Source organism: Clytia hemisphaerica, unplaced genomic scaffold, assembly GCF_902728285.1.
Source record: "Clytia hemisphaerica strain Z4C2 unplaced genomic scaffold, Clytia hemisphaerica genome assembly, whole genome shotgun sequence".
Lineage (NCBI taxonomy): Eukaryota > Metazoa > Cnidaria > Hydrozoa > Leptothecata > Clytiidae > Clytia > Clytia hemisphaerica.
This window is the reverse complement of record NW_027103927.1, coordinates 233,725-377,903: the sequence shown is the minus strand read 5'-3', so window position 1 is coordinate 377,903 and position 144,179 is coordinate 233,725. Positions and strand designations below refer to the sequence as shown.

At 35.2% G+C, this 144,179-nt stretch overlaps 5 protein-coding genes, 1 long non-coding RNA gene and 1 pseudogene across 6 annotated transcripts in view; 2 read left to right on the top strand and 5 right to left on the bottom strand.

The window, feature by feature from the left end:
- The window catches only part of LOC136809733 (GRIP1-associated protein 1-like), a 56,593-nt gene extending 6,033 nt beyond the window's left edge, over positions 1-50,560 (top strand). Inside the window, exons 10-28 of the mRNA XM_067066280.1 lie at positions 20,878-20,948; positions 21,636-21,683; positions 21,957-21,988; positions 23,283-23,376; positions 23,571-23,617; positions 24,247-24,292; positions 24,646-24,741; positions 25,740-25,835; positions 26,193-26,372; positions 26,911-27,045; positions 31,732-31,842; positions 32,526-32,657; positions 36,232-36,331; positions 37,358-37,433; positions 39,076-39,193; positions 40,035-40,148; positions 40,531-40,624; positions 41,102-41,259; positions 50,414-50,560. Of these exons, the coding sequence (XP_066922381.1) occupies positions 20,878-20,948; positions 21,636-21,683; positions 21,957-21,988; positions 23,283-23,376; positions 23,571-23,617; positions 24,247-24,292; positions 24,646-24,741; positions 25,740-25,835; positions 26,193-26,372; positions 26,911-27,045; positions 31,732-31,842; positions 32,526-32,657; positions 36,232-36,331; positions 37,358-37,433; positions 39,076-39,193; positions 40,035-40,148; positions 40,531-40,624; positions 41,102-41,259; positions 50,414-50,476 (1,811 nt within the window). The 3' untranslated portion in view covers positions 50,477-50,560. The remainder of the gene's footprint in view (positions 1-20,877; positions 20,949-21,635; positions 21,684-21,956; positions 21,989-23,282; positions 23,377-23,570; positions 23,618-24,246; positions 24,293-24,645; positions 24,742-25,739; positions 25,836-26,192; positions 26,373-26,910; positions 27,046-31,731; positions 31,843-32,525; positions 32,658-36,231; positions 36,332-37,357; positions 37,434-39,075; positions 39,194-40,034; positions 40,149-40,530; positions 40,625-41,101; positions 41,260-50,413) is intronic.
- Positions 1,965-3,226, bottom strand: LOC136809740 (uncharacterized). The gene is made up of 3 exons (XR_010847016.1): positions 2,846-3,226; positions 2,430-2,486; positions 1,965-2,032 (listed from the first exon to the last, which is right to left on the bottom strand). It is a non-coding gene; the product is annotated as an uncharacterized lncRNA (long non-coding RNA).
- Positions 42,811-45,383, bottom strand: LOC136809739 (lengsin-like; annotated as a pseudogene).
- A 9,313-nt stretch (positions 50,561-59,873) lies between the features above and the next one.
- LOC136809720 (uncharacterized) lies at positions 59,874-64,616 on the bottom strand. Its single transcript, XM_067066258.1, has 5 exons — positions 64,536-64,616; positions 64,197-64,292; positions 62,887-63,099; positions 62,343-62,787; positions 59,874-59,904 (listed from the first exon to the last, which is right to left on the bottom strand). Exons 1-5 carry the CDS (start codon positions 64,612-64,614, stop codon positions 59,874-59,876), a joined length of 864 nt encoding a protein of 287 aa, XP_066922359.1. The 5' UTR covers positions 64,615-64,616.
- Positions 64,617-70,809: 6,193 nt separating this feature from the next.
- LOC136809732 (large ribosomal subunit protein eL20-like) lies at positions 70,810-80,773 on the bottom strand. Its single transcript, XM_067066279.1, has 5 exons — positions 80,656-80,773; positions 80,222-80,401; positions 74,244-74,373; positions 73,963-74,072; positions 70,810-70,940 (listed from the first exon to the last, which is right to left on the bottom strand). The coding sequence occupies exons 1-5, from the start codon at positions 80,671-80,673 to the stop codon at positions 70,848-70,850; spliced, it is 531 nt and encodes a 176-aa protein (XP_066922380.1). The 5' UTR covers positions 80,674-80,773; the 3' UTR covers positions 70,810-70,847.
- A 6,767-nt stretch (positions 80,774-87,540) lies between these two features.
- On the bottom strand, positions 87,541-128,775 carry LOC136809734 (FYVE, RhoGEF and PH domain-containing protein 6-like). The gene is made up of 27 exons (XM_067066281.1): positions 128,544-128,775; positions 116,175-116,226; positions 113,702-115,854; positions 112,956-113,090; positions 111,864-112,069; positions 110,200-110,398; positions 109,551-109,672; positions 104,898-104,964; positions 104,457-104,524; positions 103,702-103,794; positions 102,298-102,446; positions 101,429-101,483; positions 100,922-101,023; positions 100,239-100,377; positions 99,716-99,774; positions 98,930-99,001; positions 98,468-98,536; positions 97,401-97,484; positions 94,048-94,127; positions 93,530-93,560; positions 93,140-93,232; positions 92,640-92,765; positions 91,958-92,057; positions 91,060-91,175; positions 90,042-90,227; positions 88,148-88,239; positions 87,541-87,767 (listed from the first exon to the last, which is right to left on the bottom strand). Exons 1-27 carry the CDS (start codon positions 128,575-128,577, stop codon positions 87,722-87,724), a joined length of 4,728 nt encoding a protein of 1,575 aa, XP_066922382.1. The 5' UTR covers positions 128,578-128,775; the 3' UTR covers positions 87,541-87,721.
- A 576-nt stretch (positions 128,776-129,351) lies between these two features.
- Positions 129,352-143,368, top strand: LOC136809735 (transketolase-like). The gene is made up of 14 exons (XM_067066283.1): positions 129,352-129,453; positions 134,817-134,931; positions 135,470-135,540; positions 136,033-136,079; positions 136,412-136,525; positions 138,614-138,711; positions 139,193-139,384; positions 139,584-139,702; positions 139,893-140,003; positions 140,155-140,382; positions 140,549-140,743; positions 141,703-141,917; positions 142,161-142,377; positions 142,700-143,368. The coding sequence occupies exons 2-14, from the start codon at positions 134,822-134,824 to the stop codon at positions 142,861-142,863; spliced, it is 1,881 nt and encodes a 626-aa protein (XP_066922384.1). The 5' UTR covers positions 129,352-129,453; positions 134,817-134,821; the 3' UTR covers positions 142,864-143,368.
- Positions 143,369-144,179: the final 811 nt, after the last annotated feature.

Genomic DNA, 144,179 nt, shown 5'->3' with positions numbered 1-144,179 from the left:
TTTTTCCTGGAGGGGGGGGGGTAACAATTTACTTGCAAAAATTGACTCCCCAGTACTTTTGTTCTAGGAAATATGTACTGGGGGAGTACTTTTTTTTTTAGGGGAGTACCTTTTTCCTGTGACACCGGGCATTTATTGTTGTTTAAAGATTTTATGAGGGGCGTTTATTCGAGGGGGTGTTTAAAACAAGGGGGCGTTTATTAAATATTCTTTAACCAAAGTCACTTTGATAAATTTAATGGGAACCTTCACTTGTTTAGCTTTTTCGATATCTTTCAGCTCAAATTATTCATTTTACTGATGTGTAAAAATGGGTCAAAATTACTTTGAATACTTAGAGAATTCAATTATTAATACATGATTTAAGTTTTCTTCGATATGATTCTTCCTTGGAGGGGAGGCGTTTATTCGAGGGTCGTTTAAAAGAAAGGGGCGTTTCTTTAAAGTAATAGAACTCTCAGTTAAATCTTTACAGATTCATCAGCTAAAACATAAGAGAGTGGTCAGAAAGTATCTACTAGGGGATGTATGACTCTAGGGATGGTATCATACTTTTCCCACCCTTGGGGAGGGGTCTCAAAAATTTTCATGTCTTTAGGGTATGTTCTATATTAGGAGGGGGGTTACCAAAAGTTTAGTTACTTGTTAGCAGGGGGGTCTGGAAATATCTTTGAGGATATCAAGATGCGAATCTGTTTTTGCAATTTTTGAAAATATCCGCCACCCCAGTGGGCACAGGACGTCCTATGGACGTCCTTAGAAAGTCCATTTTGGACGGGAGGACGTCCGGCGGAGACGTCTATTAGACGTTCTATGGACGTGCAAAATGAAGTCATATCCGTCCGTCCGATTTCGGTCCGAATAAGACGTCATTATTTGACGCGAAATGGACGCTATTTGGACGTCTCTTTTAAAATTTGACGTCTGAAGGACGTTTTACCGACGTTATATGGACGCCGGAGTGAGCCACTTCATTAATTGGACGTCTGAAGGACGTTTTACAGACTTCATTTAGACGCAAGTACGAGTGAGTGAATTCATTACTTTGACCTTTTTACAGAGTTCATTTAGATGTCAGAACTTTTTCATTGGAAGGTTTTATAGTCAGCTTTCCTCTTTGAAGCATTAAAAAATTCTCTTACGGCCTTTATAATTTTGTTGAGTATTTATGTTTCTTTTCAAAAGAATTTCAATTTCAATTTCTGTAATTGAATTATTCCAAGTTGACAATATCACTTAATATCACTAAATTCAGTTAGTTTTTCTCGTCAACAAAACACAAAGGACAAATTAGAAAAGTACCAAATTAGGTTTTATACTTGTCGAATATATTATCTTCTGAAGCAAACAACTGAAACAAGTATCTAACAGGGTGAAAAAAACTACGTACAAATTTTACGCCTTGAAATATATATAATACTTTTGATTCGTGTTGTACAAGATAATGAAATGTTTTGAAAGCTAAGTGCCCATTCTTAATTAGTTAAAAAAAAGTCTAATAACAGTCTTTAACTTCTACTCTGGTTATCACTTTTTCCTTCAAGTCGACGAGGGATGAAATCGACGTTGGAAAGTTCTTTCTTCTTCATGCACAACCTTGAAAGGAGAATAACAATTTATGAAAACGATTACAAATAGTTTGATAAAATCAAACAAGGAATGTCTTTTATTTGAGGATAATTATTGACTGTAATCCTCCTCAAAGAAGTGTGCCAAAATAACTTATAAATCTATGGGATACAGGGGAGTTAGTTTGTCACAGTTGTTAGGAGAGACTAATCTACAAAGCAAGTTTTTTGAGATCATAATGTGAGCTCCATTTCACCTTTCTTGATATAAATTGAGGGAACCAGAGGGAACAGGTGCCTCCCTTGAAAGGTTTTGCCCAAAATCTTGGTACTTAATAAAGGGGGTATTTATAAACTATGATCCCAATTCGAAGGATGAATCTAAGGTTTACCTGTAACATATTGATGATATTTTGGTTCAGCTGGACTGACGAGTTAGATTTATCCAATAGTGTTGATCGAATCTGGAAAACAAAATGAGGAAAGAAAAGTTTTGATTTTGGGAAAAAGTAGAAAAACCCTTAAAAACGTCTATAAATGTTTTTAGCTCTTTTTTATAATAGATAGTAATGAAACTACAAAAATTTAAGAACAATGCTATGCTGAAATTGAATTGCAAGGAATGCAAGAGTAAAATTGGGTAAAGAGCCTAAAATATTTTAATCTTGTCCGAAAATAAAAACAGGATGCAGGGTTGAGGGTCAAGAAACCAAAAAACTCTAATCTAATGTTAACTCGATTACCTCCTTCATTTCATTCCTAAGTGGTTAAGAATTTCTCACCGGATCACTGAAACAGGGGTGTATTCGTCAATAATAAAGGTGACTTGTGGTACCTAAAACACACCAAAGAATGGCATACCTTGCTTTGAACAATCAGTTATTTTTGCATTTTCCAGAGGACCAGTAGGGTGGGTACCTGAATGGTAAAATAACAGTCAATCAGGGTATTCTGATATGAATGAAGCTTTTAAGTTTCCCAAAGAAAACCCATACACAACACCACACGACGCTTTTTTTGATGAAATAATAACGCCTTTTGATCGAAAATCTTTCTCTGGTTTTGTCTTCCTCAACAATGGTGGGTTGTTGTCAACTAATCAAAAGTCACAGTTATTGCAAGTCTCCGGTCCCTTTTTGAACAAAATACTTTTGTGTCTCCTCTGTTCCTTCAAAAAAAAAGAAATTTGTATTTCCCAAAGAACTTATCGAAACGTTAATTTTCAGAATTTTCTAGCCAATTATTAAAGAAAAGATCGTCTTGGAAATTTCACTCACCTGAAAATGATCAATCTATAGTCTTTGCTCCATCTTTTCAGCATAAGCTCCTTAAAAATGAAAGTGGCAAAAATAATAATCTTATCCCAACATTTTATAAACTGAAGAGCACCACATCATGCTTCGCTCACAATAAAGTTTCAATAAAAAGAATCAAAACAAAACATTCGAAATTTGGCGATTCGAATGTTCAAAGCGAATTTCGTATTTGAATGTTTTAAAAAAAAGAACGTCTCTAAATCAAAACATTCGAAATGCACTTTAGAGAAAATATTTTTCTAAAAATTGAAAAGGCCAAACGCTAGCTAATTAAACCAAATTAAAAATGCCTAAAAAACACAAACTACAGAGACAAACGTTTTGAGAAAAGAAGGCCTTGTTTTATTGCTTTGATGTGCATCTTAAGAAGTCTTGCGACCGTAGTACAGTGGTAGAGCATCCGGCTACGGTTCGCAAGGTTGTGGGTTCAACCCCCAGCCGGGTCATACCAAAGATTCCCAAAATGGTACTTGATGCCTCTCTGCTTGATGCTCAGCAACTAAGAGAAGGATTAAGGGTAAGTGGAGAAATCCAGGGAGAAAGAGTGGCGCCCTCCCCTACCTTCGGGTAGATAGCTATCGAAAGAGGAGCCTTCGGGTCGCCTCCGACTGCGGTCGCAGACTTACTTACTAAGAAGTCTTGAATTCATGTGGCCCCTTGTGTTTTATTGTTTACAAAATAGAATGGAAAAGCTTAAACCAAAAGTCGAACGAGAACACTCAAAACTTGATCAGTGGTGGAAGAAAAAACCAGGATGTTCAGAAACCAAAATGCAACAAGAAACAAATTTTCTTTATGAAAACAAACAGAAATAAGAAATTTTTTGCCACTTACTCTTCTTTAATCTTTTTACTTGCATCCTCCACTTTTAGCAATCTTTTGAACCATAAAAAGAAGATGTCAAATTGCCAGAAATATTGAAAAAGGATTGTCCATGACCATCTTTTCTTCGCCTGCTCACGAAGTTTGCTTTGAAAAATACTCTGTCGCCTCAAAAAAATATATGGAGAACTTTTATAACGGGCCAATCAGATTGCTGTATTTCATTTTTATTTTCAAAAAGTAGTCGGGGGGTTATTAGAACTAACTGTTTATTAATTGACAGTTAGTAAAAATAATATGAAAATTTTTTTTATGTCTGAATCAAAAAGATATGAAAATGAAATTGTTATATTTGTGAAATTCTTGCTGAACGCTCCATTATTTGCATTTACAAAATCAATGTCATGAAATATTGCACCCCCGGCTACAGTCATGTTTGTATTCACTCGTCACCAGACCTCCAATCGCTGGTCTCAATAACATAATTTTAGACGTTCTAAGGACGCCTTTTAGACGTCCTGTAAAAAACAAGTCCGTTAAAGACGTCTTAAGGACGTCGCAATTGGACGGGGACGGGCTTTGGACGGGCGGACGTGATATGGACGTCATATAGTCGTCCTCCGGACTTTCTGTGCCCACTGGGACCCCACCATAGTAGATACTTTCTGACCACTCCCTAACACTATAGAAATTAACAAAGCTTATTACTTTTTTATTTCTCTGGAAAATTTATTAAAAGATTATAATCTCTGCGTGTGCTAAAATTAACGTATAAATAAAATTAACGTGTGTTAAAATTTAATTAGAAGAATTAAAAAAATTGCGAACGAGGAAGAAAGAAAAACCTTAAAATCATTACAATGTATAATATCAGGTATCTAGATGATTAACAAAAACAGTTTTCCGAATCGATCTATGTCTACAAACTGCAACAACAAGTTTAATTATTAATTGATTATAAATTAAGATATTTTACTTAAAATATTAGTAACAAATCTTTGTTCGGTGGATCAAGTCAGATGACGTCATCAAACATAGCAATTAAACTCAAAAACTCATTTTCTTAGGCTACGTCATATCTTCCTTCGTTTCGAGCGTAAAAGGCTCGTCATCTATAATGGTTTCATCCTCTTCGGCATTTCTCGTTGACAGTAACCTTTGTGTTTCCTCAAAAACAAATTTCTTGTGAACAAGGCACGATATGCTTTTGTCGGTTCTCATTGGTGGCAACTGGCTTTTCACTTCGTCGAGATCATCTTCGTCTGGAATCATATTGTAACAACAACAAGAGCATGTTCCTGTAGGGTGGTCATTTTGTTGACGCAGTAAAGTGTCCTGTTCACAATAACAAAAGCAACGCAGATTTCGAAGAAAGTTCCAGATCAATCTGGTGACTCTAGTGCCAATATGAACGGCGAGATACAGTGAAAATTGTATGAAAAGAATGATAAGTATAATGTAGTCAACCCCATTCAAACAATTAAACGGCGTTTGAACCAATCTTCCATCAATCACTGATAAACATTTTGGATCTAAATCATCTTTCAGATAATAGTAAACTGCACTTGTGCAACGCATCAACTGTACGATACCAACTGACAAAATTAATAAGAATACAATAATCTGATGGACAATGGTGATCGGCTTTATTTCTCTAAAAACACGTCTCACAGTCTGTCCAATAGACAACTCTAACTTCAGTGAACCAAGGAAAGAAAACCAGTGATAAATCGAGTACAAGTAGATGGATCCGAGGATAAAATTGTGCGGAATGAAGTACCAAGTTTTTCGATCATATATGTACTTCTCGATGAAAAAGTACTCCAGAAAAAGTTCTGGTCCATCCTCAACAATGTAACCTAATAAGGTAGTGTTAAACTTGAATGTTTCAAATCGTGTCAAATCTTCTTTATGCTCTTTACATTCACACTCTATGTTCTTTCTATTTATCCACCTTCCCATATATAGCCAATATGCCGTACGAATAATCCCTAGGATCGCAAAAGCATAAATTGAGCTATTAACGTGGGGGTTTCTATAGATTTTTTGGCCCAATTCATTTCCATTTTCCAAAGTGTAAAACATGTAAACATCAAAAAGAATATCTAAACAATCAATAGAGTATTTGATCAGTGTCATGAAAACTATTGTACAGTATAATTTCATTGCGTGAGAATTTTCCCTTGAATAGCAACATTTCAGTATCTTGACAATACACCCATCAGAGCTAGCTTTTAATGCTTCCTCCAGCTCCTTTTCGTGCTGTTTGCGGGCGCTTTTCCATATCTTCTTGACGGTGAATATGTAGAACAGGAGAACAACCAATACAGGAATAATACACATTGCTATAATGGTAGGTTTTGAGAATCTTGGCTTCCATTCTTCTTTGATTCCACAGTAAGTAGTTCTGTTGCCAGTAACTGTTGATGGTAGATAAAAACAATTGGTCGTAGAGTTTTCTTGGATCCAGGTTCTGTTCATCTTTCTTCTCAGACTAAGACTTTCTCCTTTCTCTGTTCTCTATAATTAAATGATTTGAGATTTTGTTCATTAACGCATTTCCTGTTTAAGATACCTAGATTTCCATGACAACGGCATTATATCGTATTAAATCTACTTTTTTAACGCACAGTTTGGTGTCTTAGATTCTTTTTGACTGAATTTTTCTTTCCATTGATTTTTGAGGACGCTTAGTCCATTGAAGTATACTAGAGAAGATACTGGCATCATTTTCGTTCTGAAAATCCTATTAATAAACCTATAAGAAAGCAAAAAAATTATTGAGGAAAGCCTCATCAAAATCAAACAAACTGTAATAAAAACACAAAAATATTTCCCTTTTCCAAACAAACTGATGACTTGGTTATGCTTTTCTCTTTGTCTTTTTTTCAAAAAGGGACTGTATTTAAAGTCCTGAGATTATGTATGTTTTTATAAAGGATTGAGTAGATTCAGTTTCCTAGTCTACTGTGTACACTATACTCTACAGTCATTTTAACGTTTTTCAGAATTTAAAGTTCGGACGAGAACTGCTATTTTAGCACTTCCACTTTCTTTCATTGAATATTTCGATTTTGAAGGGGTTCGATGGCTTCTAGGCTATATTCCAAGCCTTATTCGAGCAAATTTGAGCTTTTAAATATTCAGATTCCTATGTTGAAACTCAGAGTTGAAACTTTTCAACTGTAGTTTAAGGCGCTTAAAAATCATTTGTGGTGTTTAGAATTTCTCTGGGAAGTCCACTTTGTCTCAAATATTTTGTCCATGATTGTAACTTCCTTTAGGTTTTTATGTGTTAAAAAGTTACAGATTGGTGTTTTTGTTGTGTTAAAAATGTGTGGTCCATCGTTGAGTTTTCATGGACGTTTTCGTTTGTAGTGATTCAAGAAAAAGATTTCGAGGTTTCTGTCAAAAGCCTGTGGTAAAGGTACATTTCAGTTCTTCATCATTCTTTATTAGGTGCCAGTGTCTGTCTATGTTGTATTTGTTTATTATTGGTTTTGTTTGGTATTTTCCTTTTATAAAGACAATCATTTTGACTAATGTTGCTAAGATTTTTGAATTGTTCATTTATCAATCTTAGGGTTAACCCGGTGTATTATTGTTGAGCCGAGTTCACTTAATGGGCTTCCAGAAAAAAAATTACCCACATCGTTGAGATTATTGATTTTTCGAAGTATCGAACCCCTTATCCACTCTTAAAAATATGCCAAACCCCCATCGTATTTTTTACTTGAAAAGACACATTACCCCCTGAATATCGGCTCCCTTGTAGATATTTAACCCCCTGGATATCCACTTTTGAATAAAAATAGTTAACCCCCTAGACATCCGATATCCTCAACAGGGGGACTATTTCTGGAAAAGCCCAATTTTCTTTTTAAGATTATGTCATCTGTTGTTTTTAAAAGTCGGACGTTTTCTTTGGTGTGGTTTGGGTGGTACGGCAAGTAGTGTCAGGGTGATTTTGTCGGTTTTTTATAAACTTTACTTTTAAATTCTTTTGTTTATTTGTCAATGTTTATCATTGTGTCTAGAAAGTTGATTTGATCGGGGGAATATTCTCTATAGTAAACTTGATTGTTGGGTGGTTATACCTTATCGGGGAAAACTTCGTCGGAGAAAATTTTCGTTTCGGAAAATTTTCGTCGGGGAAAAATATTCGTCACTTGCTGGTAGTTGGTAAACGCATTCGGGGAAAAATATTCGTCACTTGGCCAAAATTTCGTCACTTTTCCCAGACGAAGTTCTCCCCGATAAGGTAATTTATGTAGATTTCCAAATCTTAAGTTTTAGCGTTGGTGGTAGAGTGTTTCTTTGAAAGTATAATAATTTTTTTCTAGAACAAATTTAAAAATTGTTTCTAAAATTTTGTTGTTTATTAGGATTTGACATCAACAGCAAGGAGGTATTTTGTTTGTTTAGCCAGAAGGTATCTACTAGGGGGTTTAGGACTCTAGGGGGGGGGGTCATACTTTTCCCACCCTTGGGGAGGGGTCTCAAAAAATTTCATGTCTTTAGAGCAGGTTCTATGTAATATGAGGGGGTTGGCAAAAATATATTTACTTGTTGGGGGGGGGGGTATGGAAGTTTTTTTGAGGATATCAAGGTGCGAATTATTTTTAGAATTTTTGAAAATATCCTCCACCCCACCTTAGTAGATACTTTCTGACCACTCAGCTTATTACATATTTTTTTTTAATTTCTTTAGAAAATTTATTAAAACATAATCTTTGCGTGTGCTAAAATATATAAAATCACAAAGTTATATGATTTGGATTCACTATCATAAATTTTGAAAAATAATCTTGAGTAAAGAAATAATTAACTGAAATATTATATATAATTGCAAATTATTCTGTACAGCGACGAATGCGAACGAGATTTCGTTTAACAAAGAAACTGGGAAAGGAAATCTTTTCTAGAATCAGGGTCAACAGTAACAGTACCACAGAATCAATATTTAAAAGAGAACTCAAAAGCTGCTTATGGAAGAATTAAAAGCACTAAACAAATTACGAACAAGGAAGAAAACCTTACAATCATTACAATTACAATGTATAATATCAGGTATCTAGATGATTGACAAAAACAGTTTTCAAATTGATTTATGTCTACAAACTACATAAATAAGGTTAATCATTAATTGGTGATTATAAATTTATATATTTTACTTAAAATAACAAATCTTTGTTCCGTGGATCAAGTCAGATGACGTCATCAAAGGGTTTGCTCTTAAAATGTCATTCAAATTTCTCGCATAGCTGTTTCAAACATAGCAATTAAACTCAAAAACTCATTTTCTATGATGTTCTGGTATTTCTTGAGTTACGCCATATCTTGGTATTAAATAAGTTCATTATACAGAAAATGGTTTGTTTTTTTAATTGTGCTTTACCATTTTACAAAGCTGTTTCATACATTATGTATGTTAATACCCAAAGGCTCGTCATCTATAATGGTTTCGTCTTCTTCGGCATTTCTCATTGACAGTAATCTTTGAGTTTCTTCAAAAACAAGTTTCTTGTGACGAAGACATGGTATCCTTTTGTCGGTTCTCATTGGTGGCAACTGGCTTTTCACTTTGTCGAGATCATCTTTTTTTGGAATCATATTGTAAGAACAACAAGACCATGTTCCTGTTGGGTAGTCATTTTGTTGACGCAGTAAAGTGTCCTGTTCACAGTAACAAAAGCAACGCAGATTTTTAATGCAAATCCATGACGAATTGACTATAAAAAGTCCTCTTATGATTATAAGCAAGGGAATTTGTAAGACTACATTGATAAGTATGATATAATCAATGTGATTCAAGCAATTAAAAGGCGTTTGTACCAATCTTCCATCAATCTCTGATAAACATTTTGGATCCAAATCATCTTTCAGATAATAGAAAACTGCACCGAAGCTCCGCATGAGTTGTACAATACCAATCGAAGGAATTAATACATAGTAAAAGCCCTGTAAAACAAGGTTAATTGGATTGAATTTTCTACAAATGTTTCGAACAGTTTGCCCAGTGGATTCCAACAAGTTCCTTGATTCCAACGAGCAAAGTACTGCAAATGCAATCTTAAAACAATCGTAGATCAAATAAAGATAGATGGATCCGAGGATAAAATTGTGCGGAATGAAGTACCAAGTTTTTCGACCATATATGTACTTTTCGATGAAAAAGTATTCCAGAAAAAGTTCTGGTCCATCTTCAATTGCATAGCCAATGATGATGGCGTTGAATTTGAATCTTTCAAACCGTGACAAATTACTATTTACTGGTTTATGTTCTATGCATTTGCAGTGAAAACGTGGTTTCAACCACTGTTCTATTCTTTGCCAAAACCAAAGACGATAAAATGCTAGAATACCAAAAGCATAAATTGAGCTATTAACGTGGGGGTTTCTATAGATTTTTTGGTCTAATTCATTTCCATTTTCCAAAGTGTAAAACATGTAAACATCAAAAAGAATATCTAAACAATCAATAGAGTATTTGATCAGCGTCATGAAAACTATTGTACAGTATAATTTCATTGCGTGAGACTTTTCCCTTGAAAAGCACCATTCCAGTATCTTCACGATACACCCATCAGAGCTAGCTTTTAATGCTTCCTCCAGCTCCTTTTCGTACTGTTCGCGGGCGCTTTTCCATATCTTCTTGACGGTGAAAATGTAGAACAAGAAAACAACCAATACAGGAATAATACACATTGCTATAATGGTAGGTTTTGAGAATCTTGGCTTCCATTCTTCTTTGATTCCACAGTAAGCAGTTCTGTTGCCAGGAACTTTTGATGGTAGATAAAAACAATTGGTCGTATTGTTTTCTTGGATCCAAGTTCTGTTCATCTTTCTTCTCAGACTAAGACCTTCTCCTTTCTCTGTTCTCTAGAATTAAATGATTTGAGATTTTGTTGACTAACGCATTTCCTTTTTAAGATACCTAGATTTCCATGACAACGGCATTATATCGTATCAAATCTACTTTTTTAACGCACAGTTGGTGTTTAATCACACAAAGAGATGTAAAGAAATCGATAAATGAATAAAATAAAACATAAAGAGTGCTTTGGAGCGAAAATTTATTTCTGATAAGCTCATAAAAGAAGTTACATCTTTTTGATAAATTGATACCCTCATATTTTGCCTTTTTTGACATTTTTTTGAAATTGATGTTTTCGCTTTTTGTCCATAACTTCTGAACTAATAAAGCAAAAAAAAATAATACACCAAATTTTAAGTTAGGCTTTCCTTTAAACAATTCAAAAAATATTTTTTTGGACCTACCTAAGGTAGTCCTTTAAATTAACCCTTGTCCGTTCGTTCGTTCGTTCGTCCGTTCGTTCGTTCGTCTGTTGCCAGCTTTTCTCGGGATCGGCTCATTAGTTTTTTCTAATTTTTTGCACAATGATGCAAAATAGCAATGCCCAAAATGTGACGGAGCCCGATTTTCGGAAAAAAAATTTTTCCGGCCGAAAATGGCGGAAATATGCCGGAAAAACTGGTTTTTCGGCATTTTCTCGAGATTTCATCATTAGTTTTTTCTGATTTTTTGCTCAAAGATGCGTATTAACAATGCCCAAAACATGGTCTAGTCCGATTTTTGAGAAAAAATTTTTTCCGGCCGAAAATGCCGGAAATATGCCGGAAATCGCCGTTTTTCTGGATTTTCATTGGACTTTTCCATATAATTGGTTGTTTTTTCATTCAAAAAGATTATCAATAGCAATGCCCACCATCAAGCATGTTTCAATTTTCAATAAAATTGATTTTTGAAGCCGGAACTTTCTAAAAATCGCCGGAACAGCCGATTTTCGCCGGAAAAACGGTATTTCTTGAATTTCTTGAGCTGTACTTTATACTTTTTCATGAAATTTTGCACACTGATGCAAAATGTTAATACCTAAATTGTGACGGAGCCCGATTTTTGAAAAAATTCATTTCGGGCCGAAAATGCCGGAAATATGCCGGAAAAACTGTTTTTTTGGCATTTTCTCGAGATTTCATCATTAGTTTTTTCTGATTTTTTGCACAAAGATGCGTATTAACAATGCCCAAAACATGGCCGAGTCCGATTTTTAAGAAAAATTTTTTCCGGCGGAAAATGCCTGAAATATGCCGGAAATCGCCGTTTTTCTAGATTTTCTTTAGACTTTTCCATATAATTGGTTGTTTTTTCATTCAAAAACATTATCAATAGCAATGCCCACCATCAAGCATGTTTCAATTTTCAATAAAATTGATTTTTGAAGCTGGAACTATTTTAAAAGTCGCCGGAACAACCTTTTTTCGCCGGAAAGACAGTATTTCTTGAATTTCTCGAGCTGTACTTTATATATTTTTATGAAATTTTCACACTGATGCAATATGACAATATCTAAAATGTGACGGAGCCCGATTTTCGAAAAACATTTTTTTCCGGCCGAAAATGCCGGAAATATGCCGGAAAACCGGTTTTTTGACTTTTTCTCGAATTTTCATTTTTAGTTTTTTCTGATTTTTTTGCAGAAAGATGCGTATTAGCAATGCTCAAAAATGGCCGAGTTCGATTTTTGAGAAAAAAAATTTTCCGGTTGCTGGAAATCGCCGTTTTTGCAGATTTTCATTGGATTTTTTCCTTGTATTTCTATGTTTTTCACACAAAAACATTATTGATAACAATGCTCACCATCAAGCATGATTCAATTGTCAATAAAACTGATTTTTGCGACCAGAACTTCCTATTTATTTTTCCCTACAACCCTTCTCTCTCCCCCCATCAACAATCAATGATTTATTGTGTTGTGTATATTCGCTAAATGCTATATTTTCTGACTGATTTTTTTCATTTTTCTTTTCGCATTGCTAACTAACTTTCATCATCAGGTAGGTCCATTCAGCATGTTGCTTGTTTAATTTTCTTTTCCTGCGCCTGCAATATTAAATCAAAAAGGGTAACTTATTTGTGGCACACCTAGTATTTTTCAACAATAAATGCTCCAAGAGAGCTATTTAGAAATTATTATGACAATAGTGACGTCATTTTTATCAAAAATACAAAGCAGGGAACAGAAATATTGAGCTATTTATAAAATATAATTATATGACTGATTTTATTTAGGTTGCGTGCTATTATCATTCCGAGGAGTATTACTTTGTAATACTCCGCTTGATTTGTAACACTCCCCCCACCCACCTGCCAAAAATTTCTGATACATACGCCCACTTTTCTGCCTTCCCGCCACAAACAAGACGCTGTGATTACAATGCGTAAACAACAAAACTGTTGAACCATTCAGGAGAAATTAAGTTTATACGCTTCATTCTTAGAAGCAATATTTTTTATCATAACCATTTTCGCCTAAAGATAACTCGAAAGTTATGTATTAAAGATATAAATCTTTGCGGGGAGAGACGACGTGCTCGAACAAGAATGCTTGCGAACTCTACAAATGATGAATAACGATCAGATTACAATATTTTCTTAATAAAGCAGTAAAAAAATGCGGTGAAACAAGCGATAATAAAAGCACTAGAAAAGAAGATAAAACTCATCGATAATAACTTTCGAGAAAACATGACTCATGAACTATTCAAAAATATCAAAGAGCTTGAAGCGAAACCAAAAAAACCTGTGATGGCCCTGAAAGATGCAACAGGCAACAAAACTACCAACATCCCTTACGGAACTTCCACGCGTTTTAAATGCATCGAATTTTTCATTGAAATTTGAGTTTAATTGCAATTTAAATGTAGTGAAACCTGGACCTGGACAAAAATGTTAAACGAATTTAAATCGCATTGCTAGAGTAAAAACTTTGTAAATAAAATGCATCATGGAATATGTAGCATACAGTATGCACTTTAATTGCATTGAAATAACATTTGAAAAAATAGGATATATAATTCATTAGGATTTCGTTTAAAATGCATTTACTTTATACATTATACACGCAATTACAAATACATTTTTAACATGAAAAGAGAATTGAGGAAAATTATAAATACATTTTTAATGAACGGCGTTAAAATTAAAATGCATTTTAAATAGCGGACAAGATTTCAGATGAATTGAAAATCCAAATTTACAATGCCTTTACAATATCCGAAATATTTCTTATAGGAAAGATTTTTCATAAGAATTGAGAATTTGTAATGCATTATTTTCCTTTTCTTTGTAAGAATACCACTACCAGTATTCGGGTCCTTATAGGGATTTTATCGGGGCATTTTCTGATTATTTTCCGAGGTTTATCGATGCTTGTAAGGGGTATACATTGTTGAGCTTTATTCGATGGGTTATTGGCTAATATTCACTCAGATTAACTGCATTTTGAGATACAGGATACAAGTCTAATCGTTTGAGTTGCAAATGGAATTTTTTATTTAGTAGAATAAACAGAAGTTAAAATTTACAACGAAAATTCTAATAAAAGATTAAAAATTGAAAATAAGATGGCGTCTTCATCTTTTGTTTGGTATCGTGATTTTTTAATCATCCTTCAATTGTGTGTCAGTATTCTGTCGGTATATTATGGTTTTACCTGAAAGAAATTAAATATTAATAGATAAATTTTGGAAATAACATTGGAGTTGTTAAATTTAAGCCAAAAAGAGACTCTTCCTTAACATCATTTCTAAACATAGCTCATGCCCTGACGGACATGTGACTGACACAACTGACAACTTGGCTTGTTAAAATAAAACTTTTAAACATCAATTTTCTCAAATGTTTTGTGTTCTAATTGCTCGTAATTAAATCAAACTAAACCGCCAATACACAAAACAATTTAGCTAACTAATTTGCTACAATTATCAATGGAGCAGAGCAATTTACCCAAATTATTCGAAAAAAATAAATGTATTTTAAACGTATCTAAGAATTTTGAACGCAAAAAAATTGTCACAAATTTTTACAATTTTGGTTAAGTTTCTTCTGCATTGAAGAATAAATCAAACATCAAAAACGATATTTTCTTTGTGATAAAAACAAAATTTCTGTCCTTATTATTGTGAACTAACTCAACTTACAAATCCATGGAAATATTGTGCTAGTCTCGTTTTTACAAGTAAGACAGAAAATTAGACACCAGATTTTCATTTTTTTTTGTCAGACAAAAAACTTGTGATCAGAATCAGAAAAAAAGCTGCGCCATTATTGTGAAATACTTTGATATGTGATAATAATAACATCAAAAACTTTTGTTCATAATTTGCGGAAGAATTCATCCTACTTCAGGATCATGCGCTACTTGCAACTAAAAACTAACATATTCTGTTATCTTGCGCGTAGAGCTTCTAAAATGACTGCTAGGCGCTCGCTTTTCCAAGTTTTTTTCGAATATTTAAAGTATTTGTTGTTAGACAAATATTCACTTTTTATCCGATAAAAAACTTATCGAAAGTTTATCTGGTTCAGAGAAAAAAAGTTTCGTTATTAATCGTGAGGGCGGCTGGGTCACTAAAATTTCAAAATTTTAAATGATTTCTCGACCCGCCCTGCATTGTGCACAAAAAGCTGTATTTGATTTTTTTTAAACTCATGCACTATGGTCGTGCTCTCAAAAAGACAGAACTCCTGAAAAGTACTTATCTATTTTCTGACATCATTTAATTTTAAAACCTACCACAATGAACTACCACAATGTAATTTTTAACTCGTGAAATAAGCATATTCAATGACATATAACATTATATATTATTTTCAGATCCATTTCCTGACACCCCTGTATCAGTAACCCTGTTAAAGTTATTTAGCCAGTGAAGATAAAATGAGCTATGCCAATGGGAGTGGAAAACCGCTTGTTTTTAAATGAGTGGGGATTTCAAATTCTAATGTTTTCAGCTCAAAAATCCAGTGAGGATGGCCTCAGTGTCTCAGTGTTTTTTTTTTCCCAACGGCAATGAGAGCTCTTGTAGCTTTTCAATGGGGATGAAATTTCAGGGTATTTTTATCACCGGGACCATTTTTTGGCGGCTTTTTCCAGTGAGGAGGGGTCCCACCGAGTCTGTTTCTAGGGGCTGTTTCCTCTAGCTTGTGAACAGCTGCGAGAGAGTTAATCAAGGAGGAGACTTAACAAAACATGATAAACATGAATTAAAGATTTAAAATTGATGGCGAAATACTGTACTGGTCATCAGCGTGCCTTATTATTTTTGACGATTATGATCTTCATTGTAAGGGTGCGATTTCGCGATAGCCGCATTCTTTTGTGGTAAATATGGTTTTAAGATTACAAAAACGCTGGGTCTTTCACTTCACCACGGAAAAGGTTAGCTTGAAATAGAATGTTACACTGAAAGAAAGAACATGGGATTTCAATTAAGTTTCAAGAATTTTGGTAACATTTTATTTGAAAGCTTGCGAAAAATCTCCATTCTGTAATGAATTCAAATAGGTGAAAATGGAAATTTTTGGTAATCCCTGTACCATTAATCATTCTATCTCTTTTCTGAATATCGAATAGACTGGCTATAGTTTTACTTAAAATATATTAAGTTGCATTTAGTCTCGTGACTATTTACTCTGGTATTGATCTTTACTAATTTATCTTTTTACTTTTTTTGGTTTTAAAAAATTAGAAAAAAATGAATTTCAGGAAAAAAAATTAAAACAGCATGGAATGGAAAGTGCATTTTATTTGTAAAACTATTTGAACTGCATTAGTTCCGAAATCCTGACCATCTGGAAAAAATATTACGAAAAACACTTGAACAAAGTTTTCCTAAAAGAGAGGACATTTCACATAAGATAGACATCCCAGCCCTGAATAATGAGCAATTCGAGATAGAGAAGGGAGATGTTGTAAAAGCAATCAAGCATATGAAATTAAAAAAAGCCTTCGGACACGATGGTGTATCACCAGAAGCGTTAAAGGCGGGTGGTGAGCCGACAGTCAATGTCCTCCACCACCTTTCCTATCTTCTAACGAAGTCCCTTCAGAATGGTCCAAATGATGGTGACCCCAATCTACAAGAAAGGCGATACAAGTAACCCTGAAAACTGCTGTGCGATTTCATTACTGTCAATACCAGGAAAAGTGTTTAACCGTATCCTCCTCGAAAAAATAAGAGAAAGAACCGAAACTTTCACCAGTAAGACCCAATTTGGTCTTCGTCCAAATAAAGGTTACTGTAGAGGCGATTTTTATCGTTAGGCAAATTACGGAGAAAGCAAAAGAGCGTGGTGTCAATCTACACTTCAATTCCATTGATTTTAAAAGTGCGTTCGACACTGTCTGGAAAGAGGCACCATGGAAGATGTTGCTTACCATTGGTGTCTCGACCAATATTGTCAACATCGTCAAAACCATGTACGACAATACAACTTGCTCAGTTATTGTTAACGGTCGGCTTACTGAGTGGTTTAAAGTTACAATTGGTGTACGACAGGGATGTTTATTGTCCCCTACCCTATTCAACCTCTTTCTCGATTTCTTAATGAAAGAACTAAAATGTCTTGAAGAAACAATTACGTTTGATGATGAATTATGCTGCGATGTTAGATATGCTGACGATACAACCCTCATAACCGTTACTTTTCTTCTTCTTGAACTTGCTACCAACCAACTGGAATCAGCATGTGCAAGATATGGACTCAAAATCAATGGTGGCAAATGTAAAATCCTCTCCCCAGAAAATTAAAAACAAATCTGCATTGATGGTCGAAAAAGTTGAGCAATTTACTTTCCTGGGATCAGTTATTCCGGGAACCTCCAAAGATATGGACAGACGACTTGCACTAGCATACACAGCCTTCGAAATTTAAACAAGAACGTTTGGTCAAACAGAAACTTACCTATGAAACTTAAAACGAGACTTCTTCATGCCCTTATTTACCCCATAGCTACATACGCTTGTTCCACATGGACACTCACTAAGAAAGACTTCAACAGACTTCGAGTGTTTGAAAACAACTGTCTCCGAAAATTGCTTGGGGTTAGACTCCTGGACAGAGTTTCAATCAAAAAGCTGCACGAAAGAGCAGACACAAAGCCGTACATACAAAACTTCGTGAAAAAACAAAGAACTTCGTGGTATGGTCATGCACTCCGAATGGATGACAACAGTCTTGTTAAAAGAGCTCTCCAACATGATTTCACAAAGAAGAGGAAGCGAGGGAGGCCACCAAAGCGATGGAAAGACCACATTAAGGAGGACACTGGATTAGACTTCATCACCTTAAACGTGATCGCGAATGACAGTGTAGAATGGAGAAGACAATATCTTAATCAAATATGGGCAAATATCAAGTCTCAGCATTGAGATGTGCTTCAAAGTAAAAAAGAAAAGAAAAGTAGTTACGGAACTTGAAAAATAAAATATAAAATTTATTTACGAGTTACGTAACTCGAAAAAATGAACCTGAAAAGAAATACGAGTTAGGTAGATAAACAAAATTAAATTGTTTTAAAGTTACAAAATGATAAATGATTTCATAATTTGAGACTAACGACGTCACATTCGGGTTTTTGTAACTCGGGTTTTGTAACTCGAGTTTTTGCAACTCCGGTTTTCCGGGCCTCGTTAGTTTATAGAGACGGAAAGATATTTCCAAGGGGAGTAATCTAAAGGATAAAGGATTTTCGAAAAGTTGAAAATGAAGAAGAAAAATAAAGGTGAAAAAATGAAGATTTTTTGTACTGGTTCAAAAAAAATAATAATAAAGACTTGAATGTTTAAACCATACTGATTTCAATTATGTGTTCATATCTTTCTTAGGTATGAAGTTTACAGCAAAGTGAAGTTGGTCATTTATTATGTTTTTGGTCATTTTTGGCTCTTAGAGTTGTAACTTTTTATCCAATAAAAATACGAAAACTCTGAATACAGATTTTAAATCAACAAGGTTCTAAAAAATATCCGAGTAAAGTTCCCGCAAAAATCGCCCTCCACCAAATTTTATATTTCTGCCAAATTTAATTTGTTATTCATGTATTTCTCGGTTAGTGTAAAACGCAGGTCACAGGTCGCAGGTCACAGGTCACAGGTTACAGGTCACAGGTCACAGGTCAACAAAGTGCAGACCGGAAAAAAGATAATAAGATCATAACATATACATAACAAAACATCAATACATAACGCATTAAATTACAAAAAAGTAATACATGTTATTTAGATATTATAAAATGACAATTGAATAGAATCACAACCTAGTGACACTTACTTACAAAAATAATGACAAAATCATAAAAGATGATGCCTAACAAGACAAAAGCACGAAAAATATTTATTATACAAAATGTGATGTGGATGGTGTGAATGGATAAAAAGTGGCAACAAACAGAAGCTTGCAAGGTCCCTAAGAGAGTGGTTTTAGAAGGATGGAACTAATTAATTATTCAGTTATTATTTTAATGTCTTAATGACAATTTTTGACAAAAATATTAACAGAATCATAAAATCTGATGTAAGAAAAGACAAAAACACGAAAAATATTTATAATACAGAATGTGATGTTGATAGTGTGAATGGATATAAAACGGCACCAATCAGAAGCTTGTGAGGTCCCTAAGAGAGTGGTTTTAGAAGGATGAAACTAATTAATCATTCAATTGTTATTTTAGTGACTTAATGACAATTTTTGACAAAATATTGACAGAATCACAAAATATCATGTCTTACGAGAGAAAAACACCAAAAATATTTAGCATACCGAATGTGATGATAACAATATGGCTGGATATAAAATTACACCAATCAGAAGCTCGTGAGTTCTCTGAGAAGTTAGTTTTAGAGCGATGTGTTTTATTATATGTAACCATCATATAACATTACAAACATTACAATATGTAATATACCTGTTATACGTATAATATGGTTTCAAATATTTTCTGGTCTGCGTTATACACGGCACAAACTGCGAAAGATCGATAAAAGCACATGGTTAAATTTTGATGTTTGAAATGGTTTTATATGGATGAAATTGATTGAGAATTATGTTTTTGATAATTCTTTGTGTTTTCCAAACATTTTCCTCTGCAATGACATTGATTAGAGTCAACCTGTCATCACTGACCTGTGACCTGTGACCTGCGACCTGTGACCTGTGACCTGCGTTTTACACTAACCGTGTATTTCTCAAACATGTCCTTTTTCAGGCCTAAGGCGTACAAACTTTCGCAAGCAGAAACTTTCTCGTTTTTCGCAAATTTTGGCCTTTTTCGCAAAAGTAAATGTCTTTGAAAATTCTTAACAGGGCAATTCGCAAAAGTTTATGCTCGCGAAAAATTCTCAAAAAAAATGGAAATCGATAAAACTTCGAAATCGTAATAAATATCAAATTTTCGGCATATTATTAATACAATAATGACCGGTTTGTGAGGGCTGTACTGAGAAATATTGCCCGAGGGCAATATTTTCAGTACAGCCCGAAAAAAACCGGTCATTATTTTATTTGTTAACCATTTCCTTCAGCTTCGATTGACTTTTAGCGCTTTATCCAGGAAAAATAGCGAAATAAAGCGAAAAAAACAAGCGGAAAGAGATAAAAAATTGTTATAATTTCTGACGTCATAAATAAAAAATGAGAGAAATGATGTCAACGCATTGTTAATTTTTCTTTGAAAAAGTGACGTCACAATGAATTTTCCTAACGACGGGCAACTCTGGACAGTGTTGGCCCGTCGTCATGCGAAAAGAACCAATTGCATTGCGCAAAAAGTCGTGTAGCCCGCTTCGAAAAAGTAACCGGTTAACAATATTCTTTAATGCCTTTTTAGCGGATTTAAGGAATATTTTTCACTTTTAAGGCAATTTTTATTCGAAAATTCTCATTTTTACCCAACGATTCGCGAAAGTTTATGCTCGCGAAAATAATTTTTTCCTCAAATTCGCGAATGTAAATGTCGCAAATCTCGTTCAAAATCGGTTTAGTCAATCAAAAGTCAAATCCAAAATGTTAGAAAAAATGATAATTTTGACCTACCCTAAATGTCAAAATTCCCTAAAAGCAGTGAACAAGACTTACCATACCTTATAATAGCAAAAATATGTTCAAAATGTTGCACACGTGCTTTCCTTAGAGAAAAAAAACACTTAACTATACAACGACCTCTGAACGAGCTCTCATTTCCAGATAACGCTTTTTAAAGTTTGTAGTAGTCAATTTTTTAAAGAAATGATGCGAAAAAGGCTGTAATAATTCTCTGCTTTGATCCTAAATCCGTATTATATCGATGATTTCTCACTTCTAGAAGTTCACTTTCGTTTGGAGACATCGTTACAAGAAAATCGCATGTTACAAGAGCAGCTCAATACTTATACGGTATGATAAGATAAATTTTGTTTTGTAAGACAGCTTCTGCATTTTTTCAAAATATAACCCCAGACTATATAAACGTAACGAAAAGAATTCACCCCATCCACACGAAACTCTCACAAGCTTAAGGGTTGTTTGCACTCCATACCTACCTAATATAGAGTAAAAATCTCTTAAATTGTATCAGGGAAAGTGAAGAAATTAGCTGGAACTGTTTAGATTTAGATTAAAGTGGATTTAAGATGAAAACGCTTGCCCCATTTTGAAATCATTCTAAAGTGATCCTTTTTTACTACCACGAAAGCGATGCAAATGTTTTGTGTGGTAATGAGAAAGAAGTTAGTACCAGTGGCGTGGTGGCAGGGGGGTATGCCCCCATCGAGGCTTTCTCAAGGGGGTGCAAAAAAGGAAAATCGTTAATAATTTTGTACAAAGGTGCTAGTTTATTACGAAAAGGACGCTCTTTCACAAGTATCTTGCATTGTATTAGATAAAATATTGATTTTGTTTCTGGACTTGGGTCTAATCCTTTGCATTTGAGTGTCCCTAAATTGGGGGTGGATCATTTAAAGAGTGTCAAATTTTTGTATGGCCACTCAAGAAAATCTTTCCAACCAAATCAGCGTAGTACAATTTTCTAATCTGTGGGAAAGAAATTTCTGCTAGTACTGAGCTATTTTTTATTCTTTTTAGGAATCCACAAAATTAGAATTGAAACAACTACGAGAGGAAGTAGCAAAGGTTATTTTTCCAGCTTTTCCAATCATGCTCTTCTTAGTTTCTAAAATGTCAGTAACTTCTCCTTAAATAATTCCATATCGGGATTTGTATGATAATTATAATGAAAAAAACTTTCTTTGGTAACGGTATAGTTCGAGATTTTCTCTTTCGTTATTTTGAAAGAAATTCCCGGTTTTTCGGTATCGAAGACCCTTTATAACTTTATAATCCTTGCCCTAGTTTTCCAAAACGGATAAAGATTATTGATAATTGATTTTCATTTGTTTTTTTTAGTGGGAAGATAAGACCAAAAAGAAGCAAGAAAGGTCTGTCTATTGAAAATATACTGATTTTATCATGTACCTGGCTATGATGCGCCTGTAGTTTTTTTCGTAATTTTTATTCGTAATTTTTTTTCGCTTAGTTTTGCAAATTAATTAATCTAAATTCAAACTTTGGTTTTACACCGGTCTTGCACAAGCCACTAGCACTACGTTCACTCAGTCTACTTTTGCCAAGCTCATATTACTCTACAACGGTATTTGATCGAACGTACTTGGCTTTACCAACTTTTAGCCTTATAGTCTCTAGTTACAACCGGTCTCAGTATTTTTAATGAACATCATATTTTTTATACGCTACATATATGTTTATCATACTCAATTTCCAGGTGAAGAGCCAATTGTAAAACTTTGGAGATACTGTGAAATATATCGTTATTATTATTAAGTATTGGTAGTGAAACCAAGATGAAGAACTGGTTACTCTATACTCGAATAATGTTCCTTTTTTTTCGTACAAATGTGGCATTTTATCAAAAGAACAAATTTTCAAATGTTATGATGAGTGTACCCATCAATCGAAGTAGAAACCTCATCTCATAGGATTTTATGGCTACATTACTTATGCTAATATTTATTAGGATCAGCAGTAGTGTGGATGTCATCGCTCTTGACTCCTGTCTGAGACTCCCGAGTTAAATGTTAACCATGTTTGGTTGCCCAGTGATTGGGCTTTTCCAGAAAAGAAATTTTACCCCCACTGTTGAGGGGGATAATGATTTTTCGAAGTATCGAACCCTCTGGATATCCTACTTTATTAGTAAAGATCCCCAGGATATCCACTCTTAAAAATATGCTCAACCCCCTGGATATCCTCTCTTATAAAGATGCTTATCCCTGGATATCGTATTTTTTTTTACTTGAAAAGACACTTTACCCCCTGGATATCTGCTCCCTTGTAGATATTTAACCCCCTGGATATCCACTTTTGAACAAAAATTTTTAACCCGCTGGATATCCGATATCCTCAACAGGGGGGGGCACGTACTATTTCTGGAAAAGCCCATTGAAAAGTCCCTGTGGAAAGGAATCATTAGCGAGTTTATGTATGTGTGTTTTTCAGCGACGGAGACGGTAAGGTTCTAATTTGAGTAGATCCTGACCAGCTGAGGAGGACGGTAAATCAGCACTTTTACCGTCCTCGATTTTGCGGGGCGGAATTGCGGGTTTTTCCAAATCGCTTCAGTCACTCTACCGTCCTCAAAAGTGCAAATACATAAACTCGGTATTTAGAAAGATTAGAGGGAATATATTTACCTTTCTGCTTTTTTAATCATAGCTACGTCAAGCTACAAGATGAGAAAGAAAAAATGTTTGAAGAACATCGTAAAGAAATCGAAAGGCTCAAAGAAGAAAACAAGCTCTGTGAGAAGGTAAGATAAGTTTAATACAAATATCCTCCGGGAGCTTTAATATAAACACTTTTTTGAGAATACTTTAAGTTTTACACCAGAACTAAGTTTGTATGAGTTGAGTTGAGTTTTTATGAGTCAAATTATACTTTATTTCTTGAGTTACTTTCAAAATGCTCGACTTTTAGTGAATGTCAATGTTATTTCCTTTCTAGAAAAGCAGTCAAGTAGACGAATTGAATGGAAAACTGGATATTATAAGGTTTTTATGCAATATGATATATATGCTGTATTCATGGGCCCCGTCTACGGGTTAGAGCCACGGGGGCCCTCAGTTTTTGTATATTAATTTTTTCTCACAAAAAGCTTTGTTTTATCCAATTAAATAGCGTTTTAGGGTGTTTAGTAGGTGCAAATAGTGAAAATAATTTCTTCCTCGCTCCACTAAAGTTTCGCCGGGGACCACGAGGAAAGTTTCAGGTCGAGTTGAACAGAGGCTTTGTTCCTGTGAAATTGACCTGCCTTAATTCATAAGTAAATTAATCGTGTGGGGTTGGAGTGTCAACAGCATGTTGTGTCTTTAGGAAAGATTGCATATGGCTTTCATTCATACTCTACTTCGCGTGGTCGTATATCACAAATCTTCACAAGTCAAGATGACGTCATTTCTAACGGAAACACCCGAAAAAAGCAGAATTTAGACAACTGTCTTTCTATTTTTTAGTAACAGACAGTTGGTATATTCCGGCTTTTCTCGGTTGCTTCCGTTAGAAAAATGGCTTACACATATCAAGAATAATCTAAACATTCCACTGTAGTATTTCCTCCATCCTGGACCATTTTATGCCAGTTAACCCACTTTAAAAAAAAATTTGTCTTCTTCTTGTTCAGGACAGAAAATCAAGCTTTACAAAGTGAAGTGATAGGTTTACGTGAGGTATGTAGTTTACCGTGAATTCTTTAAGTATCTTAGACACCGCATGTAGCTGATGTATTCAAATGCAAACTCCTTTCGGAACAACGAGCTCTTTATACACTCGATACTTCAATCAAGTTGAACTTAACTTAAACATATTCCGATGTATAAAAACTTTGTTGGAAAGAAAGATTTAAAGTTAAGCTAAATCTTCTCTCCTCCAGGCTCCAATCCTTCATATATAACAATTTTGAGGTGAGCGTCAGACAACCTCGAAAGACCTTGAGACATATTCTGTCGAGTCCGTGTCTAAATCTGGAAACTCAATTATATGTAATTTATACTCTTCATTGTGTACCATGTCAATTCTGTAGAAAACGAAAGTGGATCAAACATTGAAAATCACCGAACTTGAAGAATCCATCAATAAAATAACCAAAGAAAAAGAACAGTTATCTAACGATTTATATGTAAGTTCAACTGCTGGCATCTTCTAATGGGTTTTTGTAGAGGTCTGTGATTTAAACTACACGTTAGTGGTGTGAAATAGGGAATAATAGGGTTTTGTAGAGGTCTGTTATTTAAACTATACGTTAGTGGTGTGAAATAGGGAATAATGGGGTTTTGTAGAGGTCTGTGATTTAAAGTATACGTTAGTGGTGTGAAATAGGGAATGATGGGGTTTTGTAGAGGTCTGTGATTTAAACTATACGTTATTAGTGGTGTGAAATAGGGAATAATGGGGTTTTGTAGAGGTCTGTGATTTAACTATACGTTAGTGGTGTGAAATAGGGAATAATGGGTTTTGTAGAGGTCTGTGATTTAAACTATACGTTAGTGGTGTGAAATGGGGAATAATGGGGTTTTGTAGAGGTCTGTGTTTAAACTATACGTTAGTGGTGTGAAATAGGGAATAATGGGGTTTTGTAGAGGTCTGTGATTTAAACTATACGTTAGTGGTGTGAAATAGGGAATAATGGGGTTTTGTAGAGGTCTGTGATTTAAACTATACGTTAGTGGTGTGAAATAGGGAATAGGGAATCCATCTTTTCATCGAAAGGAATGTATTGCGATGATCCAGACCCAAAATTGTTGTATCTGGCCTTATTATTGACCTAAAATACGGTATGTAGTAGAAAGAACGCCAACAACCATCAAAGAAGTGACAAACTTTTTTTGACAAATTATTTTTGCTGACGTATTTTTTGTCCGATAACTAAGTTGAACTTGGTAACAGGTTTCTTACCAGCTAAAGTCGAAGTTATCTAGCATATGACAAAAACGTAGTAGAAAAAGGTACTGAGTGTTCGTTGGTGTGTCACGTGTCCATATATACTAATTCGTTAAAAAAAGCTATATATTTTCACATTTTAGTAAAAAAAAAAAAAAAATTCTCGTTGGCGTTTTTTGTCATTCTACTCAGGCATCAACTCTCTCTCTAGCGAGTTTAATTGCATTTATTTTTCAGGACTTATCAACTAAAAACGAACACAATCGTAAAGAAAAAGAAGAACTAATATTGAAAAATGAAATACTCGATCGCAACCATAAACAAGCTGTTGAAGTAAGTATGAAATTCATGACTTGAAAGTTCATATCGGATGATCTATCGTTTTCAATTTGCGCTAGACCTGGCAGTTGAAATAAATCGGCTTTTTTGTATTTGGACTTAAAACTTTTTTTTTACTTTTCTCAACATAGCTTTCAGAGAGCTACAACTAACTACCCAGCTGGCACACAACGTTGTTTCAACGTTTATCTAACGTTATATAGACGTTGTGAACGTTAGATAAACGTTGAAACAACGTTTTGTGTCAGCCGGGTAACTCAACAGTCACCTCCCAGTTATACTTACACAACACACGCATTATCTTTCCTACCTTGACTTAAACTTCATATTCCTATCCCCTCAACTTCTTAGCTTGCGGAGAATCGCAAAATGTTACTCGATCAAACGTCTGTTGAACGTCAGCAGGACGTCGAGAATCACCAGAGGAAAATTGAAGAATTGAAATCGAAATATGAAAATGACATCCAAGACCTGACCAATAAGAATACAGAAGAAATAGAAGATCTAAAGAAACAACTGGTCAATCTTAAGGTTCGTCTAATTAAAGTTCTCTTGGTCCAATCACCAACTTTTTAAACGCTACGTCGCCCTTAAAGTTCTCGAGATTTGGTGCTTTTAGATGGTAGCGGCGCTATAAAGACAAAATACTACTATAGATAAATCAATTTCAACGACTTGGTTTTAGATTTTAACTCCACTTCTCAATCTAAAGATTCTTAGTCTATATATATTTAAGATGTACGGGGATATGCCAATCAAAGGTAGTATTAACAACAAAAAATTAGCCCCTCTTAGGGTGTTCAGGTAATGGTTTTGTGGTAAAAATTGTAAGAAATAAGGGTTCACTTTTTCTGCAAACTTTGGCCACAAAAAGTTGAGGAAACTGAAAGATTGCCACTTCAACGGTACACCCCGTTTATTGACAAGGGTAGTACTCTTATGGGTTGGAAAATTTTCGAAAAATTAACAAGCGGGGGGGGGGCGTTTATTTGGCACCACCTAAGAGTACATACCGGGGGATTAGGTCCAGCATCTATTGAAAATCACGAAATCTTTTTCTTCATTTTAGAAATTGAAAAAAGAACTGGAAGACTCCCGCAAAGAAACGGAACAGAAGACGATGGAAAATGAAGAATTAGCCAATCAAATTGTTTCGTTAGAAGAGAAAAGTGGATGGCTTGAAAGAACACTCAAAGAAGCAGAGGTATTTTTACATATTCGTATATCATTATTAAGTTTGTCTTTCTATATTTCAGCACTACGCAACTAGTGTTATTACTTTTATCTTGCGTGTGTGCCTGGGCGAATTCTGTATTTGATTTGTTCTCTACGGGATGTTCAACCTCAATGTGTAAAGAAATTAGAAAACTTCGCAAAGCAAGGTGAATAAACGATTTCTAATAATTACTAACGATCAATCGTAAGCTCCAAATACCCGCCCTAGACAGAAGGGTTGTTTCCCTGAAGCCGATATTATATTGATGGGAAAACCGGCAGTTTCATAGGTTAAGAAAAGGAGTATATATTCTCCTCTCAGTTCAAGAGAACTTGTTTTGCGCCGGAGTTACTATCATTACTATGATAACATTCTTGTGACCTTCAAGATAACACAACATAAGATATCAGGCGCTGACTAAATCATATCTAGGAAGTACTGGAGAAGTCGTATACTCGTACAAGGAGAGGTTGCCGTGTTGTCTTTGTCATTTTGACTGTCCAGCTTATCGAATTTTGACAACTATAGTAGTGAATACAACAAGATTCTTGAGCTGTTGTTGGATCATTAGAATTTACCAGGAACAAGATACTAACTTTGGAGAAAAATTTTGAATATCAAACAAGACACGAGACTTGTAGGAATTCTTGGTTTAGCTACACTACATACTTGAGTAAAAAAAAAAGACGTACAAAATTATAAAGATCACCACCAGATTGCACCACGAATATGGAGCGTTTCCGATCGGCTATTTTGCTCATCTTCTGCATAACCGCTTGATTGCAACCACAAATGTCCAAGCGTCCGACGCATCAATTAAAGAAGACAACTGCAAGATAGAGGCTTACCAGATCTGTGATGGCGAATTTCATAACACTCCTGCAGCTTACGGATCTTGCTGGAAAGCGCGTTTTGAAAGATGTTATTTTTCTAATATTAGGTCATATTTAAGGAGCACAAATGTTAGAAATAGTATGGTTTGTCTCAATAAAGATGAATACATATGTATTATAGTTTCGGAGAGTGAGGTGTGCTTCAACGTGACCTATGTTGTTTGTTCTTGTTGAAAAACATTCGAGTAGTAAAATGGAAGCCGCGTGTTAAAAAACAATTAAAATCGCATTCGCAGAACGAATTCCTATAAACAATAGAAACAATCAAAATAATAGCCAATATATTTGTTATTTTTGTTGTTTTAAAATGTTGTTTTGATTTTGTATCCTGCTGTATACAGTGTATATTTACAAATTTCAAATAGACTTTGTTGATCCTTTATAACCCTGTTTGGAATGGCGACCGACCACTCTAAAGCTCTAAAAGAGCAGGCCAATTTCCCATCCGAGAGAAACGATGATCGACCTTTGAACTGCCGCGTCCTTAGTCGAAAAGAGCACTTTGTAAAGAGGCCCGGAATTCCCGAGTTATTTTTTCTGAGTTAAAAAACCGAGTTACGAAAAAACCGAGTTATCCCGAGTTATGACGTCATTTTTGGAATTTAGTGGCGTCATTTTACATTCCATAACTCGGGAATTTTTGCTTCCTGTAACTACCCGAGTTATTTTCCATTTTTTAACTCGGGAATTTTTGCTTCCTTTAGCTTTCCGAGTTATTTTTGAATTTTTAACTCTGGAATTTTTGCTTCCTTTAGCTTTCCGAGTTATTTTTGAATTTTTAACTCGGGAATTTTTGCTTCCTTTAGCTTTCCGAGTTATTTTCCATTTTTTTAACTCGGGAATTTTTGCTTCCTTTAACTTTCCCGGGAATTTTTGCTTCCTTTAGCTTTCCGAGTTATTTTTGAATTTTTAACTCGGGAATTTTTGCTTCCTTTAGCTTTCCGAGTTTTCTTCATAAAAAAAACACCAGCTTTAATATATTGATCGAAACCACAAGCACACCACAAATTTACTATTTGCTTGAATAGAAGAAGAATTTTGTGAATGAGTTCTATGCCCGGGGGGGGGGCTACTAAGGCAAGTACAGGTATATGCACGTAAAATTTTACTTAAGAAAGACCTTACAAAAATTTGGTGTTCATTCATTCGCTTACGTTACGTTTCTTCTTCGTACATGTGACAACGAGAAAAAAATCGACTTCAGCATTCACGTAAGGCTACGCAAGCGAGGAAAAACGCTCGAATGATACATTTCGAACGTAAAAAGTAAAAAGATTTGATAACCGTTTTAATGGCGTCATTTTTAGAGGGCTTTACGAACGAAATCATGCTTTTACAAGTAACTTCAGTTCAAGTAACATGTGAACGCAATAGGGACCATTTTTTTGTGCTTGTGGTTTCGATCAATAGTTTAAAGCTGGTTGATTAAAAATAACTCGAAGAGCTAAAGGAAGCAAAAATTCCCGAGTTAAAAAAATGGAAAATAACTCGGAAAGCTAAAGGAAGCAAAGATTCCCGAGTTAAAAAATGAAAAATAACTCGAAAAGTTAAAGGAAGCAAAAATTCCCGAGTTAAAAAATGGAAAATAACTCGGAAAGTTAAAGGAAGCAAAAATTCCCGAGTTAAAAAATGGAAAATAACTCGGAAAGTTAAAGGAAGCAAAATAAACTGAGTTATAAAATGTAAAATGATGTCACTAAATTCCAAAAATGACGTCATAACTCGGGATAACTCGTTTTTTTCGTAACTCGGTTTTTTTGACTTGGAAGAAATAACTCGGGAATTCCGGGCCTCCTTTGTAAACGTTACTTAATGATTTACTTGTCTTTTATTTCACGCACGTGCACAAAACATGCCCGGGAAATGGCAATTTTACACCCCGGAAAATTCCAAGCCGATGAAATTGCCATTTTTGAGTGAGGTTTCAAATCTCTCTTTTCAGACAAATAAATCCAACCCCTAAAATCACTATTTCACATCTCAAGAAAACATAGGCCAGGGAAATGGCCATCATCTTGGGGTCGGGAGCTTTTGCATAAACATTTTCACAGGGTTGGAAAATGGCTAAATTCGCCCCCGAAATTTAGTCAAATTATAATCGATAAAAAATCTCAGGGCTCGAAAAAAATTCAACCCCAAAAATGGCATTTTCCCAGGCCTGGGATTTGAAGATTATACACCTTTTAAACACGAGGGAGTCTTTTTACAAAGGGTTTGTTAGTTTTCAATGGCTTCTTTGTAAATCCTATTGAGAATTCTCCTTTCTCTTTATCTGATATTCCGATGGCGTTTTTTTGTGCCCGCCCACCTTGAAGTTCTAAAGGGGCGACTCAATTTAACATCGGGCGGGATTGGAGGCGCTATTTGTTTTTTCGACAGTAGACGGGCCCTTTTTCCGCTAGCTTAGATTTCGATTAAGCTCGACTGGTTCAGAAAATCTCTGCTTCAACTATATGTGAAATGCTAGTTTTAAATTATCCGCGTCCAAAAAAAAAGAAGTAAACCCCTGAATCGCGGATTTTCCTTACTCTCAGTACAGATCAGTAAGCCATTAATACACAGGGAACGAGGTCGTCTTGATTACTGATAAAGGTCTCAATCATTTGCTAGGTTTCTGACGTTGTTGAGAATTTTTGTCATTTTATTCACTCTTTGAGGTTTAAAAATATTTTTGGATTATCTCCCCTAAAAAGTTTAGAATATCCATATTAAAAAACACCGATCTTATAAAAAGGCGTGTATGTGAAAGGGTTTCACGGTCAGCTGGCCCTCCAATCTTGGAGCTGAATAAAATAAGAAAAGAATGAGTTTTCGGACGTACTACCGGGTGACCCACGAAAAAGTTCGGACCTTTCTCGGCGTCTTGAGACCGAACAAATGTCACAAAGTGCTCGGAGTTTTGGTATTTAAAAAGTAGATATCCTAACTTAAAATTTGAGCTATCACTTTTTAAATTTGACCAGCTAGTTCTCTACTTATGACCTTTTAAACTCAAAATTCACTTTTCGGAAAGTGTAAAAAATACGTAAAAAAGAGGTATTAAATTAATGCAATAAATTAGAAAATCTCTTATAAATTGACTTATTTAACGAGTTTTATGACATTAATAATTATTAAAAACACCTTTGAAAGTAGTTTTTGTTTAAAACAAGACTAGTTTTTATCAAAATTGGCACTTTCAAGGAATTTTCTCAAAAACTGTATATCAAAAACGTCTAAAAATACCTAATTTGATACCCCTTTTTTACCTGTTTTTTACACTTTCCGAAAAGTGAATTTTGAGTTTAAAAGCTCGTAACTAGGGAACTTGTGCGTCAAATTTAAAAAGTAACGGCTAGGATTTTAAGTTAGGATATCTACTTTCTAAATAATAAAACTCCAAGCACTTTGGGACATTTGTTCGGCCTCAAGACGCCGAGAAACGTCCGAACTTTTTCGTGGGTCACCCGGTATATAAACCACATAACACTCTAAACCACAATATTCTCATTGCTTTCATGAATTTTTACAACCATGTTATTTTCACTGTTTTGAAGGTAAAAATTAAACGATTATCCAGATGATTGTACGTGAACTATACAATACAATAAAAATTGTTTACTGAAAATGAAAATGTTCAGAGCTATGTGAAAGATTGTTTGTACCAAATTTCAAGGGCAATAGGACCAATAGAACTTGCTACGTCAAAATTTGAATCTTATCGACACTTTTTTTGGAACACCCGGTACAACCACCAATCTCTCTACTGTTTATGAAATGACACGTTTTTTCATGCTTACAGGAAAATCACGCGTCGACGATATCAAATTACGAAGAAGAGACGAAAAACACAATTGAGCAACATCAAAAGGAAATGGAAGAACTTCAACACCAAAATGAAAAAACTGCTCAGGTAAGATGTTCCACAGTTGTAACTTTTATGTTGACATATGAAATCTCTAAAAATTGATTCTTATAGACGATGTTTACAAAAGTTCACTAGGGGAAAATTAAATTCAATCTCATCTTCCTCTTAATTCCAAGCGATTCACATCCGATGATCGTCGTCTGTAAGGCGTTAAACAGACTGTAATGTTATTGTTTTTTTCAAGAAATAAAATTTTAAATTGATTCAATCTCATCTTCATGGGCAGAGTTGAAGTTTTTTAGTTCTAGAGATTTCGACCAAAACGGTATAGTGAGTATAGCATTAAGCTTAAAGCCGACGTACGCAGTAAGCGAAAGCGTAAGTCTATTATTTGAATGACGTCATTTCTATTGTTCTCCGCGTAAAAGGGAGGAGTTGTCGACTACAGTATTTGGAAAATTTGGATCACCCAAAAGGGCCAGATTCAAACTTTCTACCTTTCCCAAGCAAGAAAAAGTGAAACCTTAAGATTTGAGCCACTCCGGCGTTTGTGTAAAAACTACGCGGGTCACGCGTTTAAGATGGTAAATAAATGGCAACATTCCCATCCAAGAGTTTCATCCCTAGCCCCCTCAGGGTTGTAAATTCAACGGTACATAGTATAAGCCCGTTCTTTTCACATTCCAAATGCTTAGGTCCAAAGGTAAAATATCGTTTTGTTATTTTAGGGATTGGAAGAAAAAATCAACGAGATTGCAAACGAGAAAACTGAACAAGAGAGCTTGGTAACTAAGCTAACACAAGCAGCTAAAGATAAGGAAGTCGAATATCGGATCGCCAACAAAAAGACGGACAATTTGGTAAGACTTGTTTCCAAGCTATGAAAAATTCAACTATAAACCAAAAAGTTTCAAAGCTATATAAGGGTTGATCTTTAAACGTCTTAAAAGGAGTAAGATAAGTGTTCGCTTTTAAAGTCATCCGGGCAGACTCGGAGATTGATAAGAAAATTTGTCGGACTTTTTTAAAACCATGATTCTATAACTGGAGACATGACTGAAGCTCAAATCGAGACTCTATCAGAAAAAGGCACAGGTTTTGCACTTTTATCCGCAGGAGCCTGCGGAGTACCTCGTTTCTCTTTATAGATAATAATGATTTCCTCGTTTAAGAAATGTAATGATAACAGCCTCTGAAATCGTGTTCCGCCGCCGCCTGCGGAATCGCGGATATTCGTGGATATCCTGCGGATTTCCTCGTTTTAGAAATGTAATGATAACAGCCTCTGAAATCGTGTTCCGCCGCCGCCTGCGGAATCGCGGATATTCGCGGATATCCTGCGGATTTCCTCGTTTCAGAAATGTAATGATAACAGCCTCTGAAATCTTGTTCCGCCGCCGCCTGCGGAATCGCGGATATTCGCGGATTTCCTGCGGATTTCCTCATGTCAAAAATGTAATGATAACAGCCTCTGAAATCTTGATATTATTTCAAATTTGAATTTGTACAAAAATTATTTGAATGAGAAGGTAAGCCTTTGTTGATTTTATCAACTCTTGATACGAAATTTTTTCGAATTAAAAATTGCATAAATTTATCATACTTCATTACCCTTACTCCAGATATGAATTATAGATAAAGATTTAATACAAGTAATCCAAGTAATCTTTTAATGTTTTTTCATAACAAGATATATTGATCAAAGCTATTTTTATAAATAATAAATCACAAACATTCAATAAATAAAGAAACCCTACAAAACCAACGTACAACCGGAAGTTTAAAGTTTCAGAATGCATACAACTAAACTGGAAAAGAATAGAAAAAATGAAATCTAAAAAACAAAAAGATTCTTAAAAAGTTTAATTAGAAGGTCTCATTTCATAATAAACCATTGTTCAAATGACATCTAATTTATCATAAACATATTTATAAATCAATATTTAACAGTCTATATTTCTTTCTGAGGTTCTCCTTATCGGGACATGTTTCATCGTCCAACGAATAACGTTTGAACGATATCGATTGAGGGGACACTCTTCCAAATCCCAGATACTTTAGTCAGGCAACAAAATTCATGAATTATAAAGTTTGTTAACCCTACCTCGAGCCGGGCTTTTTTGGAGCATAATACGCCGGTGGCGAAAAAGCATCATGTAATCTGTCAAGGATATCAGGCGGATGATGAATTTAAGAGACGTTAGAATTTAAGGATATCCGCCGGACTTCCGCGATTCCGCAGGCGGCGGCGGAAGATGATTTTAATAGACATTAGAATTTAAGGATATCCGCCGGACTTCCGATTCCGCAGGTGTTGGCGGAAAGATAGATGTTTTAAGAATATGCAGGCGGCGGCGGACGAGATTTTATAGACGTTAGAATTTAAGGATATCCGCCGGACTTCCGCGATTCCGCAGGTGTTGGCGGAAGATGATTTTAATAGATGTTAGAATTTAAGAATATCCGCTGGACTACCGCGATTCCGCAGGTGGCGGCGGAAGATGATTTTAATAGACATTAGAATTTAAGGATATCCGCCGGACTACCGCGATTCCGCAGGTGTTGGCGGAAGATGATTTTAATAGATGTTAGAATTTAAGAATATCCGCCGGACTACCGCGATTCCGCAGGCCGCGGCGGAAGATGATTTTAATAGACGTTAGAATTTAAGGATATCCGCCGGACTTCCGCGATTCCGCAGGTGTTGGCGGAAGATGATTTTAATAGATGTTAGAATTTAAGAATATCCGCCGGACTACCGCGATTCCGCAGGTGTTGGCGGAAGATGATTTTAATAGACATTAGAATTTAAGAATATCCGCCGGACTACCGCGATTCCGCAGGCGGCGGCGGAAGATGATTTTAATAGACGTTAGAATTTAAGGATATCCGCCGAACATCCGCGATTCCGCAGGCGGCGGATGATTTAAGTTCTCAACTTCAGTTGAGCTAGAATTTCAGAATGTTTGTGAGTTTGTCCACAAACTTTGGGGCAGCGTAGAGAGCGGAATAATTGGTTTACGGAGCTGAAATTTGACACACGCCCTCGTTATGTTAAAACTTAGGGGTAGTTTTTTCATTTTTTTAAATTTCGCTTTTTTTCGCGAGTTATTCCCATTTTACCGGGATTTTGCGCTTATTTAACGTCATAAAAGTCAAAATAATTGACGTCAAAAAATATTTTTCAGTTTTTTTTTAGATTTTGACGTAAATGAATTTCTTGACGTCCAATATCTTTTTTAACTTTTCCAACTGTCAATGCCTTAAATTTTCTCTTGAATTTTGCTTTAGATTTCTATTCCGATTTTGGTTTTTTCCTGAAATTGTACGATGAGCCTTCTCTAATCCCGCTGTATCCTCTGGGTTTACAATTCAGCCCTGCTTTATTCCGAGTAACCATCACTTTTGGATTACAATTTTAAGCCTTCCCTAGCCCTGATTACTCATCACCCTATGGGTTTACGACTTAGCCTTCTCTCATTCCAATCACCATTCACCACGGGTTTACAATCGGCCTTCTCTTATCCCTAGTACCCATTGCCCTTTTAAAAAAAGTGTTTACAATTGGGCCTTTCACACGTATACTGAAGTTGAGCCCAGTGCTTTAGCACGTTACAGTACCTATGTATCTATTCCGTAATAATGGAATGATGGTATCATTCGAGGTTCGAGGATATGTTAATTTCCGCCGGATCCTCCGGAGAGGAATGAAAAATCCGTGCCCTAATGCTCTATCATTCATAAGTTTTCTTACATGGGTACAGTTAAAATTGAATAATAAGCGATTTAAGTCGAAGGAATAGTCAGATGGTTTGACATATGCGGCACGCAGATTCCTTCATAGTCCTAAAGCAAAACTTCCAAGTCTTTTTGCCTAACTATTTTCCAAAGTTGAGATATTAAAGTTAGAAGTTTTTTTGACTTTAAGCAAGAAAACAAAAGAATCTTAACGTAAGAACAGTGTAAGAACCCATTTTTAGAGATTTCAAATTGTCATATCTAAACTTTAGAGAAAAGTTAGACAAAAATATTTGGATGCTTCACTCAGAACCATTGAAGGTTTTGGTTAGGCCATCTGATTATCCCTTTAAAGAGTAATTCATCTGCGCAGGGTATTTTTCAAGCACTTTTTTACCACCGTTGTTAATTCGGTCGCGGCAGAAACTCAATTCCAAATTGAGTTCTCAAACTTAAAATCGCACTTGGAGGAAGAACTTGAAGAAAAATCAACTTGATGTTTTTTTTAATCCGAGTTAGAATTTCTAGGCTATTTAGATGCATAAGAACACCTATTTAGGACGTTCACAGGGCAAAAATTTTCTTCCTTGCCAAACCATGGTTAAACCACAAGTAATATTATTGCATTGAAGCTTAATTTTTCAGACGGTGGTAAGGAAAAATGCTTGGAAAATACCCTTTTTTTCGCTTACACAGGTGAAAGACTTGAAACGGCAACTGAAAGGTGAACAGAAAAGAGCAGATCAACTACAAACCAAATTACAAGACTTTATCCAAGAAATTAAAGTCAAACAAAGTAAGTATCCCACAATGAAACATCTAAAGCACAGAGTGGAATAGTTCTTCCGTCTCAAAAAAATTTTCGTTTCAGTAAAGTCATATACTGTAAAAATTCTGCATAATTCACCAAAAATTTCAATAGTGTGAGACTTTGTTGTGTGCAATCCATTAATTCCGTCTCACGCGAACATCCCACAGATATCTCATATAAAACACTAGATGGAGCAACTCCGTCCCTATTTGAATCAAAATAATCCGCCATCTTTGATAAGTAGACCATAGTTCGGTGTCGGCAATTTGATCGATCAAGCCTATCTTTCACACGAACTATGACCTGCTGTGACCTGATTTCAGCAAAGATGGCGCATTATTTTGCTTCGCCTGTCATTGCTTGGGAAATACAGTGTAGCTCTATCTAGTGTTTTACATAAGATATCTATGGAAGATCCTTGCTTTGACCACTGAAGACAGTACCGAATAAAGTAAACCAACAATTTATGACGGACAGTTACATAAAAAATTCCAAGTGGTTCGACAGACTAAATTTTGAATTGTAAATTTAGAAAGGCTTTTTCCAACCAAGTCAAATTTTTCCGCAGCACAATCTTATCTTATCAATCATCATCTGTCATCTACAATCAGTGCCATAACATATTGGCAATTTTGGCTATTTTAACACTTTTCGAAAATTGAAGTTCGAGCGAGAATTACAATTTCGTGCCTTCAACTTGATTTCATCGATTATTTCGATCGTGGAAGGATTTATTGGTTTCTAGGCTATATTTCAAGCCCTACTGGACCATTTTTGAACTTTTGGATCCTAAGGTCCTAAGTCTAAGTCTAGCGTTAAAATTCTACCCTTCCAACCTAACTTAGAGCGCTTCCAAATTGTTTGTGGTCGCAAAATTTCGTAGGGAATTTCCCTTTTGTGCCAATTATTTTTTCACTGATCGTAGCATCTCATTGGTACTCCATCTATCTAATCTCCGATGTTTCTGAAAATTAAAATCTGTACAGTTTGCAATGTTTTCTATATTTCCAGCATACGACGAGATCTTTAATCCCGAATCGTTACAACTCAAAACAGCAGCCATGACTCACAAGAGGACAGATTCAGGGTAAGGTTTTTCTATTGCTGGGGAGCTCGGTCGGTAAAGCATTCGCCTTACATTCCAAGGGTTGTGGCAGGGGGCGTGCAGTTACTACAAGACATGATGTGTAGTAAGCGTCTTTTCAGCACTTTTTTAGGACCACCGCCCATTGCAGTTACTACACCAGGGTAGTAACTGTTTTCTAGGAAAAAATTCAGGTACCACCCCATTTTCGGGTGGAAATATGAAAGACACCACTCCTATGCAACCTTGTGACATTGTGAAGAAATATTTATGTTTACTTTCACTTTTATTTAACAAAATGAAACAACAAAATTCTCGAATTTCTGCTGTGAAAAGTAACCCATACATAAGGAAAACTCCCAAGTTGACTGTACTTATTTTTAGCAGTTTTAAGAGGCCTTGTCAAAATATTTTGCGAAAATCAATTAAATAATACTTTTCATCTCTTCATCAAAATATGAATTAATCTGAATCAATCATAAACTACACAAAGAAACCTAATGAAACATCTATTTAAACTTCATAAAAAAACAAATATAAATGTTGAACCAAACTTAACTTGCAGCTATTAGTTCTGAATTGCCAACTGAAATGTGCCAATATATAGATTATCAAAATTAATTAAAATTCCCCAAATGAACGAATGAAAGTGGTTATTTGGCAGATGACATATACAGGCTTGCTAGCAGTCCTTGTGGCTTTAGTCCTTGTGATTTTTAGACTTCCAAAAACTTCAAATGACTGAAAATGGGTGAACCTTCAGACACACAGGTGGTGGGTGCACCAGAGAGCTCTGAAAAGTTGAAAAGTTGTTCATAATTGATTAAACAATCCCAAATATGATTTAATTACATGTCTTCTCGAAAAAGTTGGAGAGCAAAACTCATTGAACCTTCAATCTTCAATCTCAGACAAAAAAATAGCCTGAAGACTTTGCAAAAATTCATTTCCTTCAATGTCGAGTGGATTTGGCTTCTGTAATTAACCCCCGAACTCTCCAAATCCAATAAAAACAACATTGGCCCTGGTAAAAAAAAAAGGGTTTTCAGAGCTTATTTTGAAAAAACAGCAGTTACTGTGTAGTAACTGCTTTCAAATTTTTTGAAAACAGTACCACGATAGTAAGTGTCATACTGTCTTGTAGTAACTGCGTGCCCCCCCCTGGTTGTGGGTTCGATCGTCGGTCACGAGCAACTCAGCGAATGAGTAGCTTAGCTAGCTTGGGTGATCTGATCTAAGCGGTTTGTTACTGTGAGTTGAGAGCAGGTGGGGCGCTCCACTTTTGTATTCGACCTCCCAGGTCTGATGCAAATACAAGGGGACCCTCTCACTCCTGGCTACGCCGACAGCCACCAAGTGAATATGCTTGCTTACTTTTTTCATTGAATTGAAAGTTCTGAAAGTGCTAAAAGCGAATCTTCAATCTTCCCAGGTAAGAATACGACTGCAACTAAGACGATGGATTGAGACTAGTTGCTTCTTTGTTTTGAATTGTACACATGAAATCTGATGACTTGAATGGGAGGAGAATTATATAGAGTATGCCCAAAAATTATAACTGTTTGTAATGTATCATCTATGCTCGTTTGATTCTTGAAAATATATTACCAATAACAAAGGTCAACAATATTTTCTTTTGTTTTAGAAGTCACATGTCGGTTATCTCCTCAACCAGTGGAATTGGTTTTGAAGTGGATGCACCAGCCGAAACTTCTTCCGCGACCGCAAACTCTTCCAGCACACCGAAAGTCTCCGCTCTAAGGGTAGGCTTTGAGTTTTTGAGGAAACCTCTCCGACTACATGTTTTTTATAAGCAAATGTCTACCCTTATTACAGGCTCGTATTATGCTTAGCATTCTATTATTCTCAAACAATAGAGCCATTGTTCAGGTACCAAAAACTGAGCCAGTATATGCTTATAAACGTTATATGCTTATTAAAGAAAAAACATGTATTGGGGGTAGTTTTATTTCCTCGTCTACTTGAAACTCTTCGAGCATTCCGAAAGTCTCTTCTCTAAGAGTAAATATTGTTAAGTTGAACAATATGAACTATACATTTTCCATAACTCAAATACTTGTTTTCTTAAACATCAGATGAAACCCTTATAAGCAAGACTGTTTGTCTCGAATTATCCATAACTCGTCCTCGTGCGTGGTCGAGTTATTCAACTCCACTGTAGCTTCTCTTTATTCTCAAATATTTCACGGCATTCGCGCGCGGGCGACTTCCTTAACTACTGACAATTTATCGAGTACAGTAGACTTCCTTTAACTCGAACCTTTATATAACTCGAATGTTTCCTTAACTCGAACGAGTTTTCTCGTCTCTTTAATTAGCAATACCTTATTAACTAATCTCTATAACTCGAAATTTCTTTAACTCGAACAAATTCGTGTTCCCTGTGTGGGTTCGAGTTATGTAGACTGTACTGCATGTCCAGTTTGATCAAATCTTTTGTTTTTGAAACTTTGTGGTTGGCTTGCATGCCGATGATTTTATCCATGGACGAAATGCAGATAATGAATCTCGCTAACCAAAACCAATCGACACAAGACAAGATTGCAGACTATTGTTTCCTTTAAACTCTCTTTCTAATTTTAGGCGAGTAGCCCAGCGGAAAGTGCGTCAAGTTTAACAGGTCTAACTGACGAAACTATGGACCTAATAAGTCGAATCGCTGATCTCCAACAAGAAAAATGGAAACTAGAGGAAAAGGTATTGTTATTTCTATGTAGCGGCCGTAGCTCAAGGGAAGGGGTTTCAAACCTCCACCCAGGTTGTCATTCCTATCCCGAAATTATACTTGAGGCCTCTCTGCTAACAACTAATGAGAAGGGTCAAGGGTAAGTGCAGGGAGAAAGAGTTGCCTCAAAAATCACCTTCAGGAGCACAGTTAAGAAAAAGGGAGACTTCGAGTTGCTTTCGACTGCGGTCTTCTTACTGACTTTATATGTATTGATTCTTTGCACCTTAAATGAAGAAGATGACTTCTGTCATTTGACGCCCGTTTTTCCTTTTAAACTGGAACCCAATTTCTTCATCTTTTAAGGCCCCCTTTAAGGGTCGATAGATGTTTAATGATATAATTTTCACATAGGTTCGACATTTAGAAGAAAATGGAGCTGTCATGGCGGATGATTTGATGCAAAAAGCATTGATCATACAGACTTACGTCATGGAAAATAAGTCAGGTTTGATATGATTTTTTTTTATCTTTGTTTTTCCTTGTTTAGACCGATGCTTCACTACAGTTTTATCTCTCTCTAGTTCGATCTTCATGGGACCAAAACTTTTCTTCAAATTAGAGAAAGATTCCGAATTACAGAGATGAGAGGATCAATACTCTAGTTCGAATTACAGAAAAATTCGAATGATAGAGGTTCGAATTAGAGAGAGTTGACTGTATCCTTTTTAACCGACAGCTCCTGGATATCCGGTCTTAGAGTAGAAGTTTTACGCTCGAAACGAAGGAATATATGACGTAGCCTGCTCCAGTTTTTTTCTATCACTATCTTCGAACTTTGGTTTAATGCTTTGAGAAATGACGTTGTTCTTGGGGCAGGGGTTGATCTAGAAAGAGAGGTAGATTTGAAATTCTTTTATAGACTTTTCTTGAAATACTTAAAATTTTTGCAGACCACGTTTTCTAGTTGTTTTTCATTTTTCAGTTGATCCATCAATGAACCGACAACGCACTCAGACGCTTAAGGAGAAGATGATCGACAAATTGAAACTTGGAAATAGCGAAGAATTGAACAGAGAAATAAACAATAAAATGCAAAGGATGTTGGAAGAATCGCTAGCCAGGAATGCACAACTACAAAAAGTAAGTTTAGATGCATTTTTTTCTAAAGAATTATCTTACTCCATTTTCCGGGGTAAATTTAGCTTTAAACTCAAAGCTTTTTTTATAGACTGGGTGGCGCGATTATAGTGGCCCGGGTAGTAAATGGTAATGCTTTTGCTTAGGCAGACTGTAAAATAGTGCGCCAGATTTTCGTTGTTTTTGCCAGGTAAAAAACTTTATATAGAAAATATAAAATCTGTTATTGCTGTTTGTATCTCATTCTTAATTATATTTTTCAACTTTTTTTTTGTCATTTGGGTTTTAAACATTTTTTTCAAAATGGCAACCTCGTCAAATTCTCCTCGTAGATTTACTTCACTGGACTCAGTGCCATCAAAACTTACTAGAAGGCAGAGTTCAGCCAGAAGTAGACTCTAGTCTAGGGTAAATTTAAGGGAGTAGTACATGGATGGTAAAAATACAAACTCACATTATCCCGTAACATTATTATATTACACCTACATTAAACTGTATAACGAGTATTACAAACGACTCCAGTCTAGGGGCTACAGATCCCTTCTAGGATGAATATAGTGAGATTTGGTTGAACATTTTTATTAGCCACACTATAGACAGCCAGTGCAAAAGTTATCAAAGTTAATGCTAAGGGTGGGCAAAGTTTAAAATCAATGGAAAAATTTTATAGATTTAAAGTTAAGTTGTACTAGGTTTAAAGAATGGTTTTTAGAAATTTTCATTTTGTCCTCTAATACGAAAAGACCCTCGATATAATATTTTTCATAATTTTTCAAAAATTAAGTTAAATACTTTGTCTGTAATTGTGCCAAAATTTTCAATTTTTCATTCGATTCGTAATAGTAATGATATGACATTGAGGGAAATTAGGGATTAATACCCCGAGTTTCATTTTGAAATAGTTTGAAATAGCTCCAACGAACTGAAAAATAATCCATTATACAACAATATTATTGGAACGAGGATTCTTCATAAAAATTGTATTTTCGGCTCCTTTGCAAAGACGCCTGTATTATTATCAGCAAGTATCCAAGTTCATAATCAGTGCCATTATTCTTTCTTTCGTATCTCCACACAAAATGGTCACAAATGAAGTGTTCAAATTAGCTATATGGTTCGTATTCGGATATGCTCTCCCATTCTATCTCCTCAAGTCCACGAAACTCATTTCTGAAAAGCATTTGTCTAAATGTTCGCGTTTTTGTTTTTAGAATTTTGCCATAATAAAAGAACAACATCATCCAACAGCTTGACAAATTCAACAAATTCTTCTTTGTACTTTGTTCTTGTACTTTTCCTCCTTTGACCAGACAGCTATACTCAAAATATTTTTGTATCAAATACTGTTTACTTTTTGTGATCGAATAATGCCAAAAATATTCGAATGTTTTGGAAATTCGAACGTTCATTTCGCGTGAAATTATGTCAGGAGAAAATGGTTTTGATCAAAAATATTCAGGCGGGAGCGGGGTATTACAAATCAAGCGGGGTATTACGAAATAATACCCCGCCGAAGGATAAGGGCACGCAACCTAAACAAAATCAGTCATATAATTATATTAGGAATAGGAAATTCTTCGTTTTCACATACAAAAATATAAATACCAAACAGTTTAAAGAAAATTTCCCGACTTTTTTTCGATAATAATCCCATCGTGCGTCGTCATTCTCTTTCCATCGCTTGATTTCATCTTTCTTCATTACAGTGTAAGCCTTCATATAATGTTCACCAAGCTCTCTTGCAAAAACTTCATCCGCTTTTAAACACTCCAGAGCTTCTTCTAAACTGGATGGTAGGTTTTCAACTCCTTCTGGTAGCTCTTTTTCTTCGTAAAGGTTCCCCTTAAATGGTTTGGATTTGGGTGGAAGATTTCATTTTATGCCGTCCATACCAGCTATCAGACAACCGGTGGTAACCAAATATGGATTACTGCCAGCTCCTGGCATTTGATTCTCAACATATGTCGATGACGGGCTACCATTTTTACCACGAAAACCCACGGTTCGGTTATCGAAACCCCAGGAATTATTAGTAGGTGCAAAAGTCATTGGTTTGCACCGTTCGAAACAGTTCATGGTGATACATTGCAAAGCTGTCAATGCTTTTGAATGCTCTTGTAAGCCTCCTAGCCAGTTCTTGCACACTTCCGATAGTTTATCATCTTCCAATGTATTTGAGAACGGGTTGGTTTTCTTGTCCAAGTCCCACAGTGAGTGATTGAAATGGCTTGAGCAGCCAGATTCTCCTGGGTACGGGTTTGACAACGTGCTTATATCTACAAGATGCAAAAAAATGAAATTTATCCATCAATCAATCCCACATGTTGAAGAGGATTTTTTCAAAAACAGTTGAAAATGTTGAGGATATCGGATATCCAGGGGGTTTACGATTTTTTACAAGGGAGCAGATATGCAGGGGATAAAGTGTCTTTTCAAGTAAAAAATACCAGGGGGTAAGCATCTTTAAAGAGAGGATATCCAGGGGTCTTTACTAATAAAGTAGGATATCCAGGGGGTTCGATACTTCGAAAAATCAATATCCTCAACAGTGGGGGTAAAAAAATTAAAAGAAAGTTAAAGAATTAGAGAGCGTCAACTGTATCTAAATTATCTAATATAAGCTTTATAGATATTTTCTAAGCTAAATTAAATATTCCATGCTGTTCATGAAATTACATTATTCTTTTTACGCCGGCCTTGATTCCGCAACAGGCCGGAAAAAAAAACGGCAATAAGAGCTGACGTAAAAGAGGCGATAAGGTAAAGAGAAGGAGTGGAAAAAGAGAATTATGATGCCAACCTGAAAGCATTATCAATAGCGGTCATTCCAAACTCGGGAACAAGAGTGAGTTCATGTTGACAAGGGTCAAATTCCGCTTCAAATATTTCCGGCATGATTCCAATCTTGCGTAAATTTCTCATCGTATCATAGACGATTGTTCTCGTTTCATTTTCAACAGATTAGAAGTTATTATCATCGAAAAGAGGCTTCAATGTTTTTGCGTCCACCAAGTAGAACTCGTTTTCAAAAGTGCTATACAGTTGGTAACCCATCGCCTCCAGTTTCTGGAGTTGGTTTTTGCATTGCCATCGTGAAGATGCTTGTTGAATACCAGGAAGGGCGACATCGCATAATACACTTGCTGTACTGTCTAGCCACGGCAAAACCTAGAAAAAATAAAAATGCTACAACTATCCACATTTTTATAAGAACCAACAAACTCTGGCTGAGACTCAGCTTTTGTTCTTATTAAACTCGGTTTTAAAACGGTTAAGGAGTTTCTTAAAATCAGTGTTTCAGTTCATTTGTAATTGTGCGTAAATCCGATTAATCGCGATAGTCGGGTTTGATTTCCCGATCTTCCCGGTTTGTTTTCCCGATTTGGTTTGCGTTTGCGCTTGCACTTACTAGGATATACTCTTTTAAATTTTATGTTAGATATATTAAGAAAGGCTGACCACGATAAAGATGTTTGCGTAATGGTTTGCTATTTAAAAATGAGAATTACCGGAGTTTGCAGCCAGTTATTACGGCTGTTTTATTTTGTTAGGTGAGCCTAATTTTAATTGCCCTTGAAAAGTGTATTTACTTAATTTTGTGTCTTACCCGAAAAGTGTCCAAATCAGGCACTTGATCGATACACGTTTTCTTTTTTTAAGAAACTAGTTTTACCAAGCAGCCTTAATGTTTCTTAAGAAATCGGCCTTTTGAATCTTAAATGTTTTTTACATGTTTCTAAACTTTTTGACATAATCAGCCTATTTTTGATGCAAAGATTGGAAGGTTCTAAAAAAACCGTTTTAAAAATGTTATTTTCTCATTCTCAGCCTCAGCATGTTTCTTAGATGTTTCTTAGTTTTTAGGCATTCTGAGCCTCATGTTTCTTAAAACTGTGTTTCTTAAAAAAAAAAAAGACGTGTATTTATAATCCAGTATTGAGTACAAGCGCACCATTGATCTGAAAACTTAACGCAGCTGAACATGTCTGGATACCACTTTTATAATCAAGCATGAAGTGTTGGGAATCAGCGATGATGCATCTACTGATACCACTCATATCCACAAATTCCATTTGAATGAATTCAATGTTGTCTTTGTTGATTTCTCGGACTACTTGTGATTCCATGATGACAATGTTTTTTTGCTGTTTCTAAATATCTGATCTTGAAGAGATGAAAAGGTTAGTCATTTCTATAGCCTGGATATCCAAGCTCAAAAATTTAGGTAAACAAAAATTATCTCAACATTCAAAGCTCTAAAATTATAGACCTTGGTCTCCCTAGAGAATGAAAGTGCAAACCCATGCTTCCAAAACTCTCCTAGCCAACCCAGGGCAGCCAAACAAAAGTTAATAAAAAATAAAGGTCTAAAGATCTAAAGACATTTAAAACATCCAAAGTTTTTCACCAAAGTCCATAAACAAGTTTGCATCACCGCATGACCAACCATGTTTTCTTGGAAAATGAACTCGCCTCTGTTTCTTCTTATTCATGTTTTCATGTAACAGAGAGCTGTATGTTCACTAGAAAATGGTGGGTTACCCTATTTTTGTTGGAGGATTTCTCCACGCCATGTAGATCGGCCCTTTCGGCTTTAGCAAAGTGAGCGCAAGCAAGCGGACTGCATTCTGATCTAAGAATGCAAATTGCTCTAGGGAGACCAGGCTGTAAACCAGAACGTAAAATATCTAAAACTAGACTGTGAAATAGTTTACAGCCTGGATATCCAGGCTATCTAATTATCTGATCCCCTTGAAAAGATAAAAAGGTTAGTCATTTCATGCCTATTGTGAATGCAGGACGGATATGTTTTGAATAATTTGACTGGTCGAAATATCTCAGTTTTAGCCGAAAAAAAGGAATCTACGAAACCAAACAGAAATCGTCAAAAGCAAATGCACCAATTCTTGAACTTATTTAAACAAACCTACAAATTCAAAAAGAACTGAAAATACAGCGACGATAATAAATTAAGCTTTAATAAAACACACCTCTTACACACAGGATACTCACTCACGTCTCTCAGTGTTGAACTGATTTCTATGTACAAATTACAGTTTATAAATATACCCTAATCTCCCTAGAGAATTGGTAAATGACGTATTAAAAGAACATGATTTGGGAATACAAAACTGACTACTGGGTGGTTGTTTGCATGTACCTGCCTCTTTATTGTTATTTTAGGCAGTTTTGTTTAATGTATAATGTTAAGTTGATTATGTGCATATTTTGCTTGTCTGCCTGGGTTTCCAAGAAAGTTTTAAGCTTCTGTCAACAAGGGTTCACTCACAGACAGTATCAAACAAACTGTATCAGGCTGTGCACTAAAGTATCACAGGAAAAAATTTTCGATTTCCAAGGTTGGAAATTCAATATTTTTGGGTTGGAAATTTTGGTTTTATAATTGAAGGTTGGAAATTTGAGCGATTACCTTAAGCTGATTTGGAAAACGTAAATTACCCATAGGTTTTGTAGAATAAACCAATGCCCTTGAAAAATCAAGTGAAAAAAACCCATGTAGAAATGACAATTTTCCAAGGCTGGTTGGAAAACATGACTTTTTGGGTGGGAAATTTTTATTTTCCAAACAGTTTGGGAATTGAAAAAAAAGGTCAAAAATGGATGTGAAAATACATATTTTTGTAAATTTGATACCTCAATTTGAAAAACTAGACTTTTTGGGTCGGAAATTTGTGTTTGTCCCAAACAGTTTGGAAAACGTTAAAAATCCATGTGGAAATTACATTTTTCTAAGATTGAGATCCTTTCTTGGAAAACTAGACTTTTTGGGTTGGAAATTTGTGTTTCTCCAAACAGTTTGGAAAACGTTAAAAATCCATGTGGAAATTACATTTTTCTAAGATTGAGATCCTTTCTTGGAAAACTAGACTTTTTGGGTTGGAAATTTGTGTTTCTCCAAACAGTTTGGAAAACGTTAAAAATCCATGTGAAAATTACATTTTTGTGAAATTGAAACTCTTTCGATTGGAAAACTAGACTTTTTGGGTTGGAAATTTGTGTTTCTCCAAACAGTTTGGAAAACGTTAAAAATCCATGTGGAAATTACGTTTTTCTAACCATTTTCTGCGCATGTCCTTGGGAAAACCACAAGCGATTTTTCGCTCAAAACTGTTTTGATGTATAGCTAACCAAGATATTAACGTCTATTCACGATAAGTGTGCACTCTTTTTTCATTTACCTATAACTTTCGAAGGAATTCTTCAATCTTTATAAATTTGGTATCATTGGAAAGATATTAGTTAGTGGAACAATTTGAAATAAAAAAATCTTTAAAATAATTCTAAAAATGAAGATGAAAATGAAGAAGAAAAAAATGAAGATCTTATAGAAAAGTGCTATAACTATCATTTTCACTGAAGTGAAACCTTGATTATCGAACGTCATCACTGTGAAAAAATTTCTCAAAAATAATCATTCAGTCAAAAGATATCAAACAAAGTTATAAGCTAATTGACGTCTAAAAACGCTGTTTTCTGCTGTTTTCTGCTATTTTTTGGGGTCAATCACTTATCAACTTTGTATCATAACTTTGTATTGAATAAATATTTTAGTGAAATTTCTTCACAGTGATGACCTCCAAAGATCAAAAAATCTCTCCAGTGAAAATAAAGGTTATAGCACTTTTCTACAAGATCTTCATTTTTTTCTTCTTCATTTCATCTTCATTTTAAGAATTCTTTTGAAGATTTTTTTATTTCAAATTGTTCCACTCACAAATATCTCTCCAACGATACCAAATTTATGAAGATTGAAGAATTCCTTCAAAAGTTATAGGTAAAAGAAAAAAGAGTGCACACTTATCGTGAATAGACTTTAGGCTATAGTGTGAGCAGTCAAGCTGTAAGTTTCCGTCAGGTGAGGCGTCTCTTCGGAGCGGCCTCGGTCAATCGCAGTGAGTTCGCACAGTGAAGCACATAGGGTACTTGTGTCATAGTTTCAAATAGTGCCCTGCTGAGCTGTGTGAGTGATCTAAGATCTACCACGTATCTGTGCGAACAATAACGAGAGATTGACCGGGAGCCATCGAGCCTAGGCTAGCGAGTGACTGTTCATAAAAACAAAAACCTTGTTTAAGATCTCTTTTCCACATCTCTGCCATCACTTTTTGGATTTTGGCTTTTTCAACCTGAATTTTCGAAATTTCCAACCTTGCTTAGCTTGGATTTTGGCTTTTTTCCAACTGAATTTACAAAAATTCCAACCTTGTATTTCGGCTATTTTCCACCTGGATTTTTGAAAATTCAAACCTTATTAAATTTGGATTTTGGCTTTTTTCCAACTGAATTTTAAAAAATTCCAACCTGGTTAAATTTGGATTTTGGCTTTTTTCAACCTGGATTTTTGAAAATTACAAGCCATGGAAAATGCAAAATTTCCAACCTTGGAGAATGTCCCACATTTTCAGGTTGGATTTTCCATTGGATTTTATCTTTTTTCCAACTAAGAAAACTTGAAGTTTCCAACCTTGGAAATCGAAAATTTTTTCCTGTGTATGTCTCAATATAATTTGCAGCGGAGACAAAAAAGACTAACTTTTGATAGGATTTGAATTAGATAGCAGTTTTTCGCTTGTTGAAAAGACAAACAGGAGTGGAATATTATCATAAAGAAAAAACTTAAAAAATATCGGAAAATGAAGATTGAAAATGAAGAATAAGAAAATCAACTCCTTTAATAATCGTTCTATAATTATCATTTTTACATGAGTGATTCTTGGATCTTAGAACGTCATTAATGTGAAAAAATCATTCAAAGAAATTTGTTACATCGAAAGATACAGTCCAAAATTTATCACTGATTGACTTCAAAAACAATCAAAAAACAACAAAAAAGAGCCCTTTTTCAAGTTAACCAGAGCAAAGTTTTAAGCTGTAATTTTTGACTGAATGAAAATTTCATAATTTTTTTTCGCATTTATAACGTTCTAAGATTAAAGAATTTCTGATATAAAAATGAAAACCATAGCATTGTTCTACGAGAAGTTGAGTTTCTTTCTTCTTCATTTTTCATCTACGTTTTTCGATTCTTTAATTTATTTTCTTTTTTGACAACATTCCACTCCGGATTACCTTTTGAACAAGCACAAAACCGCCATCTAATTCTATCAAAAGTTATAGCCTTTTTGTCTCCACTGCAAATTATATTGAGACATACTTTAGTGCACAGCCTGATACAGTTTGTTTGATACTGTCTGTGAGTGAACCCTTGTTGACAGAAGCTTAAAACTTTCTTGGAAACCCAGGCAGACAAGCAGAATATGCACATAATCAACTTAACATTATACATTAGACTATAATTTTAGAACTTTGTATATTGAGGACAACCAGGCTAGTCTTTTCCATCTTAAAACACAGGGAACACAATACGACACAACGCGTAACTTCCCATCCACTTCTACACTGATAACTCTTCCAAAAATGCAAATTACAAACAAACTCATATTTAATTTTAATTCATTTAATAATGAGATAATGAGTTTTATAAACGAGCCTGTTATGCATTTTCCCAAAGGGAGAGACTTCACAAATACGAATAAAATTTGGATAATGCATTTCCATTGGTCCAAATCACAATTAATTGTTACAATAATTACTTTTTTCCGCTGTGAAAGTGGATTGTACTGATCACCTCCTGATCTACCGCACGCACTGTTTAAGTTTAAATGACAATGCATCCTGGGAAAGTTGTTAAAGATAACAGTTTAAGAGTGGTGCATGCTTTTTCTTTTTATAAAAATGGTGTTTTTCCATTTCATCATGAATATTCTTCACTTTTTGGGAAAAGTCATCCTGAAATATTCTTACGGGATTCTTAGATTTGGATGCAAACCCAACCTAAACCTAGCATGCGATACATACGTCAAGCAAGGAATTTACATTACTTGCATTACATTAGAACGCGCTTTTGAAAATAGAGTTCATATTTTACGTAAAAAACCCCAGTTATGTAGACTGTTAGAAAGTCCACGAGCTCAGAGGGAAGGTCCGGGTATTCGAGCCAAGGTCCGGGTATTCGAGCCAAGGTCCACTGGTTTCTGACACCTTGAACCACTCGGTAATCGCGTTATCGCTCTATCGAAGATTCACTAGAAAGTTTTTTTGTTTCACATCTTTTTTCAAACTTTTTCTTTTGTAGGATGTGGACTTTTTATCGACGGAATTGGATCGAAATTCGAAAGCAAATACACCATCTTCCTAAACAAGCTGAAAAGTGATTTGTCCAAGAGAGGTATGACGGTTATTTTGATTCCAGACCTGTGACACCAGGTGGGTTCACTCTCCAGGGTTTGTTTTGAATGGAAAGCCTTTTCGATGCTGTGAACACTGACCTTTATATACACTGGACCAAGTTTCTCAATCCCGGCTAAGAAAAATCTTTGATTTTAGTTTTTTGAAAAGTGGTACCGCAGCATCGAGAGCGCTAAATCTATATTTTCCCTCCAAAACTTTTGATGATGGCTGTGAACAAGAATTTGACATTACCAGGATACTCCTGATTGAATATTCCAGAAAGAAAATGTACACCCATACACGTTGAGATGGGCATTTGTCCGTAAACGATAACCTAAAAATGGCGGTCTTTTCACACTGAGTACGTGGGAGATAATTTGCTTGATAGCTGGCTGATATGCTTTTTCAATCCTCCAATGTGGGGCATTTTTTAATGTTTGACAGTTTTTATGGCCAAGTTAATTCAAACCTTTGATTTATCAAGATGTAACCAAATAAATAAGTAGTTTAATTTATAAAAAGAATTAGTCGTTATATTTTTTCAATTCAAAATCCGACGACGCTCTCAATTAGCTTTTTAGAAAATCAAAAAAAAATCTGTAAATTTATACATTTATGAATTAACTCTAACTTCTTTTTTTTTTCAAAATTTTTGTACATGGTTTGTGGCAGCAAGGACACTTGTATAGCGTAGCTGGACTGAGTACAACGGCTATTTCTCTTTCTCTTTTTAACACATGTCTGTCGTAGCGAATCCGCGAACCCCGGTCAGCGGTTGAGAATATTTTTTTCAAATTAATTGAAATAATTAGTTGTTGCAAAGTTTATTAGTTTTCATAAAGGACTTTTTTGCAAGATTTTATATTTGACTTTATCCTGAATGGAGATTTTTAGAATAAAATATAAGTTTGATCAATTTATAAGCCAAAAACCTTGAAAAAAGGGTCCTTCGAAAAAGTTAAATTGTAAATTACGTAAGTTATTTCAAGGTGTAACAAATATTTTAAACAACTCTTAGAAGGTTGAAGTTGAAAATGACGAAGAAAAAATGAGTAAAAAATAGCCTAAACTCGCCTAAACTTTCACCAAAGTACCCAAATCTTATAATGGCTATAGCAAGATGTCGAACAAGGAACGGAATACAACATCATACTACAGCTGCTAAAAGAAAAATCTAAACATCATTCATGAGAAAGAAAATTTTCTCTTTTTTAATGATTTGATTGTATAAAGGCGTGATAAAACTCATTATAAAGTAATTGTTCGATTGTTGTTTTCTTGTTATTGCAATCATGTCAAAGGAATTTCATAAAATATCTTTCCGTGCAAAATACATCTTTCTGACGATGGTTTTTCATTGTGAAGTACTTTTATTAAAAAGTATTTCTGATTGGTTGAAAAAACATGAGGAACGACCTCTTATTGGTCAAAGAAAGACAATATCTATTATTACGACGACACACATGGTTCAAAGAAAATAAATTTGTGCTCAGTCCAGCTACGCTATACAAGTCCTTGGTGGCAGTATTATGAAATATTTTACACATACATACATATTATGAGATGTTTGCTGCCTGTCCTATAAATACGGCTCAAATCTCTACAGTAGCTCCTTAGTATAAGAAAGCCGCATTGTCTTTTTAGTTAATAGATGATATCGGCTTTCCAAATTCTCCCCGAATGATTACCCATAATGTATTGCGCAAAAAATTCACGGAAAGTCAATATCGTCCGTGAATTTTTTTGCGCAATGCACCATGGGTAATCATTCGGGGAGAATTCGGAAAGCGGATATCGTCTATTGCTGCTCTATCTCTGTCTCCGAGCTTTATAAGAAGGTATTTTATTGCTCGATATCTTTGAATCTGTATCCAATAGAATACTTGAACTAATTTTGGACATATTTTAGGGGTCTTTTGAGGAAACAATTGTTTTTGCCAAAATTGTAAGAACTATATTCAAGATGACAGCTTTCCTGTCAGTTTGATAAAAGATTTGAAGGTGATGGCTTGAAATTTTCACAGTATTATCTTGATGTACTTTTTCATTGATTTTACTGAAATATTGTGAAGGCATTTGAGGCACTTTATTAATTTTTGAGTTCTTTCAGCCCAGCTATTTCGTGTTTTTTTTTAATTTCTTATTGTTGATCTTTCCTTTACAATGATTTTATAACGCAAATGTATTATCAAGGGCATATTATTAATGTCTAAAACGCACTGAGAAGCAAGTATCAACGATAACCAATAAAATTTACCATTAAAGATGCTACCTTAACCCTTTGACTCCGCTGTCGATCGCTGTGTTTGACCCTACAGCACGCAGTGGTTTTTCATAAAAAGTCACCTTTTACGTAAACCGGTATAACTTTTAAACAAAACAACTTCAACTTCAAAAGTTATATATCTTTGAAAAGGAAAATTTATCTGCTTTCTTCTGAGCCATAACATAACTCCTATACTGCATTTTATCTCAGTCAAAGTTTCAAAAGGTTCAACACTACATTTTACGACACCGAAAAAAAGTGCAAAATATGGGCCAATGAAAATCTATTTTTTCAAAAGCTATTTTAGTGAAAAACAAATAAAAAACTTACAGAACAGCAGTAGAAGACATTGATGTGTTGAAGGATAAAAAAATTCTGCACTAAAACTGCCAAAATACTTGAAGAAATCTCAAATCCTTACCTCTAACTTTCATAACAGTCATTTCACCGCCTCCATCTTGAATTTGAACGTTTTTCAAATGTTTGTTTTGATTGCGCACTTCATCCTAACCCTTTGAAACCTATACTTTCCGGAATGGAAATTTATCGCTCTTTTCAAATATCATAACCATTTGATTCTCACAACAACAGAAAACTAAATATCATTGCTTAAATGACCATACATATAAAAGACGCGTATACGCGTCTCTCGTATATAGGCACGGACGCGTATACGCGTCTCTCGTGGGCTAAGGGTTAAAAGGGAACTTATTTTGGCGGGAACTAATTTTGACGAGTGGCAAAAATCCTGAAAATTTTTAATTTTGGCGAGAACTTATTTTGGCGATTGATGAATTTTTTTAATCGAATCTGTTCTATTTTGCCGTATTTGAAGCTTTTTGTGAACTCAAGAAGTTAAGCAGGCAAAATACCAAAAAGATTTAATTGTGGCGGGAACTACAATCATGGTCGTAATATTTGAGAAAAAAGGGAAATTCCTACGAAATCTTATAACCACAAACGATTTGGAAGCGCTCTAAATTAGATTGGAAGGGTAGAGTCTTGATTTATGATCTAAGGATCCAAAAGTTCAAAAATAGTCCAATATGGCTCAGAATATAGCAATATAGCCTGAAAGTCTATAAACCCCTCCCGAATTGAAATACTCAATAAATTTATCAATTAGCCTAAAAGCGACTCTCTCGCCCAAACTCCAAATTTCGAAAAACGAGAAAATATAAGCTAAATTCTCAATAGATTTTGACCATGATTGTAGTTCCCGCCAAAATAAGTTCCTTTAAGGTACATTACTTATTATTCCATGATCAACAAATAGTCATCAAATACGACAGAGATAGAACAACAGAAATTCAGATGTTATCATTCCAGCTGCGGCTTTCTTATACTATTGTAGCTCTAACCTCGATAAGATTAATATTTCAATTTTTCACTTATTAGCATAGTATCTTGTTTCTCTTTCTTATCTGAATCACAAACATTGACAAAGTGAACATGTCAAAATCAAAGTCAAAATTCCAAATATTTATCAAAGGACACTTCAATAGACGGACATCTCTGATTAGCGTAGGGTAGAAATTTCATTACAAAATTAATTTAAACATTTAAATGAATATACAAAAATTATCATTACGGTTTTATAATATTTTTTGAACCGTTAGAATTTAGTTATTTTTATTCATTTTTTATTACATCAACTCTGTTTCGCGTTTTGTTTAATATACGTACTCGGTTCGAAATTTCGATCAGCGTTTTTTGCCCAAAACGGTTCATAATTTTCATGTGGCTTAAATATCTGGTAAATATACAGACTTTTTGGACCTACCCCGGTGGAGGTCCTATAAATTAACCTTTGTCCGTCTGTCCGTCCGTTAGTTACCAGCTTTTCTCGAGATTGGCTCATTAGTTTTTTCTGATTTTTTGCACAATGATGCAAAATGGCAATGCCCAAAATGTGACGGAGCCCGATTTTCGAAAAAAAATTTTGGGGGGCAAATTTGGGCCAAAAAACGGCTAAAAAACGGGTTTATTGGACTTTGTGAAAAATTGGATCATTAATTTTTTCTGATTTTTTGCACAAAAGTAGGGTACCATCATAGGTATAAGATGGTTCAAGCAGATTTTTGCAAAAAAATTTTGTTGGCCCAAAAAACGCATGTTTATCTATAAGAATCGCTATTAATAAGCATACATCGATGTTCTTAGTCAAATTACTCAATTTTTTTATGAGATAGATGTTTTTTCTGCTTAAGAGGGCTTACTTTTGAAGAATATGTGTGTTTAGTCAGGAAATTTGGGTTGCTTGGCGTGTTTTTATAGAAAAACTGGCCAAATTCGATATTTTTTTATAAGCACATTATCAATTACTTAGGTATTGGCTTTTCTCGAGATTGGCTCTTTCATTCTTTATGATTTTTTACACAAAGATGCATAACTATAAACCCTTGAATGTGACAGAACCCGATTTTCGAAAAAAAATGTTTTTGGGCAAATTTGGGCCAAAAAACGGTTAAAAAACAGGTTTTTTGGACTTTGTGAAAAATTGGATCATTAATTTTTTCAAATTTTTTGCATAAAAGTAGGGTGTTGTGCGCAGATATGTAATTTTTGCGCAGGTATGTAATTTCTGCGCAGATATGTAATTATTTTGCGCAGATATGTAATTTCTGCGCAAATATGTAATTATTTTGCGCAACTATGTAATTTCGAGCTGCGCAGATATGTAATTAAATTTTTGCGCAGATATGTAAAACACGATCTTTAAAATCAATGGTACCCCCTTGATAGCTTTACCATTACTTTTACTTTTTTTTCGACTTAAGGTATTTTAGCTAATTTCTATCAAATACAAGAAGTAATATCTTATAACAACAATTTTTAGCTTTCGGTGATTGGTTCTTTCAAAGCAAAAATGGAATAGCGCCTTAAATGAAAGTAATTATTTTTCTTATAAGAATCATCATCGTTATAAGAAAATTCTCTATAACTTTTTCAACCACTAAGTTTTAGCTTTCGGTGATTGGTTCTTTCAAAGCAAAAATGGAATAGCGCCTTAAATGAAAGTAATTATTTTTCTTATAAGAATCATCGTTATAAGAAAATTCTCTATAACTTTTCAACCACTAAGTTTTAGCTTTCGGTGATTGGTTCTTTCAAAGGAAACATGGAATAGCGCCTAAAATTAAACTAACAATTTTTCTTATAAGCATCATCTTTATAAGAAAATTCTCTATAACTTTTCAACCACTAAGTTTTAGCTTTTGGTGATTGGTTCTTTCAAAGGAAACATGGAATAGCGCCTAAAATTAAAGTAGTTATTTTTCTTATAAGCATCATCTTTATAAGAAAATTCTCTATAACTTTTCAACCACTAAGTTTTAGCTTTTGGTGATTGGTTCTTTCAAAGGAAACATGGAATAGCGCCTAAAATTAAAGTAATTATTTTTCTTATAAGCATCATCTTTATAAGAAAATTCTCTATAACTTTTCAACCACTAAGTTTTAGCTTTCGGTAATTGGTTCTTTCGAAGCAAACATGTAATAGCGCCTAAAATGAAAATAATTATTTTTCTTATAAGCATCATCTTTATAAGAAAAATTATTTATAACTTTTCAACGACTAAGTTTTAGCTTTCGTTGAATGGTTCTTTCAAAGCAAAAATGGAATAGCGCCTTAAATGGATGTGACTATTTTTGTTATAAGCATCAGCTTTATAAGAATTAAGTCAATAACTCTAGATAGACGGTCGTATACCTTTCGGTAATTAGTTCTTACAAAGTAAATAAGGGACGGCGCATAAGATGATCATATTTATTTGTCTTATAAGGAACTACTTTATAAGAATCAAATCAATAACTCTTAATAGACGGTGATATACCCTTCGTTTATTAGTTCTTACAAAGTAAACAAGGGAGAGCGCACTATATGAGCATATTAATTTTTCCTATAAGCAACTACTTTATGAGAATCAAATAACTCTTGATAGAATAGTATTTACCTTTCGGTAATTACCGTATTCCTACCAATACACGCTCCTTCTCTGAGAAAAAAGACTCCCCTCAATGGGAGGTTTTAAAATTTTTAATTAACACCCTTTTCTTTAACACCCTTCCTGAAAGTCTTAAAATTAAAAAGACGCCCAATACGGTAGTTTTTACAACCTAATAGAAAAGTACAAATGAGATTTTTGATAGAACCTCGACTCGAGATAGTCACACCTATGTAAACTTTATTGATTTTGTAGATATGAATTGCATTTCTTTACATTACAGTGAGATAAAGTAAAATTCTATTGGTTGTCTTTACCAATACATGGACTAATTTATGATAAAAAACTCCCTTTTCCTTTTCATGGCTCGATCTACGAGCAAAGTCATTAAATTTGATTGAATTATCCAATGAAATAGAGTGGGATTATCGAAGTTGTGATTCTCGCTCGAACTTTAAATTCTGAAGAATGTTACACAATTCAGGAATATTTTGACACTGATTGTTAAAGATATTTAAAAAAATTACATGTCTTTCTTATTTTCCCCTTACAAATTAAACTAAGGCAAAATAGGGAATTTTGCTAAATCTAACATTAGTTTATTAGAATTTTATAAGAACAAGGTTTTTTTCTAAGTGGAATAGGCTTTCAGAGATTTGATTTATCAAACAAAAGCCAAAAAATATTGTTTAGGAGTTATGAATTGTGTTCTTATAAAGTTGATGCTCATGAGAAAAACAAAATTTTCTAGCTTAAGCACTATCCTATGTTTGCTTTAAAAGAACCGATCACCGAAAGCCAATATCTATTGGTTTGAGAGTTTTGAATTGTGTTCTTATAAAGTTGGTGCTTATAAGAAAAATTTTTTTTCTAGCTTCAGCATTATCCTATGTTTGCTTTGAAAGAGCCGATCACCGAAAGCCAATATCTATTGGTTTAAGAGTTATGAATTGTGTTCTTATAAAGTTGATGCTTATAAGAAAAACAAAATTTTCTAGCTCAAGCATTATCCTATGTTTGCTTTGAAAATACCGATCACCGAAAGCTAATATCTATTGGTTTGGGAGTTATGAATTGTGTTCTTATAAAGTTAATGCTTATAAGAAAAATAAATTTTTCTAGCTTAAGTACAATCCTCTATTTGCTTTGAAAAAACCTAACACCGAAAGCTAATAATCATTGGTTTGAGAGTTATGAATTGTGTTCTTATAAAGTTGATGCTTACAAGAAAAACAAAATTTTCCTCATTAGCGCAGTCCCCTAGTTGCTTTGATAGAACCAAACGCCGAAAGCCAATATCACTTTGATAAAAAGATATTGACTTGTTTCTTATAAAGATGATGCTTATAATAAAAACAACAATCGCCAAATGTTTGCCTTAGTCCAAGAACAATGTTCAAGATATTACTTAATTAATGTTAAAATTTAGTTAGTTTTTCAAAAAATAACCAAGTCAAAAAGGTCGTGTTTTACATATCTGCGCAGAAATTTAATTACATATCTGCGCAGCTCAAAATTACATAGTTGCGCAAAATAATTACATATTTGCGCAGAAATTACATATCTGCGCAAAATAATTACATATCTGCGCAGAAATTACATATATGCGCAAAAATTACATATCTGCGCATAACATAGGGTACCATCATAGGTAAAAGATGGCTTGAGCAGATTTTTGCAAAAAAATTTTGATGGCTCAAAAAACGCATGTTTATCTATAAGAATCACTATTAATAAGCATACATCAATGTTCTTAGTCAAATTACTCAATTTTTTTATGAGATAGATGTTTTTCTTTTCTCACGAGTGTTTAGACAGGAAATTTTGGTTGTTTGGCATGTTTTTATTGAAAAACTGGCCAAATTTGATATTTTTTTATAAGCACATTATCAATTACTTAGGTATTAGATTGATTGGCTCTTTCATTTTCTACGATTTTTTGCATAAAGATGCATAATTATAAACCCTCAATGTGACGGAGCCCGATTTTTGGAGAAAAAAATTTTGGGGTATAGTTCAGCTAAAAAACGGCCATAAAAGGGTTTTTTGGACTTAGTGAAATATTGGACCATTGTTTTTTTTCTGATTTTTTGTATGAAAGTAGATAAAAGATGGCTCAAGCAGACTTTTGATAAAAACGAATTTTTCAGCTCAAAGAAGCATCTTTATCAATAAGAATCACTATTAATAAACATATATCAATGTTCTTAGCCAAATTACTCAATTTTTTGGAGATGTTTTTTTGCTCACGAAGTCTTGAATATGAAAGAACATTTCAAGAGCATGAAATTTTGGTTTCCAAACGTTTTTTTATAAGAAACAAACGACTAATTTTAATAGATCGTCACTATGTGTGTTCTGAATGATTGTTTAATGGTCACGTCACGTAGATATCAATTATAAACGTGTTAAATGCATAATCCAGGTAGGTCTATCAAAGTATCACTTGTTTTTATGAGAACCAGTAATTTTTTGATGGGCCTTGGCTGTCCTTATTTTTTGGTACTTTGAGTCTCAAATTATGATTCTTCTGTTCTTTTAATTTACAGGGTGTAATTGGGCTAATTGGGGTATTTTAGGCTTTTTACCCAATTTTTATTACTTTGAACCCTAAATTGCTTGAAATTGAGTCATTTTAGCATTGTTCTTAAATTGTTCTTATTTTTGGCGATTTGAGCGCATTGCTCTTATGAAATTGTTCTTATGAAAACTCGCCGATTAAATGATGTGAAATCACTGAACTCTAACGAAAAAGACTGGATCTAACATCTCCAGAAACTGATCTCCAAATGATTTTCAAGATCTCAAGACATTGTTTTTGTCAGAGGACTTTACCTCATCTTGGAAAACGAAAAACAGTGCTATTGGATTTGTTGTTGAATTTTGCAATCATTTTATACACGTTTTTAATGTTGAGCAGATCTTCTTTTTAGTTTCTTCTTTAGAGTTCGGTGAAAAAAAACTAACGAATATCAAATATACTAGGGAATATCAAACGTTTTTTTATTCGTGTTTAGCCTTTTGTTTATATAAATATTAGTCATAACTTTTTTAGTAGACCAAAAATATATATTTTACATACTTAAAAAATGTTTTTTTAGTTCTTCATCAACAGTTTTTGAATGAAATTTATCGTACGGAAATAATATGAATTATACGAAATCGGAAACGTCAAAGCAAAACCTATAAAACAAACAAACATGAACGCTATAAAATCTGGAGATAAATAATATAGATAAAAACAGGAGATAGAAGCCGATCATGGGTAAGAGTGAACGAAAAAATAAAAGATAAGGATTTTTCCTAGTACCCTAGGTACCACTAAAGAAAAGTGCACTGCATCATTATAATTATGCGTATTTCACTGACTGTAAGAATAAAACCAGGACAGAAATTAAGCCCCTTAAAGTTTGTTTTAGGTTTAAGGCTGCACAGATTGCCCTCTAGAGGACCTTGAACAAGTAAGTAAACATCGCCATTAACTCCATAGGCCGATAGGGTCTTTACTTCTTCCGATGGTCGAGGATCTATTTATTCATGATATGCATCACTGCAACGTCTTTGATGTTGGGTCAGTGGTGTAACATTAGGAGAAATTCCGATGGTGCATATCATGAATTCCATGTTCAAATTGAGTTTTATCAAACTTCTTTAAAAAGAAAAGAGGTTGATTCCCATTTATAAAAAGCGTATAGCGCAATACCGACGTTCGTTAAAACAGCTACATGTTGTTTTTTTTATAAGCAAGTGTCTGCCCCTACATCAGGCTCGCATTATGCTTAGCATTCTATTGTTCTCAAACAATAGAGCCATTGTTCAGGTACAAAAAACTGAGCCTGCATATGCTTATAAACGTTATGCTTATAAAAGAAAAAACATGTATTGTAAATCCAAACAAACCTAATAAGTTCAGGATCATTTTATTGACAGTCATGTTAAAGAAATAGCCCCATAACAGGTCTGTATTTTTAAGCCTGGTTGTCATGGAAGCACTTCCGTAAAGTAAACAAACCACATCAAAAATGGTAGCTATGTAATATAGAGTCCCACCAATGAGCAATAGTAGGGGCCCCCCAGCGGTTTGCGTGAATGCGTGAATGGGCTTTTTTGGTTGCGTGAATGCGTGAAAATCGAAAAAAAATTGCGTGAATGCGTGAATTGAAAAAAACTTGCGTGAACGTGAAAATCCATATTTCTATTGCGTGAATGCGTGAATCTGCCCTGTTTTTTGCGTGAACGCGTGAATTTTTCCTTTTCACAAAGGTGCGCACCTATTCCAAATTCAAGGGATGCCAGGTGAAGGTGTACAAAAAAATCAGCAACTTTCAAATTCTCTATTTTATAAGACGATTCATGATTTAGATGCGCTTTCTAGCAATCTAGACACCTTAAATTTCCAGATTCTTTTCGCTCGGGCCAAACATGTATTGGCCCTCGAATCTTAAATAACTCTAATTTGCCCCCTTGAAAGTGTTTGTTTAAGATAAAACCATGGTTATGCATGATGAGTGATCCAGGGCCAGGGCCAGGGCCAGTCAGGGCCAGAGTCACTGGGGGCAGGAGGCGGCCATGACTTCACCACGTTTTTGCAAATAAAAAGAAACTTATTTCAAAGAAATTTTTACCCATGATGTAGACTTTCGATAACCTGATTTTTTGGCAAAATTAGTCTGAAATGGAGTCGTATCAAACCCTAGTCGTATTTAAGCACATCAGAGGGTTAAAATAGAAATTTTCTCCTGTCGGCGCAAAACATGGTTGCGCCTCCTTAGTCACTATGTTTTCGGCCCCTCCACGTTAGGAAATTAATTCGCGAGCCCTGATTAAAACCTTTCTTTTTAATTTTTTTGATCGCTTCGCTCGCAACAAATGTTCATTCTTTTACCTCATTTTACAAGCTATCAAGCGATCGTACCTTGCCTCTAACGAATTTAGACTACATTCTTTTTCAATGGTGTTAAAGAGAGCATTTTTAGCCAAACGCGAGTGACAGAAATGTAAAAATTTCCTCTCTGCGCAAACCATGGTTGCGCCTCCTTACCCCTGAGCTAAGCATCATGGTGTCATACTCGAGTTTGTTTGACCTAATTTTGATAATGTTTAAGCTATTTTTTGTACAAAAATTCGCCTGCGGTGCATATCTTTTCACTTACTATCGCGATACGTTAACTGCAGAAGCTTCACCTTTTCTAAACGATCGTGACAAGTTAGAAGAATCAAATATTTTGCGTGATGGCATGTGATTAAAGTTGAAAAATTACGTAACGCTTTCTATTTGGGGGCTTCTTATGACGCTACCAAACACGGTGTTTTATAGTCAGGTCTACAGGAAAAAATCACTACTGAGTTAAGTTTTTCTCAAGTGCATGACCAGATCCGGTCGAATAATATCTCGAGTACAGCCTTGTCATACTTCTTTATGCAAATCGAACGTTTTACTCCATAATGGCGGAAAGTACGTAAATTACTATTTTTTACATTTGCCCCGATTTTTTCCGAAAATCTCCCCGATTTCCCAAAAAATTGGGTTTGCGTGAATTTCGAGAAAAACTTGCGTGAATGCGTGAATTGCGAAAAATTTTTGCGTGAATGCGTGAAATTTGGGTCCGCTGGGGGGGGGCCTCAATAGTACAAGATATTCGTCAGCGATTAAGCAGATTTTGAATGGCTGTTGTGTAATGAGACGAATAAGAATATACCAGAGCAGATAGCCTACGCTTGAGTAAAATATAGGTAGTCTGTAGTCTACGTCTGACTCGTGAGATTTTTCATGGTCTGCTGAAGTATCCTTATATTTCTCGCTTTCTTCCCTTAATTTGCTAGTATTTTCTTCTGTTTCAAGAAAAAGTTTATGATCAGTTGTAAGCGATTCTTGTGTAAAGGGTTTCCCACGCTCATTGTTGTTTTTATCATCTGAATGCAGTGTTTGTGGTAAATCGTTTACATCTTGAGATCTTTCTTGTTTTAACGTGTTGTAACGAACGTAAACATAAAATGCGCTGTTCCCGACAACGGTAAAAAATACAAGGATTACTCCGAGTATGTATGTTCCAAGTTTGTGTGATCCTGAATAATAAAAAAAATATTTGTAAAATTTACTTTACAGTTTAAAGTTACAAGTATAATAAGAATAGCGTTCTTTTGGATTGAAAACACTGGAATTACCTTTTGGTTGCGTAAAATAGACGGTACACATTATCCCACCAAAACACAATGTACTCAAAATGATCTCAAAAACTGTGATCTTTTCTTTGAGGACCAATCTGGCAATAAGAATGGTGACGAACGGTAGAAGGGCGTAGATTGTACTGATGGTACTCAAATCTGCCATACCTAGGGCGTAGTGAAATGCTACAGCCGCCCCACTCTTCATCATACCTGTAATGATTAAGCGAATTGAGTTTTACCATGCAATCGCTTTCGATGATCGTCGATTAACTTTAGGATACCCGGATAAAAGGATGTTACATAGATAAGAAAATCGAAATTCACAAGCTTTTTGACCTGGATTGACACAGATATGGAGCAAGATTGATCAGAAAGAGGAAAAGAAAAACATTTTTTTTGCTTATATCAGCATAATATAACAATAGACAGACACTGTTCTGATATGAAACGGGAACACTTATGTAAAAATATAACCTTTAAAAAAAAGAGCCTCAAAATAGGAGAAATTGTTGATATAACTGCAAACCCCTTAACACGGTGATCTGGTGTTGAAAGTATGAAAAATCCGGGAAACTTTGACTCGTTTTTTTTTAATAACTCGAGTTTTAATGAAGATGGAAATTTGTGTATTTAGTGGAATTGATGTGAGAAATAGACTAAAATCTAAAATTTTCGAAAACTATAATAAGGTTTCTTGAAACAGAGCACTTTAGTTTTCTCAGACCCCTCAAAATCCCTAAAAATCCCCTCTCAGATCCCGCAAATCAGAATTCACATAAATCCGACTGTAGTGGAGCTACAGACCTAAAATTTTGACTGAAGGACCAGATCATAAATACAATAAGGATAAAACAAAAAAATTTTGTTGATTGATAAATTTTTCTACAAAAGTTAAAATTCATCGATATTTTGAATCCGATAGCAGATCGCTGTGTAGAATCATAAATGCTGTTTTAAACATTCAGAACACATATACAGGTCTGAATCAAAAAAATACTAGATACATAGGCGTAGCGAGATACCCTGCAAAATTTATGTATGAGAGCAGTTTTTACGACACTGTAATCATTAATGTCTTTGTTTTATCAAAAGATAATGAATACGTCATAAACGACGTCTGCACTCCCTCGTAAATTTAAATCTCGCTACGCCTATACTGTAAGGGGTAAAGAATAATGAGCACAACTAAACGATTCTCACTTTTTGATAATACTCAACAATCCTCTATAATAATCAAATCGTCAAAGGGACAAGGTTACACAATTTCGTTAAATGATTTTATAAACCTTGAATTTTGCCGGTTGTACCTGTAGAGACGAGAGTACAAATGGTTGATAACTTCAAAATCGGGTTGATTCGGTTTATCAGTAACGTTGTTGAACTCGATACGGTCTGAACCAAGCCTGAAAAAGAGAGAAATAGAAATATTCACAGCAAACAAATTATCTAACGATTTGGTACCCAGAGTCACTTGCATTAATCTTTCGTTTTACTGATAGAAGGGATACAATCGACAATGCCAAGTACCTTTCATCCTTTCATGAGCCTCGTCAAAATCAAATCAAAACGAACTAAGAGACTGGCTTCGTGATTAGTTATCTTAGATAACGAAAATACAGACTCCTGGTAAAATTTATAACACCGACAATTTATAGACCCTCGTATTTCCAATTTTCTGTCTTCAGAACCGTGGACCATTGAAGAATTTCGTAAATAAATATCCATAAATCCTCCACAGAACGCCTCAAAACATTGTCAATTTAACGTCTCGACAGCCCCCATATAAAACGTTATATGAACGTTGAAACAACCATAAAACGTTAGATGAACGTTGAAACAACCTTACCTCTAATGAGAATGGAATCGAGAGCCAATTCCAATGTCGGATATTTCAGAAACGTGTGGTTCATACAAATATTTGCTGCTTGAAAAATGAAAGCAGTTAACAATGCTGAGGAGATACCGTAAACTCGGTTCCAATCTTTCGAAAGCATGTCTTGTTGTCCAGCAATTCTAGGATAACCGATGCTCAATTTTTGAGGTGTCTTCCGAAATTCCGTGGACAAAAACAGCCCGTGTTATATTTAGCTAAAGCTGCCTCTAATATCATAATACTTATGCTTATGTGACTGATAAACATTTTTAAAGAAAATTTTGTAGAATCACTTGATCACTGATTGATTGATTTCATAATTACTTGAAATATATCCAATAAATAGACTAACCACCTTCAAATGAGGCTTGGCAACTATCTGATGAAAAATAACCGCATCATAATTTTTTATGATCAAGCTGTGATAATAGAGAGAATTTTCGAGGAAAGAATCATTGTAAAACACCCTAACAAAAATACTTTGGTGTGCAAGTTTGAAAAAGAAAACACTACACGCCTGTGCACGTGTGGGACTCAATCCTTTTACCTTTTTTTTGCAAAATTTGCCTGGGGCTGAGATTCCCAAAAATTGGTCATTACCAATTTCTTAAATAATGAGTTCGATTCCCACAACGGCTCACCAAAAAAGTCAACATTCATCTATCCTAACACAAAGACTGTTCCAAAAAAAAAATTGGTAGTCTGCACAATTCAATACATTGCTCCTGAAAAAAAAAGACTTAATTAAAACTTGTACTGATACCCCTTAGTTTTCAAACTTGTGAAAAAATTCAAGAATAATTTTTTTGTGCGTTACAAGTAATGTTCAAGCTCTGTCAATCATTTTACCTAAATAATTCAAAGAAATAAAATTATGACGCATTTTACCTAAATAATTCAAAGAAATAAAATTATGACGGAATATTGTCGGATTTTTCATACAAATTTTGAAATACAAGCGGCAACGAAGCTCGCTTCAAAGAGACAATAAAAGATAGATGTCCAGTCGTTTATATGTTCATGGTCTAATCTACCCACAGTCTTGTATCACAGTAATGGTATCCAATTCCCCTCACATGGCATGGACCCGGGCGAAGGTATATTCACTTACCAAGTGAATCGTAAAGACACGGTTGGTATCGATCTCGGGCCTCTCAGGCGGCCGGGAGTCAAGGATGATAACTATGTATACTACCTTATCGGGGAAAAAAATGTCTGAGTTTTATTTAGTCGGTTTTTTTTTCGTCAGGGAAAAATTTCGTCCCTAGAAGTATTTTCGGCACTCTTCCCCAACCAAATTTTCAAATTCGTCGCTTTTCCCCGACCAAAACTTCACCTGACTAAATTGTCCAAAAGAAATGGTTTCCTTCACTAGCTCGAAAATGGATCTTGTAATTCGACGATTAAAGCACTAATTTCGGTAAATAAAGGTGTAAAAAATTTAGATTTGAATTTTGGTTGTGGTATAAAAGTTCGGTTAAATGTTTTGGTAGGGGATAAAAAAATCGGGTACAAGTTTTGGTCGGGTGATAAAATGTCGGGGAAAAATTTCGTCACCCCCATCAAAATTTTCGTCACTTTCCCCCGACAAGGTATACCACTACGCCCGCGGCTTAATTTTGTTTCCGCAATTACTTTTAACAACGGCAACGTCTATCATTTTTACAAAGGAAAGAAAAATGGTAAAGTTTGAAGAAAATCTCGAAGCTATTCTCTTCCAATGTAAACTAAAAATACTGTAATAGAAAGAATTATTTTGAAATGTAATTATCAACAAATTGCAAAAAGTTAAAATTTGGATTTCAACAAATGAATACATGAAACTTACACATCTTGCACAAGAAAAAAGCTAAATTGTTGCAAGAAATAACAAGACGATTTGAAGTCGAAAATTTCGACTAGAATTTGAACTACATAGGAAAAACTAGAAGTAGAGATTGAATCTAATCTGAAATGTACTTTACATCGAGCCTTGATGAAACACTTTTACAAGAAAAATGAGGCTTATAATCACTAAAAAAATAAGACCAATCTAAGAACAATTGTTGTTTAATTTTTAAGAACTCTTATAAAGTATATGCTTTAAAAAAAAAAAAATATGCTCATATTGCACGCCATCCCTTGTTTACTTTGTAAGAACTAATTACCGAAAGGTATATCACCGTCTATCAAGAGTTATTGATTTGATTCTTATAAAGTACATACTTATAAGAAAAATGAATAAGCTCATATTGCGCGTCGTCCCTTGTATACTTTGTAAGAACTAATTACCGAAAGGTATGTCACCGTCTATCAAGAGTTATTGATTTGATTCTTATAAAGTATATGCTTATAAGAAAAATAAATATGCTCATATATTGTGCACCGTCCCTGGTTTACTTTGTAAGAACTAATTACCAAAAGATATATGGCTGTTTATCAAGAGTTATTGATTTGATTCTTATAAAGTAAATGCTTATAAGAAAAATAAATATGCTCATATTGTACGCCAACCCTTGTTTACTTTGAAAAAACTAATTACCGAAAGGTATATTACCGTCTATCAAGAGTTATTGATTTGATTCTTATAAAGTAAATGCTTATGAGAAAAATAAATATGCTCATATTGTACGCCAACCCTTGTTTACTTTGAAAGAACTAATTACCGAAAGGTATATTACCGTCTATCAAGAGTTATTGATTTGATTCTTATAAAGTAAATGCTTATGAGAAAAATAAATGTGCTCATATTGTACGCCAACCCTTGTTCACTTTGAAAGAACTAATTACCGAAAAGTATATCACCACCTATCAAGAGTTATTGATTTGATTCTTATAAAGTATATGCTTATAAGAAAATAAAGAAAAAATCAAAACTGTGAAGCTGTAATTCAAAGAAAACCTGCGAAGATCGTCCGTGGTCATACGAGCGTGTAATTTGTGAGTGTGATTATTTACGTGGGTCCCGTGCCCTCGTGGGTCCCGTGGGTCCCGTGCCCTCGTGGGTTCGTGCACCCCGTGGGTCCAAAAAAAAAACCCGTGGGTCTAAAAAAAAACCCGTGGGTCTAGAAAAAAAAACCCGTGGGTCCGAAAAAAAAACCCGTGGGTCCAAAAAAAAAACCCGTGGGTCCGAAAGAAAAACCCGTGGGTCCAAAAAAAAACCGCGAAAAAAAAATCCAACTTCGTGCGTGGATTTCATTGGTTGGTTTGGTTCCGGAAAAATAAATGTCTCAAAACATTTTATTGTTTGCTTGTGTGTTTTAAACTGCGGGTCGGTTTTAGATATTGCCTGCAGGAGACTGAGTGTTCGAAAGTCTTTTTCTCGAGCTCAAGGTAGGACAAAACAGTCGAATATCAACTCTTTCAATACCACCAGAAAGAGAAAGTTTCCGGATTCTAGCAATTGACAAATGAGAAAGTTTGTTGCAGGGCGATTTCTCACTGTTGAAAAGACTTGCTTCATTTTTGCTTTAATCGAAAGTAAACTTCATTAACTTTGAAGAGACCCCTAATCAGACCCAAATCAGGCGATCATGCTAAATTTCAAGTTCAATCACTCATCACGAAAAATGACCACATCGAAGTTCATCACGCAATTATCGGCAATACATACAGAGCAAAATTTCGTTTAATCACGCATCACGCTCCAAAATTTTGTCAAATCGTGATCACGTTCTAACTTCCAATCACGCAATCAAGCCAAAAAAATTCGGAATCGCGCCATCACGCTTGAAAAAAACCCCCGGTCACGCCATCACGCAAATCGCTGGGGAGGCCTCTCTTTGAAGAAAATTCAGTTTCAAAGTGAGTGGATGTTTCTATCAGAGGCTATAAGGTGAAGAAGAAGACGTCGTTCCAAAAGGAACGATTTTTGTGCTGGGCGATATCGAAAGAGTTTTAAGTCTGGATGATGATAAAGAAAATATTTCTTTTAGCTTTTCGTTCAAATACAAAATAAACGAACTTAAAAAAAGAAATATACAACTACAAGAACATTGAGGTATAAGTAATATTAGTTGGTAAAATATCAAAAACAAAATAAAGTACCTTAAAGGAAGAAATTTTGGCGGAAAGAAAATTTGGTGGATTTGGCGCATTTGACTGAAATCCGCCTAATAAAGTAATACTAGGTCACAGTGTGGATGTAAACCACACTGAAGCGACCGCCTTCCATCACACATCACGTTCGCGAGAGAGCGCGTGCACATTATTAACGCCTACATGTCATCTCTAGTACTAGATTGATTTTTTTTGGACCCACGGGTTTTTTTTTTGGACCCACGGGTTTTTTTTTTTGGACCCACGGGTTTTTTTTTTTTGGACCCACGGGTTTTTCTTTCGGACCCACGGGTTTTTTTTTTTGGACCCACGGGATTTTTTTTCGGACCCACGGGTTTTTTTTTGGACCCACGGGTTTTTTTTTTTGGACCCACGGGTTTTTTTTCGGACCCACGGGGGCACGAACCCACGAGGGCACGGGACCCACGTAAATAATCACACTCGTAATTTGTAAATTAAATTCTGACAACGCCAAAATGAGTGATTTGTCGTCGGGCACGAGAAGAGAAAAAGTCTAATTGGGGTTTACTCAAGAGTTTTGACAGCTCAAAGGTGTGAATTTGATTTTTTCACGTTGCCGCTGTGACTGCGGAAATTCTCTATTACTCAGCAAGTCTGTTTGAAAATTTAGATTGAAAAAGGTCCACTTTCCTACTCTAGTGACATCCAAAGCAAATGCCATTCTAAAGTCTGTCCAAATATAATTGGCAGTGGAAACAAGAATGCATGTAACTTTTGATAGTCAAATATAATTATGGAAATTTTTTTTGCTTGTTTCAGAGAATCAAAAGCGCTATATTTGAATGTATTTTTGGTTGAAAAATTCGCGATTTTTATCGGTTAAATTTGCGATTGTCAAAATTAAGCTTTTTTTCTACTTATGCTATAACTTTAATTTTTACACCAGTGGTAGTTCAACCTTAGGTTAAGAAGTTTGTTAAATTTCAAGGCAAACAGAAAAGTCCTTCGGAAGATATGGGACCCGAAATACCCCTTGGTAGCACTTTTCTGTGAAATATCAAATCTCCAACTTATTACTAAAATTTGAACAGACTTTAATATCAACCCAGAAGTCTTGTTACCCAAGAGTAGTTCCATTAAAAGCACTTTCTCACCATAAAATAGGCAAATTAGAACGGTTTAAATCTGAAGCCTCCAGGTAGTGAGAGCCACTATGTTCTGAAAGCATCCTTCGTGAGCACAGAGTTGTCAAAAGTAAACTAACTTTTTTAATTGATCAATGAGCTCCATAAGATCACAAAAACGAGTACATGTTTTTTTTTTTATAAGCAAGTGTATGCCCCTTGGTCAGGCTCGTGTATGCTTAAGTTTTCAAAGCATCCAGGCATAGTTTATGCTTATTATATGCTTAAGAATCATGCTTATGATTCACCCCGAGCCAAGTTTTTAATGAAAATTTTGTAAAAAATTTATTCAGATTTTGGGAGCAGTGGAGTGTGAGCTAGCCTTGGAATGTCTTATTTTTTATATGACCTCTACCAAACCTTTTTAAACATATAAAAATGACCACTTGAAAAATATTTTAGGCTGACATATATGCTCATGTTATGCTTAGGAATTCTGCAAATCTGAGCCTTCATATGCTTATAAAGCGTTATGCTTATAAAAAAAAAACATGTAGCGAGAAATGTTTTGACCATTTTGCTGGTCCTCACTTGGCGTCATCACTTTTCCTGGGGCTTGTAAATGAAAGTGAAAATTAGAAGCTCATATATGGCTCAAATGAAAGATATTTATCCAAGGATTCCAAAAAGTTAATATTTGAGAGGCTATAAAGGAAAATAGCTTAAAATGACCCACCACCATTTTGCACCTTTGTACCAAAAATCAAAAGATTCCTATGATTCAATCCTGAGAAAAGTTGGTAACGAACCGACACAAGTTACTTTATAGGACCTCCACCCCACCGGGGTAGGTCCAAAAACTCATTATTGGAATCGAGGATCTTTCATTTTTAGCAAGGCAGTAATAAACACACGCTTGATAAATTTCCCATTTATAATTCATCTTTTATTGGAAAAGGAAATTACAAATGAGTGTGTGGTCGGTGAGCTTGGAAGATCGATCGGAATTGAGAGCGCATAACTCTGTGTGGAAGTGGAAATCGCAATTTTGAGTTCTGAAAAGAAACAATAGAACAATATAATTTAGTCCATTCGATTAAAGATGGCAACAGGTCACCTTATACTGGCAAGGGGAGACCAATGAAGGCTAGAAGTGAAATCGGCGCCACTAATTTCTTACGTTACGCGATCCGCTTAATTTTAAATGGACATAAAAGTAGTAAAATGTAAACATTGCGCGAACCACGTGTCATTAAAGAGAAAAATTAAAATCATGTGTCCAAAACAAACTTGTAAAACAATTGAACAATCAAAATTGGCCATATTTGGTTTGATTTTTTATTTTGACATGTGACATTTGTTTTGATTTTGTATCCGCTGCATACAGTTTGTTTACAAATTTCGCGAGTACTGTTATGTCCCTTTAAGTGAGTGAACATTGAAAGTAGTATGTTGTCAAAGTCAGGAAAATGTGCCAAATTTGAGAACGAGGAGTAGTCACATTATAACAGCAAACGATTGTCTGAGTGCAATTATCAACCTTGGCGTGGAAAGAAGCCAATGCAGATCGTAAATCCCAAATTACTTTACCGGTCTGTAATTTGAAAACACAACAACGATTTGTGTACTCGACTCAACAGACCGAGTATTCAAACACCCGAAGTGCAAAAATGTGATACGACATAGCCAACTTTTGTGCATTTCAAAGAGGGAAAATAATTATTTGAAAGTTCAATTACACAAGGTGCCCAATATCCCCTCATTTGTTAGTTTTTAATTTCCTGAAAAAAATTCTAAGCTAAAAAAGGGAGAAGGGGGTATTTGGAAATCCAATCCCTCACAGGAAATTCGGAAACTACTGAAAATCAAATTTTTAACCCTCTCTTTATCGCCACTGCCAGTTTAGACAGTCTCCAGGCTACCCCCTTCGAAGGTTTTAGCCGACACACACAACACGCATTCTCAGGTTCTAGCTCAACTGAAGATGAGAAAATATAATCGAAGAAAGTTTTGTTTTGAAATGTTTCCATCAGGCTCATTAAATCATAACCATCATTTAAAATCTGGCACAAAATGATCATCATTTGGAAACAGGCACCGTTTGCAAGAATTGAGGGACCACACAAAATGATTAAAAACCTTAGAATTGAACAACTACCACAGCACAAGTTGTACCGAGGTTATGTATGTGCTTTTCAGCAACGAAGACAGCAAATAAGCACTTTCACTGTCCTCGATTTTGTGGGTTAGAATTGCTGGTTATTCCAAATAAGTTCAATAATAATAATAAAATAACTCTACCGTCCTCAAAAGTGCAAATACATCATAATTCAGACCCCCCCTTTCTTAAGGGGGGGGGTGACACCTTCCAAAAAAGTGAAGAAGGGGGGGGGGTCAGAAATTTTCATTAAAAAGGGGGGAGGTCGTTTAAGAAGGGGGGCTTACATATACAACTAAAAAGTGGTATTATAATTGCCAGACATAATTTTTCTAATTAATGTTTCCCTTTCCTTTTACCAGAAACAAATAGAGAGAGAGAAAACAAAGGGATTGATTTTAAGAAGGGGGCAGCAGCGAGAAGGGGATTATCGGATCGCACTATACACTATATATTTCGAAAATCTAGCCCAAAACCCTTTATAGGCATTTTTAAAGGTTGGGGGGACCCCTCTCCGCACTATGTACATAAACTCGCTAAAGTCTGTCTCAATATAATTTGCAGCTGGGACAAAAGGATGTAAATTTTGATAGAATTAGAAAGCGGTTTTGTGCTTGTTGAAAAGATAAACATGAGTGGAATATTATCAAAAAGAAAAAACTAAAAAGTTATCGGAATATAAAGAAGAAGAAAATCAACATCTCCAATTATTGTGTTATAATTATCATTTTCACACAAGTAATTCTTGGATCTTAGAACATCATTAAATATGAAAAAAATTTTCAAAGAAATTTATTCCATCGAAAGATATATACTGTAGTCCAAATTTTACCACTGATTGACTTCAAAATAATAAAAAACATATGAAGTTCTAAAATTAAAGAATTTCTGATATAAAAATGAAGATCATAGCATTACTTTAATGGGATAAATTTTCGCGGGGATTAATTTTCGCGGATTTCGCGGATTTGGGTGTCATCCGTGAAAATAAGTCCCATTGGAAATTTGAAAAAGGCCCATCCGCGAAAATTAGTTTCCGCGAAAAATTTGAATTTTTTTTGCAATCCGCGAAATTTCTATTTTTATCGTTTTTTATTTTTTTTCTACACGAGGGCACGCAACCCTCGAAAAAGGTCAAATCCTCGATATGCTTGTTAGCAAAAAATCGTTTTCCTCAAAATTTAGAAACTTGGAAGAGGTATTGGAAAAATTTAAAGTGATCGCTTATTGTTAAAAGCTTTTCAATGCAAGAGGGTAATCCAACTGGCTTGAAACTAAACATTTAAAAGGATATGTAAGAAAAGGAGGGAAAACGGAAAACAAAAGAATTTATTTTCAATTTAATTTTCTTATGCCGAATTTCTCTTCCGCTTTTTTCCCAAATAGGCTGTGAAAATTTAGCTCCGCACCATGGAAGCTCAAATTCAACTTTTGATAGTTGTAATACATATCTCCTCGCCCTATTCCAAAACACCCTCTTATTACTTGAAAAAATTTTTTTTTAATTTTCCTGGAAAAATTTTATTTCAATGTTTTGACCCTTTTCAAAAATTTTAATTTGTACCCCAATCTGCGAAATTAAATCCCCGCGAAAAATCAGGAAATCCCTCATCCGCGAAAATTTAATCCCCGCGAAAATTTATCCCAGTAAAGTATTCTACAAGAAGATGATTTTCTTCTTATTCATTTTTCATCTTTGTTTTTTCATTTTTTGAATTTTTTTCTTTTCTGATAATATTCCACTCCAAATTATCTTTTTAACAAGCACAGAACCGCTATCTACTTTGAATTCTATCAAAAGTTACAGCTTTTTGTCTCTGCTTATATTATATTATATTATATACTTTGATAACTAAGTACAGAGAGATCAACTTTGGAAAGAAATTTAGACAAGCCTGCTTAAGTCAATGTAAACTTACAATCATTTGTTTGACTTGTGGACGTCGAACTTTGCTGGATTCAACAGTTTCAATTTTCAAAATTTGAATGGAAGAAGCACGTGCACGATGCCGAGCAGCCATATCACGGTCTAAAAATTCAAGAAAGCTTAAGATTAGACTTGTTTACACTTAAATTTTTGCTTCAGAAGATAAGCTTATATTGGCAGATTAAAAATTGACAAATTTTTTTTAGTGGGCTGACAGACAAATTTTCGATATACCCAAAGTAAATAACTGATGAAAATGTTGAGGATACTTACAACATTGAGTAACAGCACCGCAGACAGTAATATCTCTGTATTCTCTGTACATGTTGTGGGTTCCACTTCGAGAGTTGTATCTCAACCAAATTCCAAAGTTCTTGACTGAGCTTGGGTTCTTCTCGGAGATCTGGAAGGAAAAAAACCGTTTTTATAAATCTTCGTTGAAAAAAATTCAATTGGGCTATAAAACACTTTTGATTTAGTAGCAAGAATTCAAAGCTAATGAAGCTGCTGGCTGATCTTGGAAAAAATTAAATTGGGCCATTAAAATTTTAATCCATTCGTTTAAATTTTTATTCAACATTTTCAATGTTGATCATTTCAATGTTGAAGTGGTCTTAATAGATGGTCTACATTATGTAATTTTAGAACGTCATTCCATTGTTGAATAGAATAATCAATAGCGCTCCACAAAGCAAACGTCATAATTGGCGTTTTTAGCCGGTCAAACTTTCTGTGAGGCATCTCTACCGACCGGAGAACAAGCCTGCAAAGTTTCAAAGATGTAGCATTAAAACTCCACACACAGCGCATTACTTTTGTACGGGTTTCAATCACACAATCCAAATCGCCTTAGTTTAAAATCAGTGCAGGCTGTTACATGTGGTGTTCTGTTTTAATGATTTGTTTCAATAACAGCAGTGTTTTTGCAAGCGTTGCCACCATATTTTTCATAGTATTACGAATTCCTCTTAAATAAGACTAACTTAGCTTTAACAGCAAACAATTGTCTGAGTGCAATTATCAACCTTGGCGTGAAAAGAAGCCAATGCAGATCGTAAATCCCAAATTACTTTACCGGTCTGTAATTTGAAAACACAACAGTTTTGTGCACTCGACTCAACAGACGGAGATTAAAAAACACCAGATGTTTATATTTTGTACGACATAGTGTTCTCAGAAATCTGCATAAAAACAAAAGAACTTTTTTAAATTGTATATATTGCTAAGCTAATAATAATATAAACAAGTGATACTTTTATGGACCTACCTAGTTATGCATTTAACACATATATAATTGATATCTACGTGAGCGTGACCATTAAACAATCATTCAGAACACAAATAGTGACGATCTATTAAAATTAGTCGTTTGTTTCTTATAAAAAAACGTTTAGAAACCAAAATTTCATGCTCTTGAAATATTCTTTCATATTCAAGACTTTGTGAGCAAAAAAACATCTATCTCATCAAAAAATTGAGTAATTTGGCTAAGAACATTGATGTATGCTTATCAATAGTGATTCTTATAGATAAACATGCGTTTTTTGAGCCAACAAAATTTTTTTGAAAAAATCTACTTGAGCCATCTTTTACCTATGATGGTACCTTACTTTCATGCAAAAAAATCAGAAAAAGTTAATGATTCAATTTTTCACAAAGGCCAAAAAAACCCGATCTTTAGCCGTTTTTTGGCCCAAATTTGCCCAAATTTTTTTTTTTGAAAGTCAGGCTCCGTCACATTCGAGGGTTTATAGTTATGCATCTTTGTGTAAAAAATCATAAAGAATCAAAGAGGCAATCTCGAGAAAAGCTAATACCTAGGTAATTGATAATGTGCTTATAAATAAATATCGAATTTGGCCAGTTTTTCTATAAAAGCACGCCAAGCAACCAAAATTTCATGTCTAAACACACACATTTTTCAAAAGTAAGCCCTTATGAGCAAAAAAAACATCTATCTCATAAAAAAATTGAGTAATTTAACTAAGAACATTGATGTATGCTTATGAATAGTGATTCTTATAGATAAACATGCGTTTTTTGAGCCAAAAAAATTTTTTTGAAAAAATCTGCATGTGCCATCTTTTACCTATGATGGTACCCTACTTTCATGCAAAAAATCAGAAAAAGTTAACGATCCAATTTTTCACAAAGTCCAAAAAACCCGTTTTTTAGCCGTTTTTTGGCCCAAATTTGCCCAAAAAATTTTTTTCTCGAAAATCGGGCTCCGTCACATTCTAGGATTTATAGTTACACATCTTTGTGCAAAAAATCAGAAAAAACTAATGAGCCAATCACGAGGAAAGCTAATAACTAACGAACGAACGGACGAACGGACAAAGGTTAATTTATAGGACCTCCACCCCACCGGGGTAGGTCCAAAAAAAATGCTGGAAAGGGGGTTGGTTCTCTGCTTTTTCTTCAATGAAATCAAAGGTCTTAGTGCTTGTGATTAAAGCAAACAATTGAGAATTTTGAAAATGTATTGTCTACAAAGGAGGAGTAAACTAACCACTAACCTTGGAAATTTTGGATAACAAACTATCCCCTGGTAATAAGGGGTCGAGACCCTGGAAAGGAGGAGAGAACCCCCCTGGGAAAATCTGAAAAACTAACAAATACCCCTTGGGCCATTCCAGAATTTCCAAGGTAAAATTTTTACCAAAATTTCCAAGGCAATTGAATTAAAAATGACAAAAAAGAGTGGAATTTTGCAAAAGTACATAGATTTTCATCAGAATTTCTAACCACCACTGAATATATTTCTGAGGCTAGAAAAATTAAACAATGGAAGTTGCTGGGACGGGGGCAACGAAAAATTTATGACAAGAAGTTTCGACTTCACATTTTGAAAAATTAAAATGGTGGAAGGACGTTTTTTCAATGTTTATGGATTATGGAAAGAATACAGTTGATTTTAAAAGGTTTTAATTTTTTTTCTCTTTTGCCATGTGTACTTAAAGATTCTACAATGTTTGAGAACCCAAATATCCAAAAGTTTTCTATTTTTCATGAAAAAATTAGCTATAAAGGCAATTTGTCTGCTTTTAAGGTTTGTTTTTTCTTCATGAATTTTCATCTTCTATCTTTACTTAAAAGATTGGATATTTTATCAATTATCTTGGTATTTTCAGGGTTTAATCTAGAACTATTTGGGAGTGAGCTTTTTACAGATCTTTGAACAGGTGTACTAATTCTTTAGATAATAGTCAAAAGTTTAGACATTGGTGAAAACTTATTTCTTCAATCGAACATTGACAAATGCCTTTCCAAATCAGACACGCATGAAGCCCCAAACCAAATGTGCGTTTGGTTTGGGAACGCTATTTTTGCAAAGAAAAATAAACCTTGAGCACCAAAAATGCTTTTTTAAACACTTTTTTCCACCGAAAAACAAATAACTTTTATAGACTTACCTTCCCCAAACATTGAATAAGCCTCTACTAATTAAAGTAAATGAGATAACATAGATAAAACCTTAAAATCAACCAGAATTTACAACCTTTCGTCCAAAGCAAAAGACGTGCTTTTCTCGCCGCCATCTTGTTTTAGAATGAGAATTATTTTTGGTTCCAGTTCCCACGGTCTTTCTCTCATCCAATCAGATCTTGCGATTTCACTTTCGCTTTCTCTAGTCCAATAAGACTGCAGGATTTGAGTCATGTGACATCTCTATTGAAAAACCCACGCATAATAAAATAGAAATACAGGGGGTCACACTACTGGCTACAGGAACTGAAAGCAAGCAATTGAGGCCAATATTTGTTTTAAAAGTAATCTCTTCATGGAATAAAAGATATAGTCATTTTTCAAAAAAATTTCGCATTTCGCAATTTTACCCTACGCAAACGCACGTGCTGCATGGTTTAAAATGGAATAACCAAATCCATGAGGTCTGTATATGCGTTATAAACTATATGCCACTTAATAAATTCACTCAATCTACAGAATTGTCAGTATTCCGACAACAGTTTTGTCCGACAACGAGTAAAAAAAAAACATATAAAAAACGTAATATGAATCGCGGAAGAGGAGTCACATATTTGTGACCCTCCAAACGATTTGGAGTACATTAAAAACGAGACCGGTCTTGGTGCGGTCGTGCTCGTGCCGCTTTCCGACTGGTTAATTGTGCGTGTAAAAGTTTAAAAAAGCGGCCAGAAGACCGCACAGTACCGTATGGTCCGTGCGTACAAAACGCCAACTAAAGCGGACGATGGTGCGGTCCCCGCCGTTTGTTTATATTTCATTCAGTTGCCGTAAGAATTTCAGCCTCCAGTTCAAGCAAGCAAAAGAACAATTTGTTTCTGGACACACAAAAAGAACTTGCGATGTTCGATGTTCGATGCTCACATGTGAATTCTTGAGTTCAATTTTGTTTATTTTGCCGAACGTTATAAAATCAGCGAACAGTCATGTAAAAAACCATCCCGTAAAATGTATGCTGTTTGTTATGATTTCTCGTTTGCCGGCAAACGTTTCGAATGGCAAAATGTCCGCACCATGACCGCACTGAATACCGCACTTATTCAAATGGTGCTCTTTAGTGACCGATCGAGTGTGTTTGAATGGATTTTTAGAAAAGATTTTTGAATGATTTCTGGCCGATACAAAGCTATCATTTTACCGCACGGTAAATTGTTTTGCCGCTTTTTTGCCGCACATTTTATCGATCTGTCCGCACCAAGACCGGTCTTATTTTTAATGTACTCCAAATCGCTTGGGGGGTCACATTTTATAAAAATCCAAAGTTCCGATTTTGAGGTTAGGCCCCTAAACCTGACTTTTCTTAAATTTTGGTAAGCTTGTTAGGATTAGGCTTTCAAGAGTCAAGAAATTGGATTTAGCTGTTTTTACAACTCTTCTTTAGTGATTTACAACCCTGATGTTCCTTTATTTCTAATTATGTCAAAATTCCGCCAAAATCAACTTTTATTAATATTATCTCAGTGAAAAACCCTTATTCAACATTTGACACCCAAAAATCTTTCGTTTTCGGACAAAAGTGACGTCGGAAAAAAAGACTTCCAAATTTTAAATTTATTTTATAGATTCGGACTATTTTACTGTCGGACTAGTGACATGCACCCCTACTACTAGATCTTAATACACCGTTTAGGAGTGTCGACTGCGCACGCGTCAATCCAATTTTCCATTGTTTTGATTTTAGCGATCACGGAAAATTCACTCTCCTCCGTAAAAAAACGGTAGGTAAACATCTGGTTCTCATAAGGAAACATAGCAGAAAAACGGTAGGTAAAGAACTCCTTTTAATCATAACTTCTTTTCCTCTTGATGAATTTTTGTGAAATTTTCAGGAGAGACTTATAAAATTATCATTGATATCATGTTCAAATATCTAAATCATTCTCTTTAAAGGAGAGACAAAAATTCACAATGTTTACATTCCTCTAACCTTTCACAGTACTAAAGTGCGCATTCTTACCTACCATTTTTACCGGGCCTCTGCAATGGAGTACCGTGAAATGGCGCGACTCCTAAACAGTGTATTAAATCAGACGAAATTTATTACCTACTGACTGAATTTTAAGATGTTTTATGACACAAACAGAGCATGTTATTTTTATTGATGGGCTCCCCAAACAGTGGAGAGCAATAATATATATCACATAACTTTATTCCAGAATTGTAGGAAAGGTGTATGAAAAAAAAAATGTCTGATTTATCGGGTGCATGTCACTAGTCCGACACTTTCTAGTCCGACAGTAAAATAGTCCGAATCTATAAAATAAATTTAAAATTTGGAAGTCTTTCTTCCCGACGTCACTTTTGTCCGAAAACGAAAGATTTTTGAGTATCAAATGTTGAATAAGGGTTTTTCACTGAGATAATATTAATAAAAGTTGATTTTGGCGGAATTTTGACATAATTAGAAATAAAGGAACAATCAGGGTTGCAAATCACTAAAGAAGAGCCGTAAAAACAGCTAAATCCAATTTCTTGACTCTTGAAAGCCTAATCCTAACAAGCTTACTAAAATTTAAGAAAAGTCAGGTTTAGGGGCCTAACCTCAAAATCGGAACTTTGGATTTTTAGAAAAAAATGTGCCTCCTCTTCCGCGATTGATATTACGTTTTTTATATGTTTTTTTTTTACTCGTTGTCAGACAAAATTGTTGTCGGAATACTGACGCATTCGTCAAACCCAACGTCGGACATTTATACTGTCGGACTAGAAAGTGTCGGACTACTGGACGACCTTCCGATTTATCTTAAATCCAAATTGATTACCTGTGAGCAAGCAACAATCTCACCAACAGTTTTCTTCAATTTCTTGTGCAAGGCCATGAAGTACCAGAATCGTGACTTAGCTGCAACAACATCTGGAGCAAAGATTCTCATGCGGAAGAGAGGTGGTTTTGGAACTTTGGCAGTTGGGACACGTCGTCCGATGATCTTGAATTCTTTCAACTGAAAATATGACCATAATAAATTCTTGTCAGTTAATGAGTGCAATGTCCAACTTTTGAATGTTATTTATGTATAGTCTAACCACCAAAAAATGCTGTCAAGCAAAAAAGTACTTCCAATTTTCATCAACATATTTAAAATGCAATTCCAAAGGAAAAAAACAGCAAATCGTCCATGAAAGTTACACAAATTTAGCAATGACATATTTGTCTCACATTTTAGTAGACTTAAGACGTATGGAATGGTTTCCTTACCTCTCCCTTGCACTTCATTTTGTCCAACTATGCCACACGAGGCTTCGAAATGTCGAACAGGGTAAAAGAAAGATGGCGGTGTCAAGCTCCCACAATACACTCGTCAGATTTATAACATGCCGGTACCGAAAATTTCACGAGGAAAGTTTACGTTTGGCGGCCCCGCCCTTTAGATATGGTGGCGAGGGCGCTTCTGCCCAGCCTCGATTTAGCCTCGATTACTCATGTGGGTAAAAGGTAAAAAGGCACTGACCTTTATATAACCCTGGACCAAACAATATCTGCCATCTTTGATTGGAGTTTTTTTAGAATTGGTACCCAAGGAGAAGCCATTGCAATGTTAAAAATTAACGTCTAACGCCGCTACATCATCAAAATAATTTGAGGAAAAGTATACCTAGCGCTCTCGATGCATTTACACCGCTATTGAGTAGTGCCGACATTAGGGTACCAATTTTCAAAAAACTCCGATCAAAGATTTTGCTTGGCTGGGATTGAGAAGCTTTGTCCAGGGTATATATAAAGGTCAGTGTAAAAAGGGCGCGATTTCTCGATTTCTCAAACCAGGAGGAGAGCGAGAGGACATCAAGCAGTCAAGCAGTGGAAAAGTGGAAAAGCAACAACAGCCTGACAGATGTGACAGCATGTTCGACACTGTCACACACTACCCACCCAGCAAAGAATCAGTAGACATCTTGCCTATAATTTGAAATATGAATGGTGGTTTTTTCTCCCTTTGATTAGGTTTTCTTTATACGATTCGAATCTTTCACAACACACACTGCTGTCCACCACACTGTTACCGTGCATGAGATTGGGTGATAGCTACACCTACAGTCCAGACAGTACTAATGGGCCCCCCCAGCGGTTTGCGTGATTGCGTGAATGGGCATTTTTGTGCGTGAATATACGTGGCATTTTCTTCGACCATTTTTAATTTGTTCAATCATTCAGAATGAGCGATATGAGTTACTGGAGGAAACCCAGGAGGAAGGCACATTAAATGGCGGGAGAAATGGCTGGGAAATAAGGGGGTCAATCTTTATAGCAGGACTTCTTTCCCGGCTTCTTTTTGTGCTTTGGTTTTTCTTAAAGACATATCATAGTAATTAGTTATTGAAGTAATCAATTAGTTATTGAAGTTGTCAAAGTTATGGAAAGTAATCAATAACAATCAAAGTACTCGAACGGTTATCAAGTTTTCGAAGGGTTGTTAAGAAAGTGATTGAATACTCAACTCACAAATTTTTTGAAATTTTGGTACTCGGCATTCGATTGTTAATATCGATAAGTGGTCGTTTGATTACTTTACTTCGATAATCGAATTTATCGATTAGTACCGTTTGGTACAGTACCGTGAAGAAGTCGGGTACTCAAATGAATGACCTGTCTGGTCCTTAAGATACAAAGTTACATTGAAACAAAAATTGTAGAGTAGAGCTGCATGCAAAGCTGTGTAGTTAATTTGTTTTGAAATTTTGCTGCTTTGATTGGTCAGTTATTTATGTTAGCCTCCACTGATCCAAGTTACCCGACTTCACGCACGGTATGTGGCCCCCAAAACGTCGATCAAATTTAAAATTTCTCTTAAAGCTAGACCAGACGGTGTCAATCGAACAACTTCAAACAAAAATCGCAATCAAACCAATCGAATGTAATCAAATGCGATCGAATGATTGCGATTCGATTGTCGAACGTAATCGAATCTCAATCGAACGGCCAATTCCTGGGCAATATTCGCAAGTCTAAACTGAAAATTTAGAAATTTTCAAAATGACAATTTTGATTTAACAACGTCTTAATCAAGTTTCTAAAAACCAATCTATTTTGAAAATAGTTCCATTTATGTATGAAATAATGCTGTGAAAATTTTAGAAAGAAAGCTTAACTGAAACTGAAAATATAAAGCTTGGAAGTTAATTTTTTGCAAGAAAATGACAGAATTGGCCGTTTTTGCTGATTCAATGAAAATTTTTTTATATAATGTTAATTGGTCGCCCCACGCTAAGTGGAGGAGACCTTTAAATTCGGTGTTTCTCGATAATAAGACTTTTTTGTGAAAGTTTGGTCGCCCGATTCGGAATTAAATGTTCGGAAAATCGGAAAAATATTTCCCGCGTAAATTCCAGCCCTTTTGTATCTCCCTAATATTAAGCCATGCAATTTAATCAGACAGCATTTACTTTATTGGTCCAGCGCGCAGCAGAATGGACCTTTAAAAAGCAACTGATCGAAAAGATTTTGTCTTTGCCGGGGCCTGTGCGCGCAATAAATTAACAAGTCCAGGCTAAACCAACCGCCGATCTAGAATTTTTGCCCCGCCGACCCGCGCGATGTTTGACCTATGTTTTGGATTGAATTGGTAGTAGAGTCAAATTTCCTGGTTAGATTAAAGGGTTGTTTCAGGTAGGGTCAGGTAGGGTTAGGGCTAGGGTTGGGGATGGGAGTTAACCCCTGGTTAGGGTTTTAGCTCCCAGGTAGAGTTTGGAGTAAATACTAATCATAGGTGCTTTGTATATAGTGGGTTCGAATCCCATCAGCGGCAAAAGTTTCGAGATTTCGGGAAATGCATCAAAACCTTTCAAAACTTACAATACAAAGAAAGTGTCAAAGAATAGAAGCTCAGAGTGGAGGCTGGGAAGGAATTTTTTTTGCGTCACTTAAGGAACCCGGTACGAACGACATTCGGTTATTGCCACGTCAGCTGGACCTTCACGCCGCTCCGGCTTCTTGTTAATATTTCGAAAATCTTTCTGAAAGCCGTTTAAGAATGACAAAAGCAACAGAAATATTATGAATTTGTTAAAAAAAATATATATTTCAGCCTGATTCCAATCTTATTTTCTCTTTTTTAACATTAATTAAAATCAATTTCGACCATCTTGACTATAACCCGAATCAAAAGCTTAGCAATTTTGGACATTCGCAAAGCACGTGTTACATTGTTAGGCTCTTTGTCTTTCAACGTTTTCAAATTTTTAAGCTCTTTAAGTATCGTCTATTCGGGCGACCTTCCAGCGCAGCTGATTTATTTTTTGTTATAATTATAAACTATTAACTCAAGCTGATTGAATGAAATTCCAAGATTTTTTGCTGTTTCTCATATTTAGAATTTTAGGTTTTATCAATGCTGATTCTAGGGCCCCAAAATACTGGTTGACCTTTAAAATGCTATATTTTTTACCCATCCTCTAAAGTCACAGATGTATCTGCATTTTCTGAAATACATTAGGTGTACATTTTAATGACTACCTATGTTTTGTGGGCTGTCTCCGTTTTTGGGGCCGTCTCCGTTTTTGGGGCCGTCTCCGTTTTGGGGGCCATATACTGTACTTTTTTACTTTCGTTGTTTTACCTCATTTTACCTATAAGACGGTTGGCAAACGATATCATCCACCAGGATGCATCCTCTCTTATTTCCCTCTATTTTCTACTTTTTCCTATCTTCTATCCTGATTGTGATTTTCTGACTTTCTCAAGTGTTTCTAACTGTTTTCTAAGTAACAGACCGTACTGGTGACATAGGTCTCCGACCCCGGTACGAGCCACCAAATGCAAGCAACCTTGGTTTACAAACCCAATGCCTAACCACTTGTGCCAACGAGACAGGCAGACCTGCCAACTTGAGATTTTCATTCTTAACATATCTCTAATTATACTGAGAAAAAAAATTTAAGTAACACCATCCAATTACGCTCCCAAAAATATATAATTTGTTATGGTTTATGAACTGGAACTGGGGGCGAAAAATTAATGCAATTTTGGGACATGCATTAAGTTACCCGAGTAACAAAACTCGGGTATAAATAAATATAATTCCAAATTCGTGGCAAAGTGCGGGAAACTACCGATTAATTATCGAAATTCAGCGGTATTCTAAATAAAAATAATTCTAAATTCACGACAAAGTGTTGCGGAAAAACGCCGATTAGTTATCAAAACTCAACCCAACGGGGGACGGTTTTTGAAATGAGTATAATTCTAAATTCGCGGCAAAGTGCGGGAACTCACCGACTAGCTATCGAAACTCGGCGGTGACTGCGGTGGTTTTTGAAATGAACATAATTCTAAATTCGCGACAATGTGTTGAGGAAAAGCGTAGACTAGTTATCGAAACTGGGCGGGGTGGCGGTTTTTGAAATGCATATAATTCTAAATTCGTGACAAAGTGTTGTTGTGGAAAAACGCCGATTAGCTATCGAAGCTCAACGGGGGATGGTTTTTGAAATCAATATAATTCTAAATTCATGGCAAAGCGTGGGAACTCACATATTAGCTATCGAAAAAACTCGGTGGGGACTGCGGCGGTTTTTGAAATGAACATGATTCTAAATTCGCGACAATGTATTGCGGAAAAACGCCGATTAGTTATCGAAACTGGGCGGGGGCGCCGGTTTTTGAAATGAATATAATTCTAAATTCGCAAAGTGCGGGAACCTGCGAATTCTATGCTGCAGTATGTATGAAAACCAAAGTATTATTCAAAATATATTACATCCTTCATTATTTTCCTTGAAAAATACAGGCTTTTGTTCATTCTTGAGTTCTAGTAACTCGATAGCACATTCTTTAGGCCTGAACAATTATTAACATAGGATTTGCTTTAAAAAGTAGGACTTTTGGTGTGCTCCTTAATTACCATTAATTACCATAGGATTTGCTTTGAAATGCTTGTCCCGGGGGTTAGGGGGGGGGGGAAGTCGCCCGACTTTAAAACTTTGGAACCTTACCGGGACTAAAAAGGAGAAAACAAAGGACAATTTTGGGAATTTTACGACCCTTAGCGGGACAAATTTGACCCATTTTGACCGAATTTCGATCTTTCAGGGGGGGTAAAAAGGGTAATTTTTCCTATTTTTCTGACCCTTAGTGGGACTGAAATTCGATTTTCTGATTTTTCCGACCCTTAGCGGGACTTTGGAAGTCCAAAAAAGGTACCCTTAAGGGCGGCACATACCGTACCCTCCATTTGCCTAAGTATCCCCCCCCCCGGGTCAAAAGACACAATGTCCGGGGGTAAAATATTTGGCACTTTTCGTGAAAGTAAATGTCTTTAAAAATTCTAGGAAGGGCCATTCGCGAAAGTTTATGCTCGCGAAAAATTCTTGACAAAATAGAAAATCTGTAAATCTTCAAACTTTGATTAAAATGTAACTTTTATGGCACTTTTTAGCCCCCTAAAAGACTAATAATCCAAGAAGTATTAGTGTTTTTTTTAAATAATAGGAATTAGAAATAAACTTAAGTCTCTAGAATAACTTTGTTTCGGTTTAAAATTAAATGATACAAAATATAGATAAAAATTAAAGCAAAAGAAAATTATTTAAAAAATCAAAAATCTTTCAAAAAAAAATGCCTTAATAATAATTCAATTATTCACAAGTGATATATCTAAAAATTAAAATATTAAAAAGGAATAGAAAAGAAGTGATGAAGGCTTTTGTAGAAGTCTCAATTACCAGTGTAGTATGGCAGTAGTATGTCCTTCCCATAATCCAAACCTCTCTATTTAAAAATGACAATTAAAATTATTCGCCAAAATTAAAAAAAATATGGTTTTAAGGTTTAAAGGGCATCAGACTGGGTAAAAAAGATTAAAAGGTAAAAGTAATATTTGTCACTCTCGGACACTTCCTACTGGTAAAGTTTGCAAATACGGGACCCTTACTTAAAGACCCTGCGTTAGACTTATTTTTTATCTTGTGTGTTTCGTGACCCAAGAAGACTAAAGTGAAACGATACTCTGTCCAGTGGAAACGGACTAAAAGGTTTTGAAACATTGAGTTTCAAGCCCGAAGGGCTAGAGGCGAGACTCCTGGATGGGAAATGAAACCACTTATTTCCCATCCAGAACGCCATCGCGTAGCTGTTACACAAACTTCGGATTGAAATTAAAATCTATCGCTAGATTTCAAAAAATGTAGTCCTCCGAAACAAAGGAATCGCTTGATACAATCCGTCGTCATGATTACGGCGCGTTCTATGCGCGTTTTGGATGGGAAATAAGTGCCTTCAATTTCTCTTGCCTGAGAAGGGTTAAAGTTTCGCCTCTAGCCCTTCGGGCTTGAAACTCAGTGTTTTAAAACGAACATAAATCTCACAGAACAAAACAATTTGAAATACTATAATACAACACTACCGCAGTTGGCAAGCAACATTTTTTGAGCGTTCATAACACGCTATATGGATGCCATGGACGTTCGATGGACATATTTATGACGTTCTATGCTGCCAGCTCGGCCTAAATTTATAATATATTTTAGTTTTTATACAAGGTCACTATAAAATCCGACAAAAAAAAAAATTAAAAAAAATTCTACCGTAGATTTCTTTAATAAAATATAATATCTGTATAAAAAATATTCTTCTGTTTTTCCCTTTACAGTAATTGTTTCAATTAGAAATTGATGAATTTTTCATAAATTGATAAAAAATCTATATGATCCTTAAATCAAACCGGAGGTTGGGTTGGGTTTGCCAGATGACAAGCGGGTTCCGCCGCTTTTCTGAAAATTGCAAGTTTGAAACCCTTTTCGGGTTTTGTTCCCCAAATTTAGCCTTTTTATTGACAAAAATCGGGATTTTTCAGGGTTTCATCCCCTTTTTGGAACCCTAGCTTAGGAGGACCCAAATCAGAATATATAAACCTATACACTCAATTTATCTTTTTAATCCGGGGAGAATAATCCCAATTCCACTTTTTAACCAACTTCATGCTAAGGGTACGGGGGTCGAGCTCCAAATAGATACTAGCGTACAAGGCATAATTCACTTACGAACCAAATAAAATTTGTGTTAAAATTTGTGGTAAATACTGTGTTGATACTTTTGAAACCCTTTATGCTAGTGTTATTGTCAATCAAAAGATGTGGATGTCGAATGTGGATACCCGAAAACATCCTTTTGATTTCGATTTTGTGTTGATTTGACTTTGCACTGATTCCAAATAGCATGAGCTTGAAGGACCAGCGTGATTGGACAAAAATTGACGATGTCGTCATCAACAGCAGTTTCTATTAGTCAAATTGATGATGTCGTCATCAACAGCAATTTCTATTGGTCAACATTACGTTGTCTCAAGAGCAGTAGCTTTGCAAAAGCAATGCACCCATCTGAAATGGAAAAAGGAAAGAAAGCAGTTTTACTAATTTTCAAAGCGAATTTGCTTATTAATTTTTTTTGGGATTAGGAATCCAAATGGTGTTTGTAAATGGGACTTTTCTATTCGATATCCATACATGGGGTGGACAAATTTTTTCCGGTCAAATTTCTTTTTGGAAATTTGCCGATATTTCTCGGAAAAAAAGCAAAGTTTGCACAATCCTCCCCTCTGGAAAAAGAAATTTTATTCCCTTTGAACAATTATCCATCCCCTAGTAGACGATGCTTTGTCATTAAACCTCCTCGATCTTAACCGAATTTCCTCCGAAATTCTTCTCGGTAAACCCCCTAGAAAAGTTCGCAAACCAGACATGTATGGAAACGGTCATACCTTTCAGCACTCGATCGATTGTCAGCGTGGAAAACAAGACTTTCTTTCACTCCAGCATGCGAAAGTTGAAATCCGAAATCTTCCTCGTCCCACTGTAGCAAAAGAGAAATTTTTCGACATTTCAAAAAAGATATGATAATGAAATAAAAAAGTAAAATCCTCAAAACTGAGTTTAGCGTTCGAGAAAATGTTTTCCTATTCACTGATTTAAAGTACAGTTGAACTCATGTAATTCGAATTCTCAAGGAACCGAGAATTTTGTTCGAATTACATGAGTTTCGAACTTGATGAGTTTTCGTATTTTTGACCTAATTCGACAAAAAAAGTTTTTCACAGGTTTACTTTTGAGCATTTTTTGTATTTTCGAGTTAGAATAATGAAAAACTAAATTCGTAATTTTTCAAAAAAGTCTTGTGATTGTTTTGATGTTTCATTTTCTGCTCTCGTTTCTTGGAAATCTCTTCGGAGATTATCTGAATCAGTGGGATGACGTTCGATGATTTGAAAAGGGTCATCTTATTTTTGAGAGTCTCGATCGCGTCGTCAATCTCATTTTGCGATGGGGGTGGATTGACAAAATGTCGAGTTTGTCAGCTTCAAAAACTCAAAAAGTTCGAAAATTCGCCGTCATTCTTCTAATTTAATCCTCCGGAAAAAATAATTATTTTGAAGGGGTCGTACTAATAATAAGAGGAAATAAAATACCTTGGAAATTGACGTTGATTGTCGTACTAATAATTAGAGTAAAAGAGATATCAAATCGTATTAAATTAGGGGTTGAAAAATTAAAAACACACTTTTTGGTACTTTTTATTTATTTTTTCTTTCTTTTTCAAACTCTTATTTTGACCAACTTTTCTCTTTTCTTCAAAAGTTTCCAGTTCCTTGAGAACTTTCTCTCTCATTTGACTGTAAAGTTTTGCATTGACCGTTTTGAAAATGAAATGAGCTGGTATCTCCATACCTCCTTGTCTTTGAAGTGTCTTTGAAACAAAAAAAATTCGTTTATTTTTACTATCCGTACTATAATTAGAGGAAAATTTGACCTTTATCGTACTAAATTAGAGGAAAATCAGAAATTCGTGATCATGGACTCGTACTAATAATTAGAGTTAGATAAATTATTTCATTTTGCCAAAATAATTAATTCGTACTAATTAGAGGACGGATTAAATTAGAAGAATGACGGTAAAGTTCCTTGATAGGACCGGAAAATCTGTTCGATTTACATGATTTTTCGAATTCCATGGGTTCGAATTATAGGAGTTTTCTTGTAAGGTTTCCAAGATAAATTCTGAGGGGACCACAGAATCTGTTCGAATTAAGTGAGTTCAACTGTTGATAAGAGCGGGGGGGGGGGTGGATTTTTTTCTCTTAACAATAAGCGGGGGCGTCTATTCGGGAGACAAGAGTAACAATTTAACATATCGCGTATGATCGCGTTTTAAAAATGACTTTGCTGTTCGAAATTTTAATGTATAAATAAAATTCATCCAGAGTGTCGTCATTTTAGGAAAAGCCAAACTGTGATACTCGAAGTATTGTTCACACCGATTAAGTTTAGCGGTCGAGAAAATTATTTCCTATTCACTGATTTAAAGTAACTCTAAGCCTTGGTGGTTTTTAGGGAAGTACGGGGACGTATTTTCTAGATTTATTTGAAAAGGTCGACTTTTTTAGGGTGGGTTTCACAAAAAAATTGAATCTTTTTATGTGACAGTGGGTCATAACTTCGTCGGACAAGGGTCCATTGTTTTTACCCGACAGGCACGTCCGCGTCGGTCGCCAAGGTCAGTACTTTCCTCCCGGCCTTCAATCAATATTACCTAGTTTTTCCCAAAGTTTTAACCGTAAAGATGACTTTGCCTCGTTCATTCAAAAAACATTTACTTACATTCCCAGTAATATCCAATTGGTAACCGAGTACAGGTATAGTGGTATGAGCAGCCGGATCAGAAGCTGCCTTGTAAAGATATAAGACGTGTTCCTTCAGTACGAACCAGCAACGTTTCTCTTTTTTAGTACCACGTTTCAAACGTAGGAATCCACTGTTGGCGATACCTTCTTGTTGCGCGTTGATCTGTTGTGGAGGAAGAAATATTTATTATTGACATTACTAACCTCTTTCATAGGATTCGTGTTTTTGGTACATGATTTTTTTTCTACGTCACTGCAGTAATCAACTTTTAATTGTTGAACACTCTCGCGAACTGTGATCATAAAATCCTATTAAATATTGAATACTAATGGATGAAGATATTTTGACACAACCTCATTCTATGCGTTTATTATCAGCTATTTCATGCTTGGACAAGGGACGAATTTGACTCAGGACGTTGAATATACGACGCGGCCCAAAGATTTCCCTTAGGTCCTTATCGATTTCTATGTAACAGTTTTCCGAAATTTTACATCATTGATCTCGTGCGTTTTTGCCCATGACTACGAAAATAGTCAATGAACGACTCAGATATATCCATCCATGCTCTTAATTTTACCATTAGTGACGAAGGGGTGTATTAACCTTCATTTTCGGTCAGCCTCTTAAATAGCGGTAGTTCAAATAATCTTCAGATATTTTCAGGCCTCGAGCAGGGATAACATCAGGTGACGGAAACTGAAACTTTTCCCTTTTTGGTAAATTAAAAAACCGCGAAAAATTAATCTTGGTGAGTAAAAATCTTTTCAATTTTGTCGTGAAGATTTTGTCCAATTTTTACTAGAATCCGCCAAAAAGAGTTTAAGCAAGTCAAAGGAGTCTCCTTAACTCGGACAGTTTTTTGGTTCCTTCCAAACAAAATCTTTATAAACCAATCTTCATAACTTCCATAATTTGAACAAATTTGCGGTGCCTGTGAGTGTTCGGTTTATGGAGACTCCACTGTATCAAAAATCTTTCATTTATTACAAACCTCAGTCAGAGTCGATGGTAAATTTTCGACTCGTTTTTTGGATTTCTTTTTCGCTTTGCCGTTTTTGAATTTAGCTGTCAACGTCCCTTTGGTCTCTTCGTCTAGGCTTTTGATATCTTTAAAAATCAAAATAATAATAATAAGAACTCTACGGATCGCAAGGTAGTGGGTTCAACCTCTAACCGGGTGATACCATTGAGTTTAAAAATCGAAAGGCTAGAGTAGAATCTCTAACCTTTCTCAGGCAAGAAAAAGTGAAGCCACTTATTTCCCATCCAGAACGCACCTAGAACGCACCACAATCATGACGACAGATTGTATTTTTTTAAATGTAGCGATAGGTTTTACTTTCAATCCGGCGTTTGTGTAAAAACCACGCGCGGGCGTTCTAAATGGGAAATTAAGTGGCTTCATTTCCCATCCAGGAGTCTCGAGTCTAGCCTTTCGGGCATCGTGTCATACCAAAGATTCTTAAAAATGTACTTGATGCCTCTCTGTTTGTTGCTCAGTTGTTGCGAAGGATCAAGGTTAAATGGAGAATTCCAAGGGAAGGAGTAATGCCCTTCCTACCTTCAGCTAAACAGGAAAAAGGAGCCTTCAAGTCACCTCGACTGCGGTCACAAAATTACTTTTTAAACCTATCTTAGAACTCTTTAGTATCTGATATTAAATGAGGTTTTATCGTCCGCCCTGACTAATTTTTGGAAGGGCTTGACAATAAAGGGATCAAAATTTCCGATTAGCGGCTAGTGACTGATGCCTAGTTGTCGTTCTATTTTTCACTCATAAGGCTCAAATCTAACACCCCCCTTGAGGAGCAAGGTGAACTCAAGATGACCCTTGAAAAAAGCACTAAATCATTTCATAAGTAAACCCAATGTTTTGAAGATATACTTACTTTCAAGAAGAACATCATAACATTTTTCACAAACACGTGCTGACTCATTACGCATGTACGTGAGAGGTGCTTCGAATGAGGAACATGTCTTACAAACAACCTGCAAACGAGACATTTCTTTATTCAAATTTGCAATAATTTTAAGGCCCCTAGAATCTAGTATACTAAACGACTGAATTTAATATACACGCTTTTCTTTTTATAAGAATAGTGTACTTTGGATGAGGGTCAAGTATTGTTAAGAAATTGCCAAAATTGAGGGTGAAATATTCTTAACGTATTCTTACTTTTTTAGACTTGACTTTTTTTACAAACATTAGAAATTATCATTTGAGAGTTTTGGACTTTTGAGTGAACATTTGGGTTAAAATTACATTTCTTCCGAAAAGTTTCAATTTATCTTTAACAAAGGAAGCAGTTTTTTCTGTTAACCAAATACAAAATGACTGTATTCTTATCAAATTCTGTGAAATTCACCATAGAGGGTATTCTTAGGGTATTCTTACGGTTTGGCCAATTTTCACCCTGATATTCGTATAGAAGATATTCTTATATAAAAAAAGCGTGTATAGAGTAAACGAACAAAAAGGATAAAGGATAAAGGATAGGGTTCGTGTAGGTAAAAAAATTAAACAAATAAATAAACAAACGAAAAAGAAAATTAAAGGAAACAACAACTCACTTTTCCGCAGCCTCGACAATGATGTCTTCGATTGTAGACATTGAACTGTGTTGTACAGACTTGACACATGGTAACGCGACTGTCCGGTATCCAAGGAGGGGCGATCACACCGATGTCCGATGATATCTGAAACAAAAGAAAAATATTTACAACTATAGCGCTATTACTAATATTCGTGACGTAAACACCCGAAAAACAGCGGGCGTTTGGCACCAGTTTCATTGTTTAAATTCAAAACTGGTGGCTAACACCCGGGTGTTTCCGTATAAAAGATTACGTCATGAATATCAAAAGAAAAGACCGGACTTTTGTCTTTCAAGCCTTCGGAAGCACTTTTTGGGTTTCAAGCTTAAAGATGTTCTTAACATGTTCTTACTTTCACCATTTTCATTATTTTTGACCATTTTCCTTTAAGAAATCGGGTGTTTTTGAGTCAGCAAAGACTTAAAATGTTCTTAAGAATCCTTATGTTCTTATAAAAAAAGTACATGGATACTTACTGATGACTGAAACGAACCGGATTCGTCAGAATTCCGGTTGACGGTGAAAGTGCCGATCTTTTTATTAGCAACATTTATTGCTTCTTGAAGTGCCTACAAAGATAAGAAAAAAGAACGTATGTGGGACTGGAGAGTACGCTCTAATCCTGAGCACCCAATCGAGTTTATGGATTTTTAGCAGATTTGGGAAACTTCCTAAACAAGAACTCTTTAGCCATGATAAAAGACTATACCATCTTATCAAAAATACAACATCCGATTTTCCCAAATTTTATGTCGAAAATAGAGTTTTCTTTGATGGTCATTATTTATTATTTCACAATACATATTTTTTCTCCGATAAGTAAATGACGACGCAAAGATTTTCACTTTCAGAAAACATATACTCACTGCGACCCAGTCTTCGCGTTCCTTTGGTGAGCTAAAGTGAGAAAAAAAGTATGACATGAAATCCAAATTCTTAAAACCTAAGACCTCGAGAGGATGGTGGGTGACTAACTGTGTCCGAAATAATGTGAATTTCTAGGTAGAAAAAAAATTTTTCATCGTGAAGAAGTAAGCTAAACTTATAACTTCGAAAACAAACGCCCGGGCGTTTTATTTTTTTCGTTGTTTTTTAGGAGGGGCGTTTATTCGAGGGGGGGGATTGTTATTTGGTTTAGTGGAACTGTTGACTTGCACTTTAAAGAAAGAGTCCAAAATCACGTTATATTATAATCCTGGCTTCATTGACATCAGTCTAATTGCTAATGAATTAACTAGAGATTTTATGTCTAGTTCAATCTTTATAAAAGTTAACGAGGCTAGGTCGAGAAACCTATGTACAAGAGCGTGAATGTAGTTTTCAATCATTTGATCAGAAATTTAATAATAAATAACCGATTTTTCTTCATTCATCAATACTATACCTTGCGTTTAACAAAAATGATCGTTTCGTACTGATGACTGAAAATTCGATTGACAATTCTTGTGAATCAGGAAATTGCACCTATAAAGAAAGAGAACGAGTCAGCAATGAATTGGACCAATCCAGGATCGAAATTACGGTGGCAAAACAAAAAGTTTTTTTATAAAAAAGCTCATCATACGATTCAGCGTAAGTAAAATGGCAGGGCACGGGTGCCGCCCTAACTTTCATCTTTCAGAAAGTTTAAGGGTGCCGTTTTGGAAATTTAAAATCCAGCCAAAATCTTAAACTTTAAATTCAGTCCTATAGGGGTTTATAAAAAGATGATAAAAAACCCAGATTTTCACCTTTCAAAGAGACAGAGACGAAGAATCCCTTAATTAACGGCTTTTTTCTCTCAATTTGTTATGCAAAATCAGGCAGCGCCCATAGACGTCTTTGGGCAAATTTAAAGCTAGTGGTTAAAACAGGTACGAAAAAAACACAGGGAAATTCGACACTCGAGCTTCAAATTTCACGTTGGTATAAAGAAAGACAGGTCGACAAAAATCTATTTCAAATACACATACGTACAATATTTGTTTTATCAGACTAACATAACATTAAAAACATAGTTTGGGTAATATCAACCTTTTTATTTATACTTTTTCAAACAGACCCATTATAAACTTAAACGCAGTAATTTTTTTTGTAAGAAAGTCCCTGAAACAGACTAATGAATAATAATAAGTACTAATCAATAATAAATTTTCCAAGACTTAACGGACAGAATTTTCAAATTGATTTTCTTTCGTTGAACCCTCATCCTTTCATAGCCGTGGTACAAAACAAAGGTTTTACTTTACTATAATAAAACATCAGAGCGTCATAAATTTACGGCTGAAACATACCTTAAAGCTACTGCAAACAGATCAAGTTTCAAAACTTTATATGAAATTTAAACTATCATGAAAAAATAATAAATAAAATGTACCAACAAAGTGATAAAGGAAAACATCAGACTTCCTTTTTTTCAAAAAACAGTTTGAGTGTATTTTTATAGGCAGGTTGATATTTCTAAGACAGTTCTGACGGTAGAAAGATAGCTTAAGTTAAGTGGCTTGACGTATATGAACTTGATTAACTACTTGATATATTTTTGTAAAGGACCTATCATTTGAGGATAGGAGTCTATTTTTAGTTACATAATGTAAAGAAAAAAAATTTAGAAGAACTATTTTTTATAATCGTTTGAAGAGCAGAGATTTCGAGGGCTTCAATCCTTAGTCAGATTAATTTTTTTTGTTCTTAACTGACAAGGCTTTCCCAAAGGGTGATGTTTTATGGAAAACACTGTAAAGGTTATGAAAAGCTCTTGTTTTCATATTAAGACCTTCTAGAATATAGCCTTTGGATCTATATTATCATTTCCCATTTATATACTGAGAAATGGTTGTTATTAGTGTGCAGTTGAGTCTCGTTAATTCGTTTTTACCATCGAATTATAGAAGGATTCAGAGAATAGAGGTTCGAATTAAAGAGAGTCCCCCATTGCTCATCAAGCGAATTTATTCAAACACGATCGGGATGGATCTCCTGTCTATCTTAAGTATTGTTCATAAATCAACTTCGAATAATTTCATTTTTGGTTATTTTTTGAGATTGATGGCTTATTGGATAGGAGTTTGCAAATATTTCCAAAATCTTAGCTGGTCTCGTTTTTTTCTTCTTAGTTCTCGAAAATATTCTGGCATATGCTTATACTTAAAACAGTCACTTCTAAACTATTTTAGAGAATTAAGTCTTCTGTTGTTCTTAATTTATTCTTAGGTTTTGTCTTATACATTACCTCGGTTTGTCTTTTCAGCCAAAGATTAAAACGTATTCTTAGAAAAAAAAGAATTCTTAAACTCCTAAAAAACATCCGGATGAAAAACCAACCAAACAGTATGGGTGACAACGTGAAACGAAAAAACAAGCGAAAACAAAAGTCAAACAGGTCAGCGAAGAAACAACGCGGACTATCAGTGATCGACGAAAACCATGAAGAGGCGGCTATCAAAAGCACGCCCTCGGCTACTAAAAGTACGCCCTCACCTCCCATTGAATTAGCGAATACATATACCCCTGTACATAGCGTCCCAATACAAAACCCACCAATCAAGTTCAATTACAATGTTATTCTGCCTATGTTACGGGACATACAAAGTCAAACTTGTTCTCATTCATTCAGACCACAAAGTAAGACAAAAGAAATAAAACGTTCGGTTGAGCGAGACAAATTACCCGCTATTCATACTGGGAGATCAAGTCGAAGATCTTCAACAATGACGTCACGCACAAACTCAAGGAACAATAGTTTACCAAATTGGAAATTATCAGAATCGGGAAAATTTCGGTTGTCCGATTTGAATAACCGAGGGAAATAGTTTGTTTATGGATCAGACATATTGTTAAAACACAGTTTTTCGACCTTATGTAGGGAGGGGGTACAATGAATGAAAGCTTGAATCTTTTAGTAACCTATTTAATACACATTTTATTACAACCCTTGCAAGCTGCAGTCGACTTGTTAGGTGAATGGTGTAGAGTTAAGGGCATTTCTTTTCGGCGACATTATAAAGAATGTAGTAAGTACTAATTTGAAAAAGTGAAAGATGCCCTTGATTCAGAGGTTTTAAAAAAGCTATACAGTAGAGTTACTGGTAAATTGTCTCATTCACGGATGGAAATGTCACCGAAAAGATATGTGCCCTACTTACCAGTCCCCTCAAAAGCCAACCACGTTGCAAAGGGTTGATGATAGATGTATATCTCTCAAATTACGATAAAAACTATTTTCAGGTATTTTTGTTTATGTGATCGTGGAAGAGCTTATCACTTTTCATAAGTCATCCTTATTTTGTGCCAGTTTTGTAATATTTTATTTAATAATGATTTTATTCACATAAAGTAGTGGTTTATTGGTAATCTTTTTACGAGGAAAGATTTCGGGACCACTTCCCCTCAAAAATAGAATAGAAACAATTCCTAATAAATTATGTTATATCAAAATATTTTTGTTAGATATTCTGTGTTCTACGGGTGAGCCAGAAATAAGTTAGCCTTTTTTTGATATTTTTCAAAAAAAGATTTTTGGACAAGTAATACACCCAAATTTAAGTCTGGCCCACTGAACGATTCCTAAACAATTTTTGAACAATCTTTCCGCAAAATCAAATCAAAGAGAGCAACTTGTTTCTGGCACACCTGTTACAAGTTTGAAATATATTTCTTTGATTTTGCCTCTATTATCTTTGTTATGATATAGAAAAAAGACTTGGGAAAAGTAGAACAACAGAGAACTTTGTTGAAAAACAGAAATTGAATTCTTACCAGCATTCCAGCCAATGGGAGTTCGAGAATGAGTTTCAATTGTCCGTGACCGAGATGAGCACAGTAAAGGAGTGAATCTGTGAACTAAAAGGAAAGAAATAAAGTATAAGTTAGACCCGAAGGCTTCTCTTTCGATAGCTATCCATCCGAAGGTAGGGGAGGGCGCCACTCTTTCTTCCTGGATCGCTCCACTTACCCTTGATCCTTCTTTTAATTGCTGAGCACGAAGCAGAGAGGCATCAAGTACCATTTTTGTACTAAGTCTTTGGTAGCACGCGGCAGGGGGTTGAACCTAAAACCTTGCGCACCTTACCCAGATGCTCTACCACTGCACTACGGTCGCTAAATAATTAAAGTATAAGTTATCACGATGAGATTTTAATCACGGCTAAAAGAAAGGTTTCTGATCAACTTTGCCATTAAATTAATAGTTGGATCTACCAGGCATGTGAAATGGAAGAGTATCTAACGTTTCATGGCTTCGTTAGAAAAAAAATTGATTTTAAGCAGAAATGTATGTTTTTTTCTTTACTATGCGTTTCTTGTACGAAGCTAAAAGGCGTGGAAAACTTTACAGCAAGTAATTACTTTAAAATCTTAAAAACATGTCATAAGCGAAAAGAGTTCGAATTTTTCCATGGGTCAGGGACCAAATAGAAAACATAAAAGCGTGATAATCGCCGTGCCTGGCACAGATACTTTGAGGTACAGAACCAGCTTCTTCCCCATAAGTTAAGGCATATATGGTTAAGGACTCAACAGAAGCACTCCCATGGTTAAGAACCCAGCAGGTGTAGTTGGAATTTATCTAAGTCAGCAAAAAAATTTGATCGAGGAAAGATAAGTCCACTAGCCCAAAACTTGCATCACCATCTCCACCGGGTAAAATTTAGTTGAAGAAACTTTCAAGCCATTACCAAACAGCACATTACTCATCAACCGTCGATTTTATTTATTACCCATTCAGAGTCAGAAATAAAAATCAAAATTACTATATGGGTTTTTAAACCATTTTTATGGAAAGGAAAGATGAGAAAAAAAACTTCTTCTGATACTTCATTACTTACCAAGATAAAGGTCCTTTGTTGTAATTCTTTTCGACTTAACTTCAGCAGCATGCCTTCTTTGATGAGAAACTAAACAAAAGTAGAGGAGGGTAACTTAAACATTCAAAACACTTATCAACTCTTAACAAAACGGCCGGGTTCGGTCGACTTTTGAGGAGACTGGAAACAAATTTACAAGCAAATGACGTCAAAAGTCTTTCTCTACAAAAATTTCAAAACAACGACTTTAGAAGTTTTGACTTCATTTCTCCCTGTCAAACTCGAGCCCAGTCCCCTCACGTTGTAAGCGTTGATTGGTGTATTGAAGCAGAAGACATACGGTTCTGTTTAATGGGAGATATGTAAAAATACAATAGATATTGTAATCAACAAACTCGGCAAGTAACACAAAAAACATTCCATCAAGAATATTTTTTTTACCTTCTTTTATGAATAAGAAACTTGCAAGAAAAATGTGCATACCCTTCCAGGCTTAATAATGTCGTTTCGATTTTCGATTTGTGATTGAATACGTAGTACTTCTTGAAACTTTTCCTGAAAACAAAAATATGCGAAATTTCGAAGGAATGGTCATGCAAAGGATTTTGGGTCATCCAGGATGTACGTCGGCATGCGTAAAATGGTACGTAAATCAACTTTCTAACTTTGAATCGTGGTAGCAGCACTTAGGTATAGATTCTCAGACGTAATTACGTTCTAAATCTACAGGCCTGTCAGACATGCAAACACTTCAATCTTTCAAATCTTTCAAAGTTGTTGCATTGACCTTTGTAATCTATTTTTTTTATTTCTGATCTCTGATTTTTCTTTCCGAACGAGCGCGAAAGGTTCGAGATGGCAGTTGTAAAATATCAAAAGATCATTTCCTTTTCAGGCTAAACCACTTTCCCGTTCGAGAGATTATCCTCGTGAAGACAGTTCTTGTCATTTCGATATATCGTTGCCGATTGACCGTTAAAAGTTTAAGGTTAAGTTTAAAAAGATCGCGAAATTTTGAGGAAATTAGGGGAGAGATTTCAAAAGATAGTACCATAAAAGGGCAATATTTAGCTAAATTTTCACTGCATTAAAAGATATTATTTTGAGCCACATATGCAGTTGTTTTCTGAGCGAGTTCCCGAAGACCTATAGAATCCATACCGCCGACTATATAATAATCTCTTTTCTTCTACCTACAATATCAAATCAAAGAGGGTAACTTATTTGTGGCACACCCGGTACAAAACGACGGTAGAATATATATCTTACCCCTTCCTTCATACTTTCGTTAATATGATTGGCCACGTCAGAAACAATGGCCACACTCTCTAAAACAAAATTATTAATAATGTTATGTTGTTTTTATGAATCAAAATTCATTTAGAAATTAAAATGCAATCGTTCAAGAGTATCAACCCAAATTATTTTAATATATTTCTTTTTCTTGAAGATTGTAGTTTGCCGATTAAACGCAGTGTAATATAGATTATAGATATTGATTTTGATTGATTACTCCATTAATCGAAACAAACTCTCTCATGATGAACTGAGGGACCCATACGTGGAACCATTTTAGATAGAAAAAGAAAAATGAGACCAATTTTCTGTTTAATTGGGAAAAAATTAAACACAATCAAACAATAAGAAATGGCCGGTTTGATACGAAGTCTTGAAAAATCCTTTCCACTAACACAGTGATCAAAAACACAAAAGAAAATATAGATTGAACAGACAGACAGACAGACAGACAGACAGACAGACAGACAGACAGACGGACAGACAGACAGCATACCTTTGATATCATTATAATCGACATTGTCATCAGGAAGGTGCTTTAGATACTCTTTCAGCAGGAGCCGGTAACTTGGTATCCTTTGGATAGGCTTCAACAGATATGTTGTCAATTTCAAGTTCTTCGCTTTCTTGCTTTTCTAAGGAAGAAGATGAGGGATGCACATTGCATGAACTTGGAATTTATACATCCACCGACAAAGATAAATTGGCTGTAATATGATATTCCGATGCCGGGTTGGTGGAAGTCTGAGAATATTTCGGTTAGACCCGTCAATCCCGCCAATCAGACCTCCCACTGGCGTTGCAAAATCAGAGGCGCAGTCTGGCGAAATTCCGTGATCATTTCGGAAGAAAATTTCAACATCGGGTATCAGAAAACCGACTAGTGCTCATTCAAGTTCGATCAACAATTCGAATGAGTTTAATCTTGAACTCAAGTCGTGGTTTATTGAACCTAATCGAACTTATGATTTGAAAGAAATTGTGAGCATTGGATTAAAGTTAATCAAATATTGATTTGCATTGGAGTTGAACGTCTAGCAAATTTCAATTAAGTTGAACAAACCGATTCGATTATTTAGCCAAGTTATTTATTGAAGTTATCGGTAAGATCTTCCCTATAATAAAGATAAAGAGCTAACTAAAACTCTCTAAAGAAAATCGAAAATGTTGTCAGAATACCTCAAATTCTTTGACGAGTTGTGAGAATTTCATGTTGTTATTAATTTGATCATGATACATGGCCATCGCGTTGTCGTATCCTTTTATGTATGTTGTATACATCTGAACAAAGAATGGAAATATTCAACGTTAAAACAAATCACTATCTATAGCTGGTATGGTTTGCTCCCAGCTTAAGAAATAAGCCCAAAGCCGAAGAAAATTCGCAAACGGACTTTTTTGCCGAAAAGAATTTATAGTCGGTAGAGTTTGCCAGCTTGCCAGGAGAGGATGATAGATTGTAATTCTCACTATAGTCTCCATTATTCGAACCTCTATTTAACTCGAATGTCTACTTAAGTCAAGCAAGTTTTCTAGTCCCTTCAGTTATCAATGCCTTATAAACAAATGCCATAACTCGAACAAATTTTCCTCGTATGTGTTAGGGTCATTGAGACTCTATACTTCTATTTTATTATTGATAACTTATCGTGAAGCTAATTGAAGCATGAAAGCAAACATACTCACCTTTAGAAAATGACAATACCCTCTGACAAGATCACCAATCTTTTTAAACATCTCCCTGAGAAAGTAATGAGGAATATTATAGACACAACTTAATTGGTCAGCCGAAGCTGAGCATTCAAATAGGTAAAATTTTCTTCCAGTTCCAGTTCCATAAGACGGCAAAAAAAAATCTGATTTCCCGATCTCTGGGACTTGTTGATATCTGGCCTGAATTTTCACTTACTGTTAAATCTCTTTGATAACAAATTTGTTTTTATAATTCCACCAAGTTTATCAATCATACTTTCAGTCATAACATGTCACGATAACTTTTACTGATAGCGCGCCCTTTTTAACTTTTGTTTTCATTTAAAATGACCGGACGCCGAATGGAGAATTAGAGAATGCCCGCCGCCTAACCGCCCGATGAGATAATAAGTATTATCGTTGATCTTTGACCCTCTAACCCCTTTGACCCTCTAACCCTCTTAGCTCTTTTAGCTGACCTTCCAGCCTCGGCTGGTTTATTGATTTTTGAGTTACCACGAGCAATATCAAAAAAAATAAAATATTCCTTCCCGGAAATCTTGGTCCAAAATTTTCTGTAAGTGTGAAGCTGTTTCAAAACTTTCAGGCTATGAAATCTATTGAGTTTCAAGGCGAAGGCTAAAGGCGAATCTTCAACCTTTCTCAAGCACGAAAAAGTGAATATGGGACATTCTTTGTTTTCGTGCTTTAAGCTTTTCTAATCTACCGATTATTGTTAATTTCAAGCAATCATTTGAATGAAAACCACGAGGACTGCACAACCTAAAGACTCTAGCCTTCGCCTACACCTTATTGACGAAATCATACGTTTTGAGACATTCAAGCTAAAGCAGAAGTCTTACCAGTTCTCCATCCTTTCTTCAAGGTCGTGTAGAAATTTCTTATCCAATTCATAAATGGATTCAATGTTTAGAAACATGAGAGTGTAACCATTCTCGGGTAGCAGGCGTGAATTCTTCTCCAGTGCACCTTTCAAAGAGACACCGAAATCCTGGAAAATAGAATGTTATAAATGCATGCACGTAATACTTTATTTCATTTTGACGAAAAGGTAGCAATAAAGCATAAATGTCAACGCTACTTTACAATTTTGAAATAAGCTAATGTTTTGTTGGCAACTCATCGTCGCTGATGCTGAGGCTAAATATTAACAGCTTTTTGTTGACAAAGTTCATTATCGGAAATGCTTAGATTATGATGTACAATCCCTTTCATCTTACAGTGGAGTCTGGAACCTAATTCCAATATTTTTCATTCATCTGGAACTCGATGGAAGGTATAGAATGATAAGAACTGGCCGGAAGCTGGCTTATGCATACAACCTTGTCAACGTTGGGTCAACGTTATGGACTCCAGATAAAGTGTCTCAACTAGAAACGAGTTCAGGTGAGTTTAAATTAAAACGAAATATAAGGAAAAAGTCCGATGAAAATCTGCAAAAATGGCGATTTCCGGCATATTTCCGGCATTTTCGACCGGAAAAAATTTTTTCTCAAAAATCGGACTCGGCCAAGTTTTGGGCATTGCTAATACGCATCTTTGTGCAAAAAATCAGAAAAAACTAATGATGAAATCTTGAGAAAATGCCAAAAAACCGGTTTTTCCGGCATATTTCCGGCATTTTCGGCCGGAAATAAATTTTTTTCGAAAATCGGGCTCCGTCACATTTTGGGCATTACCATTTTGCATCATTGTGCCAAAAATCAAAAAAAACTAATGAGCCAATCCTGAGAAAAGCTGGTAACAGACGGACGGACGAACGAACGAACGGACGAACGGACGAACGAACGGACGGACATCGGTTAATTTATAGGACCTCCGAGGTAGGTCCAAAAAGTTCATTTCGAGAAGTGACAAATGAAACCACTTCGCTGGCTTAAGCACACAACCGTGTATCAACGTTCATCATCATCATCCTTCGATCTAGATCCAAAGGACCTAGGTCGGAAATAAACTATAGCCCTCCTTCCACAGCTCTCGATCAGCCATTGCAGTACCCAGTTCCTCAATCTATAGCCCTGTTTCCCGTTTCAAAATATCAAGAAATGTGCGCTTTCTCGAGCGTCTAGGGCCCACAGGACACCAAAGTAAAATTTCTGACACGATTTCAACGTTGTCAACGTTGGGTCAATGTTATGGACTTTAGATGGACGTCGAACGTTTCATTTTGTGTGAAAACTAGCGGTTAGTCCAAGTGATTTCATTTTGAGATTTTGGAGAGAGAAGGGTGTATAAATGAAACTTACATCGCAAATGAGAGCCAGTGCTTCTACAAAGGTTTTCTCCGTTGTCAAGATTTCATAAGCGATGTAAAACAGTTTACTTTTGTTCTCGAATCCCTGTGTAAAGAGTGATTTTATAAATTATCAGGTCATATTTGAGAAAGACAGGGCAGCATCCGTTGACGGCCAAATAGGGCACTTTTTCTAGTTTTGTTTTTACTATAAAGACATTACTAACATTCTAGTGTTTTCATCAGGGGCAGCGTCCGTTTACTGGAAGCTAAAAAGGCACATGAAAAATTGCTTGACTATATAATAGATCGATTGTCTGAAATTGAAGATGATAACCGATAAGGACGGAAATAATTTAGGGAGGGACGGCAGAGTGGTCAGCGCCTGAAAAGAGAGGTTCCAGGATCGAATCTCCACTCCTTCCCATGTCCTGTTCATACATTGATACATAGCCCAGTCGGCTGGGCATGGAAATGTGAAAACAATCGAACGACTGTTAAAAAGTCATAGATTACTGGGCTACCTTGGTAAAACATCAATTCTATAAAGACACGCAAGGGGAGACTAACAGGAATGGCAAAAATAAAACATCACAAATTTTGACACTAATGATCGTCCAATTCACATGAAACTTTCCAGGGTACCTACTCAAAACGTCACTAGTTTTGACCAAAATTGGTCAATCTAGTAGCATCTAAAAAGTTGCGAAAAAGTTTTCGGAAAACCATCAAACTTTTTATTGAAGAAGTAAGGAGAATTTCAATTACCTTGGAGTCTTCGGCAACATTGGAAGTGTTTTCGTCTTCACTTTCAGAATCCGAATCGGAAGATAACTCTAAAAACGGATTAAAATCAGGATAATTGAGAAAACTTACTTAAGGTCAACAACTAAGAATGATCAGGATCATTGGCATAATCATGAAGAAATTTAAAGAGTGTTCTCTAGAGAGGGTAAAGGGAGGGTATAAGATAAACTATATAAGAACAAAAGGCTTCGATGGTCAAAATTTTAAGAGCAAGTTTGGAACGTTTCAAGGCTTTACGGACTCTAAAACACACATCTTGTTAAATTGCAGAAAAATACTAACAAAATGGTGAAAATAAGAACATTTTAAGATTATTTTTAGGCTTAAAAATCAGAAAAGTAAGAAAATCCATCCATCAAAAGGCTCCAAAAAGTTTTGGATTAAACAGTTAAAGTGTCTCACCTTCACTTTGTAATCCTTCACGTCGCAAACTGTCCACACTCTGATAGAAGTTCGAATCCAATGCAGTCTAGACAGAAAAGTAAGTATGGAAACATAGGGAAAAAGTAGAAAAGCAACTCCAAAATTATGCATCTCGTTAGGCTTGAAATTCAAAACATCAACAAGAATGATACAAGTGATATTTTTATTTGTCCTGATGATGATTTAGCAAAGAATCAAAAATTTGACGTTTTTAAATCGCTTGTGCCATTCTTGTAGTTGCTTTTCTACTTTTTGTATTGAAAATATCGGCTGGTAAAGGATTTAAATAGGGAAACATAAGTAAGCATCCTTGTTACCGTGTTTTCTCTATCTAGCACCGTCCTCCAATAACTAGTTTCGATTTCCAGACCACTATTCTTTTAACACAAAACGTAGGAGCAATCCTGCCACAAAGTCAAAAAGAAGAAAAAAAGCCGTACGGGAGTCGTACAGTTGGAATAATTCAAACACTCAAAAAAGTAAACAAACTTCTAGGTAGGTTTTTTCTACTACTGTAAAAGAAGCTTTTGAGTAAAACTGATGTAAATTAGTAGTCTAGCTCTAGACTCTCCAATAACAACCACACCTTAAAAATATATGAATCATTGACGAGCGAGGGCACAGCGGCACGCAGAGAAGAAGCAGTATCTTAATTTAATTTCGAAAAATCTTTGCAGGATTGAAATCGGTGAAAGTCTGCACTTTAGACGCTACGTTTTTGAGTTCATGTGACCCTTTTGGCCCACCTAATACCATAGTATGTAGGCTTCTGGTGATCCTCTAACGAAAAAAAAATTTTATATAGGAAGTCTGCGATTCAGACTACATAGAATGGTATTATTCCCGGGGAAACTTTTCTATTGCCATTTCATCAGCAGAAAAAAACCAACACTTTGGGTCAGTAAAAAGGGGACTTCAACTTTTTAAGCGGTCAGTCTTTTATTGCTGTGCTCCCTGGAAAATAAACAGCGGAAAGATCGCGGAAATGTGCCAAGAATGTTTCCCCGGGAATGGGAAAGTGTAGCCATTCTACGGTAGTACCTTTCTGAACTTTTTAGGTGAGAAATAACATGAAAGTTGGTGTAATTGTTTCATAGCCTGTTTTCGTTGTTTCATCTTCTTACGACAGGGCGTCAAACAAACCATGTAACGAAAGTAATCAACGCAAAGAGGCGTGGATGGCATGCTGTGGATATTTTTTTCTGTATTTCTTTTTACTGAAAATTTTACACTTAACAAGAACTCGAAACAGGAAATCTACTTGTTTGATATATAGAAAGTGTTTTATTGTGAAGGTTTTAAAAATAGAATTCAACTCTGATTCGACGTTCTTTTATTTGATACGCTCCATTATTCGATGATATTAAAAGTCACTGTCAACAAGAAACTCTCATAAACGACGCTTTACTATTCGATAAGCTCCTTTATCGATGAAAATCCAATTCCCCTTGAAAATCAAATTCAAGAGCGTCGACTGTGCTGTTATTTTTGTACTCTGGGGTCTTGCTTATTTGAACTCTAACGGGAAATCGAACTTGTTTGAAATATAGAGTGCTTATTGCGAGGGTCTCTTTGATGGGTAGTAATTTTATTTCAGAAGACTCAAAAATTTAAAAGTTCGAATAAGCGAGAATTTTCTACATATAAATAAAGCACATAGAAAATGTTCTCCGTTAAAAATATTGAATTTCATTTAGGCGAGACCAATTTAATTTGTTGTTCTACGGACAGATCGTTAGAAAAATATGGGTCGGTCGGTCGGTCGGTAAAATAAGAATAAATTTTTCATTTATCAGGGTTTGTAAGGTACCGAGAAAAGTATCTGGATCAAAAATTCACTTTGTTTTTTATCTTCGAAGAAGATCATAATAAAATTTTAGTGTATGGAATGCTTTTTATGATTTTTATGATTTTTCAATTTGTTGAATTAATTTTCAGCTTTATTCAAGTTTAATTCTTACAAATAACTAGTGTGTAAAATATATTGTAGTGGAAATTCGATATTATTATTTTTTTGACTTTAGCAAAAATTGGGTTGGTCGGGCCCGTAGAACAACAAATTAAATCGCCTTAAATAGCATTTATGAAGACTTTCTCTTATTCTTGTTCGTTTAAAAGACAAGCAGCAGAGCAAGGTCAAAGCGAAAGAAGAAAAAAATCGAAATCAACAAGCATCACATCAAGCAAGCATCACAATCAAATATGATGTATTTGAAATATTCATCAATTTTATATATATCCATTCACTTATCAAAAATCGCAACCTGTCTTGACTTAAACTGTCTTGACCTCTAGAATAGCCGTGTTTTTAGAATTCGAAATGTCGTTGCGACTCTCCGGAACTTTTCAGATTTGGACGAATAAGAATTAGAGAAGAATAAATGGACTTTCGTTAGCCTTGATCTTCTTCGCTTTAAAACTTTATAACAAAAATTTTTCCCTTTGAGAGTGTTTTCTTAGGCTACTTTCACTTTATTGCCACTGCTCCGAATCTCTGTAACTCGAACATTTACTCCGATCCCGAGTGAGGTTTCGAGTAAAGTTGTTCGATTTTATCTGAGCCAAATTTTCGTTTGCACGAAAAAGAAAAAAATCTTCGAAAAGAAAAATAAGAAAGTGAAATCAATTCTGAAAGTGTCATTTCCCTAAATTGTTTGAATGTTCCACCAAAAGAAAAATGAAGTACATTTTCAATAGAGAAAGAAAATTGTAAGAAGTGTGAAAAAGTAAAATTTTGATTCGTGAAATGTAACTATTTTTTTTGATATCCAAATTTTCACTCCAATTTCAACTCTTCTCTCCATATCTTTTCATTCCGATTTTCATCCATTATAGGTAGAAAAAACTTCCGTATTGCTACATGCTTCAGAATTCACAAACAGTAAAAATTAAAATAAATTACACGTTTTTTTATAAGGAACCTTAATCTGGCTCCGAGCCTGGAGTTGCTTATTTTTCCAGAGAATTTCAACCTCAAAGTTCCTTATCGAGTTTCTTATTTATTTAGCTGTTAAGCTTGGACAGGATTTGATGCTTGGTTAAACAACTGACTAAAATTCAGAAAAGACGTTTATTGAACGTTGTTTGGTAATATTTTATCAACTTTTTCTTTAAGATTTTGTGTGCTAGTTTAAGTTTAACTCTAACTTTTCCTTAATTTTTTTCTTATTCTCAGCCTGAGCAGTTCCTTACACTTCCTTATTTTTTGGACCATTTTCAGCCTCAAATTCCTTATAACTTTTTAAATTTGGTTCAGTGGTTCTTCATCTATGAGCTTTTTAAGTCAAAATTCAATTATCGGAAAGTGCAAAAACACGTCAAAAATGAGGTATCAAATTATAATTGTTTTCTTTATCTTTAACATTGTGTTTTTCGAGTGTGCTGATGTTTTACGACCTCGTTAATTAGTGTTGTAGGTAATTAAAGTTTGTAAAATAATAAATTAACAACGAAGTAGATTTATATAAATTTATTGTAAATATTTTCATCAAAAATATTTTGCAAATAGGCAAAATTTGCCTTTTTTATGAAAATATCGCGTCTTATGAAAGAACAGAGAGTGTGGGTCTGCCTGGAATATGCTAGAAAGTGTATGGTGGTGGTTCTTTTCTGAACAAATAACTTGTTAATAAATTTTGTGAAAGTAAAGAATCTAAAGTTTTAAAATTGAATTAAAATATCTAACATGCTCTTTTCTAACGATTTAATGACCTTGCTTGATTGATTGATAATAAAACAATTTGATACCTCTTTTTTGACGTAATTTCGCTCTTTCCGAAAAGTGAGATTTGACTCTAAAAGCTCATAAGTAGGGAACTTGTAGGTCAAATTTAAAAAGTAATAGCTCAAACTTTAAGTTAGAATATCTACTTTCTACATATTAAAATTTCAAGCACTTTGAGACATTTGTTCGGCCTCGAGACGCTGAAAACTGTCCGAAATTTTTCGTGGGTCACCCGGTATATAATCCTGGAAGTCCCTGTAATGGTTGGAAATATTTTTGAAAGATGGAAATTTGGTCAAAATTAGTAAAAATCAGTCCCAATAAATCTACCAATATTTAATTTAATATTTAATTTAATATTTACCAATTTTTCCTCTTTTTAGTCTCGCTTAGGGTCGAAGAGTCGACAGTCGAGCGGTACATACTCGTCAGCTTGCAACCCACCCCGGGCTTCCCTTCACAAAAGGCACACTATCTCAAGCACCGCATCTCTAACAAATTACAGTGTAGCTCGCCTCTATATTTCTGACATGGTCTACAATCGTGGACATGAAAATTATGAGGCAAAAGCTACATCTAACTCCTCCCTTCCCCCCATTTGCAATGTTCAATGAACGGTGGGAAAGTCGTGCGCACTGACCATTGCAAATGGGGGAAGGGAGTCTGTTTTCTACGCATTTTTAGTGTAAATTCTTGTGTTTGTCTCAAACATTTTTATCCATGATTGTATACTAAACACAAACGCTTATCAACTTTCAGACTTTTTTTTTTTCATTAAGTTCTTCATACTCGAGTTTTGATCCCAATAACTCTTCAAAACAAACAAGGTTACCCTTGGTTTACCTTACTTTGGATTTAGACGGTGGAAAACATTTCGACTCAAAAGATCACCGTGGAATTTCACAAACCTCATGGGACATTGTTTCAACAGCTATATTTTCTTTCTCATCATCTATCTGAGGTTGTTGTTGTTGTTGAAGGGCGGATTTTGGAACGGGCGGTCGAGGCGGTAGTGATCGCTTCTGAATTTCTGAAATAGCGAAACGAAATTAAGATCTATTACAAACGAGTGCATAAATATCTACTAATCCACGCTTTTTCGTTTATAATAATATACTTTATAAGAATATTCAGGAATATTTATGATGAAATCGGCCAAAATATTAGGAATATGGTAAGAATACCACCATCATGGAATTTGGAAACTGAAGCTAAGAATGCCATTTTTAGAGCCTTTTACCTGTAAATTGCCAATTAATTCCCAGCAATGCTAAGAAGTTGCATAAAAATGCCAAATTCTTGCTGGGTTTGCATCCTAACATAAGACCCTCTATATTTCGAAATTTTCACTTTTTCGAATAAAACATAATGCTAATGGATATCGAAGACACAATGCCTTATCAGCCCTTTTTACGCCAGCCGTTATTGCCGTTTTTTCGTTACGAATCAGAATCGAATAAGGGTCGGGCTAAAAATGGAGCAAAAATGAGCTTTGGCGTAGTAAGGGTCGATAAGGTAGAGGTATCTGTAAGAAAAAGCTGAAAAGGAAACACTGACCTGCTCTGGATGGTGATTGAGGAGGCGGTGCAACTGTTTCATATCCACTATCTGGTCTTTTAGTCATACTCCCAGGGCGGGGCGGTTTAGTTGGCGGAGGCGGGCTACTCATTGTCATGTCAACGTATTTACTGTCACGAAAACTTGATGGTGTGGATGCTGTTGAATCGAGACCTGCTTCTGTTTTCATACCGGGTACCTAATAGTGTTAACAAAATTGTTCACTGGTGATTGAGAATAATATCGCTCGAAAATTGCCAATTTTGCACCTCTTTTCCTTGTTTGACAACCAAATACCGGCCACAAAAAAGTTTCTCTCCTTAAAACTAATTTTCTAGAAATCTAAAGATTTTAAAAGAACCATTCCTACTTTACTGGAAAGAAGAAAGATAAACTTAAATTTTGATGGGTCATTTATTAAATTCGATTCATTAGATCAAAAGTTATGCTCATAGAAAAAAAAGAAGTTACTTTTTGAAATTGTTAAAAAACGTTGAAAATCGACCTATAAAATTAAACAGAAGCATAATTACATGATACATCATTATCCTTCGTTTCAGTCATTAAAAATGATAATTAGCTGTCTAAATGACCTTTTGTTATGTAAAGGAAAGTTAAATTTCAATAAAAGGCAGAAAATTCGTCGAAAAAGGCAAAAAAATCAGGTAAAATTCATGAAAATGAAAATACATAAAATATTGGTTTCGAGGTAAATCCAGCCTTACATAGACTTTATCCAATCTAAAACCGAAAATCGGAGGAAAATTTCGGTAAAAGTAAATTAAAGTGATTTTGATGAAGATTTTAAACCCTAATGGCCTTTCAGTCTCGAAATTTTATGTGTTTAATCACTGAAAAATGCTTTTAATCATGAAAAGCTTGTTGCGATTGCCAATTTTAATATAAAAATTTGATAGGTCGATTTTCAACGTTTTCGAGCACTTTCAGAAAGAAACTTTTTTATTCAATTGAACATAACTTTTGATCTAATGAATCGAATTTAATAAATGACCCATCAAAATTTAAGTTATCTTTCTTCTTTCCAGTAAAATAGAAATGGTTCTTTTAAAATCTTTAGATTTCTAGAAGATTATTTTTAAAGAGAGAAACTTTTTTGTGGCGCACCCGGTATAATATCAAAGTCGATCATAAGATCAGATCAGAAGATTGTGATCGGCCAGGATTGAGAAACGGTGGAGATTAGCGATTAGCTCAGTGCCGCTAAAAGACAAACTAACAGGTGCAAATAAACTCGCTATGCACGTTTATCTTAAAAACTATTCCAAAATTTCAAGTTATAGAGTAAAGGCATGAGTTAATGCGAGGTCGTTATGGCGGCTTTTTGTTTTTAAATAACTCAAACTATAAATGTATGTAATATTTTAATCATCCAATTTTATCCTTAATCTTTAAGTATATGTATCAAGTCATAGTATGAGGAGGCACCCCCCCCAGCAGTAACTCTGATCACGATATGTCTTCAATCACGATCACATAAAATAGCAAAAAACTTGGCTAATCACGCATCTCTTCGAAAAGTCCAAATCACGCATCACGGGTCAAAAATCTTTTCAATCACGATCACGTTTCTTCCACGACATCACGCAAACCGCTCGGGGATGGGCTCTAGTATAGTATGTCGGCAAAGTTGATAAAAAACTCACTTTATATTCAGGGATATCCTCATAAGCCATGACAGATGAGCCACGAGATGACCGACTACTTGCCATGCTACTTCTTGCTGACCCAGACGACGTGGCTAGAGAAAGGTCGCTTAGGGTTCGGGACTTGTCACTCCAGGGCGGCGTGGGTGGCTTTTTAACGGGCGTCGACAAGGGCGCTGAATATAGAGATTCTTCCTCTTCTTGTCCTTTGAAAAGATTTAGAAAACATTGGGTTTTTAACAACACATTCTATTATAACGAATCGATAGATTTATCACTCACCCTTACCTTAAAGGTTAAACATTTTAAATATACGGTGTATCCAATTAGACAGTGCCTTTACTTGAAGAAATCTTAAGGAACTTACCACCTACATTGAGAAGGTCGCTTTTTGGAAGTCAAACCCCCAGGACTTTTGTCGAATTTGTGAGGAATCTATTGAATTCTTGTCTAATTCCTCAGTTGCCTAATAGACCTTTCTAAAATATTCACAAAAATATTCACAAAATTTCACTGACTCCTAGATTTCCAGCTTTATAGGCTATTTCAGGTTCGGAATGAATCATGGGTAATCAGGTCTGATCACGCTCCTTAAATAGCTTCCCGTTCGTTGAACACAAAAACATCCAAAATTTTTAGAAAGTCTTTATCAGAGCGCAGTGGTCCTGATTAACCTGTGATTCCTTTCGACCCTAAAATAGCTGTGCGTGTCATGACTGTGTGTTCGATTTTTCCTTACTGCAATGGCTTCAAAAGTTTAAAGTGACGCCAAAAAATCGAATGTGCGGAGCCCGAAAACCTGGGCTCAAAACATTCGAAAAAGTTGCAAAGTGGAATAGACATTAATTGCGTAGAAAAAAACGCGGCTGACATCTAGTATGGGCTAACCCTGAAATGGCCTATTAAGCAAACCTCCCTTGAAATAGCCCAGTGCTAACGTTCAATATTGGATCTTATACCAAAAGAGAGCCGTTATCAAAGTGCGCTGGCCCTGATTACCCATGTTTCCTTTCGGCCTATTGAGTAAACCTATCTTGGACGGGAAATTTGAGTCTGAGTGTTCTTTTTTTTAGAAATAGCCCCAATACTAACCTTCAATATTGGAGTAGATAGTTTCTTCTTCTCCATCACCACCCTGTTCTTCTTCACTTCTCATCATACTATAAGAAACCACTGGTGCATTGGGGTTCATCGGTGTTGGTCGTTGTGCAATGTTGGATAAAGTAGCTGTTGGTGAACAAAGCAACCAGTCATTTTTGTGTAAGCGTATGAATACCAGTAATCCTAATTTTCCTTAACCACAATTTAAATTTACAAGCTTTTTCACATCGAATTGACAGGGATGTGGAGCAAGATTGGGCAGAAAGTGGAAAAGAAAAACATTTTTTTGCTTATATTAGCACAATATAACAATAGGGAGACGCCGTCCTGATATAAACATGAGGCTGATATGAAACGGGAACACTCACTTGTGTAAAAATAAAACCTTTAACAATCTTGGTTAGTCAAGAGAAAATCAGGCTCAAGATAATCGATGTCAATGGCTTCAAAAACAAAACTTGAAAAGCAAAATATACCAACTTGCGACTTGAAAATCCGAAGACATATCTGTACTACTAGGTACGCCAAAAAAGTATACAGGTTTGTTAAGATATTGAATTACGTGATCTTTATAATTTTGGGGTAGTCAGCTTTTTTACATAACTTTTATTTGACTGAATTTTATATACCAAAATTTAAGTCAAACTTTCCTCTAAAGAATGGAACTTTTTCATTACAATATCTTGACAAATACTTTTCTGATGCACTTGGTATAGTATTTGATACAATAAACATACCTGTCGGGCAGGATGGAGGTAGTGGTGCCCTATATTTCTTCTTAGATTGTAAATCAATGACACGGTCTTTATCAAAGCCTGCATCCTGACTATCCACAGTCACCGGGTTGGTTGGAGCAGCATATATATTTTCTTCCTGTGGTTGCTCTTGTAGAGGGGGTGAAGGGGCATTTGACTTTGGTGTGTTCCTGTGGGGAGATGTCATATTCACATGGGGATCAACGGTATTCTCGTGTGGTTTTATAGTATGCCCGTGTGATTTGATTGGGAATTGTGGAGCATCATATATTGCATCACCAGTACTTTCATCGATGCTATCTTGAGAATCTGATCTATTCATATTGATTGGTTTAGTTGGGGAGCGTGGTGGGGCATCATAGAGAGCCTCTTGTTCCATCAATGATTGTTGCTGATCATAAGATAGTGTTTTTACTGAAGAATCAAAAGTCGTACTAGATAAAGTTTTTGTTGCTGAAGAAGCAGGAGCATCATATAAAGACTCTTCGACTAGATTTACATCGTTTGATGTTATTGTTTCTTTGGTGATAGGGTTTGGTAGAGTTTTTGACATTTTAGATGAAGGTGACATTGGAGAATCATAGATCTGGTCACCACCAGTCTCCTCCTTTATCAAGGCTTGCTCACCATCAACCTCTACATTCACATATACGTTTTTCTTTGGTGATTTTGCAGGGCTTTGTACTTCAATATTTTCGTAAGGTGCAGGAGTCCTGCTTTTCTGTTTAACACCGCTTGTTTTATGTGGACTATCTGAAGTTTTGGGCTCCATAGATAGTGTTTCATCTGTGTCTATGGTAGAACTGATATCTGAGGTTTTGGAATCTTTGTCAACAGTAGAGCTTGTATCTATGCTAACTGGAGTATCAGGATCTAAAGTCAATGTATCAACAGTAGAAGCTTCATTGCCTGTCTTGGTAACATCATCTTCCTTCGTTGAATTATCTTTTATTGTTGAACTTTGTTCCATTTTGTTATTAGAAGATTGTTCCTTGTTATCGTTGTTGTTTTCAGATTCTTTACGTCTAGGGGTTGGTACAGGTGTTATTGCAGGTTTGTCGTCATTTTTGCGTGGTCGTGGAACAGGTCTTGGTCTTGCTTTGGGCGGTGATAGAGTATTCTGTTCTTCAGACATACTTTGATTCTCTCCTATAGGTTTTCTGGCTTTTAAAGATGGTGATTTTGGGATAGGAGGGCGTTCTTTTTTAGTCGCACTAGGTTCAGGTGTAGATTCTGTTTTCCTTAAAGGTGATTTTGGTGGTGGCGGTTTTTGTGGTGTTGACTTTCCTTCTGAAAGTTGTGGAAATGAAGGCCCTTCCTTTATGATTCTCGGTGGTCTTGGCTTTTCTGGTCCTTTCTTAGACACTGAATTTGTCCTTTTGCTTAAATCCTTATCAGCCTGTGAAGGTGGTGGAGGTTTTTTGGGGATCGTTTTAGGTTCTTTATGACTTTTTTCGTTTACTTCCTTTTGCTCTAGCTTTGGTGAATCACTTATTTCAGTTTGTTTACTTTCGTTAGACAATTCACTTTCCTTATCTGGTAAAGGCAGTTCAGGTTCTCGCTGGTCTTGTTTTGGAGGAGGTGGTTTTTGAGGAGCTTTCTTTACTTTAGGTGATTGCGAAATTTCTGGTTGTTTCTCATCAATTATTTTCTCTTTATTCAATTCAGTGGTATCTTGTTTTGACTGAAGGGCGGAATCTTCATGTGAAAGTTTATTTGGCTGTGGTGGTTTTCTAGGTGCCTTCTTATGTTCTGGTTCAGGAGTTGTAGGTTTTTTCAAAGTGATGTCTGAAGTTATAGAGTCTTTTGTTTTAGATATTATTTCTTTATTATTGTCTATCTGTTGAATTGATTTAGCAGGTGGTGGTGGCTTTATTGGAGCTCTCTTTTGACTTGGTGATTTGCTCAAATCAGACTTTTGTTTCGGTGGAGGAGGCTTTAATGGGGCTTTCTTTGAGTCGATTGGTACATCCTTTTTAGATACAATCTCTTCTTGGTTTTCGGGGCGTGTTGCTTCAACAGGTTTGTCTGGTAATGAAGGTTTTGGTGGTCTCAGTGGAGTTTTTGGTCTTGTATTCTCTTCTTCCCTGATATCTATAGGAGTGTCATCCTTCTCAGCAATTAAAGCGATTGACCTAAAAAGAAAAAAAACAGAAAAACTTCTTCTAGATTATATTCCAGCACAGTAAAACAATACCAAGTTTATGTATGTATGTTTTTCTACGACGGAGACGGTGAGGTTCTAATTTGTCTACGTCCTGATCGACTGAGGACGACGGTAAATCAGAACTTTTACCGTCCTCGATTTTGCGGGTCATAATTGCGGGTTTTTCCAAATCGTTTCAGTCACTTTACCATCCTCAAAAGTGCAAATACATAAACTCGCTTATAACAGTACCATGAACTGATCTTCACAAAAATATAACACAACAGATTTAGGGAATTAAATTGTTACCTTTTAACTGGCTTTCCTTTTATTGATTTTCGTCTTGGAGGAGCGGACGGCTCTATGAAGTGAAAACAAAATGAATCATCATGCACCTCACGAAAAGAATTATTTAGATCATGTTAGAAAACAAACAATATAAAACTGGCTTTTAAAGTGTACTTGTTGTCTGTCTTTGCAAGCATATGCAAAATTACAAGAAAGTAGAAAGCCTAGATTTTATATAAAAATAAGTGTATCAAATTTATTGTTTGTGTTATGTAAAACAAACAAAAATCAAACCTCCTATCAAAATAATGAAATAACTTTCAAAAGAAAAAGATAATGTAAACAAGATCGTGTTACAAACTTCTTGAAAATTCATGAAAAATCAGCTTTTCAAAGGAAAGGAAATTGAAAACAGTAAAGAATGGAGTGCGGACAGACGTAGAAATCTTTAAAAGACAGAATCAAATGATGGAATCAAGAAAATTATTTCAAATTATGGTTGTGTGGTTTCAAATGTTGATTAGGGTTAGTATTATTCTTGGTTATATAAAATTTGATGTGTTATTAAATAAAATGGTATTCAATCTTTCATAATATTGAATAACCTTGAATTACTAAGCACTAAGAAATGAGAATCTTTTAACATTGGTCTGGTAATGTCACCTGAAAACGTTGAAAATTTGAACAAAAAAGCTGTGACCACGAATTCATTTCTGGTTGGCTGTTTCTTAAGGATTATTCTCAAAAAGCAAAGATGATAAAAATCAAGTAATCGGACCCAGAGTTAAAGTGTATCCAGATACAATTGCCAGTCAAATATAATTGTGAGAATTTTTTTTCGATTTGCAATTGCAAAAATTGAGCTTTTTTTCTTGGTGGTAGTTCAACCTTAGCTTAAGAAGGTTGTCAAATTTCAAGTCAAACAGAAAAGTCCTTCGAAAGATATATATATATGGTGAAGATCAGAGATCTGACCTCAAGGAGAGAAAGTGTTGAAAATACTAAATAAAATAAAGATGAAACATAAAAAGGCACTAATATTTTTATAATTATATGTTTTTTTCCATTTTTTTGAATTTTTGTAAATATATAAATCAAACCAATCAAACATCCTGTCAAGAAATGAGAATTTTATGCGAAAAAGAACCAACAAACCAATAGACATAAAGTTTAAAAAGCCAAGCAGAAAAACACAAACACCAAAAACCACTCAAAAACCCAACCAATGCAATCTGGAGTCCCTGACTTGCGACAGGCGCAGCGGCTTTAAACATATATATATATAAAATTTTACTATTTCCTATTCCTAGAAAATAAGGACAGAGAGCCCTTTAAGAAGACTCTCTGTCTATCTTGCATTTTTCTTTGCAATAGCCAGTCCACAAAACTTTTCAATCGAACAATTCTCATTTCTAATTACTTGATCGAGTAAAGTCAAAGAAATTCTACCACGTTTGCAATTTTTATCATCATTAAACATTAACAATTTACTCAAGCGACCAGAAGGCATTCTCACAACATGAGCTGCGTAGTTTCGTTGTTGTTGTTTGATAAAAACATTAACATCTGACGTGTGGAGCTGGTTGTTGCTAATGACGTATCGAAAATCATTATTGACCTCACCTATATAACGAAATCCACCTCTGACCATTCTCCTCAAAAACATTCTATAGGTGACATCGAGGCGGTCGTACTGGAGAGACGTTAAGTTCCAGTTCTGACATGAATACGTTAACCGGCTCCTGACGAAACTGTCGAGGAAGAAGATACGAACACGTAGGTTGATTTGGAAGTTTTGTAGCAGGTTAGACATTTGGGCGAATTTTACAATTGCAAGTTGAATTCGTTGATTGACTTCTGCTTCCCCTGTGTTTGGTTGAAGGTGATTAAGGACAGCACCAAGATATTTGAATTCTTTGACATTTTTGAGTTGCTCTTCACGAATAGAATCGTGATATTGTTCTTGATTGATGGTCATTGTTTCGGTTTTCGAGACATTGATTGTCAAACCAAAGGCAGTGAAAGTTAAATCCAAAAGCTCTGTTGCAGCACTGATACCCTCGAGTGAAAGTAGAAAGAGGACGATGTCATCAGCATATCCACACCAAGAGAGAGTCGCTTCTCCCCAAGTTCTTATACCACTTGCTCTCATCTCGGATCTTTCTGCACGAGAGTGTGCTTGTGGGTTGACTCGATATTTGTGTTTGAAGAACTTGATTCGGTTATCATCTTTACATTTTTCGATAAATACTCTCATAACGAAGTCTAGATATAAATTGAACAAAAAGGGACTTTCGGGTCCCCCTTGACGCACACCGGATGTCGTTTTGAAGGATATCATAGCATCGTCGTAGGTGAGGGTGGTATTTTCGTACAAGGTTTGAATAATTTCGAAAGTTCGAGGGATGGATCTATTTCAGTTTTATACTTTCAAAGAGCCAGATTCGTGGTATGTGGTCGAAAGCTGCTCTTAGATCAACAAATAGAAGAAATGTAGGTTCAGACTTTTTGTTTGAAATTTGGTGAACTCGTTTGACTGTGTAGATATCGTCTGTTGTTCCACGATCCTTTCTAAAGCCATTTTGCTCATCCGATAACTGATTCTCGTACCAGGGTCTGAGTCGTTCAAGAATCATATTAATGGCTAATTTGCAGACGGTTGATCCTATACTAATTCCGCGGTATTTTGTTGGGTCTTTCTTTGAACCTTTCCCTTTCCACAATGTCTAGAGTTTCCCCACACACCAGGGATGTCGAGATTATCCCACAGGTTGAACATCATTCTCTGTATCACCTGAAGCATGATTGGTTCGGTACATCTTTTCAAGAGCTCCGGTTCAATTTCGTTAGATGCCTTGTTATTTTTAAGTTTTTGTAAGTGTTTCTGTATTTCTTCAACGGTTGGGGGTGCATCATTTAATTCAGAATTCAATGAGATATTCTGTAGAGCATTGACGAAAATTGGAAGATTCAGAAATTCCTCAGGTGTTTGGGTTGTAGAAGGGTCTTCTGGGTTAAAATGTGTTTTAAAATGGTTCAAAAGTTTGCCTGGAGGACATGATCCAATGACTGGTTTTAAGGTGGTTTCTTGCTTTTTGGCACGGGCAAATAATTTATCAAGTTCTCTGTTAATGGACAATTGGTTTATTTTCTCGGCTTCATCTCTATAAAATTGATTTCGTAATTGTCGAGCTCTAGTTCTGATTTTCTTACGAACGGCTTTCACTTTTTTCGGACAGGCATTTCTCATTACCAATAGTTCTTTCTGTTGATATAGTTCCTTAAGTTTTACATCCTCATGCCACGGCTGGTGTAGTTTTCGGGAAACTATTTTCGGAATCGTTTCGTCTGCAGCTTCTTGAATAGAAGTAATAAAGTGTTCGTTGAGTTGAGTATTCGATTGTATTTCTGGCTGAATATACTCAAGCTTGATGGAGAGATTCCTTTTAAAGTTTTGTTCTGTCTCAGCACGATTCAGGGATTTGAAGTCAAAACGTTTCTTTGGTGATTTCATTTGATGTTTTTTATAGCGTGACATTTTGGTGCATGGAGTAGATAAGTTTGCGATCACCAAACGATGGTCACTATCAAAGTCATATGAGTTGTATACTCGACAGTTCATACAATACTGTCTCAACCAGCTACAACAGAGAATAAAATCATATACCTTTCTGGTGTTCCCATCTGGCGAATGCCAAGTATATCTACGACAAAGTTTATGATTGAACCACGTATTCAAGACTGAAAGTTTGTACGATTGGAAGAGATCATGGAAACGTTCGCCGTTATCGTTGTTGACCAAGTTTTCGATTACAATGTTCTCTCTCAAGGATGAATTGTAGAGTGATGCCGAGGTAGTAGCATTGAAATCCCCAAGACATATCACTTTTTGATTTGCATTTGTGGTAATGATTTGCTTTTTGAGAGTGCTGTAGAACAGGTTTTTGGTAGTTTGGGATCCGGAATACCCCTTGGTAGCACTTTTCTGTGAAACATCAAATCTCCAAATTTTTAATAGGATGAATCAAGTCAAATCAAGTTATACTTCGCTTAAACTGACACAAATTTTTGTAAAAAGTGTTTGTAATTACAATTAAAGAAAATTCAATTATATATTATTTTTTTCACCTTCAAGCCACCTTGAAAGTTAAGATTGAGCAGGGGGTCATTACTAAGCTATAGGAGCCAGTTCTGCACCAGGTGGGTGATAAAAAATGGCTTGTGAATAGAAACTTTGCACCATGATACTAAGTGGTGGTCCTTTTTGAGGAAATAGTTTTACAACTTTTTACTGTAGTGTTTAAGTCCATTTACTAAGTGTGCACTAACCAATCCTTACTTTGATTGCCATTTTCAAACAAATAATTCATTTATAAAATATTGTTTATTGTTGAAAGATGATTCAGAGTGTTTAGTTTCTAGGAAAAATAACTCAAATTTAGAATAAGAATAAGATGAAAAATTTAGAAGGAAAAAATTAACTCTTCATCCTTTGAAGCTTTCTTTTGAAACTTCATTTTTGGTACAGAGGTAGTCCTCCTAATAAATTTAGTTATTTTCTTCCTAACGTTCTTGCATCAATTACAGTCTCTAGAAGGTCGCACGTTTTGCTGTTTTTTCACTCTACCAACAACCTTCCAAGACCTATAACTTTCTATGCAATAAATCTGAAATTAGTCTTCAACATTTGTACCACAAAATTGATTTTTTAGCAATAGGACAAAAAACGTCATTTTTTCTTCTTCATTATTTTTCATCTTCATTTTGAGGATTAATTTTTCTTTATAAATTATATAGTGCTATGAATTACCATACCATTGGAAGTCTTAGTTCATCAACTTTTTTGTTTTAAGAGCCAGCCTGTGGTTTTCTAGGCCTAAGAGCATTTAAGAGGAGGTGCGTTTATTTAAAGTATATCTGAGAAAGCAACAAATTACAGAAATAATCTAGTTTAAATGACTGCTTGTACACTATTTCACTCTTAGGCAAACTGGCTCTAACAGCCTCACGCAGTCAGTGCTTTAGTAAAGCTAGTTGGATTCCAACCCAGGGACACTGAGTTTGATGGCTGAGAGGGACGTGCTGCTGGAGTTTGAAAAAAAACCCTGTCAGAACCAATTATTATATATATATATCAAACTTTTATGTCAACCTGAAAAGTGAAAAGAAGCAAAAATGAGTTAAGTTTATGGGAAATTGAAAAATTTTCTGATGGACCTTTTTGCTTTTCAATCTACCATCTTGAAAAAAGCTGTGGTTGGATTTAGTTCGAAAATATGCAAAACATAATATGCAAGTTTACAAAAAAATTACATAAAGCCAACAAAGTACCTTAAGAAACTTTGTACTCATCAAAACAATAAAATATCAAACTTCACAATTGTAAAAGAAATACCGTTTCGACGCCATTCAGACAAAATTTCATTCCACAACGACAGAATACACACACTAAACTTTCAAAACAAGCAAATTAAAAGCAGTAGTAATGTTGTCGTACTTTCTTTCCCATGCATGAAAATATTAAAACCCCTGATTTGATCTACAAGTTACAGCACAACACATTAGTAAAAGCAAGTATTTTGTTGCTATAAATCAGGGGTCCAGTCCAGATCAATTTTTTGATTTGAAATATGACGTCATTTGCTGTGTTTATCCTAGGAGAATAATTTACCGTCAGCCAAAATAAGGATTAATCTTGCACCTTTGCTGCTGATTTTTCAGCTTTAGTTTATAAGTGTAATGTTATGGTTTTTCGAAGGGATGGCTCTAAGAGACGAGAGAATATAATTATTTTTGGTTTTCAAGAGTAGCAAAATTAATTTTCTAGAACTGGAAGATTACACTTTAATAAAATGTCAATTTATGCATAATTTTTATATTAGTGCTATCTTTGTGCATACTTTATTACACGAATATTACCAGTCATTTTATTAACACAAATTGAAAAAGGTATGTCGACATTACACAAAGCTATGGTACTTAACAAATAGATAGATAGATGATAATTATGCATTAGTGTCATTTTTCTGGTGGATTTTTTAATACACCGTTTAGTAGTGTTGACTGCGCACGCGTCCAAACAATTTTCCATTGTTTTGATTTTAGCGACCGCTTTTTCCTGTAAAAGAAACGGTAGGTAAAATTCCAGTTCCCATAAGGAAAACTAGCAGAGAAACGGTAGGTAAAAAAACTCCTTTTAATCATAAGGCAATTACTTTTTTATTTTCTGGTTTACGGACATTATGAGGAAAAGTTTTGGACAGGAGGATGGAAAAAAAATAAAAATAAAATTGATGTGTTAAATTTTTTTTATTTTCTTTTTAAAAATCTGAAATCGGAGGAAATAATAAAATAAAATTTTATGAGATTACTTAAAGTATCGATTTTTTAGATTTAAAGAAAAAAGAATAAAGTGCAAGATGTTGTTATAGTTAGATAGAGTCATGGATAAAAAGCACTAAAAATAAACTGAAACATAAAAATGTACACATAAAGACTGATATGTGTATATGTAAGACTGGCATAGGTTCCCATTTAGGGTTCACCCTCAGGGTTCCCACTTTAGGGTGACTTCCACTTAGGTTCCCCCATCTCACTTTTCTGGTATGCCTATTTTGATATCTACTCTTGAATTTTAACAATCACATAATGGACTTTTTAAATAAAAGCAATTACAAAAGAAAGAAAAAATAAAGAAAATCCACTGTGTACACAAAGAGCTGCAAAGAGTTATATAATTTAGTTTGTTTTTTTGTGGATAGGGAAATTCCGTGGGGAAGTTCCCTGACATTAAGGGAAGTATCTTTACATTGACAAAATAGGGCACAGCTGTGTTAGAACATTTAACCCCCTCTCCCTTTTCTCTTCTTTTCTTTTGTTTTCCTGTTTAAGTAAAGGTTTTTTTATTTATTTCTTCTTTTTTGAAGGTCGGAGGAGAAAAAGTAAATAAAAGTTTTTGAAATCTCTATTTTATTTTTTTTTTATTTTGGCAAAAATAACGTTGGCGGATCCGTAAACCAATAAATAAAAAAGTATTTGCCTAACTTCCTTTCCTCTAGATGAATTTTTGTGAAATTTTCAGGCAGGAGAGATCCATAAAACTATCATTGATATCATGTTCAAATATCTAAACCATTCTCTTTAAATGAAAGAAAAAAATTGACAATGTTTACATTCCTCTAACCTTCCACAGTTCTAAAGTGCACATTTTTACCTACCGTTTTCACGGTGGAACACGGTGGAGATAGCGAGACTCCTAAACGATGTATTACATATACAACATGATATCGCATCTAGTACCAAAAGGTCTTATAACTTAAACTCGACCCTCAAAGTCGACCCTCTGTCAGACACACAAATGGAAGATTTGTAAATCTAATGATAATGAAAACCTTTGAAAAGATTGTGCGAAAAAAACATTGTTAATTATCTAGAAGAGAATAACATTTTTAATGACTCCCAACATGGCTTTCGACAAGGTAGATCTTGTTTGAGTCAACTCCTTGAACATTATAATACAATATTATCATACCTTGAGAGAGGTATTGATATCGAAACAATCTATTTGGACTTCAGTAAGGCATTCGACAAAGTTGATCTTGCAATTTTGCTACATAAATTGTCTCAGCTCGGGATCAAAGGAAAGTTATTGCGATGGATTTAATCGTTTTTGAATGGCAGAAAACAATCTTTTCTTTTAAATGGCTTCAAATCCGAGAGTGCCCCTGTCATATCAGAAGTACCTCAAGGAACAGTACTTGGGCTAATTTTGTTTCTTCTGATGATTTCTGATATTGATGATAATATCAGGTATTCAATCCTTGCAAGCATTGCTGACGATACTAGAATGCTTAAAGAAATCCAACGAATAATTGACACGTTCAAGTTGCAACATGATCTCAACATAGTTTATGATTGGACCAAGAAAGTTTTAAAAGAGAAGGAATAACAACGCGGTCGTTGCGCGGGCCGTTTCCATTGATTTCCCTATTATGATATCGCTATAATAGAAAGTGAAGCTTGGCATATCGCCCCAGTCCTTTTTTGCGTTTCTCGGCAAACCGACAATTTTACGACAATTGGTTACTAAGATTTTTCTTGACCATCCAAGATATTTTTAAAGATTTCTCTACAAAAACTGTTTACCAATCAAGAATTTTTGCTGAATGATCTTGTGGAATGTTTGAACTACACAAAACATATCAAGAGAGAGAAGAAGCATGCTTATGAGATGAGATTTGGCGAAGAAAAGTTGAAGGATAATTTTTTCTTTACATTTTAGGGGGTCTTATTTAAAGTTAGGTAGCTACTCGTGGAATTTTCGAAATATAATGTGTGCATCGTTATGAAAAGTATAGAAGTGTGGCTTTCTTGTGGTACATAGATCTTTTGCATACATATAGGATTTAAATTCTAGTAGAGCACTTAAAATTCTGAATTTTCGGTTTGAAAACTTCCGAGAATTTGTCCTCCATTTTGTTTTTTTACAGCAAGAAAGTAATATACATCATGTAATACCGTAATAGAAAACAAAACGTCAGCTTTGGAAAGAGAACACAGGAAAAATTGGATGATTCATGTAGAGTGTGTGGAAAGAAAGTTGTATTTGATTACAAAACAGTATTTCTTCAACATTTTGGAATCAGACTTGAATAGCTACACACAAGGTAAATTATGTTTTTTAAAGAGTCTCCCTATTCATGGCTATTTTTTGTAAGCCAGAGAGGGTTTTCAGTTTTTCTTTGGGATGGCAAGAGTTGACCAAAAGGGAGTTATACTCTGTTATACTGTTGGTTCATGAGTATCTTTTAATTTGTCAGAGAAAATTTTCATCACCTTTCTTCAAGTCGCTTAGCTATTAAAATTTTATTTCTTTCATTATCTAGGTCAATCCCAACAAAGTTTGTATTGCCTGCAACTTGTGACTGTCACTGTCACGTTCTCCACACCAAAGCATATGTACCATCTGTAATTGAGCTTATTGATTGTGGTAAAGGAAGGAAGAATGATGGAAAAATTTAATAGAAAACGTTCAATGAAGTAATGCTGTGACTGTCGAACATTTTTATAAGATACCATGCAACCTGTCAAGAAATAACTTATTGAACAACTTGAAACAATAATCATGTTCAACCTGCTATTGATTTAACATTGAAATTTAATGAGGATTTCTCATGGGAAATGTTTGTACAGGCCTGTACATGGTCAGGAGTACTCAACAATTTTGGTTTACTGTCTCGAAAATTGACAAATAAAACTTTAATGAGAATTCAGAATTAATGCAATCCTTGAAATTATCACTTCTCGAGATGTTTTGAAAAGAAAAACTCAGAAAGAAAATTACCAGTGCTAGTTTCGATACAACAAAACACATAAAGTTAATGTTTTTTAATGTATTTTTTTGATTTGCCAACACTTTTCAACTTTTGATAACAAACAAAGTTATAGGATTGTTTTTCTGAAAGATTTTATTTTATCTTTAAATGATATATATTAAATATATTTATATTGATCCGATGATATTGAAAAATCTTCCTTCGTCAGTTATTCATGATAAATGGGGTTTCAATTTTGTTTATAATTTGAAACCTTTTTTAAAATTTCACATTTTATATACAAAAAATGTGAGAAATGATTTTTCGTCTTATGTTATGATACGCTTCAAAATGCGCTTGCGCTCTCAGCGATTAAGAATCGAGTGATTTGATTGGACATTGACTTGATAATACACCTATTGTGTTTTTAAAAAGTCGGAAACCCGAGAACTTATGAGAGAGGGAAATATATAATAGCGTCAGGTGTTAATGTGCTGAGGATCACTCAAAGGAAAGAGGATCATTGTTATTCCTTCTCTTTTAAAACTTTCTTGATTGGACTGAGAACAATAACATGAAACTAAATAGTTGTAAATTCGAACATTTGAAATACGGTAAAGATACTGAATCAAAAAGTGCCTACTAAAACAATCCAGATAAGTGGCAAAGGAACACAGCAGATTATTTGTAAAGTAAAGAAATATCTTTTGACATTGACAATCAAATATAATATATTATAAATTATATTTCCTTAAATTCAAAAATCAAAAATTCATTTTTCATTCGCAAAAAAAAAAGAAGAAAAACGCCCGTCCGCCCAATATCCACCCAATCAGCTTAAATTTGCTTTCATTGTCCTTTGACTTTCAAAAAATAGTATTTAAAAATTATGAATTTATAATAATTACAAAAAACAAAAAGTTTAATACTTCACTAGGGAAATATTCAATAAATTCCTAGTTTCAATTTTCAGTGGGCGTTTTTCTAGGGCTTCGTTTATCACGCAATTTTTGCGTCACACAAACTTTCTTGGCCGCTCGTAATAATTATGCATTGCCAAATTTGGTTCTTTATTGTCAAGTCAGGATCGATGGTGATGTCACCTAAGCATAAAAAAGAAAGGACTTTGTCAGTTTTATGCATATATTAATTTGCGAGATATTCTATTAGCCGAGCGAGCGCACTTTTCGTAAACTAGTCGGAATACTTTCTTTCGCGGGAATGATGGTAACTTTTCATCTTCGTTATTTTTAAAATGAAGCACAACCGAAAAAAACGAAACTTCAGAAAGTTGCGTATTTCCAGTGAGTAAACGATTCTGACAATTAACAAAATTGATGATGATGATTTTTTTTCGGTCAGGCAAATTTCTCGTATTGGGGGTTCTAGTCTTGACCTACGCGAGATTGAAGCATTTGGGTAAACGAGACAAAACTCCAAAAAAGCTGGTGTTTTGAAGCGCTTCCGTGCAATCTAAGTATCGCTATTTGTGACGCACTGTTCAACTATAAGCCGTCTTCGTTGAAAATGCCAACTAGGAACAATCGAACGAAGTAGCTTTTGCAAATTTATTTGTGAGAGCTTAGCTCTTCAGGGTCCAAAACTCTTCAACAGTATTCCCTCTGACATACGAAATATCACTGGCTGTTCAAAAGATTCATTCAAGAAACGACTCAATAAATGTCTGTGCTCTATACCCGACGAACCTCACACTACGTTGCGACAAACAAGATTGGCTGAATCAAATGCTCTTTTCGATCAAATAGACCTTTTCGCCTTTGCGTCCGCCATCTTGAATTGTATGCAAAAATACAGGAACGAAAATGCCGTGGTTGGATTTAGTTGGAATGTATGCAAAACATATGCAAGTTTACACAAAGATTAAAAAGACAACAAAGCATCTTATAAATAAATATCATAATCATTAGAACAATAAAAGATGGAATTTCTTAATCCAAAAGGAAATATAGAACAACAAAAGCCTTTTAGGAATTTGTTCTTAAAGACATTGCATATTCTGTTTTCATGCCATTAAAAAATTCCACGAAGACGGAGTACCGTGAGATTGGGTAACTTGCATCAGTGGAGGCTAACATGCATAGCCCTCAAATGAAAAACCTGGCTGGTCATTAAAATACAAAGTTAAATCAAAACAAAAATGGTAGACTACAGCTGCGAGCAGAGCTGCGTAGTTGTATTTTAATGACCAGCCAGGTCTTTCATTTGTGGGCTATGCATGTTAGCCTCCACTGATGCAAGTTACCCAATCTCACGGTACACACATCAAACTTTCAAAACACGCAAACTGAAAGCAGTAATTATGACGTCACACTTTATCAATGTTTTGATTTGATCATTTGGCGGCTCTATTCCCAGGAGAATAATTTGCCGTCAGCCGAATAAGGATTATTTTTTACCTTCGCGGGTGATTTTTCAGTTTGAGTTTCTGTCTAATGTTATGGTTTTTTGAAGTGCTTGTTCAAAGAGATGAGTGAATATAATTGTTTTTAGTTTTCAAGAGAAGCAAATTTAATCTTTCTTCTACAAGATTACACTTTAATATAATGCAAATTAACCATGTAAGTTTTTATTTAATACTTTCTTTTTGCATATGTTTTGCATACTTTCTAAGGGAATTTCACCACGGCAATTCGGCCACCATAATTTTTGCATACAATACAATATGGCGGATGGAAAGGCGGAAAGGTCTATTACACGTGTTGGGCTCAACAAGCTGGACAGATGAATATTATCAAATCAAACTGAAGTATACTGAAAAAGTAAATTTAGGACCCTGTCAGATATCTTCAATACCAAAAAAACAGGATCCTAACCGGCAGCATGGGGTCCCCAGTCAGGTTCTGAGGGGCGGGGACAGACAGAATATCCATTTTTATAGAATTTGGATGATTTATGACTGTGAGAGTAGAAGCCACAAACAGGAGGAAAAAGTAAGTGAATATTTGTCTGTGAAGCAGAAAAATTCTACATTCTCTGTTCAAACATCTTAACTAAAAAATATTTTAGCTATAATTAAAAACAAAACAAAAATTTAGCATTTGTAAATTTTGGATACCTTTTTCTTCATCCTGTGGCTCTTCTCTATCCATTTTCTCACCAATAATAAAGTTGAGAATAAAAGCTGTTCAGGTCAATAATTTCCAGCCATATTTTGGCCTTATGACATTGTTTACTTTCAGGAGAAAATCAAAACAAATATCGATCAAATGTACGTCATTCTGTCAGCCATTTTTCGTCTTCCCGTCAAGTGACTTCTATATCCAACCTCTGTACTGATTGAAACCGAAAGTGAAAGAGACGCTCGCCTAATGAAATATTGAGGACTGGGAACTAAAATTCCGAGAAAAAGGAGGGAGTGGCACGGGCGTGTTTTTTACCAAGATTGACATTTTGTAGACCACTTTTTCTATTGAAAGTGAGAGGGCATTGAAAGATTGAGGCATTTTGATTGCCAGAAATTAGAAAGTTTATGTTGTTTTCTTGTGAAATGGGCGCAGTACAGGAAAAGGCGTCGAGTAATCGTAACACCCACTTGCGAAAGGCGGGGGTACGTCTTGAGGAAAATGCCGGCAAATTTCTCATTCATTTCTGTATTTCACATTTCCTTTTTTTAACTTTCGTGCGATAATAAGTGTTTAATTTGTAAATTTTGAATTGGCAAAGTGTCATTATATGAAAGCATGAAAGCAATGCTGAGTTTACAATGATAAAAACGATGCTGTTTCATGCTGATGTGTACGGTTTTGCTCTCCTCCGTTTTGCTAATTTGTTTAATGCATACCCGTTTTGCTCTGCGATACGAAGCACCACGTAGGAGGTTCAAGATGTCGAAAGTGTAGATAAAAGGCGGCTTTTTCATCAAGGATCACTCCAAGCAAATCACGCACGTTGCAAGACTTTGCTGACTGACTGGTGAGGAACAAAGAATTCAAGTACATTCTTGAAATTGGAAAACAACAAACTTAGTAAGTATATTTCTCCATACTATTTGTGAATGTTGGAAGGTTATTGAAAGACTTCTTATCCTCTATATTTTGCAACCATGTTTGAATTTTGAAGGACTCTCTAAGTTTCAAGACATAAGCGATAAGCTAATTATATTACCAACAAGTTTTGAGGCTTCATTTCTCTACTATGCTGAAAAAGCAGAATAAACTGGAGTGCCAAAAGGGGAGAGTTATTTTTTCTTTTGTTTAAAAAAACTGCAAGAAAATAGTTTAGATTATACATAATTCGGGGTTCAAAATTAGGCAACCCCTTTATGCAACCCCTTTATAGTATTTAGACGGTCCCTGTTTGAAAAATAGTCTAGGTGGCAGGCCCCTAAGTTCCAGACAATCTCAATCAAAAGGAATTAACAACCAGATCGTACACAAATGCCATTGAAATTCAATTATGTTTGATGACATTTAAAGATGTGTTCGATTGCACTCTAGTGAGATTGCTTGAGTATGAGGTATAAACCTTTTCGCCAGAAGCAGCTAAATGCCGAGAAAACGCAAGTCGTCATTTTCCCCGAATTTCCCGATTTCCCGATTAAATCCGTAATCGGGTAGTATATCATTTCGGGATTCACTTTCGTTTTCGGACTTAGTGATTTCTTCAGACTTTTTCTCAGGAACCTGCAGGAACTCCAATCATCTCTTGGTTTACCACTGAGCCCTTCTTTTTTTAAGTGTCCGAGAATTAGGTTTATCACCTAAAGTTAACAATTTAGCCTCACTCTGTATAATTCAGGATTTTCTCTGTCACAGCCAATGTTGAAGCTAAGCACGTTATAGTTATTTTATAATGAAAAGCATGTAAATAGTAATCTGCGTCTTCTCGTGATTTAACTTTCTCTTTGATTAAAAGCTAAGATCTGAGATGACGCAAATAACTCTCGCGAACAAGTCTGAAAACGAAAGTGAATCCCGAAATGATATACTACCCGATTTCAGATTTAATCGGGAAATCAGGAAATTCAGGGAAAATGACGACTTGCGTTTTCTCGGCATTTAGCTGCTTCTCTTTTGGCATTTCCATCTGCCATCTTGAATTGTATGCAAAAATAGAGGAACAAAAAAGCCGTGGTTGGATTTAGTTGGAAAGTATGCAACACATATGCAAGTTTACACAAAGATTAAAAAGACAACAAAGCATCTTATAATTAAAGAAATATTATAATCATTAGAACAATAAAAGATGGAATTTCTTAATCCAAAAAGAATTAATTACAGAACAACAAAAGCCTTTTAGAAATTTTTTCTTAAAGACATTGCATATTCTGTTTTCATGCCATTAAAAAATTTCACCAAGACGGAGCACACGCATCAAGCTTTCAAAACACGCAAACTGAAAGCAGTTAATTATGACGTCACACCTTCAGCGGGTTCAGATCAATGTTTTGATTTGATCGTCTGCCGTTTCTATTCCCAGGAGAATAATTTACTGTCAGCCAAATAAGGATGATTTTTGTACCTTTGCGGGTGATTTTTTTAGTTGTAGTTTATGTCTAATGTTATGGTTTTTTGAAGTGCTTGTTCTAAGAGATGAGCGAATTTGACAATTTCTAGTTTTCAAAAGAAGCAGATTTAATCTTTCTTCTACAAGATTACACTTTATAATAATGCCAATGATGCATATAAGTTTTATATTAATATTTTCTTTTTGCATATGTGTTGCATACTTTCTAAAGGAATTTCACCACGGCGATTCGGCCATCATAATTTTTGCATACAATTCAATATGGCGGATGGAAAGGCCAGTGTACAGTGCTAACCTTTCATTACAGTCCCTCAAACGTGTACAAAAAGTGTTGAATAACAAATTGGTTTCCTACAAGGGTCATAAATTCTTGAAATTTAGATAAAGTTTGAAAATTTTGGCTGACATTTTTGGGAAATAGTCTCTCTGGACATGTTTTTTAATTGTTTCGTTTTCAGGGGTCTTGGGAAATCATCATTAATTTCTAATATAATGAATGAATTGAAATTATGCCCTGATGATGGTTGCGTGGAAAAGATGAACTTTAAAAATTTAAAATAATTTTTTCTAAAGCTTAAATCTGTCATGACTTATGCTTCAACAAAGTGCGGTCCAAAAATGAGTCAATACTTAGCATTTTAGTAGGAGCAAATACATAGCATTTGGATTTAGAGGCTTGTATCTCTGTCAATTTTTCTGCTATGACTCTAATACTTTGCACATACCTTTTTATACCTTATAAGATCAATATACCAACATAAGCAATCACTAAAAATGGATGTATGGTCCCATTATGAGCATGTTTTTAGCATTGGGTGTGGCTTTTTTTTAATCAACTAGCACATTTAAGATAAACACAAAAGAACTATGATATTGATATTATGTATACTTGAGGCATTCAAAAAGATAGAAAAACCAAATTTGGCCGATATAAAGCATTCTAGGGTCCTTTTACGAGCAAAAATTTAGCATAGAGTAGACTTAGAGTTCTTGAAGGCCATGTTTTTATGCTAAAATTTGATTACCCGAAGGTTATTATTATTTTATAGCTCATTTAGGCGCTATTTGATGCTTGGATCATTCATGAAGCTTAAAAAGTCTTTTTTGTGATCTTTGTCATAGTTAAATGGACCAAAAACGAGCAGTATTTTAGTATTTTAACGGAAAACGTTAAATATTTGCTCGATTCTGGACCCTGAAAAGGTTTTGAACCTGTTTGAACATCAAATAAGTTATCATTACTGTTTGATACACAATTGGAAGAACTTCATAAGGTTATTTTATGTTCCTAGGTCTCAAAATGAGCTGAATTTTGCAAAAATTAGACTAGGTGTAAAGTTAATTTTAGTAAGAGAAGCAGAATAAATTGCAGTATTTCCAGTGGAAAATGCTAAATTTAGCTCCAAACAGGCCCTTTAACAGCTCAAATGTTTTATTGGTGTTAATAACTTGATTATTAAACTACTTCAAAGGAAGTTATGAAGGTTTTACACCAACTCCAGCCTTTTAATTAGGTGTTTAGAAACATACTAGTAATTCTGCTGCAGTATTTTCAGTGGAAAAATGCTAAATTTAGCTCCAAACGGGCCTTTTAACAGCTCAATTGTTATATTGGTGTTAATAACTTGACTATTTAACTATTTCAAAAGAAGCTATGGAAGTCTTATACCCTATCAAGCCTTTTACTTTGGTGTTTTGGCACTTATTGTCAATGGGAAAATAGGTGCTAAAAAAGTGCTCTAAAAAGGGCCCCACGATAGGAAAATGTGGGCCTTTTAACAATAGGCTGCTTTAATTGCCATCCCTCTATGAGAATCATTGGTCAGATAGACAACTTCCTGGGTTTTTAGCTCTGATTTAGATCATTTTCAGAAACACATGCAAATGCTAAAATTTGCTCCTAACCGGCCCCTACAACAGCTAGAATTTTGGGAAAAGAACTTTTTGGGGTCCTATCATCACTACTAACACCCTGTGAAAATTTCGGACCTCCAAGTTATCCCAATCAAAATTTAGCTTTTTTGAAAATGCCAAAAACGAAACAATTAAAAAACATGTCCCTCTAAGGTGGCAAAAATGGACAAAAAATTCAAAATTTAATCTCTCTAGGACATACCTATCTCGCAAACCCAGTACTCTGAGTGACTTAAACTAGTTTTTTTTGTCAGTTTGAGATACACAGCTTATTATCAAAGCAGTGTACAATATTGAAGGGGGGGGTATGACTTCTGGAAACCTGAAAAACAAAAGTACTTTAGTACAGTACCTGTAAGGGTTGGAAAAATCAGAAAATTAAACCTTAGTTCCACTAAGGGTTGGAAAAATAGGAAAATTTGAACTTTGAAATTTGTTCAAATTAGTCCAGCAAGTAAGGGTAGTTTTTTTTGCTCCTTTCTAGTCGGGCTGCCCATTGCGTCAGCTGGCAACCCTAGCACTCCTCTTTGATTATACTAAAGTGAAAGAAATGAATAGACAAGGCAAGGGTTTGTGCTGTGGGCGAAAATGTTAGTCATATTTATTTGTGGGCAGACCAGTTGCCATGCCTTTTTAGTGTCTGGTTATCGGATGCTGCCCTTAAAGAATTGTGAAAATAATGGTGAAAAAAGCCTTTTTTGAGAAAAAATATTAGAAAAGTGCCCTTTTTGATGCCTAGTGGACAAAAAGTGAGGGAAATACCCAAAAGACACGCTGATTTTGTTCCTGAGATAATGGAGCAAAATTGATGCGAATCAATTTTGCTCCATTGTCTCAGGGCAGGGCTGCAAATAAGCGTCGGTCATCGGTCAATGTCCGACTGAAAAAGCTATTTGACCGACTGAAAATCTTTTGTGTCTGTCATGATGTCCGAATGAAAAAAGGAATAAACCATTAACTTGAGAGTTGAAAATAAATCTCTTACACCCCTGTCTCTTACTTAGCCTATTCTTTTAATACTCGCTTCCTTTGTAGCTTTCAGGGTGTTTCTAAGTTAACTTTTACGACTTGCTTTCTTTGTTTCTAAGATCACTTTTATCAATCCGCTTTCTTTGTAACTCTTTTAAGGGTGTTTCTAAACTACTTTGGTCAACTTGCTTTCTTCGTAACCTTCTTTGTTTCTAAGATCAATTTTATTATCAATTTTCTTTCTTTGTAACTTTCAAGGGTGTTTCAAAGTTAACTTTTATCGACTCGCTTTCTTCGTAACTTTTAAGAGTGTTTCTAAGTTAACTTTTATCAACTTGCTTTCTTCGTAACTTCCAAGGGTGTTTCTAAGATCACTTTTATCGAATCAATTTCTCTGTTATATACAGTAACAAACTGTTCAAAGGTAACTTTTATTTTTCCTACTCGCTTTCTCCGTAACTTTAAAAAAATATATACACTGAATGACCGACAGGATTTTGAGTTTGACCGACAGGATTTCATTTCTGTCGGACATGATGTCCGATTGACTAAAAATATTTATTTGCAGCCCTGTCAGGGACAATAGTGAGATTTCACTTTGATTGGTAAAAAGAAAAGTGGCGTTGAGACAGGAGAAAGCGTTTCATGTTGGTGGGATGGAGCATGTTGCATTGCACCAACGCGAAAAAAACTTCGCGTCCTCAAGCCTTAATTCTTGTTGAGTTTATGCAAATAAATACATGAAAATGAAAAATAGCTGAGCAGGTGGCCTGACATAGGGTTATTTCTAGTACCAGTTGTCATGGAACCCTTCACCTGAAGGGAAATGTGGGGTACATTATTTTATTGTTGTTTTCCCCAAGAAAATGAGATTACTTCTAATGGGATGTCATCTTAATCTGTTTCAAAATTATTGCAATTAAAAAAAGTAAAGAATAAGATTACATTTACAGTATAAGTTTAAATTTTTTTCTTACAGTTACAATGGCTGAATTATATCACTGCCCAGACCAAAAGAAAATCCAAAACTTGAAAGATGTTGCCAACAAACTTCGAATTTTGAGCATCAAATGTACAAATGCTGCAGGATCTGGGTAAGAAATTTTTAATTGCTTTATTTCATTTTGGAACAGTTATAACCAATGAAGTATAAGCCTGAAGGGCTAGAAGTCAATCTCCTTGGTAGGATTTGAAGCCAAGCAAACTAAAATTTACCGCTAAATTTAGAAAAAAATATCAATCGTAAACAAAGGAATTGCTAGATCAATCTGTTGTCAAAAATGCAGCGCATTTTTTATTTCTAAGGCTTCCAGAGGCTTCACTTTTTCTTGCCTGAGAAAGGTTAGAGATTGAACTTCTAGCCCTTCGGGCTTTAAACTCAATGGTTATAAACTTATTTCAATATTTGAAGTGCATGAATCAGAACACCTATATAATAAAATCTTTTTTTTCAACTATCAACAAAATTTTCCTGTGGGGAATGATGATGGATTCTTAAATATAATATTGTAATTAGTCGTAAACAATGTTTTTGGACAGACTTGAGCCATAGTCAATGTTGACCTCACTTTTGCCTTTCGTACATATTTGTTATTATGGAAGGTAATATGTTGACTCAAACATTTCTTTCAGCCATCCCACATCATGCTGCTCGATGGCTGAGCTCACATCTGTTCTTTTCTTCCACACCATGAAGTACAAAGGTATTATTTTGTTTGCTTCTTTATGTATTGAAAATTTAGAATTAACCCTTTCCTTTGCATTTTCCACAATTTGATAGTTGGTCTTTAAAAAGTTGATCAACTAAAACAGTGCTGCAAATAACAGCCGATAATCGGTAAATACCGGTCATTTTGTAGTTTCTACGGGCCATTCTGAAGCTCAGTTTTTCATTTTGTCCGGTTGAAATTTGATGATTAGAGGCTAAGATAAATACTTAGCGCTTGTAACTAAAAGAGGAATTCATTTTAAATTAAAATAGGTGTTTCTAAAGGTCATTTCAGACAAAATTTTCTAAGGGGTTTCCACCAGACCCCTGCTCAAATCATTCTTGTGAAAAAATTACTGGCCAAATGAATGAAATTTCCTTAAAAATTCCTAAAATCTTTTCCAGTCTTCTTAGTGACTTGTGGTAATTTGTGATGAAATAATACCTGAATAAAAAGGAATCAAAACTATGTTTTTTTCATTTTCAGTAAGCGATCCAAGGGATGCATCTAGTGATCGATTTGTCTTATCTAAGGTTAGTTTTCACAATATAAACAAAATTTGCTGGTGGATGATGTCAGCTACCAACCAGCCTTTCCGATTCAGATTTATTTGCGCTTTGACAAACAATTCTGCGTTCTATGGTACAGTAAGCACTTTTGTGTCAGCAAAAGCCAAATTAAAGTAAGGATTTGCATTGACAATAGCCGAAAGCTGACCCAAAATTAGAATGATACGTAAACTTTCTTCACTTTATCTATCAAGTTGCTTAGCTATGAGTAGAAGCTCAAACTGTGGTTGGTTTATTTTACTTTCAGCTTGTATGCTACATTCAATAATACTTTGTTCTTGTATTCCATATTTTAGGGTCATTCTGCCCCAATCCTCTATGCTGCTTGGTGTATGGCTGGTCTCTTCAGTGAAGACGAACTTATGCAATTACGAAAACTTGGAAATGATTTGGAAGGCCATCCTACACCAGTATGTTTGTTTCTTTTGTCCATACACTTTTCATGGTTTAAAAACTTTACTAAACATTCAATGATTTTAATTAAGTTCAACAATATTATGGTTTAATTTTTAATTCAAAATTGTTTACAATATTAAGGACCTCTACTTTTTGGACCTACCCCAGTGGGGTAGAGGCACAGATTTGCAACTTTAAGCTTTCTCCAGCAAAAAAAAGTGAAGCAAAAATTTGACTTTTTAAATTTCGTGCCGATGGATAGGATCTAGCATTTTAATTGTTTTCGGAGCGCGAGATCAAAAAACGTAGGCGACAAACGCTATTTCACATCTCTCAAACCGGTGAAATTGCATATTTTAGTCACGTGACTCTGGTAGGAAATCCTTCCAAAGATGAGCTTCACTTTTTGATAAAAGCCGCAAATCTAGCCCTTTGGGCTTTACAGATATCTGTGGGTAGAGGTCCTATAAATTAACCGATGTCCGTCCGTTCGTTCGTCTGTTCGTTCGTCCGTCCGTCTGTTACCAGCTTTTCTCAGGATTGGCTCATTAGTTTTTTTTGATTTTTGGCACAATGATGCAAAATGGTAATGCTCAAAATGTGAAAAATATTTTCGGCCGAAAATGCTGGAAAAACCGTTTTTTTGGGATTTTCTCAAGATTTCATCATTAGTTTTTTCTGATTTTTTGCACAAAGACGGTATTAGCAATGCCCAAAACTTGGCCGAGTCCGATTTTTGAGAACAAATTTTTTCCGGTCGAAAATGCCGAAAATATGCCGGAAATCGCCATTTTTGCAGATTTTCATCGGACTTTTTCCTTATATTTTGTTGTTTTTTCACACAAAAACATTATTAATAGCAATGCCCACCATGAAGCATGGTTCAATTGTCAATAGAACTGAGTTTTGAAGCCGGAACTTTCTAAAAATCGCCGGTGCAGCCCATTTTCGCCGGAAAAACGGTATTTCTTGATTTTCTCGAGCTGTACTTTGTATTTTTTTATGAAATTTTGCACACTGATGCAAAATGATAATACCTAAAATGTGACGGAGACCGATTTTGGAAAAATTTTTCCGGCCGAAAATGCCGGAAATATGCCAAAAAAACAGGTTTTTTGGCATTTTCTCGAGATTTTATCATTAGTTTTTGCTGATTTTTTGCTCAAAGATGCGTATTAACAATGCCCAAATCATTGTCGAGTCCGATTTTTGAGAAAAAGATTTTTCCGGCCGAAAATGCCGGAAATATGCCGGAAATCGCCGTTTTTGCAGATTTGAATTGGGCTTTTTCCATACATTTCTTTGCTTTTTCACTTAAAAAAATTATTGATAACAATGCCACCATCAAGCATGATTCAATTGTCAATAAAACTTTTGCAATTTTGCAACCGGAACTTTCTATTTCTTTTTTCCCTAAACCCCCCTCCCCATCAACAATCAATGATGACATTTAATGCATTTTCGCTAAGCGCTATATTTTCTTAATGATTGTTTTTCTCCTTATTGCTATCTAAGTTTCATCATCAGGTAGGTCCATTCAGCATGTTGCTTGTTTTTACCTTTTCTGATAGTGCCAGATAATGCTTGTATTATATAATATATAAATAATCAGTTTAAAGGCCTGAAGATATCTAAGGATTTTACTCCCAATAAGCAAAGGATCTCCACTTAAAGGTCGTGATACATAAACATATTGCTTTTGACAATCTAATATTCCCTACACATTTTCCTAAATTTACTAAAAATAGGAAATGTTTAACAATGTGAGCCTCTAACATGGCTTCACATTTACAAAGATTTAAATTCCAAATTAGATTCCAAACAGATTCTAACACATATTCCCCAAAGAGGAGCCAGCCAATCTCTATTGTTAAAAGGTTAATCCCCTTAGCAAACAAATTTTTACAATAGAAAAGGAGGAGATAGGGGCAGTTATTGTGCATACATGCACATTTGAAAACAAGAAGGATTTGTGATAGAGGAAATGTCATGGTGTAACATCTGTCAACATTTTTCTTTGCTTCGCTATTTTTAGTAATTTTGTGAAAAAGTGTAGGGAAATGTATCGCGACCTTAACAATGAATGATTTTGTTTTTCACAGAGATTGAACTTTGTTGATGTGGCCACTGGATCTTTGGGTCAAGGTCTAAGTTGTTCTGCTGGTATGGCATACACTGGAAAATACTTGGACAAAGGAAGGTAAGAAAACTTCTGTTCTTTATTGATTCAATGAGCTGTTCTTCCTACTGTAGTGCATGTAGGGGTAGAGCATCCAGCTACGGTGCACAACACAAGTTTGTGGGTTCAACTCCTAGCCCGGTCAAACCAAAGATTCTCAAAATGGTACTTGATGCCTTTCTGCTTGATGCTCAGCAATTAAGAGAAGGGTTGAGGGTAAGTGGAGCCTTCCCCTAGTTCTCGAAAGAGGAGCCTTTGGGTCATCTATGACTGTGGTCCCAGACTTACTTACTTCTAAAGTTCAAATGTTTAAAACATTTATAGCGTTATAAGTTCTTCTTCTTTGGATTGTTGAACTTTCCCTGTCTGCAGAGTTTCAGTCTTGAAAAAGACAGGAAAGAACTGGAAAGAAGGAATTTGTCAATATTTGGTCACAGCTCATGGTAAATTTACCATTTTGCATTGCGTTATCATTGTACACCAAATTTTATTATTTTTACAGCTACCGCGTTTTCTGTTTGATGGGTGATGGTGAAAGTGCTGAAGGTTCTGTCATGGAGGCTGCTAACTTTGCTGGGTACTACAAATTGGACAACTTGGTTGGTATCATTGACATTAATCGTTTGGGACAAAGTGATCCAACCTCATTACAACACGAAATGGATGTTTACCAAAAAAGATGGGAAAGCTACGGGTAGGTAGAATTTCATTATTATCATTTTTGAAATACCAGTTTTTTCTCTCTTTCTAGGTAGAATTTCATTATTATCATTTTTGAAATACCAGTTTTTTCCCTTCCGTTTAACCTGAACTTATGAGCACCTATGAGAGCTCCATCAAGAACCAAAAATGATTGTCTTTAAATGATTGTTTTACTTCATTTCTAATTTCAGGTGGAATGCTATTGTTGTTGATGGACATGATATCGAAGCAATTTGCCGTGCTTACTTTGATGCTGAACAAGCAAAGGGACGACCAACCATGATCTTGGCAAAGACGTACAAAGGAAAAGGTATAATTATTTAAAAATTATTACATTCTACTCAACCCAAAAAAAAAAAACATAAAAAATGCAATACACTTCTTAAAGTAAACGTCTCTTCACATTTATTTTAAAGGAACTTTTTGAGTGATTTTAAAGTGATAAGAAGCCCTTTTCATCTTCTTCAGTCCTAAAAACATTCTTGTTCTTTGAATATCAGGTATTCCTGGCGTTGAGAACGAGATGAACTGGCATGGAAAAGCTCTCGGTGCCAAAGCTGATGATGCCATTGCTGCTATTGAAGCTCAAATGGTCGACAAGAATGTATCTGGTGAGTTTTGCTTTCTAAATTTCGAAGATTCATGCCCTCACAGTCAGTTTGCTTTCAAATAATCGACGCCTTGTTCGTATGCGGTCCAAGCCCTAAGTTGTGTCATCATACAGTAAAAATGATTGTTATTACAAAACCTTTTTTCTTGCAGGCGAGAAATTGAACACTCAAGTGGTTGTGGATGACGTCAAGCCCGTTGACCCGTCGGCCATCGTGCTGTCAGAGAAACCATCATACGCAGCTGATGCCAAAGAGGCTACCCGAAAAGCTTATGGTCTCGCATTGGCTAAATTGGGTCGATCTTCAGACCGTGTAGTTGCCCTTGATGGTGATACCAAGAACTCGACTTTCGCCATCACCTTCCAAAAAGAATTCCCAGGTTCGTATCATTAGCTCCATATTTTTATGTAGATTGGTAACCTTATCAAGCTGAGAATTCACTGAAGTTAAAAGCTGTCATCTGGCTGTTATTTACTTTTAAAGATCGAGTGAAACAAATTTAATTCCAAATACTTAACACTCGATTTTTCTTTACCTTTTATCAGACCGTTTCGTCGAATGCTTCATCGCTGAACAGAACATGTTGGGTGTCGGTATGGGATGCGCCACAAGAGACCGCACGGTGGCGTTCGCAAGCGCCTTTGCCTGTTTCTTGTCCCGTGGATATGATCAAATCCGTATGGGTGCTATCTCTCAAACTAAATTGAAAATGGCTGGCTCTCACGTTGGTGTCTCCATCGGTAAGTTTCGGTTGTTTCAATCTGGGAGAGACTTGCACCTTTTCTAGGAAGGTGACACTTTTACACTTTTCTAAATATTGTTTATGTGAGCAGGGGGAGTACAGACACAGGGTACTGACCCATAGCCAGGTGGTGGTGTCTATTTTTGCATTTCAAAAAAGTTAGTACCCGGTACTACTTTGGGGGTGGGGGTGTGTATTTTTCACTCTTCAAGCAAGTACAGGATACTATTTGGGTACTTTTTCACAGAATTTTGCTGTTTTTCAATAAAAAAAGTACTTTGTTGTAATATTCTGACTTTTCTCAAATGTTAATTTTTTTGATTTGAAATTGTATGAATCGACAAATTTTTTTTACTCTTTTGAGAAATTTTCTGATTTTTTTAAAGACAAAACTTCCAAAATGGTCAAGAAGTGTGTGATGTAAATCAAAGGACAAAAGCTTCTGACTCCATCATTGATAGTTTGCTTGAATTATCTGGCAATTTTCAGTCTGAAAAACTAACAATAGTACCCTCTCTTGGTCTAATCTGTAAAATTTAAGATTTTAGGGGTGGTGTCCCTATTTTTTACAGCAAAAATGAAGTAGTGCTAAATATGGGTGGGTGGTACTAAACAAAATTTTAGTAAAAAATCAAGTTAGTACCCTATGGGTTAGTACCCTGCCTCTGTACCCCCCTGATGTGAGTCCCTATTATTATTGGTCCTTAGAAGGAAACTCCAGCAAATAATACTTTACGAATAAAATAAGTCCCAAGAAAAAATCACGACTCAAGCCTGGTCCATTCTGCAAAATTTCTAAACTGCAAAGTTCTTGGACAGTAATTTGCTGATTTTGTTCAAATTGCATATGAATCCAAAGTTTAAGCCAAATTCAGATTGATTTAAAAATACGAGAATTATTTTCGACAGTTTTGCGGATGTGTTTATTTTCCAAAGTTTTTTTTTATGTCTATATAGGTGAAGACGGTCCATCTCAAATGGCTTTGGAAGATCTTGCTATGTTCCGTGCCATCAACAACTGCACTGTCTTCTATCCCTCCGATGCCGTGTCGTGCGAACGCGCGGTCGAATTGTGCGCCAACACACCCAATATGTGTTACATCAGAACTAGCCGACCAGCTACTTCTATCTTGTACGGTGCCGATGAGGTCTTCGAAGCCGGCAAAGGAAAGGTAAAAAATCGTATCATATTTTTGTATCTTCTCATAAATTTTACTCTCATTCAAAAATTGAAAAATAAAGCCTTTCTCTCGTAGGTTTTAGTGTCAACCTCAAGTTTGATTAAAGCAATCCTCAGAATCTGGAAAAAAAATAATCCTACAAATTGTAATATAAAAAAAAACGACCTCAAACGCTGTATCAGAATCTGAATATTTTCACTTCTTGACATATTTTTCAAAATTGTTTTTTAACAGGTCGTTAAACAAACAGCTTCAGATTTCTGTCTCTTGATTGGTGCTGGTGTAACACTTCACGAATGTTTGAAAGCACACGAAACTTTGAAAGCTGAAGGTATCAATACTCGTGTCTTCGATCCTTTCTGTATCAAACCATTGGACGTCCAAGGAATCATCGCAAATGCTAAAGCTTGCAATGGAAATATTGTCACCATTGAAGACCATTATCCAGAAGGTTGGTAGATGATTATTGTTGCCTGGTCGACTTCAATTTTTGTTTTAGAGGAACAGATTTTGTATCGGCCTCGGCCAATCTTTTTAGTAAACTTATGACTCATCGGGGCTTTTAGGTATTTTCTTGGTAATTTCTGGGATGTCAGGTTCAGATTGTTCTTAATTTGTTCTTGTTTTTTGGGATATTTGAAATTGTGTTTTTCAACTAACGATGGACTCGATACGTATTACACATTATTGAAGCATCGACAATCCGATTTAAGATTATTTTTGAAAATTCGGACTCTTCAATAGTTTTACAAAAACTCATTTTCCGTTTTCAGGTGGTCTTGGTGAAGCTGTTCTGTCCGCTGTCGCCATGGAAACTGGAATTCGCGTCCAACGATTGGCTGTCACTGGTTTGCCACGCTCAGGTCCATCCGCTGCTTTGATGGAAATGTTCGGAGTTTCTGCCAAACAAGTCGTCGAAGCTGTCAAGAAATTCTAATAAGTTGTTTGGCTGTCTCGCGTAGAGATTAATGTGACCGCGCTTTCCGAGAGCGTTTCCTACGAGATGAGATATGGGGATATGTACTGAACTAAATGAGATAGATATTATATAAAGCTGTATTTAGCGTAGATGTGAACTGTCTTTTCCCTGTGTATCGTTCCAATGAATAAATGTTCTGGGAAAATTGACAAACGGGGCAAAAGACACGGTATTCTACGTTGAATAGCATTTAACTACCTATGAATAATCTTAAATTGTCAAAAACGATTTAGTTCAAATTTACATAGTCTGATAAAATGGACTTCGTTCAGTTTTATGTTACTTTTTGCGTGATTTTATTTTTTCGACTTTTATTTATATTTTGGTATTTTTGCTTGATCTTGTAAAACGGTAAATTGGCTTTTGTAAGATTTTTTGTGATCGAGGATGTAATTTTTTATGCTTGTTTTACTTTTCTGTGAAAACAGAACGGAAAGAAAAAGCAATAGATGATGTTATAGAATACTTTGTATCCATTCATTAACATGCTTGATAGCAATGATAACTTACTATCAACCTCAATTTAAAATGTTGTATCGTTGGAATTTCTACTTGAGTTTTTATCTGTTGTTCTGTGTTTTAAAGTTATCCCAAAGAATAAATTATCCTAAGGGTCTCAAAGAAAAAAGTACCTACAGTAGATAATACCGAGGACAAAGTAGTACATGTTTTTTTAAAGCATATCTAGGCTCAGATACGGGGAGAAATTAGGCATATGCTAAGCATTACCTCGAGCCTATGAAAAAAGAATAAGCTACTTTGTAGTATGGATATAAGCAGTATGTATATAAGCAGTATTAAGTATTAGGATATAAGCATCCCTCAAGCATTTTTCAGCCTGATTAAGCTTTCGACCTAAGCATCTCTGAGCCTGTTTTCGAATTTTTATATGCCTACAAAAAAAACATGTAAGTAGCCGAATCGAGTTTTCTAGTTGTCTACCCGAAAGTAGCGGTGGGTGTTACTCCTTTCCCTAGATTTCTCCTCCCTTCTTGATCTGTTTGTCGAAGTGTTAAGCACCAAACATAGTGGTATCAGGTCAGGGGGTGTAGTTATCATGTGAACACTGTGTCACCTATTACCTCGAACGTGGTGATGTGAAAATTTTTAAGATTTTCAAACTTTTTGGAACAAAAGAAATTTGAAACTTTCTTATGTCTTACAAGAAAAATCATGAATGCTTTAATATTTGAACGAAAATTTTGAGTGATATATACAACTTGTATTAATACAATAATAACTGGTTTGGAGGTAAAATATTGACCGCAGCCGAA

Bases quoted from the DNA above. Each gene is read 5' to 3' on its own strand.
- LOC136809732 (XM_067066279.1), bottom strand. The intron at 74,374-80,221 runs GTAATCAATTTG...TTTTCCTTCCAG, and splicing joins AGATTGTTGCTTGCTCACAG to ATCTCCGAGAAGAACCCAAG. The intron at 74,073-74,243 runs GTAAGTATCCTC...TTGAATTTTTAG, and splicing joins CGGTGCTGTTACTCAATGTT to ACCGTGATATGGCTGCTCGG.
- LOC136809735 (XM_067066283.1), top strand. From the start codon at position 134,822: ATGGCTGAATTATATCACTGCCCAGACCAAAAGAAAATCCAAAACTTG. The intron at 140,004-140,154 runs GTGAGTTTTGCT...TTTTTCTTGCAG, and splicing joins GGTCGACAAGAATGTATCTG to GCGAGAAATTGAACACTCAA. The intron at 141,918-142,160 runs GTAAAAAATCGT...GTTTTTTAACAG, and splicing joins TCGAAGCCGGCAAAGGAAAG to GTCGTTAAACAAACAGCTTC.
- LOC136809720 (XM_067066258.1), bottom strand. From the start codon at position 64,614: ATGGATATTTATTTACGAAATTCTTCAATGGTCCACGGTTCTGAAGAC. The intron at 64,293-64,535 runs GTCGGTGTTATA...TCTCTTTTTCAG, and splicing joins AATACGAGGGTCTATAAATT to GCTTGGTTCAGACCGTATCG. The intron at 63,100-64,196 runs GTACAACCGGCA...TAATCATTACAG, and splicing joins TTGTACTCTCGTCTCTACAG to GTATGATGAAGAGTGGGGCG.
- LOC136809734 (XM_067066281.1), bottom strand. From the start codon at position 128,577: ATGGATAGAGAAGAGCCACAGGATGAAGAAAAAG. The intron at 104,965-109,550 runs GTTTGTGAAATT...TTTTCTGTCTAG, and splicing joins TTGAAACAATGTCCCATGAG to ACTGCATTGGATTCGAACTT. The intron at 101,484-102,297 runs GTAAGACTTCTG...TTACTTTCTCAG, and splicing joins GAAGAAAGGATGGAGAACTG to GGAGATGTTTAAAAAGATTG.